Genomic DNA, 121,896 nt, shown 5'->3' on the forward strand with positions numbered 1-121,896 from the left:
TAGTTGGCGTGGAACTTTTGTTCTTCTCAATTCTTTTTGTGCATTTTTACCTCTTAAACCCTGTTAAATATGGCTGATAAAAGGGGAAGAAATCGGCAAGTGTCCGATTTATGATGTGGTTTCCGAAAACGTATTGTCGTGAAAACGGGGACTGCCTTTATAATGTGCCATGTAACACACTTGTAATGCTTTGTTTATATTTTGAAGACAAATGCACAGACTCAGTATTCAAGTGTTCAAATGGTTGGCAGTGTATTCCTGGACATTTCTACTGCGACGGAGAGCCCGACTGTGCAGACTCGAGTGATGAGAATGCAGACTGCCATTGCCACCCAGACCAATTCCGCTGTGGAAATGGAACCTGCTTGGGAATAACAAATGTGTGTGATGGAGTCAATGATTGTGGCGACTATACGGATGAGAGAAACTGCAGTGAGTACAATTTTGTCTTGGTCAAAATGTTCTCGTCATAATTTTACATTTTTGCTTTGGTTAAAATTGGACATATTTAAAACTCATTTAATATTTTGTTTTAAGGTTGCTCTCCACAACAGTACACATGCAGTAACAGCACCACGGAGTGTCTGGACTTAATCTATGTTTGTGATGGAGAAGTTGAAAGCGACTGTGAGCGAGGTAAGGTTTAAATATTTATATCGATCCCAATTGTTTCAATAATGGTGTTTCTTTTGCAGTGTATGAAATGTGTAGTTATCAAGAGAGTAAAATGCAAACTAGGTTACCAATAAAGAAGTACATATTGTTGAATTAGATAAATGTATTTACATATCTACAACATTTATTTGCACAAAACCAGAGTGTGCTGCAAGTGAGTTCCGCTGTGATGATAAGAAGAACTGCATTCGTGGAAACCTGTACTGCAATGGGGAATTCGACTGTGCAGACCAGAGTGATGAGAAGCCAAACTGTCAGTGCCACCCTGACCAACTTCGTTGTGGAAACGGAACCTGCGTAGCAAATGAGAGCTTCTGTGATGGAATCAATGACTGTGGGGACTTCTTTGATGAGAGCAACTGCAGTGAGTTAAGGTTTACTATTAAAATGACTGAATTTTCACCACTGACGTCCTCCCTGAGACTGTCACGTGCAGACACACATACAAGAACACATCGAGTTTATAAGATACGTACGGACCATGCATACAGGCACAAACATCACTTCTGTACTCTACTTGTATGCTGCCATATCTAAGCTCCCCACCTTCATCAACCCACGTTGACCGGTGAAGTATGGTTAAATAACCCCCATGATCCGCACGACATGGCCTTCATTCAGCAGTGGATTAATAAAGGATTGTCCATGGACATGTACAGTCCTTTGTACATAGATTACTAAAACTGTGTACTTTTCAAGAAGAACATAGTAGTTTTAATCAACTGAAATATTACATTTAAAAACATAGTGTTTTTTTTCTTTCCTGCAGCTTGTACTCAAAATGAGTTCACATGCAAAAACAGCAGGGAATGTGTGAGTAGTATGGATGTCTGTGATGGGATCACAGATTGCAGTGATGGATCGGACGAAATCAACTGTAGCCAAGGTACTTTCTAAAAATAATCTTTTATGTTCCTATCTTTTAAAAATATATATAAAATACGGATTCACCAGTTTGGACTAGGGTTGTTAAATATCAACTGATAACCAGTCACCTCTCATTATGGATTGCCGGTTGATTATTAAGCCATGGTTACATCACTCCTATCACAGCCTCGTCACTGTCAAACCACCTTCCACATAGAGCTCATTTTCATATGGCCTCCATGGAAGGTGTTTAAGACCATCCCATCCAATCCAACAAATTAATTGCTGCACGTGAAGAGTGTGGGCCTACATACCTACTATAATCACCCAGAAATGTCTGTCCTTAATGCTCGTGACGTCACTCCACATCTACCAGCCCAACCTCATTTTAATATTCATGAGTATGTGACGTCCTCCAAATGGACACCCCCCACCTCTCCTCATTCATAATGAGTGGGTGACATCACTCAATATGGAGTACTGCCCCCCCTCACTAATAATCATGAGCAAGTGATGTCACTCCACATCTAACAGCCCCCCTCATTAATAATCATGAGCAGGTGACGTCCTCCAAATGGACACCCCCCCCCCCCCCCATTATGATTACCTACTATAATGAGCAAAGAATGTCTGTGTGCAACGCTCGTTACGTCACTCCACGTCGACCAGCCCCCCTCATTAATTGTCATGAACAGGTTACATCCTATTCATATTCTTTGGGTCTTTCGGTAAAGTCACGTCGATAGAACAAAATAATAAAAATGAAAATTACGTGAATATAAAAGGTTACGTCCTCCACATGGACCCCCCCCCCATTAATAATCATGAGCATGTGACGTCAATTTACAAGGAGCACCCTCCCCCCTCATTAATAATCATAAACAGGTGACGTCCTCCAAATGGACACCCCCCCCCCCATTCATAATAATTAGCGGTTGACGTCACTCCACATGGTGGGCCGAGGCGCCTTCCCCCTCCTCGGCGTCAACTTACAACCCTCCGTAATTCTATTGAGACATCAGAGTAAAAAGGACGTCATGATGAACAAGGGATTATAACCTTAAAATGAAATAGATCTGTGTCACCGCGACCTTACAAATTGCACACGCATTAATGCAATATCACGTCACGGTCTGCTTTTCGCTTGCAAGTTTCAGATTTACTGCAATACAACTGTCCTTGGATGGGCAAAAGGCTAGTTATTCATAGTTGTCACCATATTGTAGCTGCAATCATCATTCAATGTTGCTTGCCTTTAAACCTTCAGAGAACTAACATAATGTGCAGTTGTGCAAGGGTTTTACCATCTTCCATCTGATCACACAATATGTCTATTATAGTGAGGGTGGGAATCGGAAAAAAGATTGCACTTGAGTGCCAGGGTTATCCTCCAATCATGACACATTTTGCCAACATTGCACTGACATGGGTTACAGAATACTTGTTTTACTTCAACACCTGTGTGTATTTGTAGTGAGTCTAACTGAGTTGCAGACGTTGTTCCTTTTAGAGGCAACACATTTTATTTGTAACACGTAACACAAAGGGGTAACTGCCCCTTCACCAGATACAGCCTAGGGTGGTGACCACCCAGCTAATTACTCTATACAGAGGAGTTACTGCGACGAAGGGTCAGACCCTCACTCGGGTCTCCGACGACGTGGTTGACCTCGTAGGACGAACAGCTTCAGCTTGAGTTGTAGAGCTTCCAGCTTGTAGATGTTGAGCTTCCAGCTTGTAGATGTTGAGCTTCCAGCTTGTAGAATGCAGCAACCCCGGTCCCTCTCAGGGACCCACCTTATATCCCCCTACGGTCGGGGCCGCTCCGCCCTCGGCCCCGCCCGCCTTCTCGAGCATTCTCGTTCTCTCTCGATCCTTCTCAAGAGCTCTCCCTGGACATGTGACCACCCACTAGCCCCCCCCCCCCGACCTGGGGCCCCTTGTATGGACTCTCCGAATCACGTGTCTACAGGGTTAACCAGAGTGCCACGGCCCGGGGCAACCCTGCCCCTGGGCTGATGCTCACCCCCTCCCCCTTGGGGGAGCCCCCACCACACGCTGTGCGTGGTGCCCGCACTATCCCAGTGCTCACCAAGCCCCACTAGGGCTGGTGTTACACACACCCACCCACACGGTGCTGTCCACGATGTAGGAACATCGAACGGCACGGCCCTTCCGGGCCTGCACCAAACAGTGACATTCCCAATGTCACTACATATTTCTAAAAGCTATGTATTAAAAAAATGATGGCACAACTGTTTGGTTATGTGTGGTTCCAGCCATATACAGATTTACAGCTCAAGTCATGGTCAATAATACTATGAATGTTGAAGATTTAGAAAAGGAGGTGAGATTAGTTTTTTATGCATTTTTGGAGACATTTTATTATGAATGTAACAATTCAAATTTTTATGCATATACTGTACGTTTATTCCATTATTCAGTACAGAGGAATCTTTAGATTCATAACTAGAGATTGTATATGCACTGCATGGACCAATAAACATGTATTCAATTGTGACTGCATCAGGGCGATTCACTGATTCATAGAGAGAAACATTGTTACTGTTTAATGTGATTAAATAACTTTGTTAATAGGTGGTGGTAGGTTAAGGTTTCCTCTACACGATATATTGTTTATTTTGTCTAATGCTTGTCTCTATCCCCTCCCTGATCTCTGCCGCCTCATTCCATGTCTCACACCCCGTCTTACCCCCCCCCCCCCTCAAAAAAGCTACAAGATTATTTGAAGCGAACATCAGTAAACAAAAATGTTATGATACACATCACCATACTGAATTAATCATAATAGTAATACATTGAGATAATAAATTAACAATGATACAAGAAACAGTTGATGTGATTTGTTATTTTTTTAGTGTGCAAGGCAGAGATGTTATCTCTGCAACAGTCTGTGAACTTCACTCATCGAGTCCTCCACCACCGATGTTGAGTACTCGGTCTCCCAGACTGACAGTTTTGTTTTGCTGCCGCAGATACAGCTTAGTTTGTAGATGCCGGGATATTGCATGTCAGGGATCTTGTCCTTCACAGATGGGATCAGATCATGAATTTTATGTACTGTGTTAAATCGGACCTGGATCTTGTGTTTGTTCATGATTTTGGAAATATTTTTGGTTACCCCTGCTATGTATGGCAAGGTGATGGTTTTCATTGGATCCTCAGATGGCTCCTTCCTCACGGTTGGGGTGATGGCTTTGCGGATTGTGTAGTCAGAGTATCCATTCGTCTTGAAAGCTTGGTGTACGTCTTTGAGTTCACTGGTTAGGTGTTCATGGTCGGAGATACATTGAGCTCTATGGTGTAGAGTTTTGATGAGGGAATTATTCTGTGATGGATGGTAGTGGGAGTCAGGTTTTGGTAGGCATCAGTATGGCTTGTTTTCCAGTAGGCAGAATGGCTCATGGAGCCATCTGGTCTCTTTTTAATTAGGACATCCAAGAAAGGTAGCTTGCCATCCTTTTATACCTCCATGGTGAATTTGATGGCTCTGTGTATGTAATTGATGTGGTTGAGGAATTGGTTCAAAGCCGGTCGGCCATGTGGCCAGATGACAAACGTGTCATCCACGTACCTCTTCCACAAGGACGGGCGTAGAGTGGATGCCTGGATGGTGTCCGTCTCAAAATTTTCCATGAAAACATTGGCTACAACCAGAGATAAGGGAGAACCTATTGAGGTGCCTTCAGTTTGTTTGTAGAATGTTCCATTCCAGGTGAAATATGCATTAGTGAGGCAGTGTCTCACCAGGGCTGGTACATCAGCATTCAATCCTTGTTGGACCAAATCTTCAATGATTGCAATGGTATCGGGGACATAGACTTTGGTGAATAAAGAAACTACATTGAAACTAACAAGCAAATCACCTGGGGACAGTGAGATGTCCTTAATTGATGATACCAGGTGAGCTGAGTTAAGTACAGAAGAGGTGGTCTTACCAGTGAATGGCGGGTGAGCTAATGGTGGAGACGATGGGACGAAGGGGTGTACCTTCTTTATGGATTTTTGGTAAGCCATATAATCTGGGTGGTCTAGCAGCAGAAGGCTTTAAGGAAAACCGTTTGTTCTGTTCAATCAATGAAGCTGAATTAGTGATGATACTGTTCGTTTTTGTAACGAGGCTGTTGGTGGGATCTCTTTTAATTTTTGGATAGCTACCATCATTAAGTAGGTCCTGAATTTTGTTGTTGTACACGCTTTTGTCCATGATGACCGTGCGATGGCGTTGGATTGTGGGCCCAAAGGGTTTTGATCATGTTGGTTTGATACCTTTATGTGACTGTCTGGAATTTGGGTCTGACTTGGTGCATCCATGTCTGATCCCACGTGTGCGACGCCGAGTCGGCGACTAACTGCCAGGGCAGGATATGCATTTCCACCATTCCCGTGGACAGCATTCATGTTCATTCGGTGTGTAGATGGCGATGCCTGAACGCCCATACTTTGTTCAGTATCGTTTGGTGGAGGAGCATTGATGCATTGTTCAGACCAGTCCAAAATAGTCCAAAATATTTATTCTGGTAAGTTGATCATGGTGCTTGACAGATATCTGAGTGCCAAACTCACTCCAATTCTCTTCCATTTCCAGATTGGCTGCTGCTTCGAGCACCTCTGCTTGGGCCCTAGCAGCAGCTGCTTCTTTTTTGAGCTATAGGGTACTTAGCTTAGCATCCAGCTCAATTTTCTTCCGTGTGGCAGTAGCCACTAATATACTCTCTTGCTCTTCGAGCTCTGCTTTCCTCCGTGCGGCAGAAGCAACTAATGTACTCTCTTGCTCTCGTGCGGCAGCAGTTGCTAATATACTCTCTTGCTCTGCTTCCTTCCGTGCGGCAAGCAGTTGCTATGCTTGCTTCTTCTTGTATGCGGGCCTTTTCAATTAGCATGGCTTCCTCTTCCGCCATGTAGGAAATACGGGCGTTTTCTGCTTCTGCTGCTGCATGTGCCTGAGCTGCTGCCATGTCTGTGAGTGTGCTGAGCCTTTAGATCTTGTGGTAGACTTGGATGAGACAAAGTGCTGAGATCGTGTCTCTCTTAAGCCCTCCACATGGTCCATTGTATCTTGTATCACTGCCTGCACATTATCACCGAGCAGTTCAAGGAAGTGCTCTTGCATGCGCACTCATTCGATGCCTTATCTGTTTTCACCTTCATCAGGAGGGAAATGTATTTATTTGCCAGTAGCTTGTAGCTTGAGCTGCTCACCTTCACTCGCTGTATGGCCCGCTGAATTGAGGCCACTGTGTCTGAGGCATTTGAAGCTTCAGATATATCTGCTTCAACCCGGTCCCATGCCATTTGTATCCTGGCAGCAAGGTCTTGCTTATCAGCATCATAGCTTTCCAAGGCCCGTTGTGTCAGCCTGACCTCTCTTTGGGGCCTTGAACTCCCTTGGTCCTCTTGAGGCAGGATGGGAGGTCCTGGATTGCTTAAATCACTTTCATCAGCATCTCTCCCTGCTGAACTGTGGCTTTCCATGCTGCGATGCTTGCAACACAATTATAATATAGACTCGTTGCAGAGCTGGTTGCTTACTGCAGGGCTGACTGCTTGAGAGCTCCTTGCTTGCTGCAGGCTAACTGCTTGAGAGCTCCTTGCTTGCTGCAGGCTGACTGCTTGAGAGCTCCTAGCTTGAGGAGCTGGTTGGGAAGCTCCAAGAAGAATGTCTTCTTACTTGCTGCAGAGCTGGCTGCAGAGCTGGTTGGGAGCTTCAAGAAGAGTGTCTTTTTACTGTCTCGGCCTCGCGGTGCGCTGCGTTGCACCGCTATCCAAGTAGTTAACCTCGCATCCAATAAACCTTCAAAGCCAGGGTGAACATCCGACTCCAAACGTAATTTATTGAATTGAACAAGGTAAAACTGATGGAAAAATACAGCACAGATACAGCATCTGTTAATACTTGGAAATATCAATACAATGAATGAACACTACAACATCATAACATTGTCTTAGATAACCTGAAACTCAACAATAGATCCTGGATGGACCAGGCACCTACATTTGTACTGAACAGCTCTACAAGGGAATAAGCTACTGTGTTAAATAAAGGCACATCGTGTAATCATCACACTGCATCCCAGATGTACAGCACTGCATATAACACTGAGCTGTGGATGAGACATTTCGTCATCCTTGCTCTCAAAATCGCAATATAGTTACTTGGGTACAAGTTTGACTCGACTTATTCAATTACAAGTAACATTCACAATAAGGCAAGTTACAGGCTTCGTTGTTAACTAGGCCTCGTTTTTATTATAATTTAACAGCATTATAAAGGCATTTACAGCATTATAACGGTCATTATAACATTATAACAGCATTCCCAATATTATAAGAACATAATCAAACTTACAGACAATGCTTCTTAAAGTCCCACAATGGACAGTTACAGTTGTCTTCACTGGGACGCGATTTGTGCTGCCATCTTGAACTCTGTGTAATGGCGGACCCCCAGCCTCGTGGCTGAAAGGCTGTCAAATCGTAGCTTCCTGGTCACGTGACCAAACTCAACCTCAAAACAGGAAATTCCTGTGTACACACACGTCCACTCCTGCCGTGAGGCAGAATACCTAGTATAGCACACGGGTGTGTTGGAGAGCAAATCCACAATATTTACAGTCTGAGTATGACGTTTCGCCAGTAATCATAACTTGCTTCATCAGGCGAAAACCTGATTTGTGGAGAAGTCCTCCTGTTTTGTTCCTTAAATAGAGGAATAGATGTGATGACTTCACTTGTGAGCCCTTCTTGTGCGAAGAGGGGGGAGATTAATTAATGCATATAAATTGCAATGGGTATCCATTGCCGGTTGGGTAATTTATATGGTAATAAAAATACATTATGCATGCACATTGTGCCTGTGCCGCCTGCCATTTGCGTGCAATAAAATAGCGCAGTACCTGTTATTGTCTGCGTGCACGTAATCCCCATTGATTTATGGTGACCTGCATAGGCCTGCATTTAAACAATATATTATTTGATGATTCGCTTCCAAGCAGCACTAAGCCTGCAGATATACGAACGGTTAAAATTATACTCTTAGGTTTTTTCGGTAAAGTCACGTAGGTAAAAAATATAAATAAAAGAAAATAATAATACATAAAAAATAACTAAATTAAATCACGTTTCGGAGGCAACACAAGTCTCCATCTTCAGGTGGGACCGTCACAGCCAAATTTACTGTATTAAGTGAAGAGAAATCCAGGAGACAAGATCTTATATACTGTACTGGTTAAGGGGAGGGGGGAGGAGCTTATCTAAATGTGGCAGTCAGGGACTGACTGAGAGGGTGGGGGGAAGTGAGCGGGGCTAGAAGGGAAGGTACAGCTGACACACCTCCGCAAGAATTACGGCCGATGTTGGCTACCAAAACCAAAAATAGCTGCACTGTTAAACGCTGGGGATGTCATCTTCTTGGTTCTTTCAGTAAAGTCACGTAGAAGGGAAGTAATAAAATAATAAAAATAAAACATAATAAAATAAAATAATTCTCACGACGTTTCGGCTACAATGCAAGCAGCCGTCTTCAGGTGAAGAATGAGACACTACCAAGCTAGGAGCTTATATATAAGCTGGGTTGGAGGTGGAAGAGCGCCTTAACAAAAAGAATGTGCATATGAAGAGGAATTTAGCATATTCATGGAAAATGCGTAGGAGGTGGGCGGGGGGGTTTCAAAGTCATATTATGCCTTTGCATTATGCAGGATCAGCAGCACCAAGGGACGGTGCAGGGAGTAGCATTAACAAAGGAAAGGAATGTTAATAGTATGTAGCTGCAGTTACTAAACAACCACGTAGAAAACTAAAGTATAAACTACATAAAAAACTAAAGTATAAACTGCATAGCACCATCAGTATACTTACTATACTCTACAATAAGCTGAGTTACTAACAGCAAGTAATACATTACAATTCTACGTCGTAAAAATTATATAATATGCTTCCATCTAAACTTTATTCTCTTACATCACACGAGCATACACCGTACTATATACTGCCATAGATAAACCCTGCGGAGAATACAATGCCAGTGAGTGGAACGCGGTCTGAAAGTCACCGTAAACGTGAACACAATCAGTTAAGATCCGAAATGGCTTATTACGTCCTTCCAATGATTGCTAAGCCAGAATCCATCTTCTCGGTTAAAATTGTCTCTGTGTTTGTATATGTGGATCGCCTCATGAACGAATCTCTCATGATAGCCAGATGGCTTGCAGAGAACCTCTGTCTTGGAGAAGTCAATGTCATGTGAGCCCACTGAGTTGTAACAGTGATCTGCCACGGCTGAGGTGTTTGTTCTACCGTGTTTCAGGTCTGCTTTATGTTCACGGATGCGGTCCGAGACATGTCGTTGGGGATTTCAACAACTCGGTAAAATAGACTAGTACCTGTCAAATAAAATGGTACAAATATGTGTAGTTAAATATGTTTTACATGGTTGATAACATTTTTCCAATGATTGCTCAATTTGTACCCATCATCACGGTTGAAGTTATGTCTATATTTGTATATCTGAGTGGCTTCATGAACAAACCTTTTATGGTAGCCAGAAGGTTTGCAGAGCACCTTGGTCTCGGAAAAGACAATATCATGAGAGCCCACAGCGTTGTAACAATGATCAGCAACGGCGGAAAAAATCAGTTTTGCCTTGTTTCAGATCTGACTTGTGCTCGCGGACACGATCAGAGACATGACGTTTCGTTTCCGCAATGTAACAATCACCACAGATGCAACTCTGTTTATAGACTCCAGGGTATTGCAAGTCAGGAATGACATCTTTCACAGATGGGATTAGATCACGAATTTTATGTACTGTACTGAATCGGACCTGGATCTTATGTTTGTTTAGAATTTCGGAGATATTTTTGGTCACGCCTGCTATGTATGGCAACATGATGGTTTTGATCGAAGTTTCAGGTGGTTGTTTCTGTATGGTGGGAGAAACAGCTTGGCGGATAGTACGGTCAGAGTGTCCGTTAGACGGAGACTTGTGTTGCCTCCGAAACGTCGTGGTTTAATTTAGTTTGAATCCTTACAGTCACGAAAGCTTCAAATCTAGGGTTGAAATTCAGTTTTATTTCTCACAATTTCCATAGATTCTTCAATTAGTCTTGGCCAGTAGTAACTAGTTTTGCACAGAACTTCAACATTTTCATAATCAATTGAGTGTCCTTGTTGGCACGCGTGTTCTGCCATTGCCGACAATTGTATTTGGGAGTATTTATATATTTACGAGATCTAACTCAAAAAACCTATCTATATATATCAAAAAGGGAAATTTGTGAATGTGTGTCTGTTCAAAATGTTTAGCGTACTTTCCTACATGCAACAACTTGAAATTTGCCATGTGGGTACTTTCCAGACTGTACACGATGCCAAAAAAAAAATACACTTTTGTATAATATTTTTGGGGGGAGGCGCAATAATGCATATTTATTGCACGCAAGTGAGCGGTGACGTCACAGCTCTGTCATGTCACCCGCATGAGGCAGCGTGACGCGGTGTGCATCCCCTCCAACCCTCCGCGCAAGCCGGCTGGGGGGGGGGAATAGGTTACAAACTTTTACTGGTAGGAACGAAGTGGACCAGACCACCAATAGATTAATGTGTCCGTCCGTCCGTCCGCGTTTGTCCGTCCGTCCATCCGCGTTTGTCCGTCCGTCCGTCCGCGTTTGTCCGTCCGTCCGTCCGCGTTTGTCCGTCCGTCCGTCCGCGTTTGTCCGTCCGTCCGTCCGCGTTTGTCCGTCCGTCCGTCCGCGTTTGTCCGTCCGTCCGTCCGCGTTTGTCCGTCCGTCCGTCCGCGTTTGTCCGTCCGTCCGTCCGTGTATCAACATCGCCCCCTACTGCAAACACTTGGCATGACCCTGTCTGACAAGATGGCCGCCCGTTCCCCCTGCGATATGTGAATTAAACAAGATGGCCGTCGCTTCCGGCGCATCACGGCAAAACTTTAAACTTCGCTTCAAAATTACTTTACTGAAACGCAGCACGTTTATTTAAAAAATTACGTTACTGAAACGCTGCACGCTTTTTAACACAGAGACAAGAAACATTTATTAACACAGAAACGAGATACATTTAATCGCCTTATTTGTGCACAAAAAGCACGGCACGAGGCCTAGTGCGGCAGGCTTCGTGAGGCCTAGTGCGGCAGGCTTATTAACACAGAGATGAAACGCAGCACGTTTATTTAAAAACAATTACTTTACTGAAACGCAGCACGTTTTTTTAACACAGAGACAAGAAACATTTATTATAACACAGACGAGATACATTTAATCGCCTTATTTGTGCACGAAAAGCACGGCACGAGGCCTAGTGCGGCAGGCTTCGTGAGGCCTAGTGCGGCAGGCTTATTAACACAGAGATGAAACGCAGCACGTTTATTTAAAAACAATTATTTTACTGAAACGCAGCACGTTTTTATAACACAGAGACAAGAAACATTTATTAACACAGAGACGAGATACATTTAATCGCCTTATTTGTGCACGAAAAGCACGGCACGAGGCCTAGTGCGGCAGGCTTCGTGAGGCCTAGTGCGGCAGGCTTATTAACACAGAGATGAAACGCAGCACGTTTATTTAAAAACAATTATTTTACTGAAACGCAGCACGTTTTTATAACACAGAGACAAGAAACATTTATTAACACAGAGACGAGATACATTTAATCGCCTTATTTGTGCACGAAAAGCACGGCACGAGGCCTAGTGCGGCAGGCTTCGTGAGGCCTAGTGCGGCAGGCTTATTAACACAGAGATGAAACGCAGCACGTTTATTTAAAAACAATTATTTTACTGAAACGCAGCACGTTTTTATAACACAGAGACTAGAAACATTTATTAACACAGAGACGAGATACATTTAATCGCCTTATTGGTGCACGAAAAGCACGGCACGAGGCCTAGTGCGGCAGGCTTCGTGAGGCCTAGTGCGGCAGGCTTATTAACACAGAGATGAAACGCAGCACGTTTATAAAAAAAAATTACTTTACTGAAACGCAGCACGTTTTTTTAACACAGAGACAAGAAACATTTATTAACACAGAGACGAGATACATTTAATCGCCTTATTTGTGCACAAAAAGCACGGCACGAGGCCTAGTGCGGCAGGCTTCGTGAGGCCTAGTGCGGCAGGCTTATTAACACAGAGATGAAACGCAGCACGTTTATTGTTGTTGTTGTGCATATTGGCAGTGGTACCTGACTCGGCTGAATCTGCAGCCCGGCAGCGGCAGAGCAGAGGCAGCGAGAGGCCTCGTCGCTGCTGCTATTCACTCGCTTATAGTTCTACCGTGTTCACTACATCTCTGTCGTGTTCACTACATCTGCTGTGTTCACTACATCTCTGCCGTGTTCACTATCATCTCTACATCTCTGTCGTGTTCACTATCATCTCTACATCTCTGCCGTGTTCACCACATCTCTGCCGTGTTCACCACATCTCTGCCGTGTTCACTACATCTGCTGTGTTCACTACATCTCTGCCGTGTTCACTATCATCTCTACATCTCTGTCGTGTTCACTATATCTCTGTCGTGTTAACTATCATCTCTACATCTCTGTCGTGTTCACTACATCTCTGCCGTGTTCACCACATCTCTGTCGTGTTCACTACATCGTATTCACACGTGTATCAACATCGCCCCCTACTGCAAACACTTGGCATGACCCTGTCCGACAAGATTACCGCCCGCTCCCCCTGCCATCACGGCAAAACTTTAAACTTCGCTTCAAAATTACTTTACAACAACAAACTTGCACCATCGCTACAGCTGCCGCGACGAGAGATGTGGGAGAAGCGGCGACCGCTGCCTTGCAGGTGAGAGGTGTGTATATGTGTGTGTGCGTGTGTGTATGCGCGTGCGTGTGCGTGCGTATGCGTGCGTGTGTATGCGTGTGTGTATGCGCGTGTATGCGCGTGTGTGCGTGCGTGTGTGTGCGTGTGTATACGCGTGTGTGTGCGTGTCTGTGTGTGCGTGTGTGCGTGTGTGTATATGTATATGTGTGATTGTGTGCGTGTGTGTGCGTGCGTGTGTGCGTGTCCGGCCCACTCGAGCGGCGTGATGAATGGGCGCTATTGGGCTTCGGATCGTTATTCACGGCGAACTGGAAGCGTAGCAACACAACTTCATTACGTGTGTGTGTGCGTGTATGTGTGTGTGTGTGTACGTGCATGTGTGTGTACGTGTGTGTGTGTGCCGTGCCGGCCTTCATAGGTGCTGCTCGCTAACAGCACTTGCCCCGACAGTCTGTTGAGGCTACACGGGGGATCTTTGTCTTTGTGTGCGTGCGGTGTGTGCGTGTGTGCGTGTGTACGTTTATGCGCGTGTGTGCGCGTGTGTGTGCGTGTGTGTGCGGTCGATATCCCTGTACCGGTATTAGTATTATTCCTACCAGCCCACCCCGCAGGGTCCTGTTTATTTGCCATGTGGTTAGCTCCCATACTGTACACAATGTTAAACGTTTAAAAATAGACTTTTGTATTTTGAGGGGGGGGGGGTCACCATGAAGTTATTCATGATGTACTTGCAAAATAATCTGCAGATTACCTGCTGGATCTCATCTCTGTTTCAAAGAACAAATTTGACCTAAGGTCTACACTCATTTACCAGCTTAATATTCCCTATTGCCGTACATATACTGGAGGAAGGGCCTTTGCTATTGATGCCCCCAGGGTCTGGAATGCTGTTGCCAATAAATTGAAACTTGAGTCACTACCTATGAGATCTTCACTCAAAACTGCTCTAGAGGAGTTGTACACCCCTAGCTGCCAGTGCTATTCAGTGACCTAAAATAAAATGTTTCGCTCCGGATGATCGCTACAAAGTATGACCTGTGTTTTGATTTAGTGTGCTGATCTTAAAGGTGGAGTGACTCATGCAGCCAGCTATGGCTGCAGGGTTTTGGTAGTACATGTTGTTTATGCCATTTATTGTGAAAATTCTGTCACAGTTCCTATGATTGCTTTTTCATTGCTTTCATGGCTTTATTTTGGTGATTTCGAAAAGTGTATTGGTTTAGCCATGTTTGTTTGTTGTAGTACAGAGTTAGACTGATGGCCTTAATCTAAGCTGTCTTGTGGTTGTTGTTGTTGTTGTTTGACTTGCATCCCACTGGGATTTTTGCACACAGCGTTGGTGTACGGTGTTTTTTCTGCAATATTTTGCTGTCTTTTCTTGGATTTTCTGTTTGCACTTAGTCACATTCACTTTAAGATGTTTTTTGTTCATGTTTTAGTTTTTTGTTTGTTGCGGTTGCACCCGATTCAAGAGCTGAATGGCTCACAGGGCTATACCTAATAAATGAACTTGAACTTGAAGTGTGTGGCGTCAACCCGCATACAGGACTGGCGAGAATCGATATCTGGTGAGGGTTTATGGTATCGATTAAACGGGAATAGGCCGATTCAAAAGAAATCTACAACCTTCGATTGCTTTGCTCGATTTAAATATTTTAATCTTGGCGCGCGAGCGTAAGTTTTTATTTCCACCGCGCGTTGGGCTTTATTTTAATGAATGAGGTAATGATCGAAGTTTTATTTCCATTTGTATATGTTATGTTTTTAAGTTTTAAGAAGTTTTTTTACATGTATTTTCCCCCCGGGCAACGCTGGGTACTTCCCGCTAGTTATGAATAAAACGCTGGTGAACAAAGTTATGCTATGTTTTCAGAACAAATCCCAGTGTGTTCAAAACAAAACCCCTGATCACTTCAAAACAACCCCCCATTCTGTTCACAACAAACCCCCAATCTGTTCCGAGAAGAGCTCAGGCGGCTCAGCACGTCTCCCCCTTGTGGTTGAGAACAGAAACTGCATTCAGCTCAGAGCCTTGTGCATCAGCACCGCGGTGCCCGCCGGGAGCGTGGGTTCCACCAATCAGAGGTGAGAGAGAACGCGGGACTCCGGGCTGCGTGCACGCTTCTACACCCCGTGGAATGATTTGTTGTTGTTAATTTATAACACAAACACATTTAACAGCTCCATCAGCGCCGCCGAGAAAACAGCAGTACGTTCCGGGGTCTCTTTTAAACAATACCGTAAGAGAGCGCTTTCCTTAAAGCAGGAAACCCCGTGGAGTGACAGTCGCGTAAGGCCGTAGATGAAGCACCGGCTGGTCCTTGCGGCATTGCGGAATCGGAGCGCCCCCCTCCCCCCCGCGGCTAGGCCGAAGGCCCGTCCCGAGGTCGCGTACAGTTATTTTCCATGAGTGACCGCACGTACAATTTAAACTAATCAACGGTTTATTTGAACAATGAATCGTGCGGTGGTCCTGTAAAACGAGTTAAAATACTACATTACTATTGTAAGGATGGGTTATTGAATCGCACTCGTTCTGTTTGCGAAGGAAAGCCTCACGAGTTTCAGGATGTTTCAGTAGAGTCCTGCACTTGGGATATTTTAACAGGCCCATTAAAGAATGGCTAATTAAATGAGAGAAAATAACTTTAAAGAATGCATGTTACGTTATATTGTTTTGTCGCTAAAATTAAATTGGAAACCAGGTCCGTCTTTCCGGCATCTCAGGACCATTTGAGATACAATATCGTGACCAGCCAGCAGTGGCTGATAATGGTGATTCGCCTTCGATTCATATCCTAACCAGGTTTCACAATTATGAAAATCCTTGTGGGTAGACTCAGTCTTTCAACCCTTCTGGATCGATAACATGAGCACCATTTAGTGTAGAGTCAACAGGGGTTGTGCTATGGATAGAATTTGGCCTTCTGTAGTAATGTGCACTTTCCTCCACTCTGACCCAGAGGCTGTCTACAGGAGCTGACCCATGCTCGTGTGATTGGGAAACCAAGCTCGACTTGAGGTTTAAAAGTACTCGTGAACCCCCTGAAGAAGCCTATATAAAGTTAGTGTTGTTCAGTTAATGTGTAAACAATCACACTTACCGGCAGCGGACAGTAAGAAAACGCACAGTAAATCTCACGCTTCCACTGTGGTGAAGTATGGTCACATGATGTGACCGACACGGCATGGGGACGTCTTCAGTGGATTTAAAGTTGCCTGAGTATTAAAATAGTTTTTCATATGACACTTTGATGTGTAATGGTGTGTGTCCAGTGATGGACATGGAGGGGTTCGGTGAACTACTGCAGCAGGCCGAGCAACTGGCAGCTGAAATCGAGGGAGTGTCAGAACTGCCTCAAGTGGAGCGCAATCTGCAGGAGATCCAGCTCGCCGGGGAGCGGCTCCGCTCGCGAACTCTCACTCGCACCTCCCACGATGCCGCCGACGTAAAGGCGTAAGTGTAACGATGCGTTCATCTGACGACAAAGAGTGGACAACGATGCATCTGTTATTATGCTTTAGATACATGCACAACATCCTGCATGTAAGAATATTTTTGTTGTTTATAATACTACTGGAATGCTATTTATCATGCGCAGGGGTTGTGAGTCCTGCTGTGGAGAGTTCTAACCGTGAGCTGTAGTCCAAAGTGACAGGAGTCAAGAGAGATACAGTGGACGACTGAAAGTGGAGTCACAGTGGCAAAGGCAGGTGATCGGGAAGCCAGTTTGAGGGAAGCGAGGCAATTTACCCGAGGATGACCGGCCGTCGAGGTCGACATGGGTGAGCTTTTGTTAGATTTCTTGGGGATCAAGCAAGGACAGTTGCAATCGTCATGGCGAGATCTAACTGTGCTGCAGGTGATGGTATTGGCGATTTCATTGGTGATGAGTGGACATGAGGACAGAGGACCCTAAGGTGGTATTTGCAAGATCTGATGATGTGGTTGGTGTGGCTGTCGAAGGATAAGGTAGAGTCCAAAGTGACACCGAGGGGCTTGATGTGGTCAGATAAATGGATGGGGGAACTTGTGCTTTTTATATCAGAAGGGACCGTGGAACCTGGTGAGTTGCTTTCTGGTGCCGATCTGGATGGCCTCGGATTTGGAAACATTCGTTGAAAGATCATTGGCCTAAAACCACTGCTGAAAGGTAGCAGTGCACTCTGGTCCAGAGGTTTCGGTGGAATCAGCTGACACAAAGAGTAGGGTGTCATCTGCGTAGGAATGGCATTTGACACCAAATAACTTAATGAGGTACGTAATTTTGTTCTTCTTCTTGGTTCTTTCGGTAAAGTCACGTAGAAGGGAAATAATAAAATAATAAAAATAAAACATAATAAAATAATTCTCACGACGTTTCGGCGACAGCGCAAGCAGCCGTCCTCTCCGACAGACCTGGTCTTCACCTGAGGACGGCTGCTTGCGTTGTGGCCGAAACGTCGTGAGAATTATTTTATTATGTTTTGTTTTTATTATTTTATTATTTCCCTTCTACATGACTTTACCGAAAGAACCAAGAAGATGAATCCCTGCAGTCACGAAAGCTTTAAATCGAAATTTTGTTCTTGTGTATGGAATTATGTTTAGGAGCGAAATGCTATTGTCAAGGTCTTGTCGCCACGAGAGGTAGTGCAGACGATATGGCATGTGTCCAGTCTATAGTGGTTGATTATATAGGCCATTGTTTGGATTGCATGGCCACAGTTGCGCTGTGGCTGTGTCTTAAAATTTTCCATTTATGAAGATGTGTTTAGCAGCCAGTTGATTTTCTGATGCGGTTGATGGCCAATTGGATAAATGCAGTGGTCTGATGGTCGGCGGACTGAAAGGAGCAGAAGTTGGAAAAGGAGGTTATTTGGTCTTTAAGCTGGATGAGGGCAGGGCATTCCAGGAGCTTGGAGAGGGTGAACACATCTCAGTAAGCTAACCAGAATTTAGTCAGAATAGTGCTCGAGTGGGTGATCACCATATACAACAGGTTGTTCATAGGATACAGGTTATGTTGTGGGCAGCAGTGAACATTGTACGCTACTACTATTTTCCATCTACGCTGCCCTTTACCAATCTACAGACCAACATGGTGAGGTGTGGCCAAATAGCTCTCATACTATGTCAAGGTTCTCATTTCATATATTACGAGCCAGATTCACATCTTGGAGAAATAGGCAAAACCCTGGTGGATTTTCCCCACCTGTTTTCAGTGGTGGAGGTAAAAGCAGGTTTCCACAAAATATCAGGAACATTCGCACACTTGAACCTTATGACGGTACCCCCGGGGTTCCATAGTACCCCGGCTCTCGCATAATGTCTGTGATGCAGTCATTTTTAGTCTGGATGGTCGGCGATGCGGCAATCGACTCATCTCAACGAGCTGTACACGATGCAGTATTCACAGTATGCTAATGTTTGGCGTTTCCACATCGTGGAGTAGCGCTGATTTTGGATTGATTGGTACCCCATTTACAGAGTAAAGTACACCCCTGGAAAAAATAGTGTCCGAGAAATAAAATATTTAATTGCCTTGGCCATTTTTATTGGGTACCCCGGGGTCCCGCCATAAGGATCACTTGTAAACATTTGGTCAGTGTGTGTGTGTGTTTATTTCTTCCCGTAATAATGGAATGCAGGTCTATTTTATTGGGCTCCAAGGGCCTGGACATCTCAAACATTTCCCATCGCCTTGAGAGCCTGAGCGCAGTTACCACCTTTGAGCCCCTGGAACCTGTGCGGGACACTGACATACAGGCAAGCCACTGGCTGGGTGTTTTTACTGCACACTCACACCTTGCATATGATGTAAAGCGAAACTCATTTTGAAATGCTTCGTAATACCATATGCTCGATCAGAGTTGTGTCTTTAAAGCAGTAGCACTTGATTATTACTGTAAGGCGATGTAAACAAGTTATGTTATTCTAATGCCATACTGCTCTTATCCTAATATACAAATGCTCTTATTCAGGGATTTTTGAAGAATGAAAGGGATAATGCTTTGTTCTCGGCTATTGAGGAGTCCAGAAGGAGGGTGAGTGAACATTATTATTTTCATAAAACGAACCACTGAATGTTCTTTCTGGTCACAACCTTTTAATTTATTGTTTGTGAAACGTGCGCATATGCTTTATACAGACCTTTGCTCAGGCTGAGAAGTACCACTGGGATAACATGCTGGTAGAGTGGGAGCAGGAGAAGCAGCGAATACTCAACACTTTGCTGGGATCTGAGGAGGACATGTTCGATCTTGCTCCAGAGGCAGAGGTCTGGTTCCCAGTATCTGGCAATAACATTAGCATTCATATTGAATGTTAACATTTCTGTTGAGTGGACATTGTACCCCAATATATTTTTATTTGTATTTTTCAGGGCATGAAAAATAGATATGAAACATCAACTAAAGGTGTATAAATGTTGATACGTGAAGTCTGCACCATTTCTGTTTCATAAAAGTATAAACTGTTGTCAACTTCATTGTTTTCATATTCTTTTAATGGGAAATATACCTTGGTTGTCAAGATGTTTAAAAAAAAAATTATTTCTTGTTGTAACATTCTAACCCGCCCCGACTGGACATCTGTGAAAAAGAGCTTATAGCTCATCAGATTTCGCCAGGATAAATATATATTCTGATTGTGATCTATCATTGAAACATGTTACTGTTCATGTACAGCGCTTCACTATGCCCTCATGTAGCTAAAACCAGAAACTCCCATCTCCTTTTTTCAGCGGAGCATTCTCACGGACACCGCCCCTCCAGGCCGCAGCTCCATGGACAGCACTGAGATAGCCTATGCACGCCAGGTGAAGAAGACACTTTACCTGCCTTATCCATTTCATATTAATGATCCTATTTCTTCGCTAATAGGAGGGTGAATCTTCCCACACAGGTGTACGTCTACAATGAAAAGATTGTGCAGGCACAGATCCGTCCCAGCCTGGTGGAAATGTTTGGCGGCGTAGCTGACAAACTTGACGACAAGGTATGATGGGTACCCAAAATGATATCTACGTATTATATACATGGCAAATTGTGAATGCGTTCATAGAAAATAAAGTAATTTAAGCAATGCAAAATGTGATACTATTATGTGCCGTTCTTTGCAGTTTTAGGGTGTCAGGCCTGAGCATTAAATAATTCCGAAGTGGATAAAAAAAGCAAGTAGAATTCTGTGAATTTTCATATAATTGTTATAAAATATATGGACTTTAATGTTGGAGTATTATGTGTTGCGTTATGTGGTATTGAGGCCATGTTTCGGCACGTTAGGGCTTTGGGATCAAGCCAGAAGATTATCGTGTGGATATTCTACCGTTACCTCACTATATCTACATCTGTCTTAAACCTGGTATTGTTGATATTCTGTGATGTGATTATTTGTCTCAACGGAACTGCAGATCCCCCATTAACTGTGATCTTCTCAGCTAGCTTACTGCGGCCAATATAATTATATACTTACATTCGTGGTCTGGGATTTTTCTTATCAAGTTATCGCATCTGTTTGGCTGCCTTAGGGGTGCTCTCAATTATAATCTGGAATTGGAACATCAAGTTGCATGGCAGCCAGTATTTATTGTTACGTACAGCTGGTTGTTTCCTGTTCCGTGACCAATCTGTAGTTGTCCTGGTACCTCGAGCCTGTAATTAGGTATTGGCATTACACAGTGTATACGTTTGACTTAAAATGACCATTTTCTATGACTGTATCTTGTAATCAGTTCTTCCACTAGAGGGAGGTCTAGTTATTTGTGTAAATAGGATGGAGGAGGGCTGGTCTTGGCAGACATTGGACCGGTCTTCACAAGTCCAGCAACTAAACAGAAGAGCAGATACTGTAAGGGCAGATCTTGGAGGGCGCGTGTACCTGCAGCAACTGCGGGATCTAGCATGGGGTGGAGAGCGTTGGTGATGTGTGGTGGCATCAACAACTCTGGCTAGAATGACATTTTATCTTTTCATTATGCTTATTTTCAATGTGGTTGCATTTGTTCACGTGTGTGTATGTATAGAATGTGATAGAGCTGTGGTCGATGGTTCAGCACATGACTGATGTGCTTCTGGTGCCAGCCAAGGACACTTTATCATGTCGTGTTAACAAGGAAATGCAGTCTGCTTTCGTCCGGCAGGCCCTGCTGTACCTGGAGCAAAGGTGTGTTTGTGAGGTTCACTGCTTCAACTTTTGAGGACACATCAGACTTTTAAATTGAAAATCACACCTCATGAAGCTGAAAACTGTAACTGCTTGCAAATATATTCTCTCTTGTAAGCGTGGGCTCTACGCTGTGCAGAAATGTCACCTGCCAGGCAGTCCCTGTTTAATACTGTCAATGACTTCTGCATCGCATGATTTTGGTGATATTTGTAGGTGGCGTCAGTGGTGTTTTTTTCCCTTTTCTACTGCATTTCAACATTTACAAGCTGTATATTTGCTCAGTTGTGTTTTTTTGTGGGAATGATGTGGGCTTTTTAAAGAAAACATTTCCTGGAAAGGTCCACCCCTGAATTGGCCTCATGTTCAAGGACACACTAGTCAAAAGCTCTACAAATGTGATGATCTTGAACGAGGGCATTACATTGATTAAACTGTGCCAAAAGTTCACCAATCATAAAATGTCTGCCAACAGCTACAAGAACTATGTGATGACGACGGTGTACGGGAACCTGCAACAGGCAAAGCTGGGCGGAGTGCCGGGGACCCTTCAGCTCATCCACAGCTTCATTAACATCAAGCTGCCTCCTCATCTTCCAGGCCTTCAGGTTCCTTGTCTTGTAGAACACTTGTAGAGTCCACGGCCATGCAATAACAGGCTTAGAAAATATCAATTACTGTACACAAATTGGAATCCCTCATGTAAATATTTAAAAAATTATGTTTTTGGAGATACAGAATAATGAAAATATTGTAATAGATGAGAATAAGTTGTTCCCCTTTTATCTGGCAACAAAACAGCTGTGTTAAGTTGTTAAAACACCAAACTGAAACCTTTTACAAGGAATCATGTCTGCATTAACCACAATACTTGTGGTCAAAATGCAAAAAAAAACTTACTTGATAATATATGCATTGTCATGCAGACATGATTCCTTGTAAAAGGTTTGAGTTTGGTGTTTTAACAACTTAACACCTGTTTTGTTGCCAGATAAAAGGGGAACAGCTTATTTTCATATTTTGGTACTGGCAAAGGAGGTCCCATGATATTATAATAGATAATAAAGATATGAAAATGGGAAACATTACCATCCTCATCAGCCATCTATAAACTGTTGAATAGAGGCATCCACATTGTCACCATGCCTCGTGGTCCTCCAATGCCACAATCCAACTTGCGCATGAGCTGATCTCATCGCTGCATCTCCACGGAGGTCGTCCTCTCGGGCATGTTGTCTCCTTTGCCATTTCAGCAGAAGTCTTGTCCATCTCCTATATATAATCCCCTGTAGTGGTGTATCCTGGCCAGGGCCACTTTTTAACAGTCAAAAAGTATGATTCTGCGTTTGTTCTCTGACCCATGTGTTCTTATTCTTAGGTTTTTTTCGGTAAAGTCACGTAGGATTCCCATCATTAATCTCTACATGCTTCTTTGAATATTTTAAAGCTTTTTTCCCCCCTTTATCTTTAACAGTCCATGTATCCTATCTATATATATAGCAGGTAATTTGCACTTGTTGAAAACGTTCTTCTTTAAGAATACAGGTTTGTTGCTTTTCATTGTAAAAAAAATCCCTACATTCTGCTTTCATGCACCACTTAATGTTTGTCAATCATTTCCTTGGATATGCATATTTTTTTTGTTTTCTGGTTGTCTCCAACAATTATTTCCTTTTGTTTGGCGAACCTGTTGTACATGAATTGTTGTGCATCTTCAATTGAAAGTATTGTTTTTGGTGGTGTGAAATAATACGAAAGTAATAACTAAGAAAAATAAATTACCAAACGAATATTACAATGAATACTCCTAAATTTTACTATTCATTTTTATTTCATAAATAAATCAACAGTTTCAGTATTGTAGCCATAATGCAGATCTCATTTATTAATGTTGTTGAAGATGAGCCTATGTTATTTTACACTTTAAAACATGATAAGAAATAGCTTTTGAAGCAATATTAAAATGACAATGCATACACTTTTTTTAATGGTTGCATTAACTGGAAAATAATCAACGGTGGTATAATAATAATAATAACAGTGAAAGTGTATTTGTTTTCATTGTGCTGGCAAAAGCAGTGGTGCCATGGTTCATGCATTGCAAACTAAACGATTTTTTTTATTTAACCAGGTAAGGCCCACTGAGCTAGAAAATTATTTTTCAGAAGCGACCTGGCCAAAAATTATAGCTCAACGAAGTGGCTCATCATCACGTGGAAATTAATTGCAACCAAATACTCTAAATGCACGTTTCTAAATGTGGGGGGGGGGAAAGCAGAGGACCTGGAGAAAACTCCACACGACCACAGGGAGAACATGCAAACTCGAAATGTACAGGTGTCAGGGTTGGGATCGAACCCACGACCTCCTGTATACCAGGCGAGGTAGTTAACATCTAGCCACTGACCTCAGTCTGAATCCTGGTCATGGCTCATATAAATAGCAATTGGTATTTGAAATGTTTATGCCATCTCTTTCACCAGTTTACATTTCCCCCATGGCTAACACGGCTTGGGGAGGTCTTCATCCTCTTTTATAATTATGTTTGCAAAAGAGTCATGCATTCCTGAAGGCAGAGTCTTATGTTTATTTTCAAGCAATTCACCTGTGTAGAGGAGCTCCTTAGTTTGTGGTTCGTTTTTGCATGACCTTTCACTGTGGTGTTGTTTTGTAGGACGGGGAGGTTGATTCTCATCCCGTGTGGGCCGTGCTTTACTATTGCCTGCGCTGCGGCGATGTCACAGCTGCACTCTCAGTGGCCAACCGCTCACAGCACCAACTCGGCGAGTTTGTGGGCTGGCTACAAGAGTACGCCCAGAGCCAAGACCGCATGTGAGTCATAGTGCCATTGCAACAAAAATTTATATTTATTACACAGTCATGCTATTAGATAGAGCTGATTGCTTATGACTACTGATTTGTTCTTTGGATGGATTGACATGCAGGCTTTCCCCAACCTCGGCGAACCGCTTGCGCACGCATTACCGGCGCGCGGTCAGGAACGGTACGGACCCGTACAAGCGTGCCGTGCACTGCCTGATTGGCCGGTGTGACGTCACAGACTTCCACGGGGACGTTGCTGAGAAAACGGACGACTTTTTGTGGCTGCGGGTAACCTTATTTTCTGTATTGTCAGATGACAAACAAAACTGGAAGTGCATTCGTTTTGTGGTTTGTTTTTAGCTTAGCAGACTACATCTACATGTGAAAATAGCAGCTGGCAAATAAGTAAAGTAGTTCAGATATGATAGTGTGAGTCAAAAGGATTTTTAGCCAAGCTAAGGCGCTTACTCAAGAAAATAGCATGCTTGGTGCCATTAAAATGGTAATGTGTGTGTGCGTATAAAGGCATGTTTGTCACTGAGCTGTTTTCGCTTTGCTATGCACAGCTTCACCAGGTGAGCTTCGAGGAGGAGGCTGGACTGGGGACACAAGACCGCATATCACTGCCGCAGCTACAGACACAGCTTTTGGAGGAGTATGGTACGATACTGTGTTTACTTTCAAACTTCGCTTCTGGCTGTAACTCTAATATACAGTATTTTATCAATATTAATTGCTAGGAATGCGCACGTCCTTTGGACGTGTCCCTCCGTCCCGCCTTACCCCTCCAGCCAGCATTTTATATATATAAAATGTAGTATGATTATTATTCATTGATTATTTTCATTTTGTCAAGTGACCTAAGCTTTCAACAGCAATGAAAACAGACATTGGCTTTAAACCACTTACGTAGTTGGAAGGTAGACTGTTACATAATTCATCCCTGGGGTCTCACGGTTAGTATATTCTTAGCACAGGTTGAAATTTAACTCCAAATCCTGCAGGGCTCTCTGCTGCTGTTGTTCATAATCTGATGCAAATATCATGAGTTTGTGTTGGGCTGGCATGTTGATGCGTGTCTCTGTGTATGTATGTATGTTGAACTTGTTTCGCAACGTATGCTGATGGGAGGTGCGTGTGTGTTGCACCGTGATCTGCGTGTACATGCAGGGGAGACGCACTTCTCGGCCGGCCAGCAACCCTTCCTCTACTTCCAGGTGCTCTTCCTGACGGCACAGTTTGAGGCGGCCGTGGCATTTCTCTTTCGCGTGGAGCGTCTGCGGGCGCACGCCGTGCACGTGGCGCTCGCCCTCCACGAGCTGAAGTTGCTGCTCCAGCCGCCGCTGCAGGCGGCACAGCTGTGTACGTCTGCTGCGCTCGCATGATGCACGACGGTGGCGATTGGTAGCAACCATGGCTGCTGCCTCTTATTGAAAATAATATGCATCCCCGCACCCATCCCACAAAAAAAACATGGCTTTTGTATTCTTTGGGTCTTTCAGTAAAGTCACGTAGATAGGTTCAAAGAAAATAACAAAAAACTACGACGTTTCGATCGCAACACAAGCGTTCATCATCAGGAAGCTTTAAGTCAAGATTTATGGCTTTTGTAGATATGATACGGATGTATATATGTTGAACTTCTTTCGCACCATACGTAGCCAACCGCCAGATGGCCACAGAAGCGCGTCTAAAAGCGCGCCATGTGGTAACCGTCTTTGATCGCCATGCTGTGTGTCTCGTGTTTACCAAAACTATGTTGAAGCTTCATTTGAGAAAAAAGTGAATTGCTGTGTGTGGACCATACAGTTAGAGTATCTAAAAAACTAAATAGAATTTTCATTTTTGCTTGTTGCAATAACTTGCATCAACAATATTGCAAAATCAATTGTTTGCTGTTTGTGCACCAGCAAACCCGTGTTTTTAATCTTATACCTGACGAATATAAAGTAGCCATGTACACCCCACCTACATCAACCAGCACTGACCAACGTGGTGAGGTATGGTCACATCGGCGTGAGATGCCCCTCATCCAGAAATGGATTAAAAAAAAGGGCCTTGCATATTGTGATTAAGTCGATTTTTTTGTTTTCTTATTTCCTCTTATGCTTAGTCAATTAAAAAATAATGTCGCTAATATTGCTCCCGTTAATCGGTGCCTTGACGAAAATGAATGCCATCCAATGGACACCTTTAAGTTGAGTGGATGAGGAGGTAATGATTGTGACGATGGCGGGGTCGGCAGTGAGCAGAGAGTCCAACGATCCTGGTCCCATGCGGCGTCTTAACCTGGTGAGGCTGCTGATGCTCTACACGAGGAAGTTTGAGGCGACTGACCCACGGGAAGCACTTCAGTACTTCTACTTCCTGCGGTCAGTGATTTTTTTTTTTGCTTCCCCAACAGCGCTTGCACTTATAATGTCCCCGTGGCAGATGTGTGCGCTTGAATCAGTCTCGTTGAGATTTTGCTCTCATGATTGTACACATTTTTTAAAGTGTTGTAATGTACTCTTATTGATTTTATAGTAGTCCTTTGTGCGTGTTAAGTTGTTTATACCTTTGTTTGCTTTAGAGCATCCTATTGCCTGAATGATTTAACGGTTTTAAAAATGTGCAAATGTGTTTTTTTATGTATATTTATATGTTAAACAGTTTGCGTTGGTGCGTTGTTTTGGTATATTTGGAAGATTGTTCAACCTTGTTGGTAACATAAAAAAATGTTTTTGCAAAGATCTTATTATATATTATATTTTGTCGTCCACATTCAGCTTTAAGAAATGTAAGAGAGTAAATAATAGCTGACAGGTTTTTACACACAGGCCAGAGACTACGAAGAGGCTGTATGTAGGTCTGGCAGGAGAGCACTGCATGTGCCTCTTGGCAGTGTGTGAAAATAATCTTTGGGAGGGGGCTGAATTTTTTTTTATTGTTAGAAATGAAATATAAAATGTTGAGAAAATTAATGTCTGAAAATGAAAGAGCGCTAGTTTATCACTTGCGGATCACGAGGTAGACTTTGCATGCCCCAGGGGCGTGGGGCACCTACGTGCACTACTCGTCGTGTCCCTGCACTCATTCCAGAGATCGTAGAGAGATTTTTACCGTACAGACTGTGTATTTCAATGCAAGCTGATAAATAGATTGGAAAATGGCTAAACCTTGTTAGACCGTGCCACTGCCATGGCATGTGCCTTTGCTTTTATGCTGGAATTTTAGCGCATGTGCTATGACTGATGGGAGTTGAGCATTCGTTTGGGGTTGTGCATTTTTCTTGGCAGTGCGGAGAAAGATGGACAAGGGGAGAACATGTTCATGCGATGTGTGGGGGAGCTTGTGATAGAGACGCGGGAGGTATGTATTTCGATTACCGTGCAAATTATTTTTTACATGTGGGTGGAGACACAAAAATGTACACGTGCTAATGTATATGAATGCAATTTCAAAATAAATACAGGAATATGTTTTCTTTGTGTTTTCATATATATAATAGAGGCACATTTTAAAGGAATTTGTCATAACAAATGTATATTGGCTTCATAATAGCCTTATATGTTTTATTTTTGAGCGTCACTGTAATAGCCCTGTGAGAGTCGCTTTCACGAACAAATCAAAAGCATGAAAGCAGCTGGCGAATGTAATTCAGCAATAGTTCGGCTCATAGTTGCAACTGTTCAGTCTTCATTTTAACTAATGGCTTTGACTTCTGTGTGTACAGTTTGACATGCTGCTGGGGAGGCTTGAGAGGGATGGGACCAGGAGGGTAAGATTTGAAAGTCAAAAGCATGGCGACTTGCGAGCTCTCCGCCAATCACTATAAGTCTGCATCTTTGAAAAGCACAGCTGATTTAATTAAATCACGTGTTGCTTTTGGTTCGGTCTTTTCATTGTTTTGCTGTCATTGAACCCTGCTCCTGTGCACACGTGTTCAAACTTACAGCCGGGCGTGATCGACAAGTTTTCTCAGGACACGAGGGGCATCATTTGCTCGGTGGCAGCTGTGGCTGAGACCAAGGGCCTTTTTGAGGAGGCTGTCAAGATGTACGACCTGGCAGAGGTACCTGCAGGGATGACAACTTTCATTGCCAACCAAGCAGAGGCTTGTAACTGATAGGCATGATTCAGGATCACGATTTGATCTAACAGTTCATATATTTATATTAACACTGGAATACTGTTGCAATCATAGTGGGTGCACGGGTCACAAGAACTAACTACATATGACGTACATGAATATATTATAATTGGTTCTTGTGTGCGATTCAATACATGTATCATGAGTGTAGGAATAGATTTTAATTGATGATTTTTGCATTGTAACACCTATTGAGGCTGATAATTGACAAATGCACTAAAATGCTATACACTTTGCTCTGGTTAAGTTTGGATCAGCTTGGTAAAATATTGTCAAGCAACCCCACCATCAACGTGGTCTACATCATGCAATGGATTGACATAAGGATATGCATGACTTATTATTTATTCCATGAAGATGAACTTACATAGGAGAACTACTCTGAAGCCGGGATGGATTTCATTTTGCATTTTTATTGTGCATTACCTCTTGTGCCTCATGGCGAGAGAGTGCTGATAAAATCCAAGCCCATATGTGCTGTGCGTGTTGCTCACGCTTTGCGCTGATAATGTTGCTCTTTGTTGTGATGGCACAGAAAGCTGACAAGGTGCTTGGGCTGATGAACCAGCTCCTGAGCCCCGTGGTGTCAACCCAGGGTGCCCTGCACTCCAACCGCGATCGACTCAAAACCATGGCACTCGGCATTGCGGAGAGGTCAGTGCTCACATGTTCTGGAGCAAGGGACACGGACAACAACACATCAGCTCGTGCTTGTTCAGTTAATTAGCTGCTTATTGTTGATGCTGTTTTGCAGCAATTTGTTTTTCTACAGCCCATGAGCAAATAACCTCGAATGCTTTCAATGTGGTAAGATGTCGTAAGCTAAGCAGCATTGATCCTCTTTAGTGCTTTTATGGGTGACGACTACACGCCAGGTTGTTACAGGCAGCGGCGGCGGGGCTGTGCTGCGTTGTGGGCAGCGGAGGACAGTGCAACAAAATAAATGTTTGTACTGCGCTTCTATGCTTCCACATGTTTGTTCCCTGTATTCACACCACACTAACCAGCTTTGTGAAGTATGTACTGACCAACCTGGTCAACAATGGTAAATAGCCTCGATAACCCGCACGGCATGGGGAACCCCCCCCCCCCTATATAACAGTGGGTTTGCAAATAGAGCTTTACATATATGTGTACATATTTTCCTCTAATAAACTTATTGGACTATTGATTATCACCTTTGTTGGTTGATCTTTGTTTTGAGCGAAACAATTTGTTTATTGTTGTTCGTTCACCTAAGTACATAGGTCTTTTCTGTTGACACATCCGCATGTCTGCGCGCACACACAGGTATCGAACTCTGCATATCAGCACGGACAAGAGGATCGGTGCAACTTTCTATTTGCTTCTGGACCTCATGACCTTCTTTGAGGAGTACCACGCGGGCCAGGTGGACAGAGCCATGGATGTAAGGCTTCACACACACTCGGAGGCAAATCTCCATGGCGTGGCCTAGAAATACACGAACTATTTATCCTGCCGTAGTTGGATGAATTGTCATGATTCAGGGTTGTGGTTCAACTCAAGAATATTTGCTTTTCTCTCGTTTCTACTGTTTAGTTTGTACCATCTCTATCGTATATTATAACTCTCATTCTCTGTCATTTGTATCCCTGCCAATTTATCGAATTAGTTTTGTCTTATTTGTGTATTTAGTTTATATTATACTCTTTGGGTCAAGATTTAGTTTATATTGTCTGTTGCATATGTACCACCTGTCTTTTTACATTCATGACCCTAAATGTAACACTAGCATACATGCATGAAAATGTATCGTGAAAGTAAGAATCGATGAGTAAATGCATTGTTACATATCTAGTAGCCCATGTATTGCTACTGCTACAAAAATGGTCATAATCCTCCATGTGTCTCGTGCCTGCAGAAGAGATGCTACAGCAAACAAAGAGTGCATTGTGTTAATTTTTTAAGAAATGCACAATGCGCTCTTATCCCACCAATGCCGTAGCAGATGAGAGGCTCCATTAAATAAATATAATTCGGCTACTGACCTTTGTGCCCTTATTTAGATGAGTGGATGTGGAATCTGCAGTGATGCCTTCATCACAGTGCTGCATGGTGTACGCTGTTATCACCGGCAGGTAATGGAGCGGTTGAAGTTGGTGCCTCTTGACCCAGACAGTATTGACGAGAGACAAGCTGCGTTTCGGAACTTCTCAGATGAGGTACGCTGTTTTATAAATCGGCTTGTTGATTTTTTGCAAGCACTGTAAATTCAGAGTGACCATTAACTAAGACGGCATGCACGTGCATCGCTTGGCTCAGGTGCGCAACAGCCTGCCGGATGTGCTGCTCGCCACAATGAACATCCTCCTTACCAAGTACCGCCGGGCCAAGGCGGTTGGGGGTGGCGCCCCTGCCAGGCCACAGAGGACCGCCGACGACATGGACGCAGTGAGTGTGCATCCCACCCAGTATATCCACACAGCTGTGCCACGTGTCTCCCTCGGTAATGCTCGACTAATGAATGGCGAACGGTCCTCAAAAATCTTGATTTGAAGCTTTCGTGACTGCAGGAATCCATACTCCTTGGTTCTTTCGGTAAAGTCACGTAGATTGAATATTCACGCAGATAGAATTTTGTTTTTCTATTTACTTGACTTTACCGAAAGAACCAAAGAGTATGGTCCTCAATAAGTAATCTTACCTGACCCACTGATGAATAATTTTGGAATATATAACCGTGGACTTGCACACCTAATGAGCCAACGAATTTACTGGGGGCTTCGATGCGAATCCATTCGTGCGTTTCTTCTCAGCGGCTTCAGAAGTGTCATTGATGGGAGAGAGCGATGATCGACAAGGCGGTGTGATAGCCTGATCCCCCTTTGTGTCGTGGCGCTGCGCTGTGATTGCATTTTCGGGTCGGAATAATTATGTGCATGCTGTGCTGTTCCTGTGTGCGTTTTGCAGCTGCGCAGGCAAGCGCAGGTGCTGCTCATGTTCTCGGGCGTCGTTCCGTACCGCATGGTTGGTGATACCAACGCGCGCCTGGTGCAGATGGAGTCTCTCATGAACTGACCACTCCTGCTGGCCAAGCAGGGGGAGGGCAGTGCGGAGTGGTGTTGTGGTCTTTGCCCAGTCAGTGATCATCAAAATATGCGTAACCATACACGTTGGTTGTGGAGTTACTAAAAGGAGGACGATGTGTTCTGCGCACAATAGGTGCTTAAAAAATTTACACGGCATAATGTGTTTTTGTTATTTTTTGTGTTACTTTTTATGACGTTGTTGACCAAAAGTGTACTTTCAATTATAATAAAAATGGAGCCCATAAAGGGGTGAATACAATGTGCACATTTCCCTTGCAACTTTATGTTATGTCTAGTGGTATTTTCCCAAGCCTCTAATGGTTACGAGTGGTTGGATAGCACTGAGCGTATGACATCATAGCAGTGGGACAGCGTGCAGTGGAGAAGTTATGAAATGAGAATCACAGCGCTGATTATGCTAGAGGCCTGCTGCGTTGGACACATTTCTGAAGTGAAACCACAAATGTGGTTTTGGTAAATGTGGAAAAACTATTTCTTCGGTGCAGCATCCACCATCTGTTAATGGGATGCATTTTCACAGTAAATCTAGAAATTCTGGAGAAAAACTTTGAACCATATTTTTTCACTGATAACACTTGCGTTAAGCACGCCTAATACGGAGTTATATGAGTGCCAACAGGTTTTGAATTACGTTTTCCAAATAGCTTCTGCTTAAACTCCAATGTGTCTGACATGGCATTTGAGAAATCTGCTGGGGCAGCCACTTAATAGACAATGCCATGGAAGAATGCCATTGGTGTATGTCTATTTACCTTGGGTTGAAGCTTGATTTATACCTATTAAAACCTGAGTGAACTATTCAAGTGGGATTATTATTAATAATGCGTACGTTTTATAGTTTTTTTTAATATATACTTTAAAGCTATGACAGTTTGTAATTGTTTTGCACAGATGGCAATGGAATTTCATGCTTGAGTGTTGGGGTTTATCGGTGATGAGTTGGTGATATTTATTATTCTCTATTGCCCTTTATCCTAATGTTGCACTTTTACATTGATATTGAGAGTTATTCCAGTGTGGTGTCAAAAATATACAGTCCATTTAAAGTCCCTGCCTCTGCCATAGTTCTCTCCATTGTAGGTACACAATGGATAATGGAACCTGACATACTCATGCCCTTTTTAATACCCTTTCTGTGTTAATAATACTCTATCTTTCCAGAAATGGAGCCTAGAGCCTTGAGAATTTATTTTTTAACCAAGAGTGCATTTTCAAGATATGCTGACCCTGTAAATTACACACCACTGACAGGTCAAATATTGAGTGATTAATCGGTGAAAACATTTTTTTTATCTTGGCTACACTAACATAAAACGCAGGTGTGGATTTACATCAAATTGAGGGATTAATGCGATACAATTGTAACTTGGAAGTGTTTAAAGAAATTAACGGTTAATCCATAACTTCACCTTCTCTGTTACTGCATCCGATTCCATCAATTTATCAAACTGCCAGTTACCCATGCACAGTAATGCATATTTAATGTCATTTGGCGTCTCTTGACAATGTTAAACTGGGTACTTCACAGCTACTGTTTTCAGGTTGTTGTGACCCATTAGCAGAATATCCATCAGTGTCATTGTTCCGGGAGAAAAGCCACCCCCTCGGTTAAATGTGTGATACGATGCCGTATACAATTCCCGATACAAATTGAAGAGCATTTGTAACAGTGCGCCTCCTTGGCATTGTTTATTTAATGAATTCATTCTTTATTCGGTGTGTTCACAATAGCAAGAGCGCGGCATACAATAATTCAAAAAATATATATGCATTATGCATGCAACTGGAATTGACTACCAAAAATCGCGAGATACTGCGACACATCAAAATGCTGTATTTGTGAGCATATGCTTCTCACTGCGACCTCATATCACCGTTTCCTTTATAACAGGCCATGCATATTTTCACGATATGAATGCGCTGGCTTTTTTGAAAACTCCATTGCCTTTTGACTTTAAACAGTTGCTGTAAAACCACATGATTACTCAAACCTTAACGTACAGCAGCTGTTGATTATATGGAAGTGTGCATGGAGCTGTTGTGCAAAGGGCAGAGTTCGGGTGCCTTGGAGCTCAGCCATTCCTTAGATACTATCTGTCCATCTTTCTCAGGCAACGATTATTCCACATCATGAGCACCCTGCACCTGCTGCTTCTCTCATTTCCCAATTGAAGGCGTTCGAGACGACGAGAATCCTGAATTATGAACCTTTCAGGGCACCACCAGACTACAATTAAATATTTTTGGAGGATTGTTTTTTTTTATTCTATTTTATTTTTCTACCTACGTTACTTTACCGAAAGAACCAAAGAGTTTTTTTTTTTCATTTCAACTGAATGTTCATGGTTTTCTGTACGAGTCGCTAATCATTTCCGTAATGTTTTGTATAGCTTAATGGACTTTATTGCCCAAATATGCGTCTAGATGGTGGTAATTTTACAATTTTCAAACACCCTCAAACCCACATTCTTTGGGTCTTTCGGTAAAGTCATGTAGATTTACCCTCAATCCCAATTTACTAAAGCGCCACCTAAAGGAGTGCGGGTTCACGTAAATGATTCCACCCATCCACGCCATTGAATGGCATCGTGTGGCAGTGCTTGTGTTTTTTTTAATTAACAAGGGCACAAATAACAAAGATGTAGCCACCATAAGTGAGCCCATGCATGCGGGGGGTTTGTGGTGGGGCACAGCACATGGAGGCTCCTTGGACATGTAACATTAATTGCAAAGCTTGACATCTAGGTAGAGAATATTAAATGCATTATTAAGTGGGTTGATGGACATGCAAAGGGTGGCAGACGAGCGTAATGTGGATGAGAGACGGGGGTGGCTGCTGGGTGATGCAGTTGAGGGTGGGATATTTTGGGTTGGGTCGGGGTCGTGCTGGGGACAGAGTAGGTAGTGACGAGAGGAGGCACGGAGGGTGAGGAGGGCAGCCCCCGGGGCACGGCCGGTGTGCGCGTCACGTGGAGTCGCCAAGCATGACTCCGAGGCACAGAGCCAGCTCCGACTTCTGGATTTTGCCGTCGCGGTTCACGTCGCAGTGGTGCATGAGCGACGAGCGAAATCGATCCAAGTCCACTCCGCTGAGACTCGGCTAGGAACACAAGGATGCATTAGTGTTTCAGGGAAATGTACGTCAATGTCTGATGCATCCTGGCTTACCGGTATTAGCCTTTTTGCCTGGTAGGTCACAGTACTGGTTGGCTGGGTGAAGTGATGCCGGGTTGGTATGTGACCTAGGCTGGCGATTGCTTAAGGATAGGAGCAACCACTACAAAGCTGTGTGCATGGAATGCATTACAAAGCAACGCTGGACTTGTACTTCATGCCTACAAATAACAGCTGATTTGAAGTCTGGTGACCTCAAACCAGGATGACTGAGAGACGGACCAGAATTGAAGAAGCTCAAAGACCCAATACCAAGTGGAACTGCATGCTTGATAAGTACATGTATAATGACGATGTCCCTACATCACTATTATTAATGTGTACTCTGCATATCTTTAATGCCTATTTTATGCAATGTTAGACAAGTTATGCATTATATATGTGTGCAAACGCAAAGTGAGAATGAATAAAACATCTGCATTGATGTGAAAGACCATTAATGCGGCCAGACTGGCTCGTTAGCAAAGGTGTGTCCTGTAATGAGAGTGATATTTAGGACTGGCGAGATGCCGTTTCCTCCGGTGAGCGGTTTGTAAGCAATGCATAATGGGCTGCATGCGGTGGTAATAGGAGGACCCTGCTGTTACGCTTGACATTTGTAGTGCAAGTATTAAGAGAACGAGAGAGTCTGGCCACAGACAAAGGTCGTGTTAGGATTGAACGGAACACAGTGGGTGTAATTGTACCTGCCGCCACCTTGGAATGTTGACATTTGGCAATGGGCTAGGTAAACTAAGGAAATAAATACATGTTATCACGATTGCTGGGCAGATGCCTATATGCCCAACATTCACAGCAGCTTGCAACAAACAGCACTGTTTAAGTTATAATCGATAAGAGTTTACAATTTTTCTTGAATTGAGCGAGGTTGTAAGAACTTGGGAAAATACGACGGGAGGGAATTCCAGTCGAACAGTGCGAGGGAAGCAGCAGAAAGAAATGCTGCGATACATTTACGAGCATGTGACAGGATGTGTACGCAAATAGATACATGCATTAAATTTATAATTATTTTGCTTTGATTTATCAAGTGAAAAGAACGTACACCAGTAGCATCGGTAATTTGCTGCTGTGGTTTGTGATTTAATTTTACCCATGAGATAAACAAATCATTGGGTCGTTCCCACTGTTTCCCACTACTGGACATCTGTGAAAAAGAGCTTCATAGCTCATCGGATTCCTCCAGTTTAAATAAAGATTCTGGTTCACATTTTATACCGTAAGTAAACTGTTTTAAGTTACATTCTTGAATCCATTATGCCATAAAAACTCGGGTGAAACAGAGGTCAATATTTACATAGTGCTGATGAGTTATTTTTTAAATTACTAAATATTTGTTTACGTCTGAACCCTAAATCTAAAGATCCTACCATGCAAACACTGATTAAATACTGTGCAAGGAATTCCACACGTACACAACTTTCCCCAACTCACCCTGACGAGCTCAACCATGTCCTTGACCAGTCCATCAACCTCTGCACCTTCCAGCACACCAGTACCACTCTGTAACATCAGTCCACCACAGGTAATCGTACTGGTTCCAGCTTCTGTGTTTTACCTATGCTTTGAGACAATATCTTGCCATTATAAGTATTGCTGCATATGCAGCCCCGTTAGAGGGAGGCTGTAGGGGGCTCAGTGCCCCCCCTGCTGAAAATTCAAGCCCCCCCCCCTTCTAAATTATTGCAGTGAAATCAATAAATATTACTACAAAAATAGGTACAATAAAAACAATAGGCGTCTCAGCTTTTGCTCATCTACACAGAGGGTGAAAGCTAGAGCAGAATGCACATTACACCAAAGCAAACCATATCTTCACTCATTTTGTTTAGAAGTTAACATACTTTTGAAGTTTTTTTTATGCTGTGCAGCACCCCTCCTGATTTTTTGTATGCTCCCCCTTTAAACAAGGTCAGACTGCAGAAACAACTCAGCAGATTCGTCAATAACACTGCCTTCAAAAGAAAAAGCATAATAAGGGAAGTCTCAGGAATGGCCTTTTCCTCAGCATACTACAGAGATGTCAGAGAGGTAGAGTGAGATTGCAGGGCTGTGTGTCACTGGCCCGTGATGAAGTATTCATACGCTTAAATCTTGACTTAAAGCTTTCGTGACTGCAGGAATTCATACTCTGGGTCTTTCGGTAAAGTCAGGTAGATGATGTTTCCATCCTACCTGCCGATGTTAGCAGTTATTTCCGACTCTCTGAGTTGCATTCCTCGATGTGGCGGTGGCTACATTGACATGCTAATCTCTCACAATACAATGGCCAGACCAATAGCTTTGGGGTACCCTCGATCTTCCTTTTCTAACCCCGCCCACTCACCCTTGGGCTGCACCCATCTCAGGCCTATATAACACCCTGCTTCAGCAGCTCTCTTGCCATATTTTTTCACCTGAGGATGATGGCTTGTGTTGCAATCGAAATGTATCTTTTTTTCTATCTACGTGACTTTACTGAAAGACCCAAAGAGTAATCATATGCTTGCTTCTTACCACGTCGTAATGGTCGAAGATTTTCTCAAAATCCCTTTTCCTTATTTCTGGAGTAGTGTCCTGGGAAAATGAAAATTTGGTCTTATTAACACATAGGCTTTCACAACCAATATCATCCATAATACAGGGTGCTTGAAATGTTTTTAACACTTCTCTGGAACTATCGTTTTTAATGGGAAAAGAACGGATAATACACTGTAACATGATGACAAATGTTTGCTAATAACTTCAAAAAGTAAAAGAGTCTCCACTTGTTCGCCATCATTGTCAACGCGTGCCTGGAATCTTCTCCAGGTGGTCTCCAGCGCCTGGGGGCACATTTCTTGTGGTGTTGTTGCAAATTCTCAGAAGTGTAAAAAAATGTAAGCACCTTGTACAGGTTTTTTTTTGGGTTAGATCACGTAAATATAAATCTGTCCTTAAACCCGCCACCACCCAACACAGCCAATTAAGGCTTGATGCATTACAAAATATGCAGATGTACCATCCAGCGCTGAATGAGGGTCTTCCAGCCACACCGTGGTTGTTTGTGGGGGATTAATTAGTCATACTTCATAAAGTTTGTCAGCACTTGGCGAAGGTTTGAAGCACAGACATGGGAACATAGAAGGCAGGACAACTACTAATTTCGCTGCACTGACCTCTGCAGACTACCATGCAGCCCTGTGTAAGTACAAACATGAATGCATACGGTACTTCACAATTCTATACTGGGATACATACAGTATTTATATTTTCAGTGCAGCTTTTTGTCAGAGGCTATGCGTATTCCCCACGCCTCCTGGGCATGCTCCTCTGTTAATGTTTTATATAATTATGGACCCTGCTGTACCCTAGAAGTTTGCAAGAGACCACACTTATGGGAAATCATTTTTCATTTGGTACATGGCGAACTGCAGACATCGCAACCCATTTATTTTTCATTTGAACCTGTCGGGGTATCTGGGCGCTTTTAGGCAGTCCCATTATTTTAAAACACAGCTGCTGAGCACTTGGCCCGAAGGCCCAAAATGTCAAGCGACCAGCTTGACAAGGGTTAACACGCTTCTTGAATCGAGCAAGGCTGTTATGCGAGCTTGAGGAAAAAAAGACGATTGGAGAGAATTCTAACGTGGAAAAATTCGACGGAATAAGAAAGAGAAGCGTTGTGACGTGCAGTGTGGTGGTTGAACAGTAGAGTTTAGACAAAACAGTCTGGTAGAGTCCTCGACATCGGTGGAGGAGTTAATGAGTGAAGTCCACGGTAGTTGCAATAGAAGAGTGATAAGGAGGTGGCGGTCCCATTTCTCTATTGTGACTCCAGTACTAAAACATGTCTCATGAAGTGCCCAGAAAATGTGACAAGTTCAATCTATTAGCTATCGGATGTGTTTTCAGGTTCTATTAGCTATCATGTGTAATCGAGAAGGAAATGAGGCGTTTAACTCAGTTCCTGAAGATGCCCCCATTATGTAGAGAGAGACGTCGGACATCATGCCGAACAGCATGCGGTACAATCCAACAAAAATCAGAGAGTGCCACAACACGCCTGTGGAAACCTATGCAGTGGTGGTATATTTCACCTTCTTGTGGCTGCGTTATCATTGTTACCAGCACGTAAGCCCGAGATTAATCGTTTTGCTAAAGCCATATTAAAGTGCTTATATGTGTGGTTTTTTTAAATTAAGGATTTGCATAATGGAGACACTGGTGTTCTGATGACAAAGGCTTGGTTGTAATACCTCATTAAGGCGATGTTCTTCTATAAAAAAACAAACAGCAACTTTGATAGCTACACACAGCTAAATATACATATACTATAACTAGTATTGGCCAAACATTCCAATGCTGACAGATTACGTGCAGATTACTCATTTGGAATTACACAATGCATCATCACCCCCTACTGTGAAATCTTAGCAGGAATGCAATGTCTGTATGCGTTCCATTGCTGCTCCCAGAATACCTGTGTTACATGTCCCTGCTGGTCACTGGCTTGTTTGATCGAGAGATGCCATGGGGATGCCGTGTTCCAGACACTCTGTGGACCTCGCCTGCCCACTGTCCCCCGTGACAACCATTCTACAAATGCAGGCACTCTTGTCGAAAACGATCATGGTGGCTTAGAAGATGAATCCGAGATATATATGTGGTGCTGACTTTGCAAGCATCTCTTCTTTTATCATGGCCAGTTAGCTTAATGTAATAACATTAACTTAGGTCGATTAATTAACTAACAATGATAACTAATTACTTGTTCCACGATAACACACTGTGTGGAAACCGGTCCAGAGTTTGCTTGTCAGTCCCTCCAGAAAAACGCGATTATGCGATCGCAAGATTCCACGCAAAATCAGCCAAAGTCCGCATATTTATGTGGGGGGCGCGTTTTTTCAAATACGCCGCACTTTCGCCGCATAAATTGCAGATTTCCGCGCGCAAAATATGCGGACTTGCATGATTTCATAATCCCCGCATTTTCGTTGCAAAAAGTCACATATATCTTAGCAGAAAGTTGAAAAATGTTGCGTTTACTTCACACAAGCGCAGCCATTTCCCCTGTTGCCATGGGAACGTTATGAAGTGACGTCACTCATTACGCGACATCATTGAAAAGCTGCAAACCCCGCGATGCCAATGAAACCATGATGAAGAGTTTATGCAACTTTACAGTTGTAAGATTGCACTTTTTTGTTAGTAGTATGTAAATTTACATTACTGTAAGACTGTACTGTTACTGTATTGCTTACGTTACTGTGCACTGAAAACACTTATTTTAACAGAAGATGTCTGTTTTGCATAGCTAGCTCTGTAAAACAGGATGCACACATTTTATTTTTTAATATTTTATTTATTCATTTTTACAGAAGTTGTAGCATATTCATTTTGTAAAGCTACAGAACTTGTTCGACTCAATGTTTTGTAAATTTCGATTTAAAGCTTTCGTGACTGCAGGGATTCATCTTCTTGGTTCTTTCGGTAAAGTCACGTAGAAGGGAAGTAATAAAATAATAAAAATAAAACATAATAAAACAATTCTCACATGTAAAAATAAAACATAATAAAACAATTCTCACATGTGAGAATTGTTTTATTATGTTTTATTTTTATTATTTTATTACTTCCCTTCTACGTGACTTTACCGAAAGAACCAAGAAGAAAATGTTTTGTAAGTTTGAGCCATCTGTTTGTTAAGGTCTGAAATAAAACAAGATGAGAACTTAAATATTCCCAGCACTTTCTGTGATGTAGTATGCTTGCTTATCATAGGAAGTAATAAGAAATTACTCTTTACATTAAAGTAGTAGCCTAGTGAATAGGGTGTTGGGGGAATCACTTTTTTTTCTCTTTTTCATCAAACCGCAGTTTTTGCAAGTTCCCGCAATTTTTGCAAGTTCCCGCAATTTAATCGCATAAAATTGCATAAATATCCCGCATATTCCATCGCATTTTTTAAGAAAACGTGCCGCATAATCAACGATTTTTGCCCGCAACAATCACCAAAAAACTCCGCGTTTTTCTGGAGGGACTGGCTTGTACTGATTCAATGCTCCTTTACATGATGCACTCCTCCAAATGCTGTGGTGCCGATGGGTTGTGTCAAGAATATTTTTTTTACTTGGAAAGACAGATATGTGGAGACATTGTTTACTTATCTACGTTTCAGTATTCGTGATTACTTAATCAGGCCCTTTTTAAAACAGCAGCCACTCCCACATCCTGCCTCGTGAAGGCAGAAAACCCCCTGAAAGCAACACCTGGCACAATGCGGCTGATGATGATGATTTGCCTCACGTTGCCAACCCTCAATCAACTCCTCCCGTCCAGCAGCACACATTTTAACAGGTGATACTTTTTTTAATAAAGTGTTTTATGTTATCCCATTAGAGTAATCGAACTGATAATCGGTAGAGTAAGGATATACTTTCCACATTTTTTAAAGTAAGCATATCCGATGGCCCAGCTCTATAAAGCAGGTAACCCTAGGAAGTCACTTTGTTGTGTTTGCTGTTGCACTCCACTGAGATGCGAGTCTGCTACCCGCATGCCTCAGAGTTTGTGGTCGGCTCACCTCGATGCGAAAGCACAGCAGGAAGTTCCCAGTGTCGTGAAGAGCCATTATCCTGAAATGCACAACAAACCCGATATTTATAATTATTGTAAACCACTCTCGCCATCATGGATAGGCTTCGTGCTCTTCACACAGGGTATCTGAATGGACAAACGGCTTGGCATGTGGAGTTACTTTCACATGTATTAGCAAAGGAAGTGCAGATCACTGTAATGAGACTGGAGATTAAGAGGAAGATGTAAAATTGACAGCTTGCCATCTTTACTGACGGCTCGCACTGGACGGGCGCAACAAGTGACATGGACGCAGCATCACCGATGTCCCGGGTAATCCCAAAATGCAAGCAAGGCTATGAGAAGGGATGTGTAGGGATGAGATGCATGTTTTGTACCTGGTCATGTCCCCCAGGTCCAACCGTCCATCCTTGTTCCTGTCGAACAGCTTCATCTGTAAGATATGTTATTTATTTTTAAAAAAACTCGCTTGGAGAAGCCTTCGTCAAAACCTGGAGGTTAGTTACACATCCTCTTGCATCGTGTGGGTTATCTCCTGCATGTACGGGATTGAAATTGGGAGCATTTATAAAACAAAAAGTCAAAATGGTTTTGGGACATGGGGCATCACCAATCATCTCTTGTTTACAGCCTTAATCCAGTGGTATAAATTCAGCATTTATTTGGTGGGGCGAGTTAATCTATCTAGCATCCACTTTTAATTTCCCACAGAGTAATACTTATGTTTAAAAACTTGTTAAAATTAAGCACGAAGGATTTTAAAGGCTTCACATTGCTAGCCATGCGCTGTGTTGACTTGGTTTGTAATTTACATTGCAAGTGGTATCGATGGAATGGTCATGTGATGACATTTTAATGACGAGAGCAATGCATCTTGGTGAGATGCGACGGGATCCTGAACATAGCAACTGGCGAACACAATCCAGACACGGACAAGCAAGGCAGTTAACACTTACAATCGTTGTTTACAAACCGGCTCGGTTTGTTTGGTAACATTGGTCATTAAACAAAAGTGCACTGACGAAACATGAAATTCCGATGGGATAATTTCATATAGAGCAAAAAAAATGGCAGCAATATTCCACCGAAATTTATTTGCGAGATTATTTTGCTGAGCAGCGCAACTTTCGCTCGAACCTATTGTGCCGAGAGGCCTCATCGATTCCCATGTCGCTTTGAATGTCACTGAAATGCTTTTAACGGCAAGTTTTTTAAAGCATTTTTTTTCTTTCCCGTATTGCTCTAAAGCAATGGGGCAATGGCTGTAGTGGCTCTGGAGATAATGGCGGGACTAGGATAATGGGTTGAAGCCCTCTGAGCACTGGGGGAATACGGCAAGCGAAGTATGGTAATTTGGTGAAGAGAAAAGTTTCCGTCTCCAACCGGATAGGTTCATGCTCAGGTTATTTTATCTATAAACGGTTCCACCAAACCACACCCCTCACCCTCATCCCCCCTTCCCCCATTTCAAAATAGCCGTGATGCTAAATTATAAATATTCACGTTAAAAATATTATCAACCTTCAGATTATAAAAAAACACTGAAATGCACTCGGCATAATTTTTGCTGTACGCACAGCCAATTTGTTACGAGTACATTTTATTGTTGTTTAAATAATGTTGCCTCTTGCCTCAGCTGCGGCGCAAAGAAGAGCAAAAGAGAAATTCTTGAATTGTTAACAACCCGTCATTTTAATTATCCGCGTTTGTGAAAGTCAAGGAAAACGTGAAGACTCCCTCCTTGACTGCGTTTGTGCAAGAAAATCAGACATTTTGAACATTTCACGGCTGTGCTGTAAAAATAAAATTTTACAATTCAGCTTTCAACTTTGTTGTTTTAGTGAAAACAGAGGGAAGCACTCTGCAAGGGCATGCTCCAGCAAACCGCTGAACCCAGTAACTTAGTTTTACTCCAGGCACTGGGAGAATAATAATGGTCTGGAATATAGCCGGGGATTATTGTCATACTCGATATTTTCTGGAGAGCTGCTAGGCTGGATTTGGAGTAGGCATATTTGGTAATAGGTACTAAGAGAGTACAATTTACACTTGTAGATTATAATTATAATTGTTGTGCCTTGTACACACCACCATAGTATCATGAGGACAAAATAAGGTGAGATTAATATGGCCTGCCAAAATAACTTCATGGGAACAGCATTCCGGACTTCTCGGGCTGAAATGAAGCACATGTGTATAGATCTGTGATGTGTCTTTGGGTAGTACGGTGCATCGTTCGGCATGTCCACACTGTTCCACGTGCTGAGAGCTGCTTCAAGGAGCAATTCATTTCCTGTTATCAGTTCCAGAAGAAGCTCCCAGCACATGGATTGAAACGCCAAACATCATGCTGAACAACACGCGGTACGACCCGAAACCAAACGACTCAGTAGTTCACTGCTGTTTTGTCTGTGAATGTGGGCAACGGAGGCCTGACTGCCACTCGTGAGTCAATGCTGGTCACTGTAGGTTCGAGTGGGAATTGAGCTGCTTTAGAGAAGCGTCTCTTGCTAACGTAACTCACGCATTCAATGCGTGCAGTACAGGTCGGGGATGCACATCAGGGTCCCTTACCATTGCATCAGTGTACTCCTCCAACTTGTGGTCGGAAATCTTCTTGGTGTGTCTTGCCAGGAGGTCGCTGAGAAAATTCTAACCACATAAGTGAAAGGGAACATACCCGTTAACAGCACACAAAGACAAACCTCCACGTGTAGCCTACACAGGCTGTTGGGTTAAATGCACCTATAAAGGCCTTCAAGCCCACAAGAGAGTGATGTGGTCAGCACCACGCCATGCCACGTTTGTTTCCCCAGTGCTAATGATTGCACACTGCACCAGGTACTCATTTGCAGCTGAGCCGGCCTAGCAGAGGCCCAGGATGGGTTCAAATATTTGCCACCATTATTGGTCGTGAGCGCAAACCTAACTCGGGTTTGATTCACGCAGTGTGCTAACTGCTACACTACCGCTCCCCACACACACATACAAGAACATGTACAGACAGTAACTTCAAAGTTTAACCAAAAAGGCAAAGGTATCAGAGGGGTCCTGCCGCTTGAGATTAAGGGGAACGCTAAGGCACCTGGGGGTACAGCTCATCGATAAAAGGCGACCTTGGTCTTGTTCATGAGATCTGGTCTTGAGGCACGTCTGCTCTGTCGTCAACCAGCGAGGGAGCCAGTGACAGATGGAAGCATCTCAGGGGTTACCCTGGGTTTAGCCGACTCACATGCTTTCTGTGTTCAAACGCTAATGATCGCCTGGCGCGGTGAATGCAAAGGAATTTCACCTTGAGCTCGACGGCAGAGATGAAGCCACTCCGATTGGAATCGTATTTCCGCCAAATCTAAGAGACACCCGCAAAGGATAATAATGATTAAAAGCACAGTAGGAAAGCCAATAATGAACACCATTTCAAACACAGGTGGCCACAGAAACTCAAAGGGGTGCACAATCATGATTTCCATTCTGAAAAAGTATCATTTTACTGCCAGGTTCCTTAAGCAAATGAACACATTGAGAAGGATTGAGTTAAACAAATCTGGAATTGGACACGTACAGTAGCATAGCCTAAACGCAGGGCTGAATCTCTCGTGTTTTTGGATTGCTCGTAGACTGAGGTGTGGTACGGGACTAGGAGCTATCAACAGAGTGGGATGCATCATGGATTGAGTGTGCCGAGTGCATAAATATAGTCCGGGTCACTGACATGGACAGACCTCTTTATAGAAGTGTAAACTGTGCAGAAAGAGCAAAATCTGAATAATGTAAATGTAAGATAGGAGAAATCTTCGTTTATCAAGATTTCTCCTATCTTACATTTACATGCAAATTTCATCTCTAGCCCCGCCCACTGACCCTTGGGCTACACCCATCTGAAACCTTTATAACTCCCTGCCTTAGCAGCGCTCCCGCAATATATGTTTTCCTGCTTCAGCAGCTCTCACCTGATGACGATTGCTTGTGTTGCGATCGAAACGTCGTGATATTGTGATTATTTTTATCATTTTTTTCTATCTACGTGGCTTTACCGAAAGACCCAAAGAATATGAATTCCTGCAGTCACGAAAGCTTTAAGTCAAGATATAATCTATGATGCACAGGGGTAATGTCTCTGACAAAACTCTACCAATTGTGTAATTAGAATGGCACATTGTCACATGTCTCATGATCCTTATACTAAATTGTGCAGCTGTGCCCCGACAGAAGTGGCATCCCAATGCAAGGCACCCAGCTCTGCAGGGCATCGCTGCTAAACACACTCGCAACGGGTCATGAGACATTAAATTTCACACACCCGACTGCCTTGTTTTTCCAAAAGGTCAAGCTATGGGAAAGGAAAGATCAATCTAATTTTTCCCCTCCATTTCTGTATTGTTTCCAGCGCCTTTCAGTGCTGCACAATGCTCTCAGCAGAGGCTTATTCCTGTGGTGCCCAAATCAATTCCCACCCCGAGTACAGCAGCCTCGAGTGGATCTCAACCCTCCGAGTTAAACCCTGCAATGGCTTTAACCTTTTCGCTCCCGATCCCCAGATTTCAGGATTGACATTTAATGATGACGAGCTTTCCACGAAAATGATTATATGCTCACAGGTGCACAATCGTATGACTGTCACGAGAAAATGCAAATTACCTCTGTGATTTATTGCACTGAAATCTGTTACAAAATTACACGAGTGCATTTTATTGCAGAAAGAGTTCAGGTTGTTTTTATTTCTTTAAACCGCAAGCCTCCGCTGAGTGCTTTAGCTTGCAGGATTTCTGGCGTTTGGGTGCAGCCAATTTTTGAACTGCATTGTATGGATTACTGAAAGTTATTCAGTGGGCTATATTAATACACCCAACGTCAGCCTTCTCATTCCGTCGCGGTTAAAAGGGTTAAAGGATAAAATCTGACTTTAGAAATTTTCAATTAGACTGTGGCGTGATGCACATTTGTGCGTGTTTGTCTACCTGGCTTTGGCAGTGAGCACATGAAAGAGCATCGTTATTCCCCAGCCTGTTGCCAGCCAATGATTTTTTTTTGAGGTGCTCTTACTTTCCCATTCTGTTTAAATATGTATCCTTAAACATGAGAATGGATGGGGCTGGAGCATGCCATTCCTTTAATATTCCTACTGGGATGTGCTGAGAGGTACCGTTTTGTATCAACGAGGTACGACTCTCCACATCATGGCAAGCGAGGGCACATGAAAGCAGTTTAAACGATTACTGCTCAAAGTTTACTTCCATTGCAACTGCTACTGGCACCTGTTAGATCCATAAGGGTGCAGGGTGTAGTGGGATGGTGCAAGTCTGTCTCAGTCAAAGATCCCGGAAATGGATTTCTGTACCCGGAACACGACATCCAGTATCCCTCTCACTATGACTATGGCTACTTACCTACTCCAGTGACCAGGAATATATTTGGTGAGAAATTAAGCCCTGGGTGTTGAAATTACAAAACATCAGAACCACTGATGAATCATGTAATGTCTTTTGGTGACAATTTCCACGTGGCAGTGGAGTTTGGCCACGCGTCATAGACTTTTATTGGAGTCTCTGTTGTATTTTTGGAAAATTTACTTACCCTGCCAGAACCCCCTGGGGTCCATCCAAGTTACATGTGGTACTCAATATTTCTTGGCTTGAAGGAATCAATTTTTTCTGTTAATATTTCTAGCGGGCAGCTGTATGTTTCGTTATCGCTCATACCAGCGCATTGGGGAAACTCGCATCTGTGTTATGCTGTCAGTTGATGCTTTGCTTTCAGCGGGAATGGTAACCGAAGAGATTACATTGGCACGATTGGATTAAGGATTGTTACCCTCAGTTCTGTTGTGTGTTGTCATGTCCATTATCATATGGATGATGCTTATTTTGACTTAAAAATGTGAACATCAACCAGGGTGCAAATGTCACAAAGGTATTTTTAAAGATTTTAGCATTTTGAAGCTCCTGGAAATTGAAAATTCTTCACTGCCCTAGGGTAAGATTCACTGATTCTGTGTACATGTATTTTGTATCATATCTCAAACATATTTGTTTAATAAGTCTTTTAATAAACAATTAACTTCACTATGGGAACCTCATTTGCCAGTAAAAATATGACAATTGGGTTTTTTTAATTGTTTTTTTTTTACCCTTCTATCTGGCAACAAAACTGACACCTTTTTACAAGGAGTCATGTTTGTATAGACCGCAATACCTGCAGTCATAATACTCAAGGACAATGCACCATCGACTCCTTGTAAAAAGGTGTCAGTTTTGTTGCCAGATAGAAGGGTAAAAAAAACAATTATCATATTTTTACTGGCAAATGAGGTTCCCATAGTGTAGATGCTTGCCCCGAGCTCTCATACTCTGATGGTGCATTGTCCTTGAGTTGTGCGCCTTTTGGCGTCATCTGGTCCAACCCATGTGAGACTAGGCTCTAAGGAAAGCTGTCTCGGGTGTGGACCAATCAACTTCAAGGACAGTGCACATTATCAGAGTTATGTCTTTTGTTTGTATTATGACTGCAGGTATTGCGGTCTATACAAACATGACTCCTTGTAAAAAGGTGTCAGTTTTATTGCCAGATAGAAGGGTAAAAAAAAACAATTAACAATTAACTTGGTTGAGTTGTAAAGTGCTTATCAAGGGATTGTGCATGAAAGAAGCTGTATAAATTCAACCATCTTATGTAACCACATAATTCCACAGCATATATATGTGTTAATTATTTAACACCTACCATTAAGAATATACACGTAATATATAGTGGGCTTTACCTACTGTCTACCAAATATATTGTCACACTACAAGGGAGGTAAATGTTCACTGATGATGGTGATCGTGTATTTTAAATGTTTAGCTTGAGACTTAAAGCGACTGAGAACTTTAGACTGACCCTGCCCGATGAGTGAAGTCAAGGCAATCATTTTTGGGGGCACAAATTTAATTTTGTTTAATTACTAGTTATAGGCGTAGCCTCAACTACGCTTGTATTACTAGTTACAGGCGTAGCCTCAACTACGCTTTTATTACTAGTTACAGCCTCAACTATGCTTGTATTACTAGTTACAGGTGTAGCCTCAACTACACTTGTATTACTAGTTACAGGCGTAGCCTCAACTACGTTTATATTACTAGTTACAGCCTCAACTATGCTTGTATTACTAGTTACAGGCGTAGCCTCAACTACGCTTGTATTACTAGTTACAGGCGTAGCCTCAACTACGCCTGTATTACTAGTTACAGCCTCAACTACGCTTGTATTACTAGTTACAGGCGTAGCCTCAACTATGCTTGTATTACTAGTTACAGGCGTAGCCTCAACTGCGCCTGTATTACTAGTTACAGCCTCAACTACGCTTGTATTACTCGTTACAGGCGTAGCCTCAACTACGCTTGTATTACTAGTTACAGGCGTAGCCTCAACTACGCTTGTATTACTAGTTACAGGTGTAGCCTCAACTACGCCTGTATTACTAGTTACAGGCATAGCCTCAACTTCGCTTCTATTACTAGTTACAGGCGTAGCCTCAACTTCGCTTGTATTACTAGTTACAGGCGTAGCCTCAACTACGCCTGTATTACTAGTTACAGCCTCAACTACGCTTGTATTACTAGTTACAGGCGTAGCCTCAACTACGCCTGTATTACTAGTTACAGGCATAGCCTCAACTACGCTTGTATCACTCGTTATAGGCGTAGCCTCAACTACATCTGTGCGACATTTCAACTTTCTACTTCTTCCAGAAAATTATTAGAAATTACATCTTGCCACTCAGTCAATGGATCACAATTGTCTATTTAGCAGTAACATGACATTTCAGAGAACCTTCCAATATGCCTGTGGATAATACACTCTAAGGGCAGGGAATTTGATTGACTTTGGTATTACGTATATAATCCTAACATATGTGCCATTATTTGATTAGTGCTATAAAAATTACAAAAAGGCACCTTTCATTGTTATTTGAGCTTTTCAAAGGAAATATATTTTACATATGATTAATTCTGTGATTTTCATGAAATGCATAACCAAACCTTCCCTAGAACGTGATAAGTATATGTTAATCTGAAGGAAAACATAATCACGTGATTTTTGTAAGTGGCATTACAAACTAATCCCCTGATTGGTTTCCATCGCGAAATAAAGTGTTGTAGATGTAATCAGATAGAAGATTGGTGGAATATATGTGGAGGATGAAGGAAGGGTGGCTTTCCAATGTTCTTTTTTGGGTTGCACCATGTATGGCTTGAAAACAAAACGCGAAAACACATCAGAAAATAGTCGGAATGGAGGCGTTTACCAGGGCATGAATTAGAGTGAACGACCAGAGATTGGTGACTTCAGAAAATATATTAAGCCAGAGTGTTGATGACAATGTATAAGTAGACCCTCGCTTGTTGAATATGTCCAGGATCTGGCAGGAGGAACGAAGCAATGGTGAAAAGTGGTGGCGTCAATCACATATGCCGTGATGACCTCTTGACCTCATTAGCGATAACACGTATTGACATGGGACCTGGCTTGTGGCCTCACCTTCATGAACTCCACACTATTGTCCAGCTTGAGCTGCCGACGGAACAGCAGCAAGAAGTTTTCATCCTCGGGCAGGATCATGTTAGCCAACTGCAGAGCAAAAGTGATTTGTAAACGAGAGATTGGGGTGGGGGCAGGGTAGACTGATGTTGCCTTGTTACATTATTTTTTTTTTTAAAACGTGTTTTTTAAATTAAACAGCAACTTGTTACGGCATCATGATTGGGAATTGGACAGCGAATTACAGGGTTAAAGGTCGTGAGCACAAACCCTTGTTGCATGTCTATGTGTGGGGGTATGGGGGGAAGAAGATGGGGAGGAAATAAGCTGGGTGCTCAGGGCAGAACCAATCTTAGCCGTCAAAATAAAAGTGACGACCCCTGCATGCCCTCATCTATTCTCTGCTGCCGCCCTCAACCACCACTCCCCACCACCCTGCAACCCAGCAGCCTCTGTTATGGATCAACCTAAGAATCATACCTGTGAATCGTAAACCTTACAGGGGTGTATAAACAGTGATGATGACAAAGGTGAATTGGTCACGCACAAGGGAATGGATTTTCCAGGGGATCTTTCCACGGGTGCAAAGAATGAGTATTTACATGCTTCAATGCAGCAAATAACATTCTCGTCCCTACTCTGAAGCCGTAACGCACATTCAAAATCAAAGTATAAATGAAAAACAAATTCATGAGATCGCCGAGTGGTTCATAGGTCATAGCACTGAGTCAGCACAGCTACGATCCTGGGTTCAAATCAGAGCAAGTGCCGTGATTAAACTGGGTTCTCAAATGCAGTGAGTTGATGGTCTCAGCCTCGACACTGATGACTGCCCGACAAAAAATGATATTAAAATTAGATTTTAGTTAATTTGGTCAAATACAGATTTGGAAATTTAGGATAACATTGAGACTCTGTTATGATAAACAATGCCATAGCAGAGTGTATGGAAAAAACGTGCACCCAACTGTGCAAAAGATAAAAGGCCACTTAAAGGATTTTTCAGAAATCCTGTGAAAAAAATATCTTGTGCAGCCCTACTCTGAGAATTTCTGAAATTTATTTTTCATCTCATGCCTGATGTCGATAGCACAATGTAAATAAATTGGGGGGGGGGGGGGTGGAAGAAATGTTTTAATATATGAAAGAAAGAAAAAATAAATGTTATATCTTTTCATAGTTATGCTGCTGTTTTATTTGATGCTTTCACCTGCAGTTCAATGCTCTTTGCTGTGTGCATACACAGTGCAAGTCTTATGGGCTCTGGTAACTCTTTATTTTTATATAAGCGACGCGCTCACCTCCTCGATCTCCAGCTTCCCGTCAGCTGTGGCATCATAGATTGACATGAAGCGATTCCGCAGGCTCCGGACCTGAGCATCAGTTGGGTTGCTCTAGGAAGGCAAAGAGCGGCACGGAACACAGCAGGAATAACCATAATTACACACAGCAGTGTCCACATAATGCATGGAAGAAATATTCTTTGGTTCTTTTCGGTTAAGTCACGTCTAAAAATAAAATAATAAATCAAAATAAAACAACACATTACGACGTTTCGATTGCAACACAAGCAATCATCATCAGGCATAAAAGAAATAGCAACAAAAATCTAACTAGAAAACTATAGACCGACATACAAGCAGACAGACATCACAACGGCACACATAGAGAGGAGTATACAGGCACACGAAAATTAAATAACCTAGTAAAATATTGAAATGTGATGTAATACAACACAGAGAGTCGGTTAACACACAATTAACGCATGGCCTGGTTGACTACGTGTTTCAAAATTTGCTAAGTTAGAATTTTAAGTGTGAGCAACAAATATCTAACTAGAAAACTATAGACAGACATACAAGCAGACAGACATCACAACGGCACACAGAGAGAGGACACAAATCGGCTGTGTGAGCAACAAAAATCTAACTAGAAAACTATAGACAGACATACAAGCAGACAGACATCACAACGGCACACAGAGAGAGGACACAAATCGGCACAAAGAGATGGTCGTTTCTGTGACGGTCCCTTAAATATAGAGAGGAGGGGGAGGGGACGGGGGGAGGGAGAGGGCGGGGAGATCAATGGGTGCACGCCAACGTACTCCTATTGTAAGTGAGATGATAGACGCGGCACGGGAGGCAAACCTGAAAATTAGGACAAACACGGCACGGGAGGCAAGCCTGAAAATTAGGAGACAAGCACACGAAAATTAAATAACCTAGTAAATTATCGAAATGTGATGTAATACAACACAGAAAGTCGGTTAACACACAATTAACGCATAGCCTGGTTTATTACGTGTTTCAAAATTTGCTAAGTTAGAATTTTAAGTGTGAAATTTCAAGGAGAGGACACAGGCAGAGAGAACAAATAGCCAGAAAGAAAAAAGGATAAGTTTAAAACTTCCCCGTAGAAGTGGTTCAATCTTAATTTGGGAGCTTTCGTGACTGCAGGAATTATTCTTTGGTTCTTTTCGGTTAAGTCACGTCTAAAAATAAAATAATAAATCAAAATAAAACAACACATTACGACGTTACCCAACTACTGCACACGACATGCAGTCTTAAATTAAGTCCATTAGCCCAGATGAGATATTTTACATGTCGGTACCACCTGAGGCAACAAATGTATTTGTGTGGCCAAAAACTGTGAATTATGTGATAGCTATTTGAAATGACTGGGGTGACAATTCATTCACTCGTATTAAACATGATGTGGTACTCATTTCTGCTCCGTACCAAGCTGCTGTCATTGCCCCTTAATGAACACTGATTTAATGTAAATAGCAGCTAAGGGAATGTTGTACCTCAATTGTTTTATGCAACTGATCCCTGGCCTGTAAGCGTATGTGTGGCAGAGGTGGCCAAGTCGTTCAAGGGTCAGAGCACGGAGTTGGCATCTCTGAGATCCTGAGTTCAAGGCTGGGTTTCAGCCACCCATTATTAAACTGTGTTGGGATAGTGAGTTGACGGTCTCTGCCCAGTCATGAATGAATGCACACAAAAACATTTTCTCATCATATAAAATTAGATTTTCCACTGAATTTGTCTAAATTTCACCTCTGCAACAAGCAGTACACATGGTACCGCTAGGCCCCATCACTACCCTTCTCACAGCAAAGCGCTGATAACAGCAAAATTGGAAAATTATTTTGGGAAAATGGCATACCTGGTATTTGAGTGATAGGGGCGGTGTTACCAAAGGTCATTGTGGTTGTTGTTAGGAGCCTCTAAAGCTCACTATGGCAAAGCCCACAGTATGCGTCCCAAGTGCCGCTAGGTGAATCAATATCTGACCACAACCTCTTAAAGGCAGGGTTCCTAAGGTTAGGTTTTCTTCTCGTCTGTATTTATCGATTGTGATGAAGCACCTGTGTGATTTTGGCTGAAGTCACCTATTCATGTCGTATAGTATACAGGTGGTCACAGTCTGTCCGCAATTGAAGAGAGTGCCACTCAATCGAGGCTGATCTCACATGAGAGAGCGTGCACTCTGCCTGCTTTGGGAAAATATGCCCCGTGGAGTTTGAAAATGAGGACCAAGTGAAGCCACCTGCTCCAGTACAGTTGTAAATCTGGAGTAATACGGGATCCTCAGAAAACTCTGCACATAGCTCTGGTTAATGTGGACCAGTGTTCTTCACTGCAAGGCCCGCGGACCACTGGCAGCCGCTGGTGGCCTTTAGTGCATTCCACGACAATACACAAATGTGAAAACACCCCATCATGCTGTCAAACCCAATGGTTTAAGATGTGTGGCGGACCTCAAACTGATGATGTCTTATTGGCTAAAGTGGCCCCCTCTGAAAATTAGTGAAAAACACTGATGTAGATAATACATGCTGGCGAAGTAAAACTTTTTAACTTGACTTTTAACTGTTCACTCAATGTGCATTGCACATGATACAGTTTGCCCTCTTGGGCTGAGGATTTTAGTGACTGTGCCTCTCGTGCTATACCATTAACAACGTGCAACAGTTCCCGTTCAATCCACTGCTGGCTGGGTGAAGGCCGCCCTATGCTGTATCAGTCATGTAGATTGTTTGACCATTGCTTGATCATGCTGGTCAGTGCTGGTTGGTAAAGGAGGCGATGGTCCAGAATTGGTTTAAATATCACTTGCCACTAATGTCAGCCATCACTAGAAATGTAACTTTTGTTACCGGGTATTGTATTTGTGTAATGGGTTTTACGGAGGCACACACTGGGAGGCAACACGTTTATTCTAACACCCCGACAGGGTAACTGCATAAACGTACGGGATAACGACATAGGTGGTGACTACCACGAGTAACTCAGACCACAACGAGGTAACTACATAACTGGGTCAGTCAGTAATGCACTGCCTGACACTCGAAGCCGCGTGTAATGACCGAAGACCGAAGAGACGTAGCGCGGCGGGTTGATTCCAGAAGACAGCCACGATTGTTCTCGGGACCTCCCTTTGATGCTCCCGAGTGTGGCCTCGCTCCGCCGAGCACCACGTATCCCTCAAGCCACCCTTTGGGCACCCTCACTACCCTGTCCCGGTCACGTGCCCTCTTGCGTTCATCCAGACTGTCACGTTATTACTTGCCCTCACTCTGACCGTCACCAGAAACATGCCCCCTAGGGCCCGCTCCCATGGCATACCCACTCTGGTGCCAGAGAGAGTCTCAAGATGCACAGTTCCACTCTTGTGACAGTAGCTGGCGCTAACCGCCATAGTGACTCCATTTACCTCATTATATGTGTGGTGTGGTAAAATACGCGGTGCGCACTGCTGGCCGAGGGCAACCGATGGCAGGCAGGTGCACGTGTGCAACGTAAGGTCGCACGAGCAAACCTCCCCCTCATTAACGGGAGAATCTGTTGCAGACGGGGTAGGCCGGGGGTTGTACACTGGCACCGGAGGTGTCGCCTTGGAGACGTATGATAAGGGGTGAATGATGGCCTGACAGGCGCCAACCTGTCTGGCCCTAAAGAGACACAAGGGAGGAGCTGGATAATTGGGAGAAGGATATAAGGGGGTGCGTGAGAGAAGAGCGGGAGTTCGGGTTGCTGGGACCAAGGTGAAGACATCTCGCCACTGCTGCTCAAGCCAGGGACGGGCCTCAACCCTCATGAGTCGCCGGGCGGGTGATGGTTGAGCCACCTGCCCGAATCGGATGAGTGAGTGGGTCTGAGGGAGAGCAGCTGTGTGCAAGCTCTGTGTGAGCGAATCCTCTGTGTGAGCGAAGCCTCTGTGTGAGCGAAGCTGGGTGCAAGCCTCTGTGTGACCGCAGCTGTGTGCAAGCCCTGCGTGGGCTGCCGTCTGTGTGCGGAGCTGTGTGTGCGGAGCTGCTAAGAGGAAGAGCTGCCGCAGGCAGGTCAGCGAGGTGTAAAGTTGATGGGAGAAGCATTTACACCATTGGTACCTCATTTGCCAGTAAAAAATATGATAATTGGTTGTTTATCCTTTTATCTGGCAACAAAACTGACACCTTTTTTACGAGGAGTCATGTTTGCATAGACCACAATACCTGCAGTCATAATGCAAACAAAAAACATAACTCTGATAATGTATGCACTGTCCTTGAAGTTGATTGGTCCACACCCGAGACAGCTTTCCTTAGAACCTAGTCTCACATGGGTTGGACCAGATGAAGCCAAAAGGCGCACAACTCAAAGACAATGCACCATTAGAGTATGAGAGCTCGGGGTAAGCATTTACACCATTGGTACCTCATTTGCCAGTAAAAAATATGATAATTGGTTGTTTACCCTTTTATCTGGCAACAAAACTGACACCTTTTTTTACGAGGAGTCATGTTTGCATAGACCACAATACCTGCAGTCATAATGCAAACAAAAAACATAACTCTGATAATGTATGCACTGTCCTTGAAGTTGATTGGTCCACACCCGAGACAGCTTTCCTTAGAGCCTAGTCTCACATGGGTTGGACCAGATGAAGCCAAAAGGCGCACAACTCAAAGACAATGCACCATTAGAGTATGAGAGCTCGGGGTAAGCATTTACACCATTGGTACCTCATTTGCCAGTAAAAAACATGATAATTGGTTGTTTACCCTTTTATCTGGCAACAAAACTGAAACCTTTTTTACGAGGAGTCATGTTTGCATAGACCACAATACCTGCAGTCATAATGCAAACAAAAAACATAACTCTGATAATGTATGTACTGTCCTTGAAGTACTGGCAAATGAGGTACCAATGGTGTAAATGCTTACCCCGAGCTCTCATACTCTAATGGTGCATTGTCTTTGAGTTGTGCGCCATTTGGCTTCATCTGGTCCAACCCATGTGAGACTAGGCTCTAAGGAAAGCTGTCTCGGGTGTGGACCAATCAACTTCAAGGACAGTGCATACATTATCAGAGGTATGTCACCTGTTTGAGCAGATGATGGCCATGTCGACCACCGGTCTTCCAGGGCGCGCTTCCCGCCACTGTCGGGTCCGAGGCATCGCCATTTCAGAGGCTACAACTAGGCTCTGCGCGTCCTTCATTTTACGCGATCGGCCCGCACCGCAGCAGCAGCTTCCGCCTCAAGCTGGAGGACGCCTCCAGGCTTCGACGACTGCAGCCGGTATGCTAGTTCATAGCTGGAGGGCGATTGGACGGCCTTTCATCGTCGGTTCGAGGCTGCCTACATCTCGGTGGGATGGGCGCCCAGCAAAGCGCTCCGAGCTCTTCCCACGGCCCTCGACGACGACTCGCTTGCCGCCTTCTTCACCATCCCTGAGGCGGATAGAGCGACCCTCACATGCGCCTACACTGAGATGTCCGCTATCTACGACCCCCCGTCTAATGTGCATGGAAGATTCCGCCTGCGACGAAGGGGTGAGAACGAGATGCCGTTGGCGTTTTGTAGAGCTCTCCTCACTCTGGGGGCACGCGGCTTTTCTGAAAATGGACAGCCAAGTGCTGGACTCTTTCACCTTGGAGCGACTTCTCTCCGTGGCTCGGGAGTTGGGGGTCACCCTCGTGGTGACGGAGTATGACAACCTTACCTCCCTGCAAGTGGCCCGCGGCATCCAGACACACCTCGACCTCAACGACTATCCGGCGGTGGCGGTCAGCGCATCGGGGCCAGATGCGGACGCACTCGGGGGTGCCTCCTTTGACCGTGGGTTGGAGGAGAGGGGTGCTGCACAGCGCCCGCAAGTGCGGGAATGGCGCCCCAGGCTGCGCCAACCAGCCGGGTGCCCCTACCGTACCTGCTACAAATGCGGCTGTGCGGGACACATCGCCATCGACTGCCGCTGCAGGACCAGAGGGTTCCTGCCACATCCATCCTACGGCTCCGACTCCTCTTCCCGCGACGTACAGGCGAGTCAGACACACGGCCATCCTTGTCCCATAGGTCGCGTGCGGCCTCAGTCTGTAACATCTCATCCCGTCGCGAATTGTACACGGGGTGCACGTTTGTTCATGTGTGGCCACGCGGCGCCAATCAGTGGGACACGTTGGCTCATCGTGTTGTGTGCGCCGCGGCAGGTTCTTCAACAATTGAGGGGCTGATTCAGGGGATTCGAGTTTGGTTGTTGGTTGACACGGGGGCCGTTGCGACTATGGTTTCTGAGGCTGTGTTCCACACGTTGCCTTTGTCATCCGATCCTCTTGCCCCTGTGGAGGAGGCTTGTGTTGCGGCTAACGGGGGGAGCATGGGTATTCTGGGGCAAATATCGGCCACTGTTCAAATTGGGGAGATCCTTTTGGAGGGTACAATTTTGGTGTCACATACGTTGGCCTTGCTCTGTTTGTTGGGCACCGATTTTCTGAGGAGGATGCCCTTGAAAATCCTAATCGACCAGGGATGCATTGAATTACCATCAGGGCAGCGGTTGCAGTTCCTACAATCCCCCGGTCGATGGCCGTTGCAGAACACCGTCGTTCACGCGATGGCTAGCCAAACCGTTAAAGTACCTGTGGGTTCAAATGCTCATGCCGCTGCGGTTGCGCAGAGAGTTGCCTTCACCCGGACCGGAGGAGGGGATCCTAATAACCCCGTCTAATGTTGTCTCGTGGTCCCCTTTGTTAGTGGGGGTTATGACGGTTGTGTCCACCGTGCAGACGCCGTTTCTGCAAGTGTTAAATGCGGGACACGCGCCGGTTGTGATTAAAGCGGGCATGGTCCTTGCACACGCTTCAGCAGCCCGTTGTCTTGATGATGCGGGGCCAGCTCAATTGGTTGCAGGAAACGTTGGTGAAGCTGATGAGCTGAATTCCGCGTGGTTGGAATCCCTGTGCTCTGAGAACCCTGCACTTACAGTAGTGCAGCGAGCTCAGCTACGCCGGCTTTTGAACGATTTTTCAGATGTTTTTAGCACTGGCAAATTTTATATTGGGCGCAATTCTCTCCTCCATCATCACATTAACACGGGTGATGCATCCCCAATTCGAATTAATTCACATTGACTCAGCCCCGCTGAGAAGAAACAGGTGTGTCTGGCTGTTGACGAGATGCTGGCAGCAGATATTATTGCTCTGTCGAACAGCCCGTGGGGAACGCCCATTGTCCTAGTAAAGCAGCGTGATGGAAATTTTAGATTTTGCGTTGATTTTCGCAAATGAAATAAGATATCTATGGCAGATGCATACCCCCTGCCTCATATGGACGACTCGCTCGATGCATTGTCGGGGGCGAAATTCTTTTCAACACTCAATTTATTGTCTGGATTTTGGCAATTGCCCCTCGACGACAAGTCGAAACCAAAAACCGCTTTTCGTACACCCCAAGGCCTTTATCACTTCAATTGCCTTCCAATGGGATTGAATTCAGCACCGGCCACCTTTCAGCAGTTGATGGAGTTGGTCAGGGTAGGAATTTCTCCTCAAAATTGCTCCAGGAGGTGTGCGAGTCCTTGGGCATGCAAAAAATACGCACCTCACCGTATTATCCGCAAACTGACGGGATGGTTGAGCAGTTGCATAGAACCCTCACCGCTATGCTATGCCAGAAAGTGACTGAGGGACAGTCGGATTGGGATCTGCACATCCCAGGGGTCCTTGCGGCTTACAGACTCGCGCTCCCCATGCCTCAACGGGGTTCTCACTGTTTTATTTGATGTATGGGAGGGAGCTCGAACCCCCTGAGCAAGTTCAGTTGGGATTGAGCCCCCCGCGAAAAGTTTCGGCAGTGCCTGACTCCATGTTGAAAACGCTGGAGCAGCTGCGGTTGGGCCGCGAAGCCACTAGGGGCAACTCGGCCCGCAGACAGGCCTGTAACGAGCGGCTAAGGGGTCAAAAAGGGCCAAGAATACCGTGGCAAGTGGGGGACAAGGCTTGGCTACATTGCCCCCAGGTGCCTGTGGGCACGTCCTCGAAACTGTACCATCCCTGACACGGACCCGTCGAGGTCATTGAGGTTCGGCGGCCACAGTGTGTGCGTATCCGATTGGGCCAGCGGCACTGGTTTGTGCATCCTTCACAATAAAAACATATGTTCCGTCCGGTCCGGTCGATTCATCCCTACATCCCTGCCCGCCGGTGTCTAATGCACCCGGTGCGCCGACCGCCACACCTAAAGTAACAGGTCATGAGGAGGAATGTTCTGTACCGCCTACAGGGCCAGAGGACCTAAGGACCATGGACGGAGCGTTGCAGACTCCCTCAACGGACCACTCGCACTCGGAGACAGGCCTGCTGCACATACTCGTTCACGACGCATCGTTTTTAGTGAATTCTCCATTCCCTTGTTCTTGTTATTGTTCATGGTCACTGCTTATGATTTTCTTGTAGTTATGGGTCGGTCACTAGTCACAATAGAGTTGTGTTAGGGGTTGTCATGTTGCATGCACCCAGGTTATATATAATTACAGCCGGGATAGCTGCGTTTTTATTCGTGGGGGGGGATGATGTCGTAAGTTCGCACGAGCAAACCTCCACCTCATTAACGGGAGAATCTGTTGCAGATGGGTTCGGCCCGGGGTTTACGCTGGCACCGGAGGTGTCGCCTTGGAGACGTGCGATAAGGGGTGATTGAGGGCCTGTCTTATATTCTGCCCAAGCCCACTTTTTTTCTTTCAGCCGATTTGTTTTTACTTACTCGACTTTTTAGCAATATATTTTAATACTTTATCAAAACAGCATCAAATTTTATGACATCCCTCCCTAAATGTCAACACGTCCTGTTATGTTTTTGTTGTTGTTAAACTGACAATGATTTGGCTGTGACGCTGGCTCGGATTGTCACTGTGGAACTCTGATTAGTGTGAAACATCCTGTCCCGTTCTGCACTATCTAAAATTGTGAAAAACTCCCTATTCCAAGAAAAGCAATCATTATTTCTTACACGGTTCAATATCAGAAAAGTTTCCAAATAAAATATTACTGGCTCGACTGTGTTTTGTTTCGCTTAGTGTAATATGAGCCTGTAAAGTTTGATCTCCTAAGGTATTTAAGTGGGGACATGCTAAAGCACAGGTCAATCAATGTGACTCAAGTGGACGATTAAACATCATGCAACAGATTTAATCATTCAGCTGCAAGATTTTCCATGCTTTAAATAGTTTTCCCCATAAAAGTAGATCACAGTCCTTTGTCCTTCCACTGCTGGATGAGATACTCTCCATACTGTCAGCCATGCAGTGCTATTTGAGCATATTTCACCACGCTGGTTAGTATTGGTTGATGAAGGTTGGTGAAGGTTACTTGAGCCTCATAAATGTAGACTAAGGCTCCTATATTTTACATGGGTAACCAGAGTACTTTTTATGCAGACCTGAGATATTTTCTGTAACTTTGTTACAGCAAATATGTAAAAAAGTTAAGTAGTTAAAGTTAAGTACACAAAAAAAATCGTTCCATGTAGTTGACATGAGATGAAGCCTGGAGAATTTGTAAAAAATTATTGACATAATTAACTATATTAATTGTTTTAATGAGATGCAATGTAATGCAATTACAGCAATATTTACACCCAGGTTCTGAGTGACGGTCATCCTGGACTGCTTCCAATTGCTCTCTCGACTCCCAATCCAATTCCGGATCAGTTTCAAGATCACACTCAGTCTTCAAGATCCACTGTGGACTCATGCCTGTCTACCTTTCGACTTGCATTTTACTCCACTCCCCTCCACACAACTCTCCAGCAGCCAAAGGTTTCTGTCGAGGCCCTCAGTCAAGCTTCAATCGGTGGGATGGTGCTTATACTCCTCTCCTGCCCGGTGGTGAGATGTTAACTACCTTGCTTGGCATGCAGGAGGTGGTAGATTCGATGCTGACCCTAACACCTGTATATTTGGAGTTTGCATGTTATGTCATGGTCGCGTCAATTTTTCTCCAGGTCCTCCGGTTTTTCCCTCCACATTTAAAATAAAAATACGTTTCGCGTATTTGACTGATATATATTTCCATATGATGAGCCACTTCGTTGAGCTATCATTTGTGGCAAGGTTGCTCCTGAGAAAAGCTATATAGCTCAGTGGGCCTTACCTGATTAAATAAAAAAAATAGTTTCGTTTAAAATACCTGCAACTCCCTTCTCTGAGCAATCCATGCTGTCCAAGTCCAAGCTCAAGATCTTCATTGTCCAGCTGCACATAACGGATTGCCTCTCTCCTTATATATGAAACATATGCCCACTGTTTCTGTACAGAATCTTAAAATGCGGTCGCATTTAGATGCTATATAAATCCACATTGTGTTTCCTTATCTTGCTCATACCTCTGCTCCGAATGTCTTGACAAGATGTCTGAAGAAGTCATCAAGCTCCTTGCCTTCGATATAGCCATTGTCTGGGAAGACAGCGACATTTATAGTTTAACATATGAACAATCGATTCCGTTTCTTGGCGCAAGAGTAATTGATAGTGGAAAAACAAATGAAACTTCTTTTGGAAGGATGAGATGAACAACAGCTGTCTCCCGAGAGGATAAGATAATCTTGGCTTTAAAACCCCACAGTGGTGGTGTTAATCTTAATACCTTATGATTAGTAGTGGTGACACAATGTTAAGCACACTGCACCTCACCGCATTGTGCACATAGCCATGGCTAACATCAGGAGCGAGTGATATCTGAACTGGTCCTGGCCTTCACCCCAGCGTGGTGAAAGCATGGTACAAAAAAAAACACCCAGACGTGGGCCGTGCATGCTAATGTCACATGCTAGTTAATGGAGTGAACAAAACGGTGAAAACGAGACCAAAGCGAATAAAAACTTTACTCGAACCGTGATCACAATCATAGCAATCACATATCTGTTTGTGATGGGAAGGTGAGGGGAAGGTGCAGAGAGCGGGGGCCTGTGGGTTGTCTTGGTATGGTCTGGGACTGTTGTTGCTATTATTTTACTGCCTTTTCCAAACTTGGGAATTGATGCAATTAGAACGTATATATCTTCTTGGTTCTTTCGGTAAAGTCACGTAGAAGGGAAGTAATAAAATAATAAAAATAAAACAATAAAATTATTCTCACGACGTTTCGGCCACAACGCAAGCAGCCGTCCGAAGGAACCAAGAAGATGAATCCCTGCAGTCACGAAAGCTTTAAATCAAAATTTAGAACGTATATACTTTCTTTATTTGTTTAAGGTGCGCCACGGTGGTGTGCCGTTATCTTTCTCGCATGGTATGCAGGAGGGTGTGGGTTCGATCCCGACCCTGACGCCTGTATATTTGCAGTTTGCATGTTCTCCTCGTGGACACATTGATTTTTTTCTCCGGGTCCTCGGGTTTTTCCCTCCACATTTAGAAACATGCATTGAGATTATTTTGCTGCTATAAATATCCAAATGATAAACCACCTTGTTGAGCTATCATTTGGGGCCAAGTCGCTTCTGAAAAATAAGTGAATACCTCCATGAACTTTGCCTGTATGTGTTTGGGGGATTTGTTTACCTTTCTTGTACTTCGCACTACTATCGTGCTTTTGTATTGTTTGTTGTTATAACGTTCTTACCCGCCCCTACTGGACTTCTGTAAAAAAATAGCTTAATAGCTCATCGAATTCCTCCAGTATAAATAAATATTCTGATTATGTGAATCGCTGCATGTGTAATACTGCATATTTAATAGAAGCAATTCCCACATGCATGTGGCGCAGCACATCCAGTACACATCTCACTGTGACTGTGGCCACGATCAGCATACTGCAATACATAGAGTGAGAAATTAAGCCCTGGTAATATATACGGCCGAGCTGAAATTACAGAGAAATGTTATCGTCTTCATCGCAATTATTAATCTCACGTCATTCTTCGACAAATCGGTATCGGAACGCGAGAATCGATCCCCACACGTGGGTGACATGATCGTGCACGGGCACGTGTCAGTAAAGCTGCGCAGGGTGGCACACGCGGGATCCGGCTTCATGTGAACGCCACCCTGTTATGCCCGCCGCCGTCTACTTGTGTAAACGATCTCAATGTTTCGTGTTCATGAATATCTATAGTCTGTGGTCAGGTCAACGGCATGCGCGGACGCGGAGTGGTCACAACAACGCACAGCAGCTACGATTGTAATTCCGCATTAAGTTAATAATGTACAGTTCTTTGCTCGATGAGGGGCTCCCCACACTGTGTCGGTCAAGGAGCCGCATTCGTTTTGACCATACTTGACCATGTTGGTCTGTGCCGGTTGGTGAACGTTGTGGTGGGAGATGGCGGTGGGCAAAGTCATTTCAGATTTGGCCAGGGTTTGAATGGTGTGCACGCTTCGGTTTGTAGCGCAGTGTGTCAAACACTGCGCCACCACTCCTCCACGTGTGCATGGTATACGTGGTCATCACTTTATAACAACAGTGCCCTTGAGACTATGATTATGTAGGCAGGCGTGGTGGGGGGGGGGGCTTAGATATTACTTGCCACTGATGTTAGCCTGGGCTCGAACTTAGGTGGCCGCTTTTTAGACCATGGTTTCCCTAGGTTTGTGAATGACCAAGGCTCCTAGAGCCACACTTATGCAACTCTAAGATCATTAGAAAAAAAATTACGCATTTGTCAACAACAGTACCATAAAATGACAAATACATAATGCTTTGTGTGCTATGGAAAAAGGGGCATTGCCTGATTAATAGGCGCCTATTACATATATATGTGTTTCCTTTAAGATAGTGTGATTGACGAATGTGTTGAGTTTGTGTTATTTTTGCTTTGTGCACTACTGCCAATGCAGTATCATACATTTTGTAGAATTATTAGGATTCATTGTTAATATCTGAAGCATCCTGAGCGAAAACAATGCTCCCTTTTGATTCTTAGGAGTTACATAATAATTATCGGGCCTCATATAGCCACACTAAGTCACCCCTATGATTATGAGGATTCAGTGTCGATCCCAAATGCTCGGATTAGGATATGTTTATGATCGTTCGGGATTCACTGACAATGCCCGAGGCTCGCAGTCAATTTCGAAAGTGCCACAGGCGCTAATTAACCACAACCACAACAAAACCACGCCACCCATGCCACTGACTTTAATATGAACTTCGCTACACGACTCGCTGTGTAGTGTATGTATGTATAACTTATTTCGCACCGTGCATAACCAACCGTGCTGATCGGAGGTGCGCCAGAGCGGAAGCAGAGCATTTTCCCGACCTTGGTCGGTCTAAATTGAACAATTGAACCTTATGGCGGTACCCCGGGGTACCATAGTACCCCGGCTCTCGCATAATGTCCGTGATGCAGTCACTGTTAGTCTGTTAATGATCGGCAATGCGGCAATCGACTCATCTCGACGAGCTGTACACGATGCACCACTACGGTGCGTACACGCGTTCAGGGTTTCAGCGCAATCGTCCTCGCTGCGTTTAAACATCGTAGAGTGTGGCGCCGATTTCGGATTGATTGGTACCCCAGTCGCGGAGTTAAGTACATCCCTGGAAAAAATAGTGTCCCAGAAATAAAGTATTTAATTACCTCGGCCATGTTGTATTATGCGGTACCCCATGCTACCGCCATAAGGATCAATTCCCGTCAGCCAATCTACGGAATGTCCCTGCCCAGGTGTTATGGTGGCGGTGGTGGTGGCGCTTACCCTGCCACATGCCCGTCCCTGGACGCTCGGTATACACTGTACATCACCAGTGGTCGAGTTGTCAGAACTGAGTAATTGTGTTCACCGCTTTTCTTAAGATAAAGGGATTTTCACCTTAAAACCAGGGTTTAATTCAACATCGTACATACATATTTCACACGAATAGATGCATTTGATGAGGCGGGCGTCAATGGCACGTAATAATCATCATAGTCATCTGTAATTTTCTATCAACTGCTGGATGAAGGCTTATCCAAGCGGTCGTACTTAAACAATAATAATACATCTCATCCGTTTGTCAATCCACTGCTGAATTAAGGCCTCACCCCACGCGGTGTCGGTCAATGGGAGTTGCTTGACCATACTTCACCACGCTGGTCAGTAAAGGTTGGCGAGTGTCGGCGCATGGGTGGGGTGGGGACTGGCTGGAGATTCGGTCCAGATACCACTCGCCGCTGGCGTGTTAGCCCTTGGCCGTGGCCGGGATCACAACTCGATTGGCCCCTGGTTCCGAGCGAGGTGAGCTAACCACTGCGCCACTGCTCCCCTCCCGACTCCCCGAATGAATAAAACACTACGCAGTGGCGTGACCACAATTGCGCAATTCGGGATGCAAACGTGGATTTACGGCGCAAACGCGCAGGTTGTATGCAATGACTGCTGCATCTTTCGAGAGCAGTTATCGCTGTTTCAACTCAAACAAGTGGCCTCTGCCAATGTGTGTTCACAATGTTTTTTCACGCGTTATTGTTCCTGCTTGCCGCCCTTTAAGGACTGAACGATGCTCGAATAATTTACTAGGCGCGAGTCTTTCTTCAATAGCCTATTGAAGAAAGACTCGCGCTTAGTAACTTAAAACCATCGCCTATTGACAATAGGCGATGGTTTTAAGTTTCTTAACAATTCCACGTCACCTGCTTATGATATTCGGTTTTCAAATAAGCGTATATTAATTTGCGGTAACTTAACAAAAAATTAACAACTACAACAATGACAAAATCCACTCGCCGTTCCAGCGAATCGACTGCTGGATTAATGAAGTGTATTTATCAGCGTGGTAAAGTATGGTCAATTACCACACACACACACACACCGAGTGGTGTGAGCAGTCAACCGCCGCCATGGATACGGAGAGGTATGGCAACGCGTGTCTCTACTTGTAAACGGCAATTAATAATTAATATAGCTACATATAATTGGACACCTTTAGAGATGCCCATTTCATGTCTGACGTTAGCCTACATTGTATTATTCCAAATAATACAGCGACAATCAAAATGTAAAGCACTTATACAGAAAGGCATTACGGAGTCTCGAAATAGTTTTTCTCCCTGCATGGGGATGTTTGGCCAATTTCTTTGCGCCGAGTGTCTTGCGTGTAGGGTTGAATGGAATACCCGAAGAAAACACACGCATGCGAGGGTATAACACTCAAAGGTCTGCACAAAGCCTACTACTGCACCTTCCCGAGCACCTTAGCTCAGCCGATTTTGGGGGGGGGGGGGGGATTTCACAAATCAGCCTGTTCCACCAACCCTTTGCTTCCACAGGTCAGCGCTTGTGCGCTTGTATATCGTATAAAGCCCGGCTAACAATGCCACACGCGCGCGCGTTCGCCAATTACGAAACCGGAATTGTCCGTCACTATTTAACGCGCATACGAGTCAACATTTCAGACAACTGTCCTCCATCAACGCCGTAAAACAACTCTGAGAATATGTAGGCGACGTTGAAGTGTAAAATCGGCACATTAAGTCTGATAACCGCGCAATAAAGTGGAACTTACGTTCTCACAACCAGTACCACCCAAACCATCACATACATTCACACCACCAGCGCCACTACTCCCACGAATGGTAAAGCGAAAAACAATGTGGGTGCGTGCACATGTTCGTGTATGGATGGATGGGCTTTGAGCCCAATCAACACTCACTGTCGGCGTCAAAGCGATTCCAAATCTCGAGGAATTTTTGCGCACTGATGTCTCCGAAGTCAAAATTCGCCATTCCTCCGTAATAGTGGCGCAGAGAGAGAGGAGATCACCTGCAGGTGCCTTTGCTGGGTACACCTGGTAGATGAGTCACTTGATGGATGTGTAGTGGTAGTTAGTGATGGTGACCTTCTCTGGAACTGCTAGCACACCTCAGCACGTCTTATATATATGTGGAGAGACACACACGCACACTGAGCTTGTAGTGCCTGTAGCGCAGAGCCCACTTGAGAGATCAGCGGCACATCTGCGCATGTGTCGCACAAAAGCTGGGGTTCTCAGCTAGGAGATGGAGAGCGGGTGGGGGGGGGACTTTTGGGATTATGGTGGGGGTAAGGAGTGAAAGGCCCTCATCACAACGACCCCCCCCCCCCCGGCTATTCTCCACCCCCCCAACCACCTCCCTCGCCACGCGATCATTCCCACCCACATCTCATTGAGCCATATGCTTTGCAGTGCGGGCCCTACTGTATTATTAACGAGGGATAATCTTCTCCCCGAATGCAGGAATGGGTATAGGGTCGTGCTTAGCCATTCATTGCCATTTGGAAGAGGTCACCAGAGGTGGCGGGTGCTGTTGTAATTTTTAGAGACGGACAAGATGCGTGCTAATTTTACAACGCCAAATAATGAAGTTACGGAATGTCCTGGTTTAGCCGGGACAGTTCTTGTGGTTACTGAAAGGCTCTGCCGGTGTGCCCCATGAAGCTACCGTGAAAGTTGGAATTTTCTCTCCTGGTTTACAAATCTTTTGGCGGCATGCTCGACTCAAGAAGCGGGCACAGGGCAGTGTTCTATAAAGAGTGGGCGGGGCTACCTGAGCAGTGGGCGGGGCTACTTGAGCGGCGATAACGTCAGAGAGAGGGAGAGCCCCCCCCCCCCTGGGACTGGTTGAGCCTTCCAGACATGGGAAAATCATGTTTGCCATTTAGACATTAGATACAACTAAAGCGACATATACATTAGGAAAAATACGCAGGTTAAAGGTGACATATTGGGATTGGGCAGGACACCATATGAGGGATGATGGCCTATGGTAAGAGAAACGACGGAGTGGAAAGCCAAAGGAGAGAACACGTCAGGCAGGACGCCCACCGTGGAACGATGACATACGCCGATTTGCAAGAGCTCGATGGACTGTTCCATCACGGGACAGTGAGATATGGCGACGGCTTAAGGATGTCTACATCCACCAGTGGATATATCGTGGCTGTGTACATTCCACCAAGAAATGCCCCTTGGGGAAAAAGAAGCGTTAACTCGAGAGCGAGCGCAGCCCGTATTAGCGCCCAGCAGCAGCCGATGTCAACACACGCTCCAATTAGCGCTTAGACGTGAGGGCTGCTGCACAGAGGGATGTTATGCTTGTGCGTGTAGTCAGTGAGGTCAAAGGTGTCTCGCTCACGTCCGTTGTCGGTGGTGGAACTGCCGTATACCCACGTCCATGGCAATGCTGGACGAGGGCCTCCTCACGCCAGACGTGAGGAAACCATTGTTGGCCATTATTCACGATAAGCTGGTGAGTGTGGGTTAGTGAATGCGGGGAGCATAGATGCTGGTGCTAATAACTAAAGTACAGCAATGTATTGCTGCGCTGTTCTACAGCTTTAAATACACCCGGTGTTATGCACAAGTGTAGTCCATCCAAGCACTGCAGGCTAAAATGTGCTTAGCTTCGAGATTGGGCCCATTCGGGGTGATTTTGTCATAACCGTATTTCCATGGCAGTAACAATTAAATCCTTCTAAAAAATATATCGCTGTAGGCCTCCCACAAAGTGGTACTGATTTTAATCGACCTCGGATTTGAACTCGCAACCTTCCAATTGAGCACGGAGCACACTTGCATGGGCAGGTGATAACAGCCGCATTTTTTTCTATTCCCTGCTCTATTGATTTACAGCAAGTGTGTGTGTGTGAGTGTGTGCGTTTGCCCCGCTACAAATTAAATGCGATTTTCGCATTCAATATCTCATTACATATAGCTCATCCTCCTGCCCCCCATGTCATGTCACTCCGTACGGCTCCGTAAATTGCAAGGGCAGACGATGACAATAGAGGAGCAGTGATAATAATGAAAATGCATTGGATGTTATTAGTAGCACGACATTACTGAATAAATCACCAATTATTATCTATCGTCCATTCATCACATTGTCATCGTGTTTTGTTCGAAAGAATATATATACTCTAAAAACATCATCCGTTAAACATTTTTATTTAGATATATAATCATACAGCATATGACCAAATCGTCCTGAATGTGCACGATTTTGTTCAGATCTCTAAATCCCAGATAGGCGTCTGTCTGGCGAGTTCTAACAAGTGTTATAGGCTGCGACAGTACTAACCTGTGTTATGGGCTGCGGACTACGTTGTAGACAGCCGAGAAGAGTGCAGCAAATTGATTTGTTGTAAATGCACTTCTATGTTCCAACGCCGATGCTCCCCACGGGCACTAACCTGCACGGATCCGAATAGTGAATGGTGGTAAAAAAAATCCCCAACGAATTGCGCGCCGTGTGGAGACCCAAATCCAACAGTGGATTAATAAACAGATTGACCATGTACATCAGAATAAGGGATTTCCACCACGAATAATATCTCTTACTTGTAAGTGTAAGCACTAATTGGAGCATGTGTTGTCATCGGTCCGTTGCTGCGAAGCACTCAAGCGAGTTGATTTTTCTTTTCCGATGTGACACTTGGACGTGGCTTGGTACCATGTTATATAATGTATATATCATCAGCAGCAAAGACCAATCAACTGCTGGATGAAGGCTTCCCAAATCCTTCACCATCTCTCATGGTCATGCATGCGATGTAACGATGCATCCCACAACTACGCACGAGCTGATTTCATCACTGCATCCCAGCAGCGGAAGTTTTCACGGAGCGTGTTTGGCTTTACTTTGGCTGCCCCTGTGTTGTTTGTCTTGACCACCGACCATCATCCCTAATAGCGACGTGCCCTGCCTGAGCCCACTTTTCAGTCAATTTATTGGCTCTATATTGCGGATGTTGTCTGATCCATGTGTTCCTCTTGATGTAAGTCTTTTTCCAAGGATGCGTCTGTTCCTGCCGGGCGGTGGTGGCTACGCAAGTGGCATGTAATCCGTCAATGTGGAGGCACGGGTTGCTGGAACGCACAAATGTTGTGAAACTCCCTTCCAGTGGGCGTTGAGGTGTCATACTTCGGCTTTCCAGAAGGCAGTAGAGCGAAAATGTGTACTTCACCTGTATCGTCAATACGGGATAATGTTTCCCCTTCGCACGCATTGGTTTTCTCCGGGTGCTCCGGTTTCTTCCTCCATTTAAAGAATAATTAATTGGCCGTTAACACCTTAATACATAGAGGATCGCAGAGCTTGGGCAGTTGGCACCAGCTCATTGAGTTCCTGCCTTGTCTGTAGTTCATTGCGCCTCGGAGTCGTTTTCTATGTGAGTGAGCGAATACTGTGCATCGCGTTACAACATGAAATTGTTATAATAGTAAAGGAAGGACCGACAACTAAAAAAAGAAGCCTTCTGTGCTTAATTCGGTTGAATCACGAATTTAAATATCGGGTTAAACGTCATGTGGCAAGCATGAGTCATATTGTAGAATGAATGGGAAAGTGTTGTCCTCTACTGTGTGTGGACCAGGTTAATTGAATGGATCTCAGAGGTAACTGTGATATCTGCTTCCGTGGGCCGCTTTTTGACACTCGGTTTCACTATTCTGAGAGAGATTCGAATGGAAACTTACATCTTGTGGGGCTCACTTGACCCCTGGTATAAAAAAATGTTTTCGCCTCGCTACTCTCGGCACATACAGCTTTCCCTGTCGATTTCATCCCATTTCCACCCTTGACGGTCAGAATTAAATTGCATACGCATTTGCAGCCCATTTCCAATCCAACGCTGAAGACCTTAATGCCAAGCTGTGCGGCGAGAGGCCTTCACACCTCACCACGGTGGTCACTGTGGGTTGGAGGGGAAACACGAACGGTTTAGACATCACACTCTAATGATGCGAGCCGTTCATCGTGCCAAAGTGGCTGGGTTCGTATCAGCAATGCGTGAAACAGTGCGGCACCGCTGCCAAAATCATCAGCTATGGAAACGATACAATTATGAACTAGCATTTCTACTGTAGTGTAAAGATGCATGGATTCATGCAGATTTTTACATGCTCATCATAGATGGACGAATACTGTACATCATCCTCAATCATCCATCCTCATAATCAGTAATCCATTATTATCACCACATCGATGAGAATCAATATTTTTCGATGCATGTGTTGTCTATAATGGATTTAATTGTCCCAGTCACGAGTGGCCACTACAATCTCCAGAATGTTCAAAAATGTTTTTGTCGTGGCTGAATTGCGACGTGTTAATTAAAACTCGTTTCTCTACTCAAGTGGGGTGACGCTCATCCACATTCCTTTGGCGAGGTTCAGTCTATCCATGACGAGCACAGTTTACTCGGTACATATGAAACTACATCAATACGTTAATAAACTAAATTAACGCAGTGTACCTATAGTGCATTAACATTGACGCATGCGGTGCTGTACGGATTAATTATTAGTTGTATTAGTATGAGAGGCGTTACCCCATTATCACCAATAGTAATTACACTTTGCCTAGGAAACCCTGTCTCATGACTTTAAAGGACACATTTCAGCCTTCTTCAAAAACATTTAGTGTTAATACGTTAACGTCCTGGTCGAATCCCGAACATCGCCCATAAAGTCTGCATAGACTGCTCGGGGAAGTGCTTTTAGTGAGCACCTATTAAGGTCAGAGCAATGGACGAGGGAGATAGTGTGGTCAGCATCACGCCTGGCCGCCTTTGTCTTCCCAGTGCTGATGTTTAAACACCAAGTAATCGTTTACAGCATGTGCCCACACGCACATATAACACAATATGGATTTATATAGGGTCTAAACGCAACCTCATCCAAAGCCGCTGTGCATAAAGAATTGGCATATTTATACATGTATAGTGGACTAATTCATAGACACTAGTCGGAGGCACTCTCTCTTGTTAATCCCGGCCTTCACAGCCATAGGGAATAACTACATTCTGAGTCAGGACAGCCAACATGCGTCGAGACCCACAGCTTAAAGAGGCGAAGACCACGACGACGGCAACACGACGACGGCAACACGACGACGGCAACACGACGACGGCAACACGACGACGGCAACACGACGACGGCAACACGACGACGGCAACACGACGACGGCAACACGACGACGGCAACACGACGACGGCAACACGACGACGGCAACACGACGACGGCAACACGACGACGGCAACACGACGAAGGCAACACGACGAGTTCCACTCCAGATGGCAGCAGCCCCGACTGTGAGTCGGAGCTCGCCTTTTATCCTCCCCAGCGTGGCCAGGCTCCGCCCTCGGCCCCGCACCCCTCTGGATCCCCCAGAAGGCTCCGTGCTTCGCCCAGAGGTCCAACTGGTAGGACAGGTTGCTATTCCCAATCCCATTGTCTACCAATCTCCCAGCGCCACGCGCTACAGTGACTCACTCATTCAATGTCACTACACATGCACACACAAACACATATCGTATCCTAATGCTCAATTAATATACATTCAAAAATATATACTTGACGTTTACTGACATTCACGTCCAGATTCCTAAGTTCAACTCTCTTGTTTATCTTTATGGTGGGTCACACCATGGTGTGTTATGCTATGCAACATTTTGACAGTCTTAGAGCTTATTTGACAATGTCTTCTCCCTTTGAAAATATCTACGGTGCAATATTGGGCAGGATTGCTGTGGCCAGTGGCATAAGCACGGTTGGCTACATATGGTGCAAAAGAAGTTCAACATACATACATAAGGATTTTAATATTATACCTGTCACAAAACAGACCATCATACTGTTTGGCGAACGTCAATGTCTGCATTTAAGAATAGTTAATACAAACGCCACAAACACTGGGGGTACGTTTTTACATCCATTTAATGAGCTTCAAATTTCCAATCGTGAACCTCACCTGGTAATTGTTTACGTTCGAGCGTGTCAATCAAGACAGCGGTGGCGAGTGAGAGAGCTTGTGTTCTGGTGTGTCCCATGGCCAATCTCGTTCAAGTTTTCATCAAGGTATGGACTTTTTATTGACAAATTAAGAGTGTTACAGATGGATCGTGATGCATCCCATTCTATTTTATTCTACAGTTTGTCAATGTGAAAAAACGACGTTTTTTTTCTTTTTTCAAAATTTCCATCAAAAAGCCCCAAAATGTACAATGATCAGGGCTGCACGGGAGATTTTTTTCCAAACATGAAAGCCACGGTGAGATGGTGTTTCTGAAAAGACTACTTAGTGCCTGCACTGTGGTTGCGGACACACAGAGCTAACATAAAACAAATTGAAATCCTGGTGCTTTGTGCGACGGAATGAAATGCCGGCGACACATTAACCAGCCTGCCTGCATATTCATTTAACGTCTCCATGGCCTTCCTTTCAATTTGGCACTCGATTCAGTCCAGAATCATTACCCTTAAATCACACATGCCCTGTCCAATTTTCAAATTACGTGAAATCACTCATGCATGCACACCACACTGTTTGGTCGTCACAACAAATATATTGTTTTTAAGCAGAACACAGGATACGTGGGTGGAAATGCTGGTCGACTGTGGAACTAGTGTGGCTGGTAGTGCGTGTGTTCCTGTTTAAAATCCCCCATGTGGGCTTCAGACGTGGGCCGTGCGAATTCCAAGGCAGAGGGCGAGCTCCCACTTCTGTATCTTGCCATCCTGGTTCGTGTCACAGCGGCGGAGCAGTGAGTCACGGAATTTGGATAAGTCCGCCACGGTCAACGATGGCTGCACTCGCAGTACGGGGGGGGGGGGGGGGTGAGAGGGGGACGGCATGCACCCGAATGAGGTTAGTGGCCCACTGCAGGGGGGTTGATGTGGGCCCTCGTGCAAGGAATGAGATGGGGTGACACCTTGTTCACTTTCACCCTCTCCTTGTAGATCAGCACTTGCACCCAGGTGCAGTTACATCTCCCCCAAACCGAAGACTAAGGTAAGTCCTCCTTCACACAACTCGTTTTCGCTATAACGCAGTTCTTCCATTTGGGAAGTTTTCGCGCAACGCGCGCGTTATAACGTGGAACACGCCCGTTATAACATGGTTTCTGAGTGGTCGACGACTAACTACTTTCTTTTGCTACACAGCTGAGCGGTCCGAAATAGTACACAGAATGATACAGTAATGCGGCGACATACCCTCAGTTATTTGTCCCGCTATCTTACTGTGTGGGCGTTCATTGTATCTTGCCAAACTTTATCGTTACATTTTTTATGGGGAAATCGTTTTACCTTAATGCGAAACTTTTCAGGAACGAATCTACCACGTTAAACGAGGACTTACTATGCACTTAATTTCTCACTGCATATTTTCTGGCTGGAGGTCGCTACGACCATTGCCAGTCAAGCGCAAAACCAGTCATGGTAGTCTTAAGTCCTTGACTCAATGCCATCGCTGAAGCTGTTTACGTACGTTGAGTGAGAGTCGTTGCCACCCCATTGTGATTTTCCCCTCTGAGCCGGACCCAGCCACTGAGGATCCCATTACCGCAGCTGGAATATCCGTGGCAACAGGCCAAGGATGTGACGACCCCTGTGCCCTCAAGGGCCCAATGAGATCAAGCTCATGCACCTTCTTCCATATCAAGAAGGTTCTTAGAGGTTTTGTTTCAGCCGGAACTTTACAAATGAAAAAAACTCGGCTTTAACTGAAAGCACTATTTTCATCCCTTAACAATATAATCCCTGACCTCCAGTGTGGGTTATTAAACCTAAATCTTAGACGGTGCCATTCGACTGGATTCCCTGATGCTTAACCTTGAATATGGTGACAACTTTTATGAATTCTGCATAGAACGTGTGACATTCCAGAGATAATAATTCCGACGGATTTAATGTCATAAGGTGTAAGCTTATTAACCTCACAGATAATTACATACATTAAACAGCGGCAATACTATTCATGAGAATATGTGCTGGGTTATATTTGGAAGCGATGACGTTTTTTTTCTTTATAATGTACAGTAATGTAATTGCAGTAATTCTTCTTAGTAATGGCACAAATCTAATTATCCGTTCAGGTTTTCGATAATTAAAAGAAAAAATCTGCTCTATAATATTAACATTTTTCTTGGTTTCTAACCTAAAGCAGGGGGTTTTCAACAGTAATCTTCAAAACTTCGCATGTTCCTCTATTTCACATTGACCAAATGTAGCCATCAATAATGTACATGTCAGAAAAAACTTGGGTCTATAACCAAATCACTCGTAATGCAACATATCTCATCGTATCTCAGCAGCTAAGCAGGCTTGAGCCTGGATAGGTGACTACCATATGCACAAAACATGATGTTATAAGCTACTTGATTATCCGCAGAGGGCAGTAGTGCAGCAATATATAAATTGTTGTAGTGTATTTTCTTGGGTCCTTCGGTAAAGTCACGTCGAAAGGTTCTAAGAAAATAACAGAAAATAACTAAAAAACTACGACGTTTCGATTGAAACTCAAGCGGTCGACTTGTGCTGCGATCGACACGTCGTAGTTTTTTGTTATTTTCTGTTATTTTATTTGAACCTATCGACGTGACTTTACCGAAAGACCCAAGAATATGAATTCCTGCAGTCACGAAAGCTTTAAGTGAAGATTTGTTGTAGTGTACTTCTATGCTCATATGTCTATGCTATCTGCCTTCACCATCCATTGACCGGCATTGTGAAGTATGGTCAAATAACCAATTACAACCCGCATAACACGTGGGTGGCTCTGATCCAGCAGGAGATTAATACATCAAGTTAAATATCACGTGAATCTGGAGGATAATGATATGTGCTGAAGCTTGCCCTAAAGTGGGCTCCAGGCACTGGAGTTAATGAAGACCAGTTATTTTACACAAAGTAAGATAAGAATGACACAGAGAGATAGACAAAGAAACACGTACATTAGGCAACATAGGCAAGTTAGAGACACCATGTTGACTGCCAAAACGAAGTTCGTGCGTCTACCTATGCCATACGTGCAACAGTGGATAGATTATGGTGGATAACGATGGTGGTGATGAGCACAGCCTCGTGTGCTTTATGCCGGTGGGTTGTGCCCTGGCGTCATTTCATGTGCGTATCGGCGCATGCCAGCATGAGTCAATAAGGTGGAGCAACGCACCCGGACTAACTCCATCATGTCCTTGACGAAGCCGTCCACCTCAGGCCCCTCCAGCACCCCGGTGCGACTCTGTGTGGGAGGTAGCGCGGACGGAGACAACCAAATGCAAGCATCGACAGTGAGACATAACGGCTTCCCTCTCTCTGATCTGTCTCATCACGAGTTGCGCAGGTTTGAGTGCCACATGAGACTCTCCACCTCGCTTTCCTCCTTTCGCTTTATGATGTTTTTTGTTCATGTTTTTGTTTTTTGTTTGTGCGGTTGCACCCGATTCAAGAGCCGAATGGCTCACAGGGCTCTACCTAAGACATGAACTTGAACTTGTCCTCAGGTCCTTTCTATTGCTTTTTCTCTTCCACTGCTGCCTCCACCCATACTGGTTCCTTCCCCCACCTCTAACCCACTCCCAGTTCCCTGGTCCTCTTCATCCGACTCCAATTCCTGACCCGGCTACCACGTCTCGCTTTCTCTATGTGCACCTAACCACATCTCTCCCCTAGCTCTCCACCGGGCTCCTCAATCAGCCCACCTATCCGGCCCCCAGACCTCTGCGTCTACCACCCTTCACCTACCCTCACCCATGCCCAGCCACAGCACCAGTCCATCTTATCACTTCACGCATGTGCCCCATACCCCGCTGCCTCTCGTTCACGTTGCTCCCATCTGTAACCCTCATTCACCATCACGCTCCGCCTTATTCCTCCTTCCCTACCCCTGCAACATCAGCTCCATTCCCATCCCGTCCCTCCATTTCATTCCGTCACGCCCTCACTAACAGCCGCTCCACCCCACCCGTTACTCCCCTTTTGCCCCTTTGTGTACCGCCGTGCGTTTGTGTTGTAAAGCGCTCTAGAAAGTGCGCTTTATAAATTCTGAAAAGAAGAGATGTTACCTCGCCTTGTATACAGGAGTGTGTGGGTTCAATCCCGACCCTGACGCCTTTATATTTGGAGTTTGCATGTTCTTTCCATGGTCGCATCGATTTTCCCCTGGGTCCTCCAGTTTTTTCCTCCACATTTAGAAACATGCGTTTCGAGTATTTGGCTGCGATACATTTCCACATGATAAGCCACTTCGTTCAGCTATCATTTGTGGCCAGGTCGCTTCTGAAAAAGAGCTATACAACTCAGTGGGCCTTACCTTGTAAAATAAACAAAATAAAATGAATCCCCCTTGCCTTGGTGGTTTTGTGGCAGCAATAAAACTTATCTCAGGTTTTTTCAGCTGTATAATCCAAACAGTTTCCCAGGAGAACTGATTTTGTGACAGTCCATCAAGGGTGCAAAATGTGTTGCCTCTGCATTCCAATCGGTAAATTAATATTACGTGGGTTTGTCACTCACCAGAAATTGTAAAACCGGGAATTTTTTTTTTCTGCATTAACATTCTCAAGTCGTGAGCCATTGTTAGTTTGTTGTTTGAGATATTTTGAATCACACATTGTGAAATGTTTCCAAGCCTGTCACAATATTATTTTCCAACAATGACTTTCTTCAAGTTTTGTCTTGTCAGGGATGGATCAAAAGTGTCAGAATTTGCAGCTCTGTTTCTAACAAGACCAAGAACTTTGAAATTGCTGTTGAAAATCGGCCAAGTACAGAATGTTTTAACCTAATATTTCAACTTGAATTGATGAAGATATGAACATAATGTGTATATGTAAAAATTCAGTCTGACATATTAATTGATTTTGCTAAATATTTGTGTTTGCAAGTGCACCAATTAATTAACACAACCAATATTTGAGATGAATTGTACCCTATCTGTGAGCTGTAATACTATGTTAATTTGCAGCAGCTAATACGTTGATTGTATTCCATTTTAATGCAATTCATGAGCTGTTGTGTAGTTATTTGTTAAAACTGCATAATGAGCATCAGGCAGGAAGCAATTATGCACAGCTAAGTGACAGCACATTATCATTTTCAAATGAAGCATGCATCACATACAGTTTATTTTTAAACATTCCCGTCATTTAACTTTTAAATCTAAATCATTACTATTTTCTGCGTGCCTGCTTCTGTAATAGGGTTCAGTTTCAATATATATGCGCAAATGTTTGCTGCACACATCAACAAGAGCCCCAGCAAATATTAAGCAAGAATATGATCAAGCGCATACATAGATTATGCAAAGAGCCTCAGCTGGCAGGGTCGGTACGCCGAAGAATGTCCTTTTAGCGCTGGTTCTGTCTCCAGGTTTTGAGCAATTCATTGATCAAATTGGCCGGTTTTCAATTAAATGAGTCCCAAAGTTTTGTTCCTCTCCATTAATGTTGATGAGAATTCGTGTGCCGCCCTGCTACAACCCCACGGACAGACGAATGGACAAAGAGACAGACGGACGGACTGAGCTCATGCATCAATGGTTTCACCATGCATTCTGGAAACATAAACAACACAAAACAGAGACATTACAGAATCTCGCCCGAGATGCCCCTTCGTACCACATCATAGTGCGAAAATATCTTCTCAAAGTCCCTGCGTCTTTCCTCCTGGCTTGCATCCTGGCAAGGCACGACAATTGTTTTTCGCAAACATGTTACTTGGCACAAGGGTGCCCTCGCCTTTGAATTCAAGTTGTGCTGCACCTTATTTCAACAAACACAGTGCATCTGGTGATAAACACGAGTAACAGCACTACTTCATAGGGTTTAGCGGCTACGCTCTACAGCATGTAACGACGTGCGTTGTGTGGCAGAATGTTCAACGTTTCGCTTCGCCACGTTTCGCTTCGCAGCACGTGAAGCGAATCATCGGACATCGTGCTGAACATTACGCGTTACAACCCGTAACACGTCGCCGAAGGAAACACGAGCCACTTAAACGGCACACGATGCATTGCCACAAACTGGAGATAGATGAATGCCTTCCATGACACAGGTCTTTAACTTGTACAAACACTGAGAGGTGGACAATTTTAAAATGCACTATCTGGGTGTAAAAAAGCCTCAACCCATGTTTACAAAGATGTGTGCACTGCGAGACTGTTTACATGAGCATGCTAGGCTAACCAAGAAGGTAAACAAATAAAATAAATACATTAAAAACACCCACGACTTTCGAAAGACACTGCAGATAAACAAATAACGATTAAGTCTCAAACCATGACATATATTCCAGAACCCTATGAAATTGTATATTTAAATCGTCATCACCAGCCATGATCTATCTACTGCTGAATGTAGGCTTCCACGAAGCTTTATCATCCCTCACGATTTTGTGATTCCACAATCTCATTCATGCAAATGAGCTGATGTCATTGCTTCATCTCCGTGGTAATTGTCCTCTCAGATGCTTTCGTCCCTCCATCATTCGTGTTGATCAGTGGCCATCGTCCCTTCTAACAATGTGTCCTGCCCAAGCCCACTCACGTTTCTTGATACTGTAGCCAATATTATGTATTGACGTGTTTTTTCTCATATCCATTTGTTTCTATTTGTGTATCCAATTGTAGTTCCAAACATTTTACTCCCCGTGCTTCTTTATCTTACTTATAATCATGGCATCATTTCAGTCAAAGCTGCCTGAGGATGAGCTCCAGAAAATATTACCCCCCTCTACCACCAACCCCTTAGAGTTACTGATACGAAGTTTGGTGAAATAGCTTTAAAAAACAGAAATCACTTCTTTACGTGCTTATCTAAAAAGAGCATACATGCATTGATGAATGAAAACACTATCCTAAAAAAATATAACTGTTACACACGGCACCTCCGATTAGCACGGGTCGCTATGTACGGTGCGAAAGAAGTTCAACATACATACGTACAATCTGTTCTGGGAAACATATTGACCCTCTGCATCAGGGCCGTTAGCTCTACATGTGTATTCGCCCTGTTAACCACTGCGGGGGTGATGATGCAAGGTGTTAGCACTCTTGCTTCTACACATGGCAGAGGGATTCACGATGGAGATGTTTGCACCCCTACGGTTATTAAAACAGCCCTCAGCCTTACCCTCTTTACAAACACTTCATTCCACGGTGTTCACGCGTTAATACCTTGTCCACATGTTACACACAGCTGTATTTGCCTCACCTCAATGCTGAACTGCAGGAGATAATTTTCCTTTAGCGACAGGATCCTGAGTGACACATACAAATGAAATACCTTTAAAAAAATGACACTTTAAAATTACGTTTAAAAAATATTACCGCTAAGCTTTAGAGCATATCGCATCGCTAAAGAATTCTGTGTGCGCGGCTTAAGCGCGAGGCTTGATGTCAGAGCAGCGGCATCAATCGTTTGACACCAAAGCCGTGCAGCAAGTTCTCACCGCGCCATGTCATTCAGATCCAGTCGGCCATCTTTGTTCTTGTCAAAGAGCTTCATCTGCAAAATGCATCAAAGACGTCCTCAAGATAAAAACGTGACTTGTACCACCTGCAAAGATATTCTCCAAAGCCAGTTCATACTTGGAGCTCGAGTAAATGCCTGCAACCGCTCACTGTTTACAATGACGTATCGAGTCTCAGTTTGATTGTTGCCAAGCGGTTCAATGGAGTTACTTTTGAATTGATGCCGAGTCCTGTAAATGCACTGGACCTGATTATATACTCGCCTCTGGGATAAAACTGAAAATCTCACAAGCACCTCATACAGATCTCATGAGCATTTCCATCACTCACCCACCTGGTTGTAGGCCCCTTACCATGGTATCAGTGTACTCTTCAAGCTTCTTCTCTTCCACCTGCCGGCTGTGGTGGCTCAACAGGTCCTTGAGGAAATTCTGCAAGGTTGAGAGGGGCACGTAGCAGTACGAATGATGGTTGTTATTTGATGGACTCTGATTCACGTGCAACAGGAGGAAATGCAGCTAGATATCAAAGACGGCCCTGAACTCACTTTTAACTCGGAGGCAGAAATGAAGCCACTAGAATCCAGGTCATACTGATGCCAGATCTGAAAAAAACATTAACAATTAAACAGTAAAAAAAAAGATTTAGAATAATAAAACCACAATAGGAACACATTGTTGTGGTGTCTTTGTGGGTAAATTTTGCTGAGTGACTGATAATCTGAGCAACTTCGACATTTCAATCCAAATCGATCATACAAACTGCGCCAGCCATTCTTATAGCAGGCTAAAGATAATGTCCATGCACATAGGACTATGGCATGATCTCCGCGTGGAGCTGTGTTCAGTGGGGAGATGCTGTGATTTGCGACAACCTTGATAAACTCCACGCTGTTGTCCAGTGACGAGGCTCGCTTGAAAATCAGCAGGAAACTCTCATCCTCAGCCAGAAGCATATTTGCCACCTGAGGGACATCATCATCACCACTGTCAATGCTGTCACCACTCTGACAGTTTATACATCATGATTCATGACCAGTCAGCAACGTACAAGAGTAATTCATCACCACAGTAATCCGAGTTGAAATTAACAACGGCTAATTCAAATGTTGAGGGTGCTGCCATGGTTTTAAGAGAGGTTACCGGTTCAATTAAATCTTCTGGCAAGGCAGATGAAACAGTGGGAAAGTTTATTATATACCCCCTGCCCCTGCAGTATAAATGGGTTTACCACAGTTAGTCGATCGGCAGGTTGCACGTGTAGGGTAACGGAAAGGTTATTCCACTTCTTCCAAGATGTCTGGCCAGCGTGGAAGAGTAGACCAAATGCCCTCTATAGGGGACACCCTAGTGCTCCCTCTAGTGGAGGCGTTTCTTCCATCAGTGGTATGAGCCAAAAATTACAGGGCTGAAACCTTTTCTTCTTATTGACATTTTAATATTGGGATAGGAGGGCACATGCATGAGAGTACGTCCACAGTGGAGATGGAGCTATGAGATCTGCTTGTGTGCGGGAGAGAGATTGATCATTGCATTACGAGACCATGAAGCATGCTGATGGTTTAGAAGGCTTCCATCCAGCAGTGGATAGATCATGGATAATGATGGCGACTGCTAATGCTACATCAACACAGTTAATGCTATTAATAATCTCTATTACCACCCTCCAAAGGGATTTTAATATGGCTGTTATGACATGGTATGCTCTATTAATCTGTATGTATATATCTATTAGCACTATGTATGACAGAAGAGGAATTAATTTAAATATTTCTTCATCCTCCCTTGCCACATGTTCCACATAACCCCTAAGTAGGTCAGATGGAGCATGACTTTTCCATCAGAAATACCACACGTCTGTTCCTACATTAAACATTATGACAGTATTATTACAATAGTAATGCACAACCCTTTGTCAACCCAATGCTGGATGAAGGCCACTCCCTGCAATGCTGGTCTGTGCTAGTTGGTGAAGGGATGAGGTGCCCAAGACTAGTTCAGATTATCACCCGTCACTGGTGTTTGCCGTGGCTGGGAATCGATGTCGAGTCGTTTGGGGCAGTTTTCCTCAATTAAGTGAATACATTACATTCTTATAAGCTGGTGTCTAATTATTTTGAACAATGCGTTGCTCATGATTTAGCGCGTGTGTTTTAATTGTCCCAATGCTATGCAACCCATGCTAGAAGCTTCCGTACCAGCCCAGTGCCTGAAGGCTGTGGAAACATGGCAACAGGGCCTCCCTCGGTTCCTTGCCCGGCCAAAGCCGCTCGGCTGGCGACTGATTGTTTGGTAGCAAATATGTTGCACGGGCTAGGGTCTGGAGCTTGCAATTTCACCTCGGACAGGTGCAGCCTTCCGTCAGCAGACTCATCGTAGATGGACATGAGGTTACGCTTCACGGTCTCCACCTTCTCGTCCGACACGCACTCCTTGGCAGCCAGCAAACCAAAACACGGGCAGTTAGAGGCAGTTAACAACTGATTTTACTTATCGCGTGATATCAGCCGCTTGTGCGTGCGTGCATGCGATCAATTGTGAAAGCCAAAGTTCCGACCCCTGCTTGTTTGAGTAGATGCTTGAAAAATTCGTCGAGTTCTTTGCCTTCAATGTAACCATTATCTGACAGGCACACACACACAGCAGGGTTGTAATGAGTCTGTGTGCGAGAAAACATCTGCGCATCTCAGTCACATGAAACACACATCTGGCAGTAGCAGGTCGAGAGCACGATAAATTGGAATCAAATTTCAAATTTGTGTTCCTGATAAATATACCATGAATATAAACCGTAAATTAAATAAAAATTAAGGAATTGAACGCTTAGAAAGAAAGACTAACATTTGTCAATGTTTTTTGAATATGCTCATTTTCCCCCATTTTCAATGTCACGAATTAGTTTTTAGGAAAATACGCTTTATAACTTGAATCAACATAAGACACGTTTACAATTTTCAGCACACAAAATAAATGTTTTCCTTTGGAAGTTGATACAACTGTGGAGGCGGGAAAAAAAACCTTCTAAATGGATTCACCGCGGCGTTGTGCGGTCACGCCCATGAATTCGCATCCCGAGTGATGAATAACACCCAGCTTGTTCATACAGCAGCATCTGGAGTCAACAGATGTCGCAGCTGTTTACTCTGCGACTTGCCCGCTCACCAATGTCCCTGGTACAACACGCGGCTAAATGCATTAAGTGCTGCGACTCGGCCTTCATCTTGGATAAACGTTCAGGAGTGCCCTCTCCAGCTTCGCATCACTTTTACAAGTCCGCATGGCAGTCAGTGTTAGTTTATATTACACACGAGAAACGTCACTGCGATACGCGTGAATCATGTGCGGTTATGTAAGACACATGCAATGTCTACCACGTGCTGGGTGCTAAAACACCCCACAGTCACCATTAATTTTCTTATTTATTAATCACATGCCATTGTAAGATGGACTTTGCAGCGATACTATGTTACCTAAACCTACAACACCACTATAATCACCCAGGAATGTCTGTCCTTAACGCTCGTGACGTCACTCCACATCGACCAGCCCCCCTCATTAATAATCATGAGCAGGTGACGTCCTCCAAATGGACACCCCCCACCCCTCCTCATTCATAATCATGAGCGGGTGACGTCACTCAATATGGAGTACTCCCCCCCCTCACTAATAATCATGATCAAGTGACGTCACTCCACGTCGACCAGCCCCCTCATTAATAATCATGAGCATGTGACGTCACTCCACATGGAGCACCCTCCACCTCATTAATAATCATGAGCATGTGACGTCACTCCACATGGAGCACCCTCCACCTCATTAATAATCGTTAGCGCTGTTGTTGAGACATCAAAGTAAAAAGGACGTCGTGATGAACAAGGGATTATAACTTTTAGGTCTGTGTCACCGCGCCCCCATACATTGCACACGCATTGATGCAATGGATATCACGTCGCGGTCTGCTTTTCACTTGTAAGATTCAGATTTACTGCAATACACCCGTCCTTGGACGAGCAAAAGGCTAGTTTTTAATACCAACTGATTGTTTTACAGTACTTGAATGCCATTCACAGACTCATTAGGCTAAAAGTTGGCTTCATGAATTTCTGGTGTTCGTGCTTACATTGTATGCAATTGGACAAGGCCAAAAGCTATCCAAGAGAAAAGAAAAACAATACCACCAAACGATTGAATGTGCCCAATCTCGTCAGATCTCGGCAGTTCAGCAGGTTTGAGCCTGCAGGGTAGTGCTTGGGTGCTGATAAAAACAAAGATCATCCAGAGACCCTGAACAGACTGTTGGGGCAAGTGCTGTGAGCGAGCACCTATGAATGCCGGTACGGCGCACGAGGGGGTGGGCAGCACCACACTCGGCCGCCTTTGTCCCCCTAGTGGCGATGTTTACACACCATACTAGGTACTTATTTGAGGCTTAGTCGACCTAGAGGAGGCCCGGGACCAGTTCAGATAATCGGCACTGGTGTTGGCCGTGAGCGGGAATCGAACTCGGGTCGACGGCGCAGCGCACTAACCGTTGTACTACCACTCCCACCATGCATAAACAGGATGCCACAGGGATGTGGAGCTTATGTGGTGAGCAGCGGATACCAATGCAGAAGAAATGTATTGTTGTACTGTACTTCTACGAACCCGCAACTATGCTCCCCACATTCACCAACCCGTACTGACCGGTGTGGTGAAGTATAGCAACATAACCATCACGACATGCACGACATGGAGAGGCTATCATACAGCATTAGATCAACAAAGAGCTGTACATGTGTTGTGGGTTCCACGGAGACAGACTAGAACTTGGAGGCAACACGTTTATGATAACACCCCAACAGGGTAACTGCATAAACGTACACTTGGTTAACTAGATCACAACGGGGTAACTACATAACCGGGTCAGTCAGTAACATACTGTTTGACCCGGTTATGACCCACGAAGCCGAGCGTAAACATGGAAGGCCAAAGACCGAGGACCGAGGATCGAAGAGACGTAGCACCGACGGGTTGATTCCAGAAGACAGCCGCGATTGCTCTCGGGCCATCCCTCTTATGCTGCCGAGCGTGGCCTTGCTCCGCCTCCGGCCACGCCACCTTCTCGATCTTTCCAGAAGGATCTGGAGCCAGCATCACGTGTCCCTCAAGCCCCCTTTTGGGCCCCCTTGCTACCCCGTGCCAATCACGTGCCCTGTCGGGTTCACCCAGACGGTCAAGTCCTCACCCGACCTCTCTCTCACTGTCACCAGGACCATGCCCCCTCGGGCCCGCTTCCATGGCATACCCACTCTGGTGCCAGAGAGAGGCCCAAGACACACAGCTCCACTCTTGTGACAGTAGCTGGCGCTAAACGTCATAGTGACTACACATGTACACGATGCGGTTTACCTATGATGGTCAGGAGGGTACCACGCCTATTTACTCATTTTATAGTTGAAATACAAGAGAGTAAAGGGTAATGCGATCCATTTATAGATACCCCACTAAAACATCAGGGAGATCTTGATGAGAAAACAACATTTTATTTCAAAGCCTAATCATGTATGCCTCTAATCTCAATTTACTAATGATATATTTAACACTTCCTCTAAGAAGATATAAAGCCATCGCTTTTCACAATATGTGTTATGTTACCAGATAAGGTTTTTCAGAAGCGACCTGTCACAAATGATCGCTAAACGGAGTGGCATACCACGTGGAAATTTATATCTGCCAAAAATTATATCTGCCAAAATGTGGAGGTGAAAGGCGGAGGACACGGATACAAATCCACATGACCACGGGGAGAGAGAAAGACGCCATGGTCGGGATCGAGCCCACAACCTCCTGTATACCAGGCGAGCGAATTAAAATCTCACCACCGTGGTGCCTATTCAGAACGAATTCGCTATCAATGTTCAGGCTGATATGTGCACACTCTTCTAAGAACAGTCGTTTTGCAGGACATCAAACCTCCGTGTTGGAATATTGAACAGGTTGTGAATTACAAACCTGGACTGCTTTTGCTATCTTCCTCATTCACACGCACGCATTATCCAATATCAAAGACACCCCATATAGCCTTAACAGGATTTGGGGGCAAGTGATGTTAGCGAGAACCTATGAAGGCCGTACCAGTTATTGAGTTCAGGCTGAGATGACTCAGGACCGGTTCAGTTATTTGTCACCGATGTTGGTCGTGAGTGAGAATCGAACTTGGGTCGTCGTGTTCGTTGCGAGGTGTGGTAAACCCCTACACACTACCGCTCCCCAAATATCACACGCGCACATTCGTTCATTTTCCCACCGCGACCCTGAATAAAACATGTATTGTAGGTGCAATCATCGTCCTTGTACCGTGCAAATCAAACATTGACCCAAAGTAATTAGGCCGTACCATCACGTATGTATTGCTCTTGGACAACACAAGGATATGCTATTGATTTATAACAGTCGTGGCCTTAACAGCTGTTACCATGCACAGAAAAATACGGTACACGTGTTAGCCAATATAACAAGCCAATCGCGTGGGGTTCGGACTCTCACTCGCTTGCAATTCAAACAATGCCGAGCAGTGGATTGACTTGACCTGTCAATCCACTACTGGATGAATGCATCCCATGCCAAGTCAGTCATGGGGTAATCTGATCATACTTCACCACGCTGGTTAGTGTGCCTTGATTAGTACGCAATATAAAGTCCAGTAGAAGTTGTCTTGATAAATTCGACCACATCGCTCACACCTTTTTGCCTCTGATCAAATGACCTAAAATTATCCCGATATGAGTAGTGCTTGGATGAGCGACCATGGTACATAACATGCGTTTACAGGCTGTGCAGCAAAATCAATTGTACTGTATACGGAACTCTCTCGTTGATGCTACCTGCAATCACCTAACGGCACTGACAAGCGTGAAGTATGGTCAAATATACCCCATGACCAGCACGGTGAGGAGGCTGTCCACCCTCCTCACCACGTAGACCCCATCCTATAACACCTGTTATGTATGGCAATCGCTTAATTCAAGCACTATCCAGGCTTAGGTCTGCTTAGCTTCTGAGATTGGGCGAATTCCGGGGTGATTTCTTGCACAAGGCAATTTGTTCAGAAGCGAAATGCCAATGTTGAGGTCTGTTATCCACGACGAGAGGGCTTCAAGGGCTGAAATTTTGCTATTTTTCCAGTGAAGGGGCGCAGACGACAGTGGGTTTACTAGACGGTCCATCGTTGGAGTTGCATGGCCACAATCGCATGACTGTGGCTTGTCTTTAATGTTTCCATTTATGGGTTTACTATATACTTCCACTATATATTGTGCAGTGCAAATTATGCTTAATTTGCATTCAAATTTTTTTTTTATTATTAGAAGGGGTGTGTTATAACTTATAAGCAATATGTAGCTAGGAGAAATGCGTTATATGGCTTTGATGTGTGGTTGTAAGTGTTGTTGGGGAGCAGAATTATACGCAACTGATGTGTGCAATAGTATGCAAATAATTGCAACAGTGAAAGTCTGGTTTGGCGTTCTGCAGGTACAAAGTCTGCTCATATATGTGTTGTCCTATCACGTACTAACGACCATATAAAAGTAAGTTGCAGAGGACTACATGCCACGTGTGGATAATAAAACATTTCAATTTATACATTAATAAAATGTCTGTGGCAACATTGATTTTATGCCCTCAAAATATACATTTATACACGAACGAGAATCAAAGTAGAGCGACTGAAAACGAGACTATATCAAGAAATGTTTTCAGAAACTTTTAGATTGCATTTCAAATCTCACCCTGAAGTTAGAGATCATGTACAATCGTGATAAGATATAATTTTTGCACGTTTTCTGTATTAACTATATTTATACGGAGGAAAGACAAGACAAAAGAGTACGTGAATGAGAACACATACGCAGGTTGAAGACAATTTTAACTTAAGGAACGCTTTGGCTGGACACGACGCAGGGAAGAGATGATGGCCCATGGTAAAGACTCATAATGGAGTGGAAGGCAAGAAATGTAACGATTCCAAGATCACGACCACCGAGGAGATGGAACAATTAAATCTGCTCCTTTCAGATGTTGAGTGGATTATTACATCATTGTGGAATCGTGAGAGCCCTTCACTCAGCAGTCGATTGACAATGGCTGATGGTGATGAGATAGAAGTCACTGAATCGTCGAATATTTGAGTTAGTGAATAGGTATTTACATTCAAAACACGTTAACAACCACTTGGATGTTAAATTCGAATATTCTCTCACAATGCTTAGCCTCTTGAGCTATGACGAGATCGTACGCACCATTACTCGACAGTCATACACACATCATGCATGAACTCTACTCGTGGCCTTTTCTCCGAATGTACAAGAAGTCACCCCTACCATCGGCGTCAAACTTCTGCCAGACCTCCAGCAAGCCCTGGGAGTCGAGTTGGCCGATGGCGAGACGCTCCATGGCCGTTGCAGCGAGAACCGCCAGAGGTCGAGAACCGAGTCGAGGGTGGAGACAGAAGATAAGGACGCCTGGGGTGGGGTGCTAGGAACACGCAGCGAGGGCGAGTCGACGAGGATGATGATGACGAGTAGGAGGAGCGGCGTGCCGGGTGGTCCCGTGTCCCCTCTTATCTGGCCGTGGAAGGTTGATAATGGCACGGGCGCAGGCGCACTGCCGCCGGTGCAAATAAGCGCTCGTTTGCCAGAGTGCGTTCGTGCGTAATTGCGCGCGGGGTGAGCGACTCACTCTTGGCTCTGCTTGGGTGTACGGTTACCGGGCTGCAATCTGCCTCATTATCGTCCATTAGTAAATGAATGAACGCCACGATGAAACAAAACAGAACCCCGCGCTGATTGTATGTGTGATTGTATGTGTGTGTATGTTATTGTAAGTGGATGCATGCAGGTGGGGATCGGTAGTGCGCCTCGAACCCGGCGACACGAGTTCGATTCTCGCTCACGGCCAAGACCAGTGAAGGTTATCTGAACCAGTCCTGGACCCCCGCGCCCACCCCCTGGTCGTATCAGCCTCAAATGAGAATATGATGCGGTGTGTAAACATCAGCACTGGTTAGACAAAAGCGGCCGGGCGTGGTGTTGCTCAGCCGTTCGTTTTCCATGTAGGCCTCGATGGGTGCTGAGTGTGGCTATATTCAATTTCAGTGCGCTCCTTATTGAACCAGGTTCTCACTCTATCTTCCCACTGCTGTGTCCAATAAGGTCCCTCGTCATAAATAAATCAGTTGGCACGATTACAATAACACAACATTTAGTCATATCAATCTATCGGCCTTCCGTATCAATGTATTTTTTTCCCAGCAGGTACAACTCTGGACCGGTTTAGCCTTCTGAGTCTATCACAGTCATGCCTGTTAAACAAACGTAGGATCGTGTGCCTGAAGTTTTATTGCGATTCAGATTGCCTATGTTGCAAAGCACACCTGAGTGAACATAGCGACGCAAAGCTAAATAATAGTGATTGGATATTTATCGATGGCATTTATCTTCATTGGTGGAGAACCTCAATGCATTACTATAACACAGGGAAATAAGTATTCTGTTCAGACCTCGATACTTCTTCTACCCAGGAGTCGACAACCTGCAGCTCCGCAACCGCATGCGGCTCTTGAATTATTGTCTCGTAACGTTATGCACAAGCATTGCGGCTCTTAAATTAGTTATTTACCGAATTCGCAAAAAAATGTCTCTTGTTATTTTAGTTGCCGACCCCTGCCAATGTCAATCAAGGACTCACGCTCTGAGGATGACAATTTCCTCTCGTTATTGTGTTCAAATACGGTAACTTTGTTGCATGCATATAATTATCTTCATTTCCTCAGTGCTTTAGATTAGACTTCACGTTGTTTATTTTCCAATAACTTTGGTCAATAAATTACGTTAGCCATTGTATATCGGCTTGTGCTCAGTAAATGGGATAAAAAAAACCAGCACACTTTCACAATTCTGTGCAGGGAGCCATGTTGTGTCGACTTTGTGCACACTGGTTCGGGATAAAGTAGTTATCACTTTGATGGCTATTTCCAACCAGCCTGGAACTAAAGCATCGATGAATATTCCTTTCCCATTCACTTTTTCAACATTTTTATCATGAGTATAATTTGCAACAGGATGACATTTTTTTACATAACCCGGCTAATGTCCATGTTTATTTTATTTAAGATACCATTATTCTATTACAGAGAACTTATTGTATATTTTTCCAAAGCATGGTTTTAAAAGGGACACTTTATAGCTTGCACGCCACAAAAAAAGGAAATACTACATATGCCTACATGTTACCCACGTAAATCCCTGAGCAACAAGAAGGAACATAATCATGCTTCCATTACATACTTTTATTTATTGCATTGCTATGAGCATTTTCGGATGAAACCCACCGCATGTATGCATATTGAACTATTTTTTACACTGTCCGTAGCCAACCGTGCTAATCGAAGGTGCGCATGTACTGCGACACAGCCCCATGGGTCATGCAGTTTCAAAAATGCATAACACTGTGAACGAACATAAAGATAATGCTTAAACGTCACAAATTTTTTGGAAAATGCATGTGTAGTGACATCGCGGGATGTCACTGTACAGTGCCGGCCCTAGAGAGGCTCGGTGAGCGCTGGTTGATAGCGCTCGGTGGCACCACGCTTGGCGTGCAGTGCCGGCCCAGGATAAGGTGGGAGTGCCGGCCGTAGGAATGAGGTTACTAAAGGCCATGGCACTCTGGTTGACCCAAGAGGACACGTGACCGGTTAAGTCGACAAAGGGGCCCCAAGTGGGGGCTAGGAGTGGTCACGTGGTCGGGGTCCAGATCCTGCTCGAGGATTCTGGAAGGGCAGAGTCAGCCACGCCGCAGAGGATATAAGCCGGGTCCCCCAGAGGGACCGGCGTTGTTCATCCTGAAGAAACCTTCGTCTACGTCCTACCGAGTCTCCAACACGTGGACCTGGACCCGAGTTGTGGTCCCGGTCCGCAGTAGCTAGTTATGTTGTAATTAGTGTAGTTAGCCTGGTGGTCACCATCATAGATTATTCTGTGAAGGGGCAGTTACCCCGTGTGTTGGTGTTAAATAAATGTGTTGCCTCCAAGAGTACGTCTGCGACTCAGTTGAACTCGCTACACATGGATAATGAGCAGTCCATGTTTACTTGAAATTCCTAGCTGCAAGAAGCCTTGAAATGTGAGAATAGGGCATCTGTTATAAAAGGCTATACGGTCATGGCAAAAGAATAAAAGTAGACTGATTATTGTAGACTCACCAGCAGATGACCCTTTCTCAACACGATTACTGGGGATAACTACGTTAATTTGGATGGGGCCCTTGTTGAAAACAAAGCTGCTGCAGAAATGTACCAGCATTTTATTTGATCAGTGGTGCGTGATGTGCATAGATGCGCCCAATCATGGCAATTTAAAATATGTAATTGTTTTAACAGCAGAAGTGGGAAGGCATATGTAGAATACTACATCTCATATCAATCTGTGGAATAGGCATATTGCACAAAGGATAACCGTTAAAATAATTTCATAACAAAATGTACATCTGCAGGAGCAACATCTATAACATAGTTTACTCTTGACTTAAAGCTTTCTTGACTGCAGGAATTCATATTCTTTGGGGTTTTCTATCTACGTGGCTTTACCGAAAGACCCAAATAATATAGTTTACTCTATTTAAAATAAACTAATTAAGAATTAGCCGTAAAATTCTGCCAGTTGTAATAAGTAATCTAAATAAAAAAAGGTTAAACGTATCTGAAAAATGTGGTCATCCAGGTAAATCTCAAATTATCCGTGAAATGGCTGACCATTTACTCGGGTGAAGATGCAAAGTGGTAACATTAGACACGCTTACCCAAATAAAATGGAAATTTTGTTAAAGTGGTGTACATTTCCATGACCATGGCCTTCTTTTTCCCCAACATGTTTATTTAAGACTGTTAATTTATATTTTCCAAAGCAGCAAAAAAAACTAAATGTAAACAAAACAAAACTTTGATGTTTACACTGATAATGTCACATGTACCCATTATAGCCCATCCAACATGGTTGCATTACATATATAAACATATTTACATCACAGACTTACTCTGTGGAAATAGTTGTTAGGTGGTGTAAGATAAAAGGCTACTAATGGACTGGGCGCTGTCGCGACGTGGAAGCACTGTGCAATCTTGCGGCAGATCAAGGCAGGGTCGGCACCACACACTGGTGGTATAATTCGCCAAGCTGAGCCTCTTCAAACACTTTCCCCAGCTCATTTGTACTGCTAATCTCCAGCACGCAGAAATCACTGAACCTAGACGGGGGGGGGGGTGCAAGAATGGGCAAGTGGAGAGGCAACAGATGGTGCAATGCATGTACACGTCGCGTTGGTTTATTTATGAATCTCGGCATTAAATTATTCACATTTTCCAAAGTGATAATATTTTTCTTATTGTAGAGCTACATTCAATGCATCCTATTTAATTTTCTCTTGCAATTTGTCTAAATTTTGAGACAACTTCAAATTCTAAAGACAGGCAACTTGTATTTTAAATATACTTTACCAAATGTGAACATTTATTAGTGATTCCAAACACAGCAATTAATCATACTATTTATAGAACAGCTTCACAAAATACCTACGCTAATTTATATATTTTTCCAGGTGGTGGCATGGTCATGCTCATAACTTATACAATTTACATTGCGAGTTGTCACACCACTGGAATAGATGTTAGCATTCTTTTAAGAAAATGTTTCCATACAGTTACTTTACAATTTACAGGAAGCTGGACCTTAGTGGAGGTGAATGAAATACATGAGTAGCATACAAAGTCATACTAATGAGCGACAGTCACAATAGGGTGTTTAATAGCAAAATAGTCCGAGTTAAAGACGGTACATTCTAAAAATGTGTATCCTTTTGTTGCAGTCGAATTGTGTATACTATTACTTATAAGACCCTCAAAGGACAATTTTAATCACTTGTGAAATGATTTCAAAACAATTCTTTATGGGCTGATATTGATTTATAAACCCTTAAGAGATGCCAGCAACGCACACTGATATGAGGATTTATACCATTGAGCAGCTACCCAGCCAACCGCCTTCACAATCCCAAGGCACTGCAGATCACTCAGACTATTCTGCTGTACCTGTATTGCCGTGTAGACATGGTACCCTCCCAAAGCACACTCATCATCTTCTCTTTGCATCTCTTCCCACTGGAGTCTACATCTACCTTGCTTGTTTTCTGCAGCACAATATACTCCTAGAAAGATAAAGACAAGTTATCGTTCCTACTGGGTATATCAGCTGAGTTTTGTGCAATTTTGCACATTGACGCTCATGCAAAAGTGGCCATACTGGTGTCATTATACTCCCTTGTTGCAATTACATTTCCATAATAATCTTAAACAAATTATTACTGACGATCTTTAAAGTGGGCTCGGGTAGAATATGTTCCGAGAAGGGATGGCCGGTGGTTGAGACGAATGACAAAGTGGTAGCCAATGGAGAAAACATGCCTGAGAGGAGGTCCACTGCAGAGATGAAGCAATGAATGACGGATGTGTGCAGGAGCTGATGGATTGTTTCATCACAGAACTGACAGATGGTAATGACTCAGGTGGCTTCAACCAGCAGAGTATAGATCATGGCTGATGATGTCAGTGTAGATTTTACACATTTTCCCTATGATTTACCTGCTTCATGCCTCTTGCAGAGCACTATTTTAAGAGTACATATTCAGGACCTCCCCCCTCCATTATGCAATATTCATACGCTCTAATTGATTTTAAAGTGCTTGCCGTGTACACAAGAAATTGAAGCCATTTACTCGAATACTGCAGAGGCTTCCCTGCAGCAGGACAAGGATTAATTTGTTGTAGAAGAGCAGGCGTCCCATGAGGCCCAACTTGGCCACCCAACCCTCGATGGTCCGTGTGTACCGGGCCCGTGCTCGCATGTGATCCAGACGCAACAGGGCAACCGTCCCCTTCACCTGCACACCATGTCACGTGTCATGCACGCAATACAATTTGCACGATGCCATACAATTGTATAATTTCATGTGACAGTTATAGCCACATCAGTTTACCTTAACTTAGTAATTGTATTTTTCATTATTACTTCATTGTGTTTTTTCACTGATATAATTATAGTACAAATTAAGTTAAACGTATCAGTTATTCACCCACAGTTCCCTCCACATAAGCCAGCCATACGTTTTACAATCATTGGAACTTTACAATATATAACGCTTATAACAAACATGCTGTCATTTATACAATTAAATTAACGACAGAAGTTATGATGTCATATAACCATCGTGCAGTCAATTACTCTAGAACATTTTTGAAGCACTAATTTAATGGGTCATAGCTATATTTTATAACTTCATTATTTAAAACTTTATTTCAGAAAATAAGATGAGCACAGAAAATCACTCTTTGACAATGTTGCAAAACATATCATATGACTATCACTGATCTTCCATTGTATGATATAGAGTGGTGTACTATAGTTTAACCATATCTCGTCAAACCCAGTTCAAACCTATCTGTCTTAACATCTGGCAACCCCGGAGGAGCCACAGGATGAATAAGCTCTCGTATGTGGTGTAGCCCTTGTAAGCTGGCTTTTAAACCTGCATATGGCCATACAAGCGATTAGAGCTTATAAGGTCAATACAGTACCATGTATATAAAGATACAATTATTACAAAAGTGTTGGTTGTAATAATCATACATTTTTCATCAACATCTCTGCCTTAATGGCACGATATGAAGCATTTTTTTATGCCTTCAAGAATTATGCATTCATGTCTGTATCAATGGGAATAACACCTATTTAAATGTTGTATTGAGGACATTTAAATTACAAATGTAATTATTAATGATGAAATATGAATTATGTGATCATTTAATCATGGAATTGTTAGTGGATTTGAGATTGACTGAATTTTTTAAAATAAAATGCATGGAAATTAGACTGTTGGCAGAATATTTGCCTAGGAAACTAAATCCAATTACTCTGTGTATTGTTACATTTTTGGTGGATCTCAAATCTATCAAGATCTTCTTGCATTTTATTTATTATACAAAAATGTATAATACCAAATTTTTATTGCGAGTATTCATAATTCCTGGTTTTCTTTGGATTGAATACAATAATGGCCTTTCTGCTATGTCCCTTTTCAACACCATCACGAGAGCGCTGACAGTTGCTTTCATTTGCCATTTTTAATGATGAAATAAAAAAAATATTAATAAAAATCACTAAGAATGCACAGAGGTTTAGCACCGGAGCGTGTTGGGAGGCAGACTGCCTGGGCGACATATTGTACGTTTGTGCGCAGAACCGGCGCCCGAGTCATGCTGTGTGGATCCGGGCGCTGAAAGGAATAACATGGGTGGCAATTGGCGACCTGCCTTAAGTACGCATCGACATAAGTCGAACCGACTTAAGTCGAGGACCGCCTGTACTTATGCTGATAATTGTTTACAACATATAATTGTAATATAAGGTAAATGCACATTCAACGCGCGTTCGCACAACACGTTTTCGCTACAATGCGGTTCTTCCATTCGGGAATACGTTTTGCACAACGTGGAATGCGCACGTTGTTGATGCAGTTTCTCAGCGGTCCATGACAAACTACTTTCTTGAGCTGCGTGGCTGAGCAGTATGGACATTCTAAATATACGCACGGAACGATACAGTACGTGCTGTTACCTTTATCTCAGTTTCAGTTCTTTGTCCTGCCATGTGTGTGCGATATAGTTTTGCTAAACGCGTTTTTCGCTTAACACATCACTTTTAAGGTACACATACTGCGTTAAATGAGTAATTACTGTACAGCCTTTGTCAATCCACTGCAGGATGAAGATATCCCCATGCCTGGTCAGTCATGGGGGATATTTGCCTAAATATAAGTTTGCTGGTCAGTGTCGGTTGGTAGAGGCAAAGGTCCAGGACCTGTTAGGGTATCACTTACCAGAGGTGTGGACTCGAGTCATGTGACTTGGACTCGAGTCAGACTCGAGTCATGAATTTGATGACTTGCGACTCGACTTGGACTTGCATAACAATGACTTTGTCCCACCTATGAGATGTGGACTCGAGTCATGTGACTTGGACTCGAGTCAGACTCGAGTCATGAATTTGATGACTTGCGACTCGACTTGGACTTGCATAACAATGACTTTGTCCCACCTCTGTCACTTACTACTGACGTTAGCCATGGCCAGGAATCAAAGTCAGATAGTCAGGTTAAAAGCACATTGTGCTTCTACCACTGCGCCACACCCCCTCCTTCTGTATCAATTCAATATTCACTATTCAATGCTAATTTAAACCAGTCACTTAACCTGATTTTTTTTATTTATCCAAAAAAATGCTACACATACTTCCAAATCCTTCGCGGATATGTTTCCATCTTTATTCCCAGGTGATGCAGCTTCTGAGCAAAGATGTTTGGCATATTGCTCTTGCTCTGCTGTTATCGTGACCCCTCCGACGTGAAGCAACGTCTCAAAATTCTGCTGTAGCCACGAGGCTAGGTCATGCACGGCCGGCTGTGGCGGGAGGGCGAAGGCTCGCTGGCGGATGTTGTGCAGAAGGGTCCTGCACTGCTCCCTCGTCAGCGCTGCCGGGCTCGCCGCTCCGTCCACATGCAACGACACCACGTCCAGGTGTTGTTGCGTTGGGTAGCCAGGCGGCAGGCGGATGAGGGTGCGCAGTGGGTACCGCACACCTCTTGACTCGCAGCAAATGTTGAGCGCCAATGTTATCCCATTTGTAACTAAAAAAAAACATATCCCTTGCAGGGTGAGTATTTTTGCACTCTGACAGGGACATCTTTTGAGAACTGCTTAATGAGCTATATAGCTGCATATATCATACATATACTGATGTTCTCGTGAATACTATTAATGGTTATTTTGTGTTAGAGCCCATTTTCTATGTTTGCAAAACCCATTAAATGTTTGAACATTAACATTCAAATGACATCACATGCAAATCACAGAGGCAAGCTCTCTGTCATACAGTGCGATACTAGCAACATGAAACATCGTGTGTTGATATGACACGGACATCGGAGCAGTTCAGATCACAATTTCACCATCCCGCACCGACCAGCGCAGTGAAGCATGGTCAAAGAAGCCCCGCGACCAAAAGGGCACGGGGATGCCTTCATCCAGGGGTGGCTTGACAGAGTCCTGTAATTACCTGTCACACACACAGGGTGAATACGGTGCACCCACCCCACGTCAGGTGACTCCAAAGCAATTGTCTGAAGCCTTTTCATATTGAGACATGTTTGCAAATCCTTACGGATAATGGTGTCAATCGTGAATGTGGGCTTCAGGTTTGAAGAGGAGTTAAGGATATGATCAATTGCTATACAAGGAACGCTGCAAGGAGAAGAGGTTTTCAAAAGGCAAGCTATGTTTGGATGCATTCTTTTGCAAAAAGTTCACGAATGAGTGAAGTAACCACGACAATGTGTGCTTCTCCGTTGGTAACAGAGGCTGAAGCAGAAGAATCCCAGGGTGAGACAGATAACCCCAATGCCACATGGCGCTGCACCACCGCCTCACACGGCGACGACCACAGCTTCTCATGAGTACAGTATTATTTTATCATAAAGTATCCATTTTTACACAAAAGATATGCTTGAAAATGTTTTCTACACTCCTAAGTGTGATTTTATTGTCTTGGGCCGAAATGTTTTCCGTAGGAACGCATCTCCAAATTAATGGGAAGAGGGCGCGATATACGGAATTTCGCTTTTGTTCGTGACATGATTCCAGCTTTGTTTAAACTACGATCGTGTATTTAATGCGTATTAACTTCGCCTCGTTACATCGTTTACTGTTTAATGCTTTACAATACTCTTTGTAATAAAACGTTTTTAGTTTTGCCAGAAAAAAGGGGAAACCCCTATTCTTATATTTTGTTTAAAGGCAAAGGAGGTCCCATGACGCATGACCCCGTCCTTGTTAAATATCCCACTAGCGACATCTAGCGATCTCCGGAGGTTCCTTTGGTATTTTTTCGCTTTATAATACAGTACCGTACAGTATTTATATTCTCCACGATGATGTTTTAAGAGTTATGTATTATACGGTATATAATTTTGTGTCGAACTTGGACCCATATCTTAAAAAGGAGACTTTGCCTTTAACATTTGGCGGATCGCCAGCACTGATTCGAGGAAACCTATTTCTGCTGAGAGTGTGAATATCGAAACCAGTCGTGAGTTCAGCTTACATTGAATCAACGTTGTCCAAATGATTCACTCGCAGAGGGGCGTTTAAATGATCCGTGACCATTTTGTGGAGACCGATGCATGGGCGGGTTGTCTTCTTGTCTATCTGCGTGACTTGTGCTAGATGACCAGTTGCTGTAAACGAGCCACGAGAAGTTTAAATCACCCACGGCCACGTCCGCAGAGTCAAAACTGTGGAATCGGCGACGTTTCGGGCAGTGACCCTTATTCATAGCTTGTGCTACAATGCCGTATACTTTACATGCGGTGTATATAAACACACGGTGTTTAAATCACCTGAACGTTCTCGCACCTCCAGCTCGCCTCCTGCGCAGTAGATGGCCTCCAGCACGGCCACCTCGTCCCGAGCGGCCTCGTCCTGAGCGGCGCTCATGGAGGAGGCCGCGTTCCGGGGTTTCCGCCGCCGACCCCGCGTCGCCTGATTCCCCTGCCGGCGAAGGGGTCCAATTCCCCGGGACGGGCTAGGCTCGCCCCGCCCTGGTATCCGAGTCGCTCTTATCCTCAAATACTTGTATTTGCTAATGTGTTCGTTTACAAGAACCCACTATATTCAACCATATCGATCTGCGTCGTGTCGTTTCGATTACAGCGCGTTATTTGACGTGGTAGACGTGTTGTGCGAGTTTAAGCTCCTGTCTTACATTGTATACCGACTTGGCGCACTTCTCTGGACTGTACTCGTTTCTGTCGCCGCAAACTTCTCCGCAGAACAATCTGCGCGGTATTGTAATTGTGCACTTCTCGGTGGGGGTATTTTACTTCTGGTCAACACTTATGACGTGCACAGAGGTGTTTCCCCACATCTCTCACTGTTCACTTATTACTGATTCATTCTTCAAATATATTTAGCTGGCTTCAATTACTAATATGTTTATCAATAAAAAAAAACACTCGGAAAGTACCGACGAGGAGTGTGGTTTCTATTCCGCTATTCCAGTGTGGGAGACGCCGTTGTAGGAACTACCCTCTGGTAGCTGCTGCACAGGTGAGAAATGTTAACATAATTCGTGAAATGTCACAACATTAAACGTGTTACATTGAGACTTGTTGAAATGTCATGGTCGAAGCTTCCTTAAATGTTATCGGTGTGCTGTAACGTGCTTTTCGAAACATTGTCCAAATCATGGTTGAGTTTACGGTTGTTTTTTCGTCACATACATTAACTTTTTATCGTACTACAATTTAACGTATTGCTGATGAAAGGTTTGTCCTGCTTCACGTTAAAACCAAAGTATATCCTGTATTACGTGGACTCTCTAATTTCTATTTGTAGCGAGGTTACCGAGGCAACAGACAACTCCCCCCGGGACCCGAGGCGGCACCGATCCACATCGTGGCATGTGCCTGTGATGTTTCTGCTTTGTGGGTACGCAGTAATCCAGTGTCCACACACACACAGTGAGATTGATACAACATAGAGATAACGATTTCATTTCAAAGCACCATACACTATATGTGTTAAATCTTGACTTGAAGCTTTCCTGACTGCAGGAATTCATATTTTGGGTCTTTCGGCAAAGTCACGTAGATAGGTTCAAAGTCCCAAAGAATAAAAACACCGAGGCACAGTGACTTTACCGAAAGACCCAAAGAATACGATGTGTTCCACCAATTTTAAACATTATATCCTGATACACATCCGCATGTTGAACAAGATAGAGGATACCTTGATGTCAACCGACTAGGAATAATTCCAGCGAGGTGCCAGGCGAAGCCCTCTGTCTTGTACAATCATGTGGCAGGGTGGCGCAGTGGTAACAATACATAGCCGGCATCCCGTGTGGAATTTGTATGTTCTCCTGTTCTTGCATAGGTTTCCTCAGGCTTCTGCCGGTATCCCCCACCCTACCATAAAAACATGCAATATCAATCTTTGTTCAAATTAGGAAAAAATGGATATGACCCACATATAGCTATCATCACTCCCTATTGGTAGACTAATGCACATCACCGACCTAGATACTGGACAGCTGTGAAAACTACTGGACGTCTGTAATAAATAGCTTCTTAGCTCATCGGATTTCTCAAAGATAAAGTATTCTGATAAATATTCTGAGGTGTGACAACGCCTGAGCTCGGTGATGGGCACGTGCCTTGCCAGTGCCGCACAGGGGCAGCTGCCCAAGGGGGGTATCTATGCTGTGAGACAATTCGTAATTTGAGATTGAAATATTAATGTAAGCTAATTCATTCATGTACAGCACGAGAAGTAGATTGATAAATTATACAGCAGACTATAAATGGATGACTGATACATTTTGTATTGCTTATTGGCTCTCGCAGTTGTGCAGAATAAAAAATTACACATTCGTCAAAACTAACACGAAAAGTAATGTGTAAATGTAACCAGTACTTGTTAAATGGTGCATATTTTCGTGCTTCGGTATTATAATAACCTCTTTATTTTCTTTTGAACATATTTTTGACACTGCCCAAAAGGAAGATTGCAGCCAGGAAAACCCGATGCACAGTGGGCACGGGTCATATTGAGTACACAAATATGTTACAGGTGACATTTCAGACAAAGCCACTTAATATATTTCTGCAAATGCCTTCAATGTCACCCATTGTTTTCCTTTTCGGGCAGTGTTATTGATGAATGTGTTTAAGTTTTAATTATTTGTGCTGTATATTTATCCATTGGCTACGTATGGTGCGTACATACAACGTGTATACATTCATCACATTGTGTGACCTCGTGCGACCTGCAATTCCAGCCAAGATACATAACCAACAAAACGTCTCATCTCGCATTTGACAATCTCCTCACACACAGAAATTTACATCCAAGGGAATTCTATCCGGAGTGCAGACGTTAACGCAGACATGACGTGTCACCATATAGCACATTTTGGCAAAATTGTAGAGAGTAGGTTTATATTGTTATACAGTATTGGAAGGTAATATGATAGACTGTCAGGGTGGGACCGTCACAGCCAGATTAGCTTGATGCAGCTAATCTGGCTGTGACGGTCCCACCTGATGACGGAGACTTGTGTTGCCTCCGAAACGTCGTGATTTTTGATTTTATTTTATTTTCATTCATTTTGATGTTTTACCTACGTGACTTTACCGAAAAAACCTAAGAAGATGTCAGACTTTAGTGATCCGTTTAAACGGGTCTGACTTGAAGTTGTTTCAGGTCGAAACCAAGATTTGTAATTGGTGTGGTGTGTACATTATAGCGACCAAATAATACAGATCACACATCCTGTCACCACATTTTATAGTTGAACGTTTTTTATATAATTTAGTTAATTTCATAAGAAACGAAGGCTTTCACTATTGAAGGGGTTGTCTATTACTCAGTTGCTACTAATACACCAATTTAAAACTGGTCTTCAGGAAACGTTTTAATTCTCATCAGGCCCAATGGTGTAAAGTGCAGTCCCCAATCTGTATACACTCTTTGCTCTGAACACTCTTTATGTCCTGGGAAGGACTATTGTCCGAAATGTCGACTTAAATGCAGGGTGGCTCAAAAGTCAGGATACAGGGTTATTTGATTTATTTGAACACTGACATTAAAATATTGTTTTTTATTTATGTTCTATTATATTTTTTGTCTCGTCCTGCATGAACTGAAACAACGTAATTGATGAATGTTCAAATATTACTCCATCTTAAATTCAATTCGAAACAGAATTAATGCGTGCATTAACGTTAATAGAAGTCAGTGTGAACATTTGTTAAAATATATTAAATTACCCTATGTGATTTGTTAAAATAAATATCACCCTGTATATTTCATTTCAGGCAGTGTTATTGACTGTTTATTTTTTGTAAACGTTTAGCAGTTTGGTTTAACAAAGGGGAGCACTTTACACGTTACAGAAACCAACGAAAATGTAACAAAATTATGATTTTCTATAAATAATATACATTCAGCATTGTGAACCCACTGTTGAAAGGAGCGCCCACGTGCCGATGACGGGTTTGTTTGACGAGTCACAGAAACGATGAATCACGTGGATTAAAAAAAATGGTCGAGAGGCGTTACAAACAATGGTATGTTCGTCATGTGCATGTTCGCTTAACACGTGACATACTTCGTAAGCAATTTTCAAAAGAGAGACCAATGTGTGGGGAAAATTGTAAAGCCATTTTAAGTTACATCACGTTGGAGCAACGGTTCTGTAAAAGCAGGTTGAACAAGATGGTTGATTAACTTTGTTCTCCAACATCGTCCACGTTAAACATCAGAAGACATCGCAAGTTAAAGGGGTAATACTGCAAAGTGACGGATATGTAATCGCGTTCGCTTCATGTATCGATTGTATCGTCACTAAAATGAAAGTAATACTTAAACACAGTTTTTGTTTTACCAGGTAAGGCCCACTGAGCTCCTCTTCTAAATCATATTTAAACTGGAGAAATCCGACGAGCTCTAACGCTTTTTCATAGATGGCCAGTCGGGGCTGTTCAGAACGTTACAATACACAGTACATATAGGAAAGGTAAACAGACCACTTAAAAATATATACAAATCTAAGCTACTTTTTATTTTACCAGGCAAAGCCAATTAAGATATTAGGTTTTTCATAAACGACTTGGCCACAAATAGCTCAAATAAGCAATTTATGTGGAAAGTTATCGCAGCCAAATCATCTAAACGCGTTTCTAAATGTGGAGGGAAAACTGGACCCGGAGAAGAAAATCGACGTGAGCACGGGAAGAGCAGCAGCATCAGCATGGTGTGAGGTCGGGGTAGAAACCACAACCTCCTGTATACCTGGCGAGGGAGTTAACATCTCAGCCACCGTGGTTGGTACGAGCAAAGCTGTTGAATATCGTCACCAACCACCACGTGGGTCAGCACTTTGATGCCATAAAACTACGCGGAAATTACTAAACTGACCCATTAGTGGAAATTACGAATTTATAATTTATTTTCCAAGTGTGGAAAGCACGCTCGTGGTGAAGGGTGCTGTAGTAAATTGTACCACTGCTACTGCTGCTGCGTTCAACTTGACCATCGTGCGAAGCCAACCGAGTTGCGGGGGAAAGGTTGGCCAATGGTCGATGGTAATCCACCATCATCCATCGTCAACCCACCATCATCCGTGGTAATCCACCATCATCCATGCTCAATCCACCATCATCCGTGGTAATCCACTGCTTTATGGACTCGTAATCAATCCATCCAGCGCTTGCCACACGGGCTGCGTTCGTCGCTCCATCTCCACGGTGGTGGTAGAGGCACCTCGTGTGAGTTTACGTGACTCGCTTTGCCCCGACTGCAAATGGATTCTTCGCAGGCCGTGCGAACCCCACGCGGGACACTTGTGAATAATCGCGGCCGTCTGCTCGAGAATTGCTTTCAATTTACGCGGCACTGCTTTCTGTATTCATCAGACGAGCCTGCAATCGGACACGGAGGCTTGCCACGTTAGCTGGGTATATAGTCACTGCAGTACACACGACGCCCCCTTCTTCTTCCTCTTCTTGTTGTTCCTCCTCCCGCTTCGTGACGCGCGATGTCTCCCGGCCTGGCTGTAAGTGCGGAGCGCCTCGCGATTGTACGTGATTTGAACAGTAGCGGTGGTGTGAACAGTGGCGGTGGTGTGGGTTGTGTACGCGGGGCGAACGTAACTTAAGAAACGACTCAAGGCCCGTGTCGCTCTGAGACTCCACGCCGCATGGTCGCTGTCTGCTTGGTCTGGTTGTGTCGGCGAGTGAATGGCGACATCCGCCATTGACGTCGCAATCGTCGGTTTCGAGCCTCGTCTTGGCCTTTTTATCAAACCAGTTGTTAAGTCTTCCCCCTCTCCGCCGTGTTGGTTATCCTGCAGTGTGAGAGGTAATGGATGCAGGTTGATAATGTAGCTGTTACATTAAAAGTGCGAGTTTAATTTCGGTTCCTACTTTGAAGTCGCCAGCGACAGCCGCGTGCGGCCCCCCCCCCAGCTGAGGGCCCCCCTAGCTGAGCCCCCCTCCCCAGCTGAGGGCCCCCCCCCCCAGCTGAGGGCCCCCCCCCCCCAGCTGAGGCCCCCCCCCCCAGCTGAGCCCCCCCCCCCCGCACGCGGATCTCTTAATTCTCGTGTGGGTGGCTTTCTATTAAGATGTATAAAGTAACTTGGTATAAGACGGGGTAGAATACGTTTTAACTGCTCTAACTGGCGTGTAAGTAGTTGTACGACGCGTAACCTACATGGATAGTTTGCCTCTAACGCGGGACTGGATTGTAGTAATGTTATAAAGAAACTTTACTTATTACATTAAAATACAGCGCTGTGGTTTAACAGGAATCTTGACGGGGGGTTATCAATTGCGGTACGATTATAAAAGCTGCACTTCTAGATGTTGTTGTTCTTCAAATGCACCATCAACTAGGTACAGTGCTACTGTAACGTCAGATGACTCCATTTGACTTCATTTCAAAACAAACTACAAGGCCGCGATTGAACACTCAATAATCTAAATAATTGATAACCTAAAGACAACTTTTATTACTCAACACTTAGACTGCGTTCGTACCTGCGACACGAATTCTAAACTTCCTCAATGAACAACAAAATGCTTTGTGGAATGTAGAAAAGGTAAACTGAAGAAAACATTTTATTATTGAACAGCGACTTTGTGAATGCAGTGAAGCCAACTTAAGGCGTCAACCACTCACGTCCAAGGGGCCGTTCATAAATGACGTCACGCACCTGGGGGTGGGGGGTGGGTCAGACCAGAGGTCGCAATCGGGTACCCGATACCCGTACCCTACCCGACGATACCCGGCTACCCGTACCCGGCCGGGGTACCCATTTGCGACCCTGGTGCGGCCGGGTACGGGTAAGGAATCAAAACCCGTTTGCGACCTCTGGGTCAGACATTTGTGACGATGTGTGACGAGGGGGGGGGGTGAGAAATGGGACGTCACATCAAAATGCGCAACTATAAATAAATATAGACAACACGTTCTACTTAATTAAATATACTTTTTAATAAATGTTTTCTCCTACAACATGAGAGTGCAGCGCCACATTAAATACGCACTACAATGACAATAGTTTAAAGCGATTTGAAGCATGTTTTATTTTGGGGGGGGGGAGGCAGAGCTTTGTGACGTCATATTTGAGGGGGGGGGTCTGACTTTGTGACGCCGTGTAACGAAGGGGGGGGGGTCAAAAATCGTGTGACGTCATTTATGGACGGCCCCCAATTACAAAATAAACTAAACTTCCTCTTGTCCTCTTACCTTTAAAGTGCATACCCTGTGCATACTTATAACACGTTGCATACTTATAACACTTTGTCATTACCGTATGAGGGCAAAGTTTACACCTTCGCCTTGGTGCCTAAAGATGTCGAAAGGAGGAAGTATCACAAGCGAGGTTACTTGGGTAACCCCCAATGTCCTCTTCACGTGTATTGGGGTATACCACAGACAGGGTTTGGAACGGTGACGGCTCGTGACGTTTCCACTAGGAGTTGTGAGTGATCTCTGAAAGTTTGGTGTTCTATTCTTTGGGTCTTTCGGTAAAGTCACGTAGATAGGTTCAAATAAAATGACAAAATAACTACGACGTTTCGATCTGATGACGACCGCTTGTGTTGCGATCGAAACGTCGTAGTTTTTTTAGTTATTTTGTTATTTTCTTTGAACCTATCTACGTGACGTTACCGAAAGACCCAAAGAATATGAATTATTGCAGTCACGAAAGCTTTAAGTCAAGATTTATGGTGTTCTAATTAAGAAACACCTCGTCATCATATTACTCACCCCTGTTTCTGTCCAGGCATTGTTTGAGGTGGAAGAGTAAAACAGTCGGCAAGGGAACAGAAAAGTGCATTCTGTTTTGCACATCCACATGGCCAGGCCTTTCTCGCATACCAGCTTGGACTGAATGTCCCTACGTATGCTTTTCCCTGGTCGCCTGGGGGCTGGTTGATGTCGATTTTCGGTTGATCAGGGCCCAGTTGCTTGATATTCAACTTCTCCTGCATGGTCATCCTTTCAAATGGGATATTTAGGAATGACTGCACAGTATTCGTTGCTAATTCTTAGTTTGCTGCACCTGCTGCCATCGCCATTGCTGTTGTTTCCTCCTAGAGCGTATAGGCCGTGGACCTGCTATATTTGCACAGTGCAACCCAACGTTGTGACATCGTCATTACAGCCATGGGCGCATTTTCACCACCCTGGATGGTTCTCAAATGGCGTGGCTAAAATGTGAAGCTTCTCACAATGAACGAAGGCAAAACGCTCACTCGGACACCTTCACAGCTGCCCCGAGACCTACCCGAGGCACAAATCAGACTTTGGTGTTGCAGCGGTTTCTAATATGAACAACTTAAAATGTTATCTTCATTAGCTAATTCACGTTGGATGAATCATATATAAATAGGAACAATGTACTGTATTTAGATGTCTATACGGTAAGTGCTATGGAATGTGTTACGGTTCAACAAAAAATGTAAGCATTGTTAAACTCATAAATAACAAATATTGTGCATTTGCATATAATAAATACTATATAGTAAAACAAACAATAAAGTTCTAGATTTGAAGCTTTCGTGACTGCAAGGATTCATATTCTTAGGTTTTTTCGGTAAAGTCACGTAGGTAAAAAATTTGAATTAATAAAAGTAAAATAAAAATCACTTAAGAATAAGACAAAGTAACATAAATTGAAACAAAAATCTTTATATTTTCACTTACCCGATGCTGGCTTGCTTGTTGGAAGGGGCGTAATGAGTCACCACAATTGCACACACACACAGGGCACGCACACACAGATACACTTCAGTGGTGGTGAAAAAAACAACATCCCCCATATATCCTTAACAGACTATTGGGGCAAGTGCTGTTAGCGAGCATTGCCGATGAAGGCGAGTATGGTACACGAGGGGGTGAGTGGGCAGCACCACACCCGGTCACTTTTGACTGTGCAGTGACACACCGCACCAGGTACTTATTTGAGGCTGAGCCAACCTAGGGGGGGGTCCAGTACCCATTCACATAATCGTCACTGGTGTTGGTCGTGAGCGGGAATCGAACTCGGGTGGCTGGATTCTAAGCGCAGTGCGCTAACCGCGACACAACATCATTATGGTGTATGATACTGACATCAGTATGACCACAACATTGGAAGCAATGTGTGTCGAAAGGTTGTAATTACACAGTTTATAAAAACAGTTCCTCCATGTGACGTTTTTTCCTCAGACCAAATATAACTCCAAAATCCATTTGGTAATTACCATAGTTTGACTTGGGTACAGGGCCATCCAGACCTTGTGGAACATTTTCCATTGCTGTAGACAAGTTTTTCATAAGTTAGAGACTTAATGACAAAACAAAGTATTTTAAGTGACTAAAACATATCTGTTTTAATAACTTTCATACAACTTGTTTTCCATTTTTAGGAGTTCTCAGAGTGAAGAAAGAAAGCATGTCATTTCCCATCGACGACCTTTCAAAACACCTTTATCGCCTTGGCCGGTTTGTAAATTGCCCATCAAACTTAGAGCCACGAATACGGGATCTGGCCAAAGCTGGATTTTTTTACACTGGCAAGGAAGACAAGGTCGAATGCTTCTCGTGCAAAGGAGTGATCGGTAATTGGAAGTCGGGTGACTCGGCCATTGCAAAGCATTTGCAGAGTTTTCCAAATTGTACATTTGCTCGGTCGCTGGCACAAGCTACAGACACTCAGACCTCCGGTGGAGCATCTGTACCAAGACATATTGTGGCGGCTACCAACAATGCATCCGAGATCACCCATCATCATTCTCTGCCACCTTCGATTGGCATGAACGAACCACCTATGCAAAACGCTCTCACTTCCTTGCCAAATGTGGAGGCAGGGGTACCATCGAATTCAGAGATGCATGTCGAAGCGAACAGACTGCTCTCATTCTCCACATGGCCAGAGTCATCTCCTGTTCGGCCTGCAGACTTGGCACGGGCTGGACTGTACTACGTGGGTCCCAGCGACCGGGTGGCCTGCTTCTATTGTTCCGGCGTAATGCGTGACTGGGAGGAGGGAGATGTCCCTGCCAAGGAGCATGAGCGACATTTCTCCACCTGTGCTTTCGCGATGGGCAGCAGCAACACCGGTAACATCCCACTCGCTCAGGCCCAGGTGGGTGTTTCTAAATGGTCTTGTGGATACTTCTCAATTATTCAATGTATTTTACGCCTATAACCATATTCTCTGCGTTATAAGATGCAATATCTTTCCTGTACTTAAAAGCAATACGTTGACGGTGCATTTTATAATTAGGTTTGTGGCCTCTATTGCTGCCATGGCCACTTTAATCAAGTGTAACCAGATTTCAATACCTTTATTGGCACCGGGCACGGTTAATTCCTTTATTTGCATTACCCAGGATGTTGTCTTTTACATTTATCTTTCAAAATAACCACAACGTTTGGAGGATGTCTTTGTGTTTATAGACACCCTACTGATTTCTTATAACTCTCTTCCCAACAGTGAATATTGTGAAAGCCATGCCTCATGTCTTACAGAGGAGAGTGTTCAACGACCTAATAAGTGTATTGAAATCATGTTTCTCTCTAATTTCTCTATACTATTTAGTGGAGTATTTATAATTGGATCACCCTGTACTTTGTTGATTCTAGATGAAATTTCTTGACAAAAAGTACTGATCGTCAAGAAGAATGTTACATTTGATGAGTAATTGTGTTGTTTTTGGGGTGCTTTTCTAGCAGGCCTCATTTTTGCCGGACACTCAAAATAGTGCGTGTTCTGCATCTCCTATGGCAAGGACAACGAGGGCCAGAAATCCAGAAATGCATTCGGTGGTGGCGCGGCTTGCAACTTACCAGGCCTGGCCTTCCACTGCCAATGTAGCTGCACAGCCACTAGCAACCGCTGGCTTCTATTACACTGGTATGGCAAGATCATTCTCTGAGGTGTAAATGTATGGTCCTGTTTTTTTAAACCAGTTTGGTCTCATGGTTGGTCACTAAATTAACCATATTCAGTTATGTGATCTTTGTGAACAGTTTATATAAAGTATTTGCGATAAAAGGCTAAAAACGTAACCATAGCAAGGGTATGAAGTGAGGAAGCTTGACCAGTTTTACAAGGAAATTGCGTTGCAGAGTGAACATTGAGTTTCACCATTTTACAAGGAAATGTTTAAGGAACATACATTTTTCACAAGTTCTGTAAGGTTAAAGAGTAGCAATACAGTATTTTTTTCATACATTACAATATTTCATAGTAACTGCAATAATGTATTGTGAATTTCTGTATATTCATGTAAATTCAGCTAAGTCAATTAAGACTTTGAATATAAATTATATGGGTTATCTTTGGTTCAATCAAAAAAAAGTTCAAAATAATCCCATCCTTCTGCTTGGTACTTACATTTTTTTGATCCCAGTCCATTTTTAATAATTGTTTTAGATATACTACATACTCATAATGCTTCCTAGTTGTGTTCATCCAACAATCATTTACATTTCCTGTAGTTTATTGTTCATGGTTGTAATAATGACTTATCAGCAAATCCAAAATTTTGAATACTATTATCAATTATCTTTTTATCGTTTTATTTTGCCAGTAACAGTGTTTGGAAAATATTTTCCAGTGCCACTGATTAGAAGAAATCTAATAGTTGGGGGTCCCTTTCATTAGGAGTGAAATGAAATATTTAATTGTGTCTACTTCTGCTTTGGATTTTTTTTAAGTTGACCTTCATTAGGAGTTGGAATTTCCTTTTTAAAAAAACCCATGTTTCTACTCATAGCCTTAATTTGATTACTCAGGGCATACTTCCCTTGACAGTGGTGCCCCAGGAAGTATTTATAGCTATAACTTAAACGTATTAAAATATACTCTGCATATCATAGCATAAACATGATTTTTTGAGTAAATATGAATATAGAATATGAAAAAACACGTTTAACTTTATGTGTATCCCTCCAGCTGAGCATGAGTGTTGAATTTGCAATTAGTGTAAACAATAGCTACAGGTAGCCAAGCTAGAAATTGTGTTTAATGTCTGGTTAAACTGTATTCATTTTAACATTTTAATTCAGTTGGCTCTTAAATGTTTGTGTGTGTCTGAAATATGCCAAATGCAGTACAGGAATAACATGTATATTTTGGATAGGTCATGGAGACAACGTGAAGTGCTTCCACTGTGATGGTGGTTTACGAAACTGGGAACAAGGAGATAACCCTTGGTATGAACATGGCAAGTGGTTTCCCAGGTAATGCATTTGGCACCTGCTATGTGGTCAAATTAAATCCAGATGGACACTTCAAATACTCAAGCAAACACGATGGCTATCAAGAGCTGAAAAATGGCCTGCACTTTAATGTTGAATCGCAAATGACGACTGCTTTTCTGACATCTATGCTCTTTTCTCTTCAGATGTGCATTTCTTTTACAACAGAAGGGTGAAGCTTTCGTAAATGAAATAATGAGGCAACATCCACAATTGATAGACCTCACGGTAATGTACACTTGTTCTGTTGAGTATTATACAATTTACATAGTTACATTAAAACCACAGTTCCTGTTTGTCTTAAATTTAGTAAAAATACATTTGTCTGAGCCAACTTTCGTTTCATGTACAGTGAGGGAAAAAAGTATTTGATCCCCTGCTGATTTTGTATGTTTGCCCACTGACAAAGAAATGATCAGTCTATAATTTTAATGGTAGGTTTATTTGAACAGTGAGAGACAGAATAACAACAAAATAATCCAGAAAAACGCATGTCAAAAATTTTATAAATTGATTTGCATTTTAACGGGGGAAATAAGTATTTGACCCCTCTGAAAAACATGACTTAGTACTTGGTGGCAAAACCCTTGTTGGCAATCATAGAGGTCAGACGTTTCTTGCAGTTGGCCACCAGGTTTGCACACATCTCAGGAGGGATTTTGTCCCACTCCTCTTTGCAGATCTTCTCAAAGTCATTAAGGTTTCGAGGCTGACGTTTGGCAACTCAAACCTTCAGCTCCCTCCACAGATTTTCTATGGGATTAAGGTCTGGAGACTGGCTAGGCCACTCCAGGACCTTAATGTGCTTCTTCTTGAGCCACTCCTTTGTTGCCTTGGCCGTGTGTTTTGGGTCATTTTCATGCTAGAATACCCATCCATGACCAATTTTCAATGCCCTGGCTGAGGGAAGGAGGTTCTCACCCAAGATTTGACGATATATGGCCCCGTCCATCGTCCCTTTGATGCGGTGAAGTTGTCCTGTCCCCTTAGCAGAAAAACACCCCCAAAGCATAATGTTTCCACCTCCATGTTTGACGGTGGGGATGGTGTTCTTGGGGTCATAGGCAGCATTCCTCCTCCTCCAAACACGGCGAGTTGAGTTGATGCCAAAGAGCTCCATTTTGGTCTCATCTGACCACAACACTTTCACCCAGTTGTCCTCTGAATCATTCAGATGTTCATTGGCAAACTTCAGACGGGCATGTATATGTGCTTTCTTGAGCAGGGGGGGACCTTGCGGGCGCTGCAGGATTTCAGTCCTTCACGGTGTAGTGTGTTACCAACTGTTTTCTTGGTGACTATGGTCCCAGCTGCCTTGAGATCATTGACAAGATCCTCCCGTGTAGTTCTGGGCTGATTCCTCACCGTTCTCATGATCATTGCAACTCCACGAGGTGAGATGTTGCATGGAGCCCCAGGCCAAGGGAGATAGACAGTTCTTTTGTGTTTCTTCCATTTGCGAATAATCGCACCAACTGTTGTCACCTTCTCACCAAGCTGCTTGGCGATGGTCTTGTAGCCCATTCCAGCCTTGTGTAGGTCTACAATCTTGTCCCTGACATCCTTGGAGAGCTCTTTGGTCTTGGCCATGGTGGAGAGTTTGGAATCTGATTGATTGATTGCTTCTGTGAACAGGTGTCTTTTATACAGGTAACAAGCTGAGATTAGGAGCACTCCCTTTAAGAGTGTGCTCCTAATCTCAGCTCGTTACCTGTATAAAAGACACCTGGGAGCCATAAATCTTTCTGATTGAGAGGGGGTCAAATACTTATTTCCCTCATTAAAATGCAAATCAATTTATAACATTTTTGACATGCGTTTTTCTGGATTTTGTTGTTATTCTGTCTCTCACTGTTCAAATAAACCTACCATTAAAATTCTAGACTGATCATTTCTTTGTCAGTGGGCAAACGTACAAAATCAGCAGGGGATCAAACACTTTTTTCCCTCACTGTAGTTCATATAGATTTATGTTTGTACAGTATATTTTATTTTACGTGATTGGGTTTGCTCTGAATTCTGTTTGTTATTTTTAAGGTTTTGTGCGTGATTGTTTTGCGCTGATTTCAATTTATTGATTCTGATTTATAATTGCTTCGATGTTTCTAATTTTATGTTATGGCTTTTGTCATTTTTGTGACCTAGGTCAATGAGTTCTCAGCTGTTAAACAAAATAGACTAAAGTTAAACTAAGCATACAATAGAAATGTTGTAAATCATTCAGGGTAAGAATATAAAGTATTTGGTTTGGTTACCAATATGCTTAATTGTAAATAGAGCCGAGAATAACAGGCAAAGTTGTGATTTTTTTCTGGTATCATTTATATTTTTCACTTTGTGTAACACCAGTGATCCAAATGCTTTTCATTGACAAGATCCTGCTTTTTTAGGGTGAGGTATTTAGACAGAGATCACAGAATGCAGCTGCACAAAATGGGAATGGTAAGGTGATATTTTTGTACACAACAGCATTGTCATGTTTTTATATTAATTTGTGCCAAAATGTGTACATTTGTGCATCTCGTAAGGCTATCCTTACAACACATTCGAACCTTTTATCCAAACTGCTTGTTGATTGTCTGGTTGTTTTTTTGATCCACTACAATTTACACCGATGGTTGAATGTTTTTGCAAATGTCGTCTTTGCGTACAGGCATCGGCAGCGCAGATGAGACCTTGATGAAAAGCGATGTGGTCAAGGGTGTGCTTGAGATGGGTTTCCTTGCACCGATGGTGGAATCGTTAGTGCGCACTCGCTACCTCACTAAGGGGGAGACGTACAGCTCTGTCGTTGAGCTCGTAACAGACGTGCTTAATGCAGAAGAAGAAGAAGGAGAATCACCGAAGAAATCCGCAAATTACGTTCAGGGTAAATACCCAGCAACAGAGATCGACCTTGCAATTTACATTGTCCGTAACTTTCTTGCTGATTAAATTGAGTAAAATGCGTACAGTCATTGTGTGGTACACATAATAGCAGGTGTCATGTTTCTGATGATCACATAGTTATGTCAAGGCATAATTGTGTTATAGATAATATACCATACTGAAAAACAGTACTCGGCTCGCTTCATGTGAACATGGTTGTGATTACCTATGTTAATCGTGCCGTGTGGATATATCTTCAACAGAACAACAGAAGTCTGCTGCTGAGCAAAAGGAACTGAAAAGTGAAGAATGTAAATACTCCATGCCAGAAAATTATACAAACACATTTATGATGGTTATGTAATTCATCTAAATAATTTATATATCAACAATGTAGCCCTGTAATTGGAAATGTCCCCACATGATCGTTGGTGTTATTCCACATTATTTTACAGTTGCTGCTTGTTCCCATTAATATGTATGTAGGCTCTTCATGATCAACCATAGTTTTTGAAAAACTGAAAGTGTATGTGTGTGCTCTCCATGGTAGCGCTACCGCCGGAAGAGGAGCTCAAGCGGCTGCAGGAACAGCACACATGCAAGGTGTGCATGGACAAGGAAGTATCCGTTGTGTTTATACCGTGCGGCCATCTCGTGGTGTGTCGAGACTGCGCCTCCTCTCTGCGCAAGTGCCCCATCTGCCGTGCGGTCGTTAGAGGAACAGTTCGGACGTTTATGTCGTAGGCAGATGGCCAAGGGGAAAAATGACGTTGACACTATCTTTATGGCGTTTATATAATGATCTGTATTAACATACCTAATCATTTATTAAATAGTTAATTAATTGTGTGTGTTTAACTTCTTATATAGAGACAAAAGACGGCCAACAGCAGAGTCGTTTTGGCAACAAACCTCAGTTACGATGTATTGTGTCAATAAAAACAAGAGTGTGAATTATAGTTGAAAGGAATAAATTGACTGCCTTAGAAATATTTCTGAATCTTGAGAGGCAGGTAAGGCACCTCAACGTGACATGTGCTGCTTTTAAAGAGCAACACTTTAATTATTCGCAGCACAAAGCAGGATGAGGTAGTCATGGTTAAGGGTATCAAATATTGAGTTCCAGACAAATGAACATTAAAGGTTTTTATTTATATGGGCAATATTGTTTACAGTGTACATTTGGGTCTTTTTTTCTCTCCATTTTAGTTTGCTAAATATAATTGCTTTCGGTGGAAGATATGTTTTAACGTTAATGTGACCAATGTTTTTTCCTATTATGTGCGTTTGTCACATTCCAACTGGTGACATGGCAACTGATGTTTCCCATCGCTACAGTTGACAAACTTTGCACAGCTACACTGCATTGATGATCTCCAAAAAGAGTGAAACACGTGGCCATTACTAGTTTTTGGAATAATTCTTTTCAGCAGCTTTGTAATTCAGTGGGATTCTTTACATTTTCATATAAGTTTTGTAATGCTTAGTTTGGAAGTCATAAAAGTGGTCACAAACATGTAAATTGCGTGTATTCTTAATACACTGCATTTCAATTGGATTGAGTATGTGGCTGAGGAAAGTGTGCCTGTCAATGGTATGAAAATGTGATAAATCTGAATTCAATATGCCCTGTTACAAAAGTGCATATTTTTACAGAACCTTGATAAGTCGTTTAATAAAACACGTGTCTGTAGTTGCAATTTATTGGCCATAACATTTGCTTTATCCACTTTAAAGTAGCTTTAGATCCATTAGTGGATTATATATGTTCAATGGTATCGTGACAAGATTTTTGTACAAAGCAATATCAGTTGTATAATTATCCTGTTGTCATTGCTTTACTGTACCTATGATAATTGGTACTTTGCAACTGAAAAGACTAGTATAGTTACACAATTAAAACTGTATTTAGGCTCATTCTTGTAATGAATGTACAATGGTCCATGCAATTATAAGTGTGGGCGATTAACATCTATATTCAGCTAAAATGTACGTCACGTTTCGCACAAAAAAACTGGTTAGTATTGAAAATATTGCATCTGAAATGGATGCTAAATGTTATATTTTATATATATATAATCACTACAGGAATACCTATGCATGTACTGTGTAGTAACCGTTGATGGGTGAAAGAGCTTACATTGCTATAATTGTTGCTTAAGTTCAATGCACTTACCACTAGCCAGTTAACCATTTTTCTCAATAACCGACATCTGATACTGAGGCACATGGTTGCCACAATATGGAATCCTGAGGCTTTCATAAGGAAGCTCAGGAGAACTCAATCGTGGCTGCCAGCCGTCTTCAGTTGGCCCTGCTTCATCCTGTCTTGGACGATCTGTTTGATTTCTGGGATCTCAAGACGAATTCGTGGAGGGCCGAGCAGGTCTTTGTGGTGTGGAACAGGTCGATTCTTCCTCAGATTTTTGTTCAAGTTGGTTCTATTTCAATAAAGAGCTATTGCCGATTAAATGTTCAAATTATTTCTGGAGTAATTGATGGCATAATTGTAAAAGTGCATTGATTTGAAGACTTGAAGTGCAGTTGAATGATTTGGGTAATCTTTATTTGAACTGGAATGTGTGTGAACGTCTCGCACCATGTCGTCAACCGTTCTAATCAAATGTACATAAAGCAAAAATATACAATTGAGAATTAAAATTACAAAGCTATGGAACACTTGTTGCAATGTGAAAACATTGTATTGTATCTTGACTTTCGTGACTGCAGGAATTCATATTCTTTGGGTCTTTCAGTAGTCACGTAGATAGGTTCAAAGAAAATAACAAAACAAAAAACTACGTTTCGATCGCAACACAAGCGGTTCCTGATGACGACCGCTTGTGTTGCGATCGAAACGTCGTAGTTTATTTTCTTTGAACCTGTCTAACTTTACCGAAAGACCCAAAGAATATTGTATTGTATGCTATGGAAAGTTGATAACCCTGCTGAGAATGGTGGGAATGTACAATGATAGTGTTTTTAGATGACATTCTGTCATGAATTAGTCATTAATTCACTGGTGGAAGAGGGCCGATCCACACCTCGTCATGGTGGTTGTTTGCTATACCAGCGTGGTCAGTGTGGGTCGATACAAAAATTGCCCCGGACCAATGCAGACGTCACTCACTAATATTAGCCAGGGCTCATCTGTGTACTGGACATGTGAAAAAGAGCTTAATAGCTCATCGGATTCCTCCAGTATATTCTGATTGCCAGGGTCATTGCGCAATGCACAAACGTCTGGACCAACTCTCTAACCCAACGGCAAAACCCAGTTTGAATAGCTGCATTTAATATTGAATGCACAAGTTGATAATATACAATGTTGTTTTAATATTGTTTTGCCTAATGCATTAAACATACGTTGAAAACATCCTGAATGAGTTGTCTTAATTTTGCACTGGTATATTTTTTTTTATTCGAGTTAACGCTTATGGAAGACCAACATTTAAGTTATAACCCATGTGTTTACAATGGAGACTAAAATGGATTACAGTACTTTGCTCACAATTGAATCATACACGTGAGAACTGATGTGTAATGGATTCTCTGAACTGCTTCCACGAGGGATGCTATATTCATAGAAAAAATATATTTCAGAATCAAAGTGACCATGAATTGATGGGCTTAATCATTACACATCTACTTAACACAAGTCCTTACATTTGCTGCAGCACTTTTATTGTCATAGTTACACGCAATACCGGGTTCCTTCCGCTATTTCACTAGAACTCTACATTACAAAGTAACTTCGAGTGAAGCCGTGTACTTATACTTCATGGGCAACCCAGACATCTGTTCCGGAACATTTTATGCCGCATTAACATCAATGACGTGTAATAACTCCTGATTGGCGGATTAAAAACAATTACAACAAATGAGGCACAAACGTAAAAGGTTACAAAGAATTACAAAAAATGAGGCACAAACGTAAAAGGTTATAAAGATTTCCTTTGTTTATTTACAGTCACAATTGTACACACAATGATGCAACGTACAACTATGAAAGAAAATAATATGCGATTTAATGGAGAATGCATTCCAATAAAATGTGTCCACATTATCCCTAACCAGGCTAAAACCAGCCAAAGTAAATATGCTGTGTTTAGCTTTAAGCAAGATCTGTACATGGAGTTTTTTTTCGGACCTTGTGAAAGAATTTAGTTCACTTAACTACCAAGGTAGTTTCATGTCATGGCAGAAATGTTCTTCTAGGCAAGGCTGCAAAAAGATAAACATCATCATTAACGTCACAGTAAAGGTTATACAGAAGCTATCTATAACATGCACAAGCATAACATAAAAGTTTTCCAAAGATTTTTGTAAAGGATCATTTTAGGAGTATATCAAAAAGTTGGATCAAGGCATGAATGTGGAAAAAGAACAGTGGCCAATGAAGCTCTTGTGAAAGAAAAAGAAAGTGGAAATGGGCAGGCCACATACTGAGTTGACAAGGGATGGACACAAGCAACCAGAGGAAGACAGCAGGAGAGATGTCAAGATGAAATTGAGGCCACTGCCGGGCAATAACTGAGAAATGGAATTAATTGGGAGAGGCTTTTACCAAGCAGTGGAAAACTACAAGCTAACTTCACGTACCTGTCAATGAGTGAATCTCTCATTGTGGTGGCGATGGCGCTGGGCTGTGCCTCATTCAGCTTAAATATGCTCTCGATAACCGACAGCTCTGTGCTTGTTGTGTCCAGCCCGCAGAATGCACACCAGTCGTTCACCACCATTCCACCCGCAATTACTTCACTGCCACGATTAACCGTTCCTGCCTGAAAGACACACATGGCTTGCCTTTCGACGAAACACAACATTTATTCCACCCTATATAACGTCCATTATATAAACCAGGCCAGAGCAATTTAAGATTTTTTTAAGGGAGACTTGGGGACACAGTAAACGAGAAATTGGCCAAAACCTTGCATTTCGTATCAATACGTACATTAAAATAGAAACATTAAACAACTTAATGATAAACAATAACATAATTAAAAAATACAGCATACATTTGTGAGATAGAGGATTTCATCAGGAGTGGTCTGATCATGGCTGATGATGACATTGTGAGAAAACCCACCACTAGGGGCACTTGCAGGAGTGAGGAAAGTTCATCCTGGTCCTCGATGGTGGTGCGCGGATGTACCAGGCCACCCTGATTGCTGAAGGTGCAGTAGCTGCCCACGAGCACCTGCTCTGCCACTGTTTGCCGGAAGACCTCCACCTTGAGGACGTCTGCCAGAATATCTTCTGTTTCCTGCAATGAACAAGTGGACAGTCACAACAGGAAGTCTTTTAGACGATATCTGATTTGTGGAACATCTGCACTGCCTTTGTGCTATATACCAATTCTAAATCCCTAAGTGGTCAGTAAAGGGTGGAAGATTCAATCGAGGTGGTGTTGGACAAACGAGAGGGGGTGAAGGGGAGGGGGAAAATCTGTACTGCAAGCATGCAAGCGTGAAATGGGCTGCAAGTATTAAACTTAACGAAGGATGTCTGAGCCTGCAAACTCGTTTTAAGTTAAGCCAAGCCAAGTGTGTTGTATACACAGAACATCCATTTTCCAGGTCATTCTTGAAGAAGAATATCCATCAGTTGTATATTTATATTACAAGCACATGATTACATATGAATAAATAATATAAGTTTGATGGAAAAAATACGACTTCTAAAGAGATACTAACTATCCAGGTAAGATTTTTGACCACAATTGTGCAGCTTTATGCCCTTGGATTATAATCAAGGGACACGAACACACCCTGTCCAAGTCGGGATGCACGAGGGCGACGTAGTCATTACACGCTACAACATTTCCAAGTGCCGAAAGGCGTTCTTCTATGCGCTGGATCATCATGCCGTCGGGCAGCGAGTTCCGCAGGTGCTGAAGCTCCTGGTCTGTCGTGTTGTTGGGCACCAAAAGTCCATGCCTGTTGCCTGTAAAGAACAATTAATGGTGGGGAACCATATAAAGTGAATTACAAACTATTCATATTTACTCGATGTTGGCTTTAGAAATGTCATTCCTCATTTAGTTTCGGTGTAGATCCGTATACATTTTGCAGAATTGGTAATAAAGTACAGTAATGAGTTTTGGTAACTGACGCAAATCTGACCCTTACCTACACACATGCGTCCAATTATCCTGCAGCCGGCGATGGAGGCATGGACGACAGGGATGGTCTCCGAAAGCTCACCCTCGAACACACTGCAGAATACAGATGGCATTGAAAACTTGTTTGCACCTTTTAATCCAGACATCAATTTCCTTAAATAAGAGTACCAAATATACCGTCAACTTATGGTGCTAGTATGTGGATGTGTCAGAGCAATGTAAATTCTTACTGCAGTCTATATTGATGGCTACACAGGCTGTTGAGATTATCAGATGCCTATACTGTAACTGTACGTTGGTTGTATATTCTGGCAATAAAATGTGTTACTCAACTACTTTGGCTTTACTTCCAGTACGTTTAAATCGTACTACGGTTGTGGAAGCACGCGGAAATAAAATACTGAAGATCACAATTTCACTTGTAGGGTTTCATTCTGGACAAAAAAGGAAATACAAGCTCACCTCAAAACATATCCAATGTTCAGTTAAGTTAAAATCAATAGCCAATATGTCAAGATGACAATTTAAACTACACTGACATTTATCCGTCATCCCCTACTGGCTGAGTTTAATATATTGTACTGTACCGTGTTCGCGTCATGATCTTTGATCTACGGAATAACCCTCGAGCAACTCACCTCGTGTCACGGCCAGCGACGCCTATGAACACAACACCAAGGTGGGTAAACAACATACCATCACTGGTACATTACTACCGGTCGCCGTGTGACTCAGTGAAGTTGCACAACTTGCTGGGAGCATTTCATTGGTGGTCAAAACGTCTCAAACACCGAATGCCATTTAGCATAAATCGCTGATTATTCCAACTCAAATTTGGTTTACCGCTTTCCCCCAAACCAGTGATCCCTATCCCCAGACAATTACAGTATTCGTATTTCCATAAACCTGATCATCAGTCCCCAGACTCCATACCTTGGACCATCCTCAGTTGCAAAATCCCTATCACCGGACCTGAGACCCCGAGCACCTCGTCCCCAGTTCCACCCCTCCCCCCTCACCGGACCACGAACCTCAATACCCTCTCCCCAGGACCCTATTCCCAGAGCTCGGACCCTCAGACTCTCTTCAAACCACTACCCCAGACTAAAGAGCACTATCATGAAACCCCCCACACCCCCGATCTGAAACCAATACACCCAGACCCCCTAGACCCAGATTCTGTTCCCATAATACCAGAATATAAACCAGATCATCAAACCCCGGTTTGAAGACCCTAGATCCCCGATCGCTGGACCTCCACATCCCCTTTCCCAGCTCCCAAACCACCACGCCCGATCCCAACTCGCGGTTTGCGAAGCCGCCTCCACGCCGCGGCCTGCTCGCAAGCGCCTCGCCTGAACCGCCACGCCGCGAGGGCCGCTGTGCCACGGACCTGTAGAAGTTCTCGGATCCGCCGATGCCAACGAGGCAGTAGGTGTTCGTGAGCTTCGAGAAGACCCCGATCTCGTTGTTGTTTTCGAAAGACGTGCGGACCGCCATCGCGAGAAAAGGAGGCGAAGAGATCTGAGGTAACGCAGAGAACGTGGGACCAAAGTGCGCTTCGTCTGGAGAAAAAACCACGTGTGACGTCCCAACCGGCGTGATGACGTCACTGTGAGATAACGCTGTGATGACGCCACGAACGAACCGATAGCGTGACGTCAGTCGAGGCGTCTATAGTTGAATGGTGACGTCATGTACGCGCCCATCATATGACGTCGTTCTCACAGCGCGGTGTTGAACAAGTTGTGACGACACGCACGTGAAGACGACATGACGTCATGCTCCTCACGGTGAGCTGTCGGTGATTTAAATGAATTCTAATCCATAATAGCGGTTTTTTTTAGAGTTAGATCGCGTAAATATATAAATGTGTCGTTTAAACCCATCACCACCCGACACAGCCAACTAGTAAGGGTTGTCACGTATTTTAATACACACAATGGACAGCAAGGACGAGATCAAAGGGCTCCGCATAATGCGCATTGCAGGTTGTGAAGAGCGCAGAAGCGTGGTCACCACGTCTACCGCCGCTATAGGGAACGAACAGGTGGACTTCACAAATCTGGCTGTCGCCTGATGAAGCTAGTTGTAATTACTGGCGAAACGTCGTACTCAGATTGTAAATGTTGTGGCTTGGCTCTCCAACACACACCGGTGTGCTGTACTAGTAC

General features: G+C 43.6%; 7 protein-coding genes across 29 annotated transcripts in view; 3 read left to right on the top strand and 4 right to left on the bottom strand.

Annotated features, from left to right (window-relative positions):
• The window catches only part of LOC144727817 (uncharacterized), a 25,534-nt gene extending 21,128 nt beyond the window's left edge, over positions 1–4,406 (top strand). For 4 of the 6 annotated variants that reach the window (XM_078606931.1, XM_078606932.1, XM_078606933.1 and 1 more), the window contains 5 exons: positions 208–432; positions 538–636; positions 818–1,039; positions 1,445–1,561; positions 3,822–4,269. In XM_078606931.1, the coding sequence (XP_078463057.1) occupies positions 208–432; positions 538–636; positions 818–1,039; positions 1,445–1,561; positions 3,822–4,003 (845 nt within the window). In that variant the 3' untranslated portion in view covers positions 4,004–4,269. The other 2 variants (XM_078606929.1, XM_078606930.1) reach the window with 2 other exon arrangements.
• Positions 4,407–15,364: 10,958 nt separating this feature from the next.
• On the top strand, positions 15,365–31,771 carry NUP93 (nucleoporin 93). Of its 6 annotated transcripts, none has more exons than XM_078606937.1 (23): positions 15,376–15,446; positions 16,325–16,425; positions 16,638–16,818; positions 18,993–19,110; positions 19,326–19,388; positions 19,493–19,621; positions 20,087–20,161; positions 20,248–20,340; positions 21,368–21,507; positions 21,983–22,115; positions 24,182–24,339; positions 24,453–24,618; positions 24,897–24,990; positions 25,501–25,692; positions 26,576–26,702; positions 27,609–27,681; positions 28,046–28,090; positions 28,268–28,384; positions 28,998–29,116; positions 29,753–29,870; positions 30,562–30,645; positions 30,746–30,874; positions 31,394–31,771. In XM_078606937.1, coding segments are annotated over exons 2-23 (2,463 nt in total). In that variant the 5' UTR covers positions 15,376–15,446; positions 16,325–16,424; the 3' UTR covers positions 31,502–31,771. The 6 variants fall into 6 exon arrangements, with proteins under 6 accessions (XP_078463061.1, XP_078463063.1, XP_078463064.1 ...); XM_078606936.1 differs by lacking the exon at positions 15,376–15,446 and adding an exon at positions 15,451–15,570; XM_078606935.1 differs by lacking the exon at positions 16,325–16,425 and having other exon boundaries at positions 15,365–15,446.
• A 2,016-nt stretch (positions 31,772–33,787) lies between these two features.
• Positions 33,788–66,994, bottom strand: LOC144727819 (secretagogin-like). Its single transcript, XM_078606941.1, has 11 exons — positions 66,687–66,994; positions 61,441–61,511; positions 51,087–51,179; positions 49,786–49,875; positions 44,561–44,617; positions 43,843–43,920; positions 41,646–41,701; positions 41,255–41,306; positions 37,204–37,263; positions 36,142–36,210; positions 33,788–34,633 (listed from the first exon to the last, which is right to left on the bottom strand). The coding sequence occupies exons 1-11, from the start codon at positions 66,757–66,759 to the stop codon at positions 34,499–34,501; spliced, it is 834 nt and encodes a 277-aa protein (XP_078463067.1). The 5' UTR covers positions 66,760–66,994; the 3' UTR covers positions 33,788–34,498.
• Positions 66,995–72,713: 5,719 nt separating this feature from the next.
• On the bottom strand, positions 72,714–88,874 carry LOC144727822 (secretagogin-like). 2 transcript variants are annotated; one of them, XM_078606958.1, is made up of 11 exons: positions 88,631–88,874; positions 82,825–82,889; positions 82,607–82,699; positions 81,143–81,232; positions 80,816–80,872; positions 80,622–80,699; positions 80,247–80,302; positions 80,009–80,054; positions 78,416–78,475; positions 75,970–76,038; positions 72,714–73,601 (listed from the first exon to the last, which is right to left on the bottom strand). In XM_078606958.1, exons 1-11 carry the CDS (start codon positions 88,701–88,703, stop codon positions 73,470–73,472), a joined length of 819 nt encoding a protein of 272 aa, XP_078463084.1. In that variant the 5' UTR covers positions 88,704–88,874; the 3' UTR covers positions 72,714–73,469. The 2 variants fall into 2 exon arrangements, with proteins under 2 accessions (XP_078463084.1, XP_078463083.1); XM_078606957.1 differs by lacking the exon at positions 88,631–88,874 and adding an exon at positions 85,244–85,418.
• Positions 88,875–90,576: 1,702 nt separating this feature from the next.
• Positions 90,577–99,787, bottom strand: RWDD3 (RWD domain containing 3). Of its 4 annotated transcripts, none has more exons than XM_078606952.1 (6): positions 98,811–98,886; positions 97,379–98,648; positions 96,649–97,043; positions 94,077–94,241; positions 93,394–93,509; positions 90,577–92,552 (listed from the first exon to the last, which is right to left on the bottom strand). In XM_078606952.1, the coding sequence occupies exons 2-6, from the start codon at positions 97,701–97,703 to the stop codon at positions 92,438–92,440; spliced, it is 1,116 nt and encodes a 371-aa protein (XP_078463078.1). In that variant the 5' UTR covers positions 97,704–98,648; positions 98,811–98,886; the 3' UTR covers positions 90,577–92,437. The 4 variants fall into 4 exon arrangements, with proteins under 4 accessions (XP_078463078.1, XP_078463082.1, XP_078463081.1 ...); XM_078606956.1 differs by having other exon boundaries at positions 97,379–97,471; positions 98,516–98,880; XM_078606955.1 differs by lacking the exon at positions 97,379–98,648 and having other exon boundaries at positions 98,811–99,764.
• Positions 99,788–101,526: 1,739 nt separating this feature from the next.
• LOC144727820 (baculoviral IAP repeat-containing protein 7-like) lies at positions 101,527–116,974 on the top strand. Of its 9 annotated transcripts, none has more exons than XM_078606947.1 (10): positions 103,651–104,029; positions 106,579–106,723; positions 107,892–108,610; positions 109,201–109,381; positions 110,613–110,712; positions 110,877–110,958; positions 113,121–113,172; positions 113,384–113,599; positions 113,862–113,909; positions 114,149–116,974. In XM_078606947.1, exons 2-10 carry the CDS (start codon positions 106,714–106,716, stop codon positions 114,340–114,342), a joined length of 1,602 nt encoding a protein of 533 aa, XP_078463073.1. In that variant the 5' UTR covers positions 103,651–104,029; positions 106,579–106,713; the 3' UTR covers positions 114,343–116,974. The 9 variants fall into 9 exon arrangements, with proteins under 9 accessions (XP_078463076.1, XP_078463073.1, XP_078463077.1 ...); XM_078606945.1 differs by having other exon boundaries at positions 103,654–104,029; positions 109,198–109,381; XM_078606946.1 differs by lacking the exon at positions 103,651–104,029 and adding an exon at positions 104,316–104,334 and having other exon boundaries at positions 109,198–109,381.
• Positions 116,975–117,539: 565 nt separating this feature from the next.
• Positions 117,540–121,342, bottom strand: EIF6 (eukaryotic translation initiation factor 6). Its single transcript, XM_078606959.1, has 6 exons — positions 121,116–121,342; positions 119,730–119,815; positions 119,369–119,544; positions 118,688–118,864; positions 118,201–118,382; positions 117,540–117,822 (listed from the first exon to the last, which is right to left on the bottom strand). Exons 1-6 carry the CDS (start codon positions 121,220–121,222, stop codon positions 117,813–117,815), a joined length of 738 nt encoding a protein of 245 aa, XP_078463085.1. The 5' UTR covers positions 121,223–121,342; the 3' UTR covers positions 117,540–117,812.
• Positions 121,343–121,896: the final 554 nt, after the last annotated feature.

Source organism: Lampetra planeri, chromosome 26, assembly GCF_965212315.1.
Source record: "Lampetra planeri chromosome 26, kcLamPlan1.2.h2, whole genome shotgun sequence".
NCBI lineage: Eukaryota > Metazoa > Chordata > Hyperoartia > Petromyzontiformes > Petromyzontidae > Lampetra > Lampetra planeri.

Excerpts from the sequence above, each read along its gene's own strand:
- NUP93 (XM_078606937.1), top strand. Across the intron at positions 20,162-20,247 it reads AGATAGCCTATGCACGCCAG|GTGTACGTCTACAATGAAAA; the intron begins GTGAAGAAGACA and ends CTTCCCACACAG. Across the intron at positions 28,091-28,267 it reads AGAGGGATGGGACCAGGAGG|CCGGGCGTGATCGACAAGTT; the intron begins GTAAGATTTGAA and ends TCAAACTTACAG.
- LOC144727819 (XM_078606941.1), bottom strand. The coding sequence starts at position 66,759 with ATGGCGAATTTTGACTTCGGAGACATCAGTGCGCAAAAATTCCTCGAG. Across the intron at positions 61,512-66,686 it reads GAATCGCTTTGACGCCGACA|ACAATGGCTATATCGAAGGC; the intron begins GTGAGTGTTGAT and ends CTGTCTTCCCAG. Across the intron at positions 34,634-36,141 it reads ACATGGTTGAGCTCGTCAGG|CCGAGTCTCAGCGGAGTGGA; the intron begins GTGAGTTGGGGA and ends TTGTGTTCCTAG.
- LOC144727822 (XM_078606957.1), bottom strand. The coding sequence starts at position 85,403 with ATGCTGGCTCCAGATCCTTCTGGAAAGATCGAGAAGGTGGCGTGGCCG. Across the intron at positions 80,873-81,142 it reads ACAGCGTGGAGTTTATCAAG|ATCTGGCATCAGTATGACCT; the intron begins GTTGTCGCAAAT and ends TGTTTTTTTCAG. Across the intron at positions 80,055-80,246 it reads GATCTGAATGACATGGCGCG|GATCCTGTCGCTAAAGGAAA; the intron begins GTGAGAACTTGC and ends TGTGTCACTCAG.
- RWDD3 (XM_078606952.1), bottom strand. The coding sequence starts at position 97,703 with ATGCATCCAAACATAGCTTGCCTTTTGAAAACCTCTTCTCCTTGCAGC. Across the intron at positions 94,242-96,648 it reads TATCCGCGAAGGATTTGGAA|GTGAAGGGGACGGTTGCCCT; the intron begins GTATGTGTAGCA and ends CATGGTGTGCAG. Across the intron at positions 93,510-94,076 it reads GAAGCCTCTGCAGTATTCGA|GAGTATATTGTGCTGCAGAA; the intron begins GTAAATGGCTTC and ends TTATCTTTCTAG.
- LOC144727820 (XM_078606942.1), top strand. The coding sequence starts at position 104,214 with ATGGCGACATCCGCCATTGACGTCGCAATCGTCGGTTTCGAGCCTCGT. Across the intron at positions 108,611-109,197 it reads TCCCACTCGCTCAGGCCCAG|CAGGCCTCATTTTTGCCGGA; the intron begins GTGGGTGTTTCT and ends GTGCTTTTCTAG. Across the intron at positions 113,910-114,148 it reads GGAACTGAAAAGTGAAGAAT|CGCTACCGCCGGAAGAGGAG; the intron begins GTAAATACTCCA and ends TCTCCATGGTAG.
- EIF6 (XM_078606959.1), bottom strand. The coding sequence starts at position 121,222 with ATGGCGGTCCGCACGTCTTTCGAAAACAACAACGAGATCGGGGTCTTC. Across the intron at positions 119,545-119,729 it reads AATTGGACGCATGTGTGTAG|GCAACAGGCATGGACTTTTG; the intron begins GTAAGGGTCAGA and ends TGTTCTTTACAG. Across the intron at positions 118,383-118,687 it reads TCCTGCAAGTGCCCCTAGTG|GCAGGAACGGTTAATCGTGG; the intron begins GTGGGTTTTCTC and ends TGTGTCTTTCAG.